Source organism: Cheilinus undulatus, linkage group 21, assembly GCF_018320785.1.
Source record: "Cheilinus undulatus linkage group 21, ASM1832078v1, whole genome shotgun sequence".
NCBI lineage: Eukaryota > Metazoa > Chordata > Actinopteri > Labriformes > Labridae > Cheilinus > Cheilinus undulatus.
The window spans coordinates 1-138,820 of NC_054885.1; the positions used below are offsets into that span (position 1 = coordinate 1).

A 138,820-nucleotide genomic window follows, 5' to 3' on the forward strand; every position below is an offset into this window, starting at 1 on the left:
GACCAACCATGTCAGGACCAATCAAGTCAGGACCAACCATGTTAGAGTCCACCGCGTCAAGACCAACCATGTCAGAGTCCACCAGGTCAGGACCAACCATGTCAGGACCAATCATGTCAGGACCAACCATTTCAGAGTCCACCATGTCAGGACCAACCATGTCAGGACCAACCATGTCAGAGTCCACCATGTCAGAGTCCACCATGTCAGGACCAACCATGTCAGGACCAACCATGTCAGAGTCCACCATGTCAGGACCAACCATGTCAGGACCAACCATGTCAGGACCAACCATGTCAGGACCAACCATTTCAGAGTCCACCATATCAGGACCAACCATTTCAGAGTCCACCACGTCAGGACCAACCATGTCAGGGTCCACCGCGTCAAGACCAACCATGTCAGAGTCCACCAGGTCAGGACCAACCATGTCAGGACCAATCAAGTCAGGACCAACCATGTTAGAGTCCACCGCGTCAAGACCAACCATGTCAGAGTCCACCATGTCAGGACCAACCATATCAGGACCACCATGTCAGGACAAACCATGTCAGGACCAACCATTTCAGAGTCCACCATATCAGGACCAACCATTTCAGGGTCCACCATGTCAGGACCAACCATGTCAGGACCAACCATGTCAGGACCAACCATGTCAGAGTCCACCATGTCAGGACCAACCATGTCAGAGTCCACCATGTCAGGACCAACCATTTCAGAGTCCACCATGTCAGGACCAACCATGTCAGAGTCCACCATATCAGGACCAACCATTTCAGAGTCCACCACGTCAGGACCAACCATGTCAGAGTCCACCGCGTCAGGACCAACCATTTCAGAGTCCACCGCGTCAAGACCAACCATGTCAGGACCAATCAAGTCAGGACCAACCATGTCAGGGTCCACCATGTCAGGACCAACCATTTCAGAGTCCACCATGTCAGGGCCAACCATGTCAGAGTCCACCATGTCAGGACCAACCATATCAGGACCACCATGTCAGGACAAACCATGTCAGGACCAACCATTTCAGAGTCCACCATATCAGGACCAACCATTTCAGGGTCCACCATGTCAGGACCAACCATGTCAGAGTCCACCGCGTCAGGACCAACCATGTCAGGACCAACAATATGTGGACCAACCATGTCAGAGTCCACCATGTCAGAGTCCACCATGTCAGGACCAACCATGTCAGGACCAACCATGTCAGGACCAACCATGTCAGGACCAACCATGTCAGAGTCCACCATGTCAGAGTCCACCATGTCAGGACCAACCATGTCAGGACCAACCATGTCAGGACCAACCATGTCAGAGTCCACCATGTCAGAGTCCACCATGTCAGGACCAACCATATCAGGACCAACCATGTCAGGACCAACCATGTCAGGACCAACCATTTCAGAGTCCACCACGTCAGGACCAACCATGTCAGAGTCCATCGCGTCAGGACCAACCATGTCAGAGTCCACCAGGTCAGGACCAACCATGTCAGGACCAACCATGTCAGGACCAACCATGTCAGAGTCCACCATGTCAGGACCAACCATGTCAGAGTCCACCATGTCAGAGTCCACCATGTCAGGACCAACCATATCAGGACCAACCATGTCAGAGTCCACCATGTCAGGACCAACCATGTCAGAGTCCACCATGTCAGGACCAATCAAGTCAGGACCAACCATGTCAGAGTCCACCATGTCAGGACCAACCATTTCAGAGTCCACCAGGTCAGGACCAATCATGTCAGGACCAACCATGTCAGAGTTCACCATGTCAGGACCAATCAAGTCAGAGTCCACCATGTCAGGACCAACCATGTCAGAGTCCACCATGTCAGAGTCCTCTATGTCAGAGTCCTCTATGTCAGGGTCCACCAGCTAGGATGGTCCAGTGCAGGTGTCCTGGTGTGCAGTGGTGTTGGATGGGCGTTCAGGGGATGGGTGTTTGTTTGTAGGGGAAACTGTAAACATGGCACCCCAGCTCAGTGAGAGCTCTGTGAATTATCTCCATGGTGATGAGATGATGAAGGTTTATCAAAATGGATTAGCTTCCTGCTGTTTAGGTGTGAATATTTAAAAAGAAAAATGTGTCAATGAGAAGGTCAGATCATGTAAACACCCTCTCCTCCGAAACACAAACACGTCAACTGTAGATTACATGTTAATTTCATTAGAATGTTCATATATGCTGGTAACCACAGTTTATGTCATCATTACTCCCTAGAGATGACTTTAACATCATTTTTAGAAATTTCCCAGATGAACATCCAAACCTGAGTGTTAAGTGATATCTCCCAGAATGCTGTGGGAATCATTAACTACTAGTAGATGAGTATGGGTAAAAGATGTCAGATGAGCACCAAAGTTCCAGCATTGCTGTCCAACAGGCCAACAGTGGAGGTGAATCTAAAGTCCTCAAACCAGCATTCATCCTGGATGTTAAGAAAAATCAGCTAAATGAAAAAAGCATCAAAATTCAAATTAAGAAGGTCACAGTTAAGATTTTGGTTTTCAGCAAAACGATTTTTAAAAAGAATAGTGAGAGAGCTATTTCTAATAACTCAATGGAACATGACAAAGTGACATAGGCACCCCTATGGTACACAAACATGATAAAGTGCCCTCTCAGAGGACCCCTGGTACACAAACATAATAAAGTGCCCTCTCAGACGACTCCTGGTACACAAATATAATAAAGTGCCCTCTCAGACGACTCCTGGTACACAAACATGATAAAGTGCCCTCTCAGAGGACCCCTGGTACACAAACATAATAAAGTGCCCTCCCAGACGCCTGCTGGTACACAAACATAATAAAGTGCCCTCTCAGACGCCCCCTGGTACACAAACATGATAAAGTGCCCTCTCAGACGACTCCTGGTACACAAACATGATAAAGTGCCCTCCCAGACGACTCCTGGTACACAAACATGATAAAGTGGCCTCTCAGATTCCCTCTGGTACACAAACATGATAAAGTGCCCTCACAGATGTCCCCTGGTACACAAACATGATAAAGTGCCCTCTCAGATGCCCCCTGGTACACAAAAATGATAAAGTGCCCTCTCAGACGTCCCCCCGTACACAAACATGATAAAGTGCCCTCTCAGATGCCCCCATGGTACACAGACATGATAAATTGCCCTCTCAGACGACCCCTGGTACACAAACATGATAAAGTGCCCTCTCAGACGCCCCCTGGTGCACAAACATGATGAAGTGCCCTCTCAGACGCCCGCTGGTACACAAACATGATAAAGTGCCCTCTCAGACGACTCCCGGTACACAAACATGATAAAGTGCCCTCTCAGACGACCCCTGTCGCACAAACATGATAAAGTGCCCTCTCAGACGCCCGCTGGTATACAAACAATAAAGTGCCCTCTTAGACAACCCCTGCTACACAAACATGATAAAGTGCCCTCTTAGACGACCCCTGCTACACAAACATGATAAAGTGCCCTCTCAGGCGACCCCTGGTACACAAACATGATAAAGTGCCCTCTCAGACGCCCCCTGGTGCACAAACATGATAAAGTGCCCTCTCAGACGCCCCCTGTCACACAAACATGATAAAGTGCCCTCTCAGACGCCCCCTGGTACACAAACATGATAAAGTGCCCTCTCAGACGCCCGCTGGTACACAAACAATAAAGTGCCCTCTTAGACGACCCCTGGTACACAAACATGATAAAATGCCCTCTCAGACGACCCCCTGGTACACAAACATGATAAAGTGCCCTCTCAGACGACCCCTGGTGCACAAACATAATAAAGTGCCCTCTCAGACGCCCCCTGTCACACAAACATGATAAAGTGCCCTCTCAGACGCCCCCTGTCACACAAACATGATAAAGTGCCTTCTCAGACAACCCCCGGTACACAAACATGATAAAGTGCCCTCTCAGACGCCCCCTGGTACACAAACATGATAAAGTGCCTTCTCAGACAACCCCCGGTACACAAACATGATAAAGTGCCCTCTCAGACGCCCCCTGGTACACAAACATGACAAAGTGCCTTCTCAGACGACCCCCGGTGCAAAAACATTATAAAGTGCCCTCTCAGGCGGCCCATGGTAGGATTCAAATATTATTCAATTCAAATATTGTTCTAGATTATTCAAATATTGTAAAGCCATAGACTGTATGGTTCATGATAGAGTGCCCTCTTGTTTTGTGTCTATGATTTTCCCTCTTCATGTGTCTCCCTGATATCTTTACTTCATTTTTCTTCTTGTCTATATCCCGTCGTTGCTACCTCGTGGCGGTCTATGCCATCACGAGCACTCATCCTTCTGCATTTCTATGTTTTTCTCTCATGTTGTTTGTGACTTCACTGCATCAGCTGCTGCTTGCTGTTTGTGGAGTCTGTTCTTTCTGCTGGTATCACTGTCACAGAGCTCTGAATAAATTCAGTTTCCAGTGTGATATAACGGTTAAAGTCTGACCTCAGAACAGTGACAGTGCTGACTAAATTCATGACTCTGTTGGACTGTTTTCTAAAAGTAGATGTGACATTTTCACTTGTTTATATCAGCAGTATCTTTCCTCTGAGTCTCATTCTCATGTTAACCAGTTCCACTCTGCTTTAGAGTAGATTTCTTTCTGTTTTGCTTTCATAGTAAAACTTTAGTCCAATAAATGGTATTAACTTCTTTTAGCTTTACAGTGTTTGTGATGTCAACAGAGTGCAGAGGATTTTTGACATAGAGAAGAAGAAATAAGCTGATGTGACCAGAAGCTCCAGACCTGATGATGGATCAGTCTCTGTCCTTCATATTAGAAATCAATAAGTACATGGCGCCTATCTTTATGTTTTTGACCTCAGAGCTCTTCTCAGCATTGAATGGCATCTAAAGCACCTCTGCATCTCTGGATCGTGGGCGTTAAGTTTTTTTTTATTTATTTTATTGGCAACAGATAAAGGACATGATACACATTTCTCACACACAAAAGCATAACGCTTGTCCCTCCCTTTAAACCGTCCCAGATGTAGACCCCTTTCATCCTCTCAGGTATTCTTCTAGAACAATATCAACGTTACAGCATGTTACTTATATCAGTTTACATGTTTGTTTACAAAACGCAAAAGCACAAAAATAATAGCTAATAATTCTCCGATCATAGGAGTTGAGAAATGCCAACACTTGACAGGTCACCAGTTAAAGTGTATTTTGAATAATGTACCTTTCATAATTTGAGTTGCTGTTTAAGAAGAGATGTCAGAATGCTTTCTAGACAGGATCATGTTTGGATATATTCATTATTGTTGTCTTTCAACCTAAAAGCAACCTTTTTGAGCCTGATCATTTCCTTTGCTTCTGTGATCCAGTCTTTATGGGATGGTGCTGTTGACTCAATCCAGTTCCTCATTATTACTGTTTTTGTGACCACACATAAAGATAGAAAGATTTTCTTATATTTTACAGGAATATCGTTACAGCTGTGCAGATCGCCCAGTATACATGTCTGGGCTGTGAGTGGTATGTCTATATTTGATTGGATCACTGCTTGTTTAGTTATGCCGAGCCAAACGTCTCTAGTTTTACTACAGTCCCATAGCAGATGCATCAGCGTCCCTCAGCAGAACCACATTTAATACAATTACTGCTTTCAAGAATACCCTCTTCTGCAGCTGTGTTGGGGTGTAGTAGAGCCTGTTCAAGATTTTAAATTGCCGTAATTTGTTCTTTGTACACCGGAATGGTTGTCTTGCATTATTCAAGATGTCTCCCCCTTTTTGAACTGGTCATGGTTAAGGAGTCCATCTTCAAAGCTGTGTGTATGAGAACTTACTTTTTCTATTGGGATTTTCTCTTTGATTGCATGCTGTAGAGAGATGTAATTTAGATATTCACTTTTTGGGATGCAGTATTGCGTGGTTAGTTCATCAAAGGGTTTGAAACAGTTGTTGGAAAGTATGTGACAAAGTTTTGTGACCTCTTTTTCTTTCCATCTTCTCCAGTTGATGACCTTTTTATTTATTGTTATATCAGGATTTTGCCGTAGTGGTTGGTTCACTGTTGTTGTGTTAATTCCAGCTCTTTTTGTACATGATTTAAGAATGTTAAATGATGCTTCTAATGGACTTTCCATGAGTTGCTTTGGAAGTGTTTTCAGATAATACAAAGCTTTTGTACCAGTAAACTTTCCTCCATCTGTTTCCAGTCCGTGCCTACAGATTGGTTAAGTAGTTCACTGACTTGTTGGCAGCCAAAGGACAGGTAATAGTATAGGAAACTGGGGATCTGTAAACCCCATTTATGTATGCATTAGACATTCTTTGATAAGAACACCTGGCCTTTTTCCCATGCCATATAAAGGTGGAAATAGTCTTGTGCAGGTGGTCAAACCAGCTTTTATGTATTATGACAGGCAGCATTCTTAACACATAAATAACCGTTGAAAGGATATTCATCTTTACAACACTGACACGGCCCCATAGAGATATGGGGAGATTAGACCATCGCTCTATTTTTCACTTTATTTTCTTCCATATTTCTTTAAGGTTTCTCCTGTTAGCTGACCGTTGGTAGTAATTTTAAGACCCAAATATGTCATTTCTGTTGTCTTCCATTTTATTTTTATATTCTGTACACGTGTGTGCCTGCGTTGTTTGTTCAGTGGCAAAAGCTCACATTTACCCCAGTTTACCTTGTAGCCTGAAAAGGAGCCGTAGTTACTGATAACCTAGTTTAGGTGACTAAGGGAAGAGTCCACGTCTGATTAATACAGTATGATGTCATCACAGTACAGTGATATCTTATGCATTACATTACCGATTTCTATAACCTTAATCTTTTCTTCAGATCTTATTTTTTCTGCCAGCGGCTCAGTAATCAGATTGAATAAAAGCCCAGAAATGGGACACCCCTGTTTGGCTCCTCGATGTGAGATGAAGGAGTCTGAGATGAAGTGGTTGGTTCTGATGGATGCCATTGGATTGAAGTATAACATCCTCATCCACTGAACAAAGTTGTGACCAAATCCATACTTTTGTAAGACACAGAACAGAAATGGCCATTCGATTCGGTCGAAAGCCTTTTCAGCATCCACAGAGGGCTGCTGAATTAGGGAGCGTCTTTGTGAAATGTACAATGTTGAAAAGTTTTCTAGTGTTATCAGATGAGTGCCTATTTTTCATGAAGCCAGTTTGATCAGTATGTATGAGTTTTCCTATTACATTAACTAACCTTGATGCTAGAATTTTAGCCAGTGGGCATAAAGTTTATTTCAAATCCGTTTCACCATGAAAACATCAAATCAACATGAAGGAAGAAGCAGCCACTTTACATCTGAAAGATGTCACTCATTTATCTGATCAGTGATCAATAAACCTTGATTAGGTGTAGCAGTGGTAATCAGATTAACAAATGTTGAAGATAAATGGTGAATTTATAGATCAGTGGATCTCTAATGGTCTCTGTGATTACTGTAATGATGAAGAGAGTTTTCATACTACCAATAATTAAATGATCATTATGATTTTATTGTTTTAAACTAACATCATTATAAACATGAAAAACTGGACATCAATAAATCTAAGAGTGTCCACAATATTTCTGGTGTTTTCTAACTGTTGTTTCATGTTTATATATTTGGGATAATTTGGAGAAAAAATGACACATAAAGAGTATATAAAGTTTTGGTTTGCTACAGCAGATTACTGGCTGTGAATAAGGCTGATTTGGCTGAAATAAACACTACAAACAGGTACGTGTGGCGTGTATTTATGTAGTTCAGGTGTTCCTAAACTGAGTAGTGAGGTTGATGTTAATCTAGGGGGTCTCTCTACACCACCAGAGACCCTGGCAGACATGAGGAGATCCTTTTAGATGGATCTGAGTACGCTGTGGCTGTGGATTCTGGCCTGAGGTTTGGCTTAAAAACATCTTAGAATCTCTGCTATAGATTCACGGTTTCATGTTTTATTCATATTATGTCTGATTTTAAAGTCTTCACTTAATTAACAGTGCTGTTCTTTCTCCTATGACCAGTCAAAGTTTTCGTTCTGACCGGGGTTTCACTGAATGATCCGGTTTCTGGTCTGTTGTCATGAATCGGCCTGCTCCGGTCGGTCCATATTCATAACGAGGCGTTAACGGGAAATACAGGTCAACAACAAACGCACAAACAAACGCACACGCCACGGTTCGAGTTTCCCTCCATGAATTTAATCATCCAGTTTTCACCTATAAAACCCGAAATATCCAGCTGAAAACATCAGACCGCTCCAAACCAGGACCAGGACCAAAGCCAGAACTAGAACCAGGACCAGAGCCAGGACTAGAACCAGGACCAGAGCCAGGACTGGAGCAAGGGCCAGGCAAAAAACAAGAACCTGAACCAGAACTCATCATGGAAAAAGGTCAGATCGAACTGTGATTCCTTTACTGTTGATCAAATAAAGTGTTCAGGTTAGTTGATCTAGGGCCGGGAAATATCTCAGATTTACAGGTTAGTATTGATTTATTTCAACATTATAAAGTCATGGACTCTATGGTGAAGCATGTTTTACGTTGATTTAGATTAAAAAGGGAAATTTAAAAGTCTTTAACACTGTAAAATTGTTGTTTTGATTTCCATAAAAGTTTGGACAGACTTTGGCACGTGGTCTAAAGAGGTCAAACTAAACGCTCAGTCCGTTCCACTACCACACCCCTATCAACATGTTATCAGTGTTACTGTGGACTTCAGACAGAGCTCCTTTATGTAAGGGTTAATGCCCGACCAGGTGTCCAATCATCAGGGATTAATGGACAACAAAAATAGTTTTTGAAACTACTAATTTATAATTTCATACGTCTTGTGATCAAAATAGAAAGTTTTACTAAAACAAGCATTTCTTTCCTCTGGCAACGCCTGAGGGCTTGACTAATAACTGGAATAGTCATTCCAATCCCATTACGTTCTTAGGGAATGTAAACATTATTCAGTACTCCAGTAAATAGGACGAACCATAGATACCAAGTCACAACAGAACAAAAAAACGAGTCCGCTCAGCGCACTTTCTGTACAATTTATCAATGAAAAGACATGAAGACAAGTGAGACCGAGAGTCATGTGATCAGACTATAAACCTGTACGTTTACATGAACAGTCATGTGATCAGACTATAAACCTGTACGTTAACATGAACAGTCATGATCAGACTATAAACCTGTACGTTAACATGAACAGTCATGATCAGACTATAAACCTGTACGTTAACATGAACAGTCATGATCAGACTATAAACCTGTACGTTAACATGAACAGTCATGATCAGACTATAAACCTGTACGTTAACATGAACAGTCATGTGATCAGACTATAAACCTGTACGTTAACATGAACAGTCATGTGATCAGACTATAAACCTGTACGTTAACATGAACAGTCATGTGATCAGACTATAAACCTGTACGTTAACATGAACAGTCATGTGATCAGACTATAAACCTGTACGTTAACATGAACAGTCATGTGATCAGACTATAAACCTGTACGTTAACATGAACAGTCATGTGATCAGACTATAAACCTGTACGTTAACATGAAAAGTCATGTGATCAGACTATAAACCTGTACGTTAACATGAACAGTCATGTGATCAGACTATAAACCTGTACGTTAACATGAACAGTCATGTGATCAGACTATAAACCTGTACGTTAACATGAACAGTCATGTGATAAGACTATAAACCTGTACGTTAACATGAACAGTCATGTGATCAGACTATAAACCTGTACGTTAACATGAACAGTCATGTGATCAGACTATAAACCTGTACGTTAACATGAACAGTCATGATCAGACTATAAACCTGTACGTTAACATGAACAGTCATGTGATCAGACTATAAACCTGTACGTTAACATGAAAAGTCATGTGATCAGACTATAAACCTGTACGTTAACATGAACAGTCATGTGATCAGACTATAAACCTGTACGTTAACATGAACAGTCATGTGATCAGACTATAAACCTGTACGTTAACATGAACAGTCATGTGATAGAAATCTTAGTTTTAGCAGACCAGCTGTTTGAATAAACAGAATAATTCTCCTTCTGCACTACGAGGTCACAGAGGTCAAACGGAGCTGTCCACGCCCTGCAGGTGCTGATTCTCCTTCAGACACGTCAATATTTATCAGATATTCTCACGCCGGATTATCAGAAGTGTTTCCTTTGGCTCTACAGAGAAATAATGGCTTCTTTTCTTTTGTTTATGGTATCTGAATCTTCTGATGATAGTTTATAGCAGTTAGAACAGGAGGGTAGTGAGATTTTACCGACACTCACCTCTCAGAGTTAAGGTGAGCCTGGAAACAAGACGTACATCGATACAGAAGATAAGAGCGTCTGATGTTACTGGTCTTAAACCTGGAGTCTGTCATTTTATTTATGTCAGTAAAGTGACGGTTGACTCCTTAGACTGGCAGCGCTGTATTCCCTGCTCAGAAAACATGACTGTCTCAGCCTGGTTGCTATGGTTACTCCTAGCGGAGTAATGGCTAACGGCTGACGCTCATTAGTTGGAACAGTGTAATGATTTTTGACCAGAACTACTTGTGAAGTTCAAACGGTGTCCGTATATCAGAAGTTGATGGACATCAATGGAATTTCCAGAGCCAATCAGAATCGAGTATTCAGCAAGACCATGGTATAATTGGTCAAGATCAATCAATAGGATGAAGGTTCTGTCCTTATTGATCCATCGATCAGTACAATAACAGATCTGATCAGTTTAGACGGTGTAGGAATCTGCAAGGTTTGATGGTGATGCTGTCCATCTCTCACCTGTCTGTCAAACACCTGTCCATCTCTCACCTGTCCATCTCTCACCTGTCCATCTCTCACCTGTCTGTCAAACACCTGTCCATCTCTCACCTGTCCATCTCTCACCTGTCCATCTCTCACCTGTCTGTCAAACACCTGTCCATCTCTCACCTGTCCATCTCTCACCTGTCCATCTCTCACCTGTCTGTCAAACACCTGTCCATCTTTCACCTGTCTGTCAAACACCTGTCCATCTCTCACCTGTCCATCTCTCACCTGTTGTCTCTCAGTGGTCCTCCTGCTGTCCATGCTGTCTCTTGGTGTCTTGAGTCAGCCAATCACAGATGGCCAGCGTTTGTTCTCCATCGCCGTGAGCAGAGTTCAACACCTCCACCTGCTGGCCCAGAGACTCTTCTCTGAATTTGTGAGTTTATGGAGGCGGAACACGTAACACCTGAAAAAATAATATGGTGGCCGTCAGAGACCAAACCTGGGAGTCACTACAAAAACACTCCTGGGGATCAGCTCTTCATGAGGTGATGTTTGAACTTCTTTTTGTCTAAATCAAAATAATTGTGTGTCTTTCTTTGTGTATTTGTGTTTGTGTTGTGTCTGCTAGGAGAGCTCTCTACAGGCCGAGGAGCAACGACAGCTCAATAAAATCTTCCTGCAGGATTTCTGTAACTCTGATTACATCATCAGCCCCATCGACAAACACGAGACGCAGCGCAGCTCTGTGAGGGGACGACACACAACACTACACAATACCCAACACTAAACTACACAACACTACACTACACAGCACTAAACTACACAACACTACACAATATACAACACTAAACTACACAACACTAAACTACACAGCACTAAACTACACAACACTACACAATACACAACACTAAACTACACAACACTAAACTACACAGCACTACACAATATACAACACTAAACTACACAACACTAAACTACACAGCACTACACAATATACAACACTAAACTACACAACACTAAACTACACAGCACTACACAATATACAACACTAAACTACACAACACTAAACTACACAGCACTACACAATATACAACACTAAACTACACAACACTAAACTACACAGCACTAAACTACACAGCACTAAACTACACAGCACTACACAATATACAACACTAAACTACACAACACTAAACTACACAGCACTAAACTACACAGCACTAAACTACACAGCACTAAACTACACAACACTACACAATATACAACACTAAACTACACAACACTAAACTACACAGCACTAAACTACACAGCACTAAACTACACAGCACTAAACTACACAACACTAAACTACACAGCACTAAACTACACAGCACTAAACTACACAACACTACACAATATACAACACTAAACTACACAACACTAAACTACACAGCACTAAACTACACAGCACTACACAATACACAACACTAAACTACACAACACTAAACTACACAGCACTACACAATATACAACACTAAACTACACAACACTAAACTACACAGCACTAAACTACACAGCACTACACAATACACAACACTAAACTACACAGCACTAAACTACACAGCACTACACAATATACAACACTAAACTACACAACACTAAACTACACAGCACTACACAATATACAACACTAAACTACACAACACTAAACTACACAGCACTACACAATATACAACACTAAACTACACAACACTAAACTACACAGCACTAAAATACACAACACTAAACTACACAACACTAAACTACACAGCACTACACAATACACAACACTAAACTACACAGCACTAAACTACACAGCACTACACAATACACAGCACTAAAATACACAGCACTAAACTACACAGCACTAAACTACACAGCACTAAACTACACAGCACTAAAATACACAACACTAAACTACACAGCACTAAACTACACATATAAAATACACTATAGTATATAGTACTCCCCAAACAACACAGTATTACACAGTACTACAAGGTCAGGGTCTACTTCCTGATGGATCAACAGTAGTCTGGGGGTTAGGGTAGGGTCAGGGTCTAGACAGAGCTTCAAGAACGCTGGGGCTCTAGATTGTTCCTGGTATCTTACCCTTTTCTTCACTGGTTCCAGGTCCTGAAGTTGTTGTCTATCTCCTATCGATTGGTTGAGTCTTGGGAGTTCCCCAGTCGTTCTCTGTCTGTAAGTTCTGCTCCCAGGAACCAGGTTTCCCGCTCGCTGACTGATCTGAAGACAGGAATCTTGTTGCTCATCAGGGTGAGGAAAACAACATCAAAAATAATTGGATCAACCTCAAGAACCAACATAATCACATGACCTTCGTCTTCAGGCCACACAGGACGGAGCAGAGCTCTTACCCGATAGTTCCGCCCTCCAGCTGGCGCCATACGGGAACTATTACCAGAGCCTGGGACCTGACGAATCCCTGAGGCGGACCTATGAACTGTTGGCCTGTTTCAAGAAGGACATGCACAAGGTGAGGAGAGGGTGAGGTCACAGTGATGTCAGCGATATCCTATTGATGTCCTATTGATATCCTATTGATGTCCTATTGATATCCTATTGATGTCCTATTGATGTCTTATAGATATCCTATTGATGTCCTATTGATATCCTATTGATATCCTATTGATGTCCTATTGATATCCTATTGATATCCTATTGATATCCTATTGATATCCTATTGATGTCCTATTGATACCCTATTGATATCCTATTGATATCCTATTGATATCCTATTGATGTCCTATTGATACCCTATTGATGTCTTATAGATATCCTATTGATGTCCTATTGATATCCTATTGATATCCTACTGATGTCCTATTGATATCCTATTGATATCCTACTGATGTCCTATTGATATCCTATTGATATCCTATTGATATCCTATTGATATCCTATTGATGTCCTATTGATACCCTATTGATGTCTTATAGATATCCTATTGATGTCCTATTGATATCCTATTGATATCCTACTGATGTCCTATTGATATCCTATTGATATCCTACTGATGTCCTATTGATATCCTATTGATATCCTATTGATATCCTATTGATATCCTATTGATGTCCTATAGATTTCCTATTGATGTCCTATTGATACCCTATTGATGTCTTATAGATATCCTATTGATGTCCTATTGATATCCTATTGATATCCTATTGATGTCCTATTGATATCCTATTGATATCCTATTGATGTCCTATTGATACCCTATTGATGTCTTATAGATATCCTATTGATGTCCTATTGATATCCTATTGATATCCTACTGATGTCCTATTGATATCCTATTGATATCCTATTGATATCCTATTGATGTCCTATTGATATCCTATTGATGTCTTATAGATATCCTATTGATATCCTATTGATGTCCTATTGATATCCTATTGGTGTCCTATTGATGTCCTATTGATATCCTATTGATATCCTACTGATGTCCTATTGATATCCTATTGATATCCTACTGATGTCCTATTGATATCCTATTGATATCCTATTGATATCCTATTGATATCCTATTGATGTCCTATTGATACCCTATTGATGTCTTATAGATATCCTATTGATGTCCTATTGATATCCTATTGATATCCTACTGATGTCCTATTGATATCCTATTGATATCCTACTGATGTCCTATTGATATCCTATTGATATCCTATTGATATCCTATTGATATCCTATTGATGTCCTATAGATATCCTATTGATGTCCTATTGATACCCTATTGATGTCTTATAGATATCCTATTGATGTCCTATTGATATCCTATTGATATCCTATTGATGTCCTATTGATATCCTATTGATATCCTATTGATGTCCTATTGATACCCTATTGATGTCTTATAGATATCCTATTGATGTCCTATTGATATCCTATTGATATCCTATTGATATCCTATTGATGTCCTATTGATATCCTATTGATGTCTTATAGATATCCTATTGATATCCTATTGATGTCCTATTGATATCCTATTGGTGTCCTATTGATGTCCTATTGATATCCTATTGATATCCTATTGGTGTCCTATTGATGTCCTATAGATATCCTATAGATATCCTATAGATATCCTATTGATGTCCTATAGATATCCTATAGATATCCTATAGATATCCTATTGATGTCCTATTGATGTCTTATAGATATCCTATTGATATCCTATTGATGTCCTATAGATATCCTATAGATATCCTATAGATATCCTATTGATGTCCTATTGATGTCTTATAGATATCCTATTGATATCCTATTGATGTCCTATAGATATCCTATAGATATCCTATAGATATCCTATTGATGTCCTATTGATGTCTTATAGATATCCTATTGATATCCTATTGATGTCTTATAGATATCCTATAGATATCCTATTGATATCCTATTGATGTCTTATAGATATCCTATAGATATCCTATTGATGTCCTATTGATACCCTATTGATGTCTTTTTGCTGTCCACAGGTGGAGACCTACCTGACCGTGGCTAAATGTCGACTCTCTCCAGAAGCCAACTGTACCTTGTAGCTGGGACCCATATAGTGTAGCTACACCCATTTTGATGATGTTATATTTGTTGTCTTAAGCTCCGCCTCCATTCTGTCTTTCTTTGCTAACAAGCATTAAGATTAGCTTTACTGCTGTCAGTGTTTAAATGAATGTGTTTGGATGCTAAAATATGAGGGTGTGATGTCACAATGACAGGACAAAGTGATGTCAGGTTGTTTGATAAATAAAGTTTGTGCTGTGCTGCATTCAGAGTTGTGTCCGTGTGTCCATGGTTTATGAACATCTGTCTCTGAGTCCTGATTGTTGTCTGTGATAAGTTTATTTTTGCGATCTTCAAATATCAACTAGAATTCAAATTAGGTGTAATCCCTCACTCATTGGAATGTTCCTCATAATTTTATTAGATTTATTCTTAAAGGTCCTCAGAGAAACCTCCATCAGAATCATTACGAGTTTCTAAACTGGTAAACTGTTCTCTCCATGTCTTTAAATCACTTTATCATGTTTATGTGTAATACCGGAGAAAAGGGGCACTTTGTCATGTTTATGTTTAATACCAGAGAAAAGGGGCCCTTTATCATGTTTATGTTTAATACGGGAGAAAAGGGGGACTTTATCGTGTTTATGTTCAATACCGGAGAAAAGGGGCACTTTATCATGCTTAAGTTCTATACCAGAGAAAAGGGGCACTTTATAATGTTTATGTATAATACCAGAGAAAGGGTGCACTTTATTGTGTTTATGTGTAATACTGGAGAAAAGGTGCACTTTATCATGTTTATGTTTAAATGGGGAAAAAACAGGCACCTTATCATGTTTATGTTTAATACCAGAGAAAAGGTGCACCTTATCAGGTTTATGTTTAAAACCAGATAAAAGGGGCACTTTATCATGTTTAATACAGGAGAAAATGGGCACTTTATTGTGTTTATGTGTAATACTGGAGAAAAGGGGCCCTTTATCAGGTTTATGTGTAATACCAGAGAAAAGTGGCACCTTATCATGTTTATGTGTAATACCAGAGAAAAGGGGCACTTTATCATGTTTATGTTTAATAACAGAGAATAGGGGCACTTTTTCATGTTTATGTATTATAACAGATAAAAGGGGCACTTTATCATGTTTGTGTTTATTACTGGAGAAAATGGGCACTTTATCATGTTTATGTTTCATACCAGAGAAAAGGGGCATTTTATCAGGTTTATGTTTAAATTCAGAGAAAATGGGCACTTTATCATGTTTATGGTCAATACCAGAGAAAAGGGGCACTTTGTCATGTTTATGTTCAATACCAGAGAAAAGGGGCACTTTGTCATGTTTATGTTTAATACCAGAGAAAAGGGGCACTTTGTCATGTTTATGTTCAATACCAGAGAAAAGGGGCACTTTGTCATGTTTATGATTAATACCAGAGAAAAGGGGCACTTTATCATGTTTATGTTTAATACTAGACAAAAGAGGCAGTTTGTCATGTTTATGTTCAATACCAGAGAAAAGGGGCACTTTTTCATGTTTATGTATTATAACAGATAAAAGGGGCACTTTATCATGTTTGTGTTTATTACTGGAGAAAATGGGCACTTTATCATGTTTATGTTTCATACCAGAGAAAAGGGGCATTTTATCAGGTTTATGTTTAAATTCAGAGAAAATGGGCACTTTATCATGTTTATGGTCAATACCAGAGAAAAGGGGCACTTTGTCATGTTTATGTTCAATACCAGAGAAAAGGGGCACTTTGTCATGTTTATGTTTAATACCAGAGAAAAGGGGCACTTTGTCATGTTTATGTTCAATACCAGAGAAAAGGGGCACTTTGTCATGTTTATGATTAATACCAGAGAAAAGGGGCACTTTATCATGTTTATGTTTAATACTAGACAAAAGAGGCAGTTTGTCATGTTTATGTTCAATACCAGAGAAAAGGGGCACTTTATCATGTTTATGTTTAATTTCAGAGAAAAGGGGCACTTTTTCATGTTTGTGTATAATAGCGGAGAAAAGAGGCACTTTACCATGTTTTTGTTTAATACTGGAGAAAAGGGGCACTTTCTCATGTTTATGTTTAATACCAGAGAAAAGAGGCAGTTTGTCATGTTTATGTTTAATTTCATAGAAAATGGGCACTTTGTCATGTTTATGTTCAATACCTAGAGAAAAGAGGCACTTTATCATGTTTATGTTTAATACCAGAGAAAAGGTGCACCTTATCAGGTTTATGTTTAAAACCAGATAAAAGGGGCACTTTATCATGTTTAATACGGGAGACAAGGGGAACTTTATCATGTTTATGTGTAATAATGGAGAAAATGGGCACTTTGTCATGTTTATGTTTAATACCAGAGAAAAGAGGCAGTTTGTCATGTTTATGTTTAATTTCATAGAAAAGGGGCACTTTGTCATGTTTATGTTTAATACCAAGAGAAAAGCGGCACTTTTTCATGTTTATGTTTAATTTCATAGAAAAGGGGCACTTTATCATATTGATATATAATAGCGGAGAAAATGGGCAGTTTACCATGTTTATGTTTAATACTGGAGAAAAGGGGCACTTTATCATGTTTATGTGTAATACCAGAGAAAATGGGCACTTTATCATTTTTATGTTCAATAGCAGAGAAAAGGGGCACTTTATCATGTTAATGTTTAATTTCAGAGAAAATGGGCACTTTGTCATGTTTATTTTTAATACCTAGAGAAAAGCGGCACTTTTTCATGTTTATGTTTAATTTCATAGAAAAGGGGCACTTTATCATATTGATGTATAATAGCGGAGAAAAGGGGCAATTTACCATGTTTAGGTTTAATATTGGAGAAAAGGGGCACTTTGTCATGTTTATGTTCAATACCAGAGAAAAGGGGCACTTTATCCTGTTTGTGTGCAATACCAGAGAAAATGGGTACTTTGTCATGTTTTTGTGTAATACTGGAGAAAATGGTCACTTTGTCATGTTTAGGTTTAATATTGGAGAAAATGTGTACTTTGTCATGTTTATGTGCAATACCAGAGAAAAGGGGCACTTTGTCATGTTTTTTGTCATACTGGAGAAAAGGGGCACTCTGTTATGTTTATGTTTAATACCAGAGAAAATGGGTACTTTATCATGTTTATGTTCAATACCAGAGAAAATGGGCACTTTATCATGTTTATGTTCAATACCAGAGAAAAGGGGCACTTTATAATGTTTATGTATAATACCAGAGAAAGGGTGCACTTTATTGTGTTTATGTGTAATACTGGAGAAAAGGTGCACTTTATCATGTTTATGTTTAAATGCGGAAAAAACAGGCACCTTATCATGTTTATGTTTAATACCAGAGAAAAGGTGCACCTTATCAGGTTTATGTTTAAAACCAGATAAAGGGGCACTTTATCATGTTTAATACAGGAGAAAATGGGCACTTTATCGTGTTTATGTGTAATACTGGAGAAAAGGGGCCCTTTATCAGGTTTATGTGTAATACCAGAGAAAAGTGGCACCTTATCATGTTTATGTGTAATACCAGAGAAAAGGGGCACTTTATCATGTTTATGTTTAATAACAGAGAATAGGGGCACTTTTTCATGTTTATGTATTATAACAGATAAAAGGGGCACTTTATCATGTTTGTGTTTGTTACTGGAGAAAATGGGCACTTTATCATGTTTATGTTTCATACCAGAGAAAAGGGGCATTTTATCAGGTTTATGTTTAAATTCAGAGAAAATGGGCACTTTATCATGTTTATGGTCAATACCAGAGAAAAGGGGCACTTTGTCATGTTTATGATTAATACCAGAGAAAAGGGGCACTTTATCATGTTTATGTTTAATACTAGACAAAAGAGGCAGTTTGTCATGTTTATGTTCAATACCAGAGAAAAGGGGCACTTTATCATGTTTATGTTTAATTTCAGAGAAAAGGGGCACTTTTTAATGTTTGTGTATAATAGCGGAGAAAAGAGGCACTTTACCATGTTTTTGTTTAATACTGGAGAAAAGGGGCACTTTCTCATGTTTATGTTTAATACCAGAGAAAAGAGGCAGTTTGTCATGTTTATGTTTAATTTCATAGAAAATGGGCACTTTGTCATGTTTATGTTCAATACCTAGAGAAAAGAGGCACTTTATCATGTTTATGTTTAATACCAGAGAAAAGGTGCACCTTATCAGGTTTATGTTTAAAACCAGATAAAAGGGGCACTTTATCATGTTTAATACGGGAGACAAGGGGAACTTTATCATGTTTATGTGTAATAATGGAGAAAAGGGGCACTTTGTCATGTTTATGTTTAATACCAGAGAAAAGAGGCAGTTTGTCATGTTTATGTTTAATTTCATAGAAAAGGGGCACTTTGTCATGTTTATGTTTAATACCAAGAGAAAAGCGGCACTTTTTCATGTTTATGTTTAATTTCATAGAAAAGGGGCACTTTATCATATTGATATATAATAGCGGAGAAAATGGGCAGTTTACCATGTTTATGTTTAATACTGGAGAAAAGGGGCACTTTATCATGTTTATGTGTAATACCAGAGAAAATGGGTACTTTATCATGTTTATGTTCAATACCAGAGAAAATGGGCACTTTATCATGTTTATGTTCAATACCAGAGAAAAGGGGCACTTTATAATGTTTATGTATAATACCAGAGAAAGGGTGCACTTTATTGTGTTTATGTGTAATACTGGAGAAAAGGTGCACTTTATCATGTTTATGTTTAAATGGGGAAAAAACAGGCACCTTATCATGTTTATGTTTAATACCAGAGAAAAGGTGCACCTTATCAGGTTTATGTTTAAAACCAGATAAAAGGGGCACTTTATCATGTTTAATACCAGAGAAAAGGGGCACTTTATCATGTTTATGTTCAATACCAGAGAAAAGGGGCACTTTGTCATGTTTATGTTCAATACCAGAGAAAATGGGCACTTTGTCATGTTTATGTTCAATACCAGAGAAAATGGGCACTTTATCATGTTTATGTTCAATACCAGAGAAAAGGGGCACTTTATCATGTTTATGTTCAATACCAGAGAAAATGGGCACTTTGTCATGTTTATGTTCAATACCAGAGAAAATGGGCACTTTATCATGTTTATGTTCAATACCAGAGAAAATGGGCACTTTGTCATGTTTATGTTCAATACCAGAGAAAATGGGTACTTTATCATGTTTATGTTCAATACCAGAGAAAATGGGCACTTTATCATGTTTATGTTCAATACCAGAGAAAATGGGCACTTTATTATGTTTATGTGTTATAAGGGAGTTAAAGAGCACATGTTAACGGACAACATAGGGGTAAAAGAGGACACCTTTTCACACTCTATTCCTCACACTGCAGAGGAAACTCTGGGAGCTGCCACGTCCAGAAGTTCTCAGATGACAAATTCATCATGGGGTGTTAGTCTGAGGGGAAGAGCTAGAGTACATGCAGGTTATCATAGACTTTGTTAAGTGGTGTGAGCTCATCCACCTACAGATCAACACCAGCAAAACTGAGGAGATGATTCACTTGAGGAGGAAGACACCCCAAACTGCACCAGTGAACGTCCAGGGTTTGGAGATCAAGAGGGTGAAGAATTACAGATACCTGATATCAACAGATATCAATAAACTGGACTGGTCAACTAACACAGATGTCCTCTACAGATGTGCCAGAGTCGTCTACAGCTGCTAAGGAGACTGAGGTCCTGATCCCAACTCTGTCTGCCATGTTGAGGGTTTCATCTGGAGCAGCACAGAGGAAATTTCATCACTACTTTGGTCATTGTTTCTTTGTGAAGACAATTTCATTAATGGTGATGATGAGAGGTCCCACACTGATCATTGGTTGTTTCATTGCTGGTGTTTATTTTAAAAAAGCAAAACAAAACAAACAAAAAGAAACGTGTGCATTGCCTTACCGCTGCATTGCAGCACCTGCGTCCATATGGACTTGAAGCATTTGTAGCTCTTACTGATGTTGTTTCTTCTCGTCTAGACCTTTGCTTGTGTTGTTCTTACTCTCAAATTTACGCCTTTGGACAAAAGTATTGATATTGTCATATTGTCATCATCAGGCAAGAGAGACGACACCAGGAGCCACACAATTTAAGGGACTTGAAGATATAGTCATTTAAAAAAATGTTAATTATGTTGTACACATCTGAAATTACTTAAAATGAAGTTTAGAATATGAGAAAGAATATAATTAAAGTTATTTTAGTTCATTTGAAAACATAAACGTTGTTTGCCTTCAGGTGGCCGTTGCTTATTTGTGTCGTTCTTGTGGGTGATAATTTTCGTTATCACCACCAGGGTGCGCCAACCCTCTGTCTTGTTCTTACTTCCCTCGTCATCAGAGGGCGCAGCTGCTCCTTCGGCTCTTTCCGTCTATTCATCGCTTATCTCCGCTGAAGCTTCGGTTCCTCTCGGGTGTCCTCGGTGTGTTTCGGGTGTTAACGGTCGGTGTGTTCAAATGTTGGGCCGCTGCTCCTCCTGCAGACTGAAGTGAAGCAGAGAAAACTGGGAAACCGACGATAGGAGCTTCTAACCGGAGAGAGGAAGCGGGATGACGGTGCTGCAGGAACCTGTCCAGGTAAACTCACCTCTTCTGATCGTTGTCACCACCGGGTATCGAGTATTTGTGAACGCCGGGCATGGTGTTCCGTCTCGGCCTCAGCGGCTGGTTCAGTCCGCGGTCTAAGAGCTCTTACCCCGCCACAGGCCCCGAAGCCCGCCGCTGGAAGAACCGGGGGGTGTAAGGGTTTATTAGGGTTGGTTTGTAATAAAGACACAGGGCTCCGGTTTATCCAGTGGTTTAGTACTTTGTTATTAAATGTAATCAATATAATAATCCCAGTTTTAGTCCTGAGGGTAGACTCCGAGAGGTCGGACCGGACTCCGTTTAAATCTGTCAGATTGAGATTTAAATCGGTGAATAATAAAAAAAACACCGAAGAAACATGATCCAGACCACATTTTAAGACTGCCACAGTCCCGATAGAGGATTCGGCTCAGATTAGATGGATAGAATAATCTAGATGAATAATCTACCCTTTATTTACCCTAGGAGTCTGATCTTTCTGAGATCAGGTTTTAGTCTGAAAACCCGGGGCTAACAGTGATTAAAGATGGTCTAGACCCCATGTTTAGACCAGCACAGTCCTGTCAGAGACTACGGTTGGGATTAGATAGATATAAAATCTTAATTTAGATGAATAATCCAGCGGTTATTTCTGGTTTAGTCTGATGTTTCTGAGATCAGGTTCAGTCTGAATGACTACAGTTACATTTATCCTGATGTAAACCAGCTATGCTTGAATTTAAACAGATTTTAGACATTAGTGGATATTATTTAGCTGTAGAGTGTAGTTTAAACCCGCCTGTTTCTGCTGTGAGGAGCAGATATTCAAACTAACCCCAGTCTAAACGGAGCTCTGTGTTGACGCTAATGCTAACAGGCTAACACTGAAGCTAACGACTAGCTGACCTGCTTCAGCTACCAAAATTCCCACTAAAGTTTATCAGATAAACCTGAAGACTTTATCAAACTGGGTTCAGTTAGGGCTGAGAACAGGAGGAGCATAGACGCCAAAGTTAACCAATAACTTTATTACTGTGGTTGTGAACAGCGTTAACTGCCAGAGCTAACTTAGCATGCTAACAGTGTTAGCCATCAGCCGGTTAGCAGCCATGAGAGCCAGTTAGCCTGAATAATGAACTAATAATTACACTGATCACTGTAACAGCAACGATAATAACACCGATAATAATGGTAGTAGTGAAGGCTAAAGCTCTGGGTCAGGCCCTGTCATGTCTGTACTTTCTCTGAGCTGATAAACTAGTAGTCTGATAAATGAAATTATAATTATTATAATAATTATTATAATTTATAATTTAGTGATGACTATACTGAAGGCTAAAGCTCTGGGTCAGGCCCTGTCATGCAGGGTTTCCCACAGGATTTTTGGAGACTATGGTAAGGGGACCTGAACCCTCCAGGAGAGTCCGAAGGCATCTTGGATATTTTGAAGTTGTAGAGACTACACCGCAGATCTAGACTAGACAGAGTCTACACCGCAGATCTAGACTAGACAGAGTCCACACCGCAGATCTAGACTAGACAGAGTCCACACCGCAGATCTAGACTAGACAGAGTCCACACCGCAGATCTAGACTAGACAGAGTCCACACCGCAGATCTAGACTAGACAGAGTCCACACCGCAGATCTAGACTAGACAGAGTCCACAATAATCTAGACTAGACAGAGTCTACACCGCAGATCTAGACTAGACAGAGTCCACACCTGCAGATCTAGACTAGACAGAGTCCACACCGCAGATCTAGACTAGACAGAGTCCACACCGCAGATCTAGACTAGACAGAGTCCACACCGCAGATCTAGACTAGACAGAGTCCACACCGCAGATCTAGACTAGACAGAGTCCACACCGCAGATCTAGACTAGACAGAGTCTACACCGCAGATCTAGACTAGACAGAGACCACACCGCAGATCTAGACTAGACAGAGACCACACCGCAGATCTAGACTAGACAGAGACCACACCGCAGATCTAGACTAGACAGAGTCCACACCGCAGATCTAGACTAGACAGAGACCACACCGCAGATCTAGACTAGACAGAGTCCACACCGCAGATCTAGACTAGACAGAGTCCACACCGCAGATCTAGACTAGACAGAGTCCACACCGCAGATCTAGACTAGACAGAGTCCACACCGCAGATCTAGACTAGACAGAGTCCACACCGCAGATCTAGACTAGACAGAGTCCACACCGCAGATCTAGACTAGACAGAGTCCACACCGCAGATCTAGACTAGACAGAGTCCACACCGCAGATCTAGACTAGACAGAGTCCACACCGCAGATCTAGACTAGACAGAGTCCACACCGCAGATCTAGACTAGACAGAGTCCACACCGCAGATCTAGACTAGACAGAGTCCACACCGCAGATCTAGACTAGACAGAGTCCACACCGCAGATCTAGACTAGACAGAGTCCACACCGCAGATCTAGACTAGACAGAGTCCACACCGCAGATCTAGACTAGACAGAGTCTACACCGCAGATCTAGACTAGACAGAGACCACACCGCAGATCTAGACTAGACAGAGACCACACCGCAGATCTAGACTAGACAGAGTCTACACCGCAGATCTAGACTAGACAGAGACCACACCGCAGATCTAGACTAGACAGAGTCTACACTGCAGATCTAGTCTAGACAGAGACCACACCGCAGATCTAGACTAGACAGAGACTACACTGCAGATCTATACTAGACAGAGACTACACCGCAGATCTTTACCTAGATAAGGTAAAGGTTTGATCACTGACCAGGTGATGGTTGTTGAAAAAAAACATTAGATACAGATTTTTTTTTTTTTATTAGGAATGCACAATATTGGACTTTTGCTGGAGTCCGATATTTACACATTTATTAACCTGGAGCAGACCCAGACTGTGGATGACCAGGCAGAGAGACCTGGAGCAGACCCAGACTGTGGATGACCAGGCAGAGAGACCTGGAGCAGACCCAGACTGTGGATGACCAGGCAGAGACCTGGAGCTGACCCGGACTGTGGATGAATCTGTGTTGAGGTTGAGGAGTGTTAGAGGATAGATGCAGGCGGTCTTTCATACAGATGTACTGAACCTGTGAGGAGATTTTAGTCTGGGTAGGAGTCAGCTGTAGAACTAGGTCTGACCAGTCTTCATGGTTCAATAGGAGACAAAATGATTCTGTGGTTGGATGTCTTTTCTAAAGAAACGGTGAAAAATGTATCAGGTAACTAGACAAAGATCAGATGATCATTTGAGTTTGTACTGGGACGTCAGTCTCTAATTCAACCTCTGTCCCTGTCTCTCGTTCTCTCGATCGCCCCTTGTGCAGGCTGCAGTGTGGCAGGCACTGAACCACTATGCCTACCTGGACGCCGTTTTTCTTGCTGAGAGACTTTACGCTGAAGGTAAGAACCATCTGGAATGGATCTAGGTTAGTGCTTAGATTGGTAATAATGTGTGATGGGGTTAGGTTTAGGGTAGGGCTAACCCTAACCCCACCCTAAACCTAACCCTTACCCCTACCGGACAAAATTAGGATCATGAGATGTACACTAACACAAAATGCATCCCAGATCTCCATGAATGAAATGTTTCAGTTGAAAATCTTCGGTCATTACATTGTTGGATGTGTTTAGAACAAAATAACAGAATGTTCAGTGGAAACCAAAATCATTAACCCATGAAGGACTGGATTCAGAATCATGCTCAAAACAAAGGAAGAAAAAACAGATCATAGGCTGATCCAACTTCTGTGAAATTCTTTAAGACAACTCAGAATAAGTCTCAGTAGTGACGTTTACCTGTGTCTGAATATCACCTGTCCCTCTGTCAGTGATGTTTCGCTGTCTAAATATCACCTGTCCCTCTGTCAGTGATGTTTACCTGTGTCTGAGTATCACCTGTCCCTCTGTCAGTGATGTTTACCTGTGTCTAAGTATCACCTGTCCCTCTGTCAGTGATGTTTACCTGTGTCTAAGTATCACCTGTCCCTCTGTCAGTGATGTTTACCTGTGTCTAAGTATCACCTGTCTCTCTGTCAGTGATGTTTACCTGTGTCTAAGTATCACCTGTCCCTCTGTCAGTGATGTTTACCTAAGTATCACCTGTCCCTCTGTCAGTGATGTTTACCTAAGTATCACCTGTCCCTCTGTCAGTGATGTTTACCTAAGTATCACCTGTCCCTCTGTCAGTGATGTTTACCTAAGTATCACCTGTCCCTCTGTCAGTGATGTTTACCTAAGTATCACCTGTCCCTCTGTCAGTGATGTTTACCTGTGTCTAAGTATCGCCTGTCCCTCTGTCAGTGATGTTTACCTGTGTCTAAGTATCGCCTGTCCCTCTGTCAGTGATGTTTACCTGTGTCTAAGTATCACCTGTCCCTCTGTCAGTGATGTTTACCTAAGTATCACCTGTCCCTCTGTCAGTGATGTTTACCTGTGTCTAAGTATCACCTGTCCCTCTGTCAGTGATGTTTACCTGTGTCTGAGTATCACCTGTCCCTCTGTCAGTGATGTTTACCTGTGTCTAAGTATCACCTGTCCCTCTGTCAGTGATGTTTACCTGTGTCTAAGTATCACCTGTCCCTCTGTCAGTGATGTTTACCTGTGTCTAAGTATCACCTGTCCCTCTGTCAGTGATGTTTACCTGTGTCTAAGTATCACCTGTCCCTCTGTCAGTGATGTTTACCTGTGTCTAAGTATCACCTGTCCCTCTGTCAGTGATGTTTACCTGTGTCTAAGTATCACCTGTCCCTCTGTCAGTGATGTTTACCTGTGTCTAAGTATCACCTGTCCCTCTGTCAGTGATGTTTACCTGTGTCTAAGTATCACCTGTCCCTCTGTCAGTGATGTTTACCTGTGTCTAAGTATCACCTGTCCCTCTGTCAGTGATGTTTACCTGTGTCTGAGTATCACTTGTCCCTCTGTCAGTGATGTTTACCTGTGTCTGAGTATCACCTGTCCCTCTGTCAGTGATGTTTACCTGTGTCTGAGTATCACCTGTCCCTCTGTCAGTGATGTTTACCTGTGTCTAAGTATCACCTGTCCCTCTGTCAGTGATGTTTACCTGTGTCTGAGTATCACTTGTCCCTCTGTCAGTGATGTTTACCTGTGTCTGAGTATCACCTGTCCCTCTGTCAGTGATGTTTACCTAAGTATCACCTGTCCCTCTGTCAGTGATGTTTACCTGTGTCTGAGTATCACCTGTCCCTCTGTCAGTGATGTTTACCTGTGTCTGAGTATCACCTGTCCCTCTGTCAGTGATGTTTACCTGTGTCTGAGTATCACCTGTCCCTCTGTCAGTGATGTTTACCTAAGTATCACCTGTCCCTCTGTCAGTGATGTTTACCTGTGTCTGAGTATCACCTGTCCCTCTGTCAGTGATGTTTACCTAAGTATCACCTGTCCCTCTGTCAGTGATGTTTACCTGTGTCTGAGTATCACCTGTCCCTCTGTCAGTGATGTTTACCTGTGTCTGAGTATCACCTGTCCCTCTGTCAGTGATGTTTACCTGTGTCTGAGTATCACCTGTCCCTCTGTCAGTGATGTTTACCTGTGTCTAAGTATCACCTGTCCCTCTGTCAGTGATGTTTACCTGTGTCTGAGTATCACCTGTCCCTCTGTCAGTGATGTTTACCTGTGTCTGAGTATCACCTGTCTCTCTCTCAGTGAGGTCAGAGGAAGCCCTCTACCTGTTGGCCACCTGTTATTACCGCTCGGGGAAGCCCTACAAAGCCTACCGGCTGCTGAAGGCTCACAGCTGCTCGACGCCACAAGTCCGCTTCCTGCTGGCCAAATGCTGCGTGGAGCTCAGCAAGTAAGGGCACTCCCCCAGCAGAGATGTGGGTCTGTCCCCATGCTCACATGAATTCTGGTTTTGAGTCCTGACTGTGGTCTTGGTTTTTCAGGCTGGCAGAAGGAGAACAGGTCCTGATTGGTGGAGTGTTGAACAAACAGAAGAGTCAGGATGACATCATCACAGAGTTTGGAGACTCCGCCTCCTTCACGCTGTCATTATTGGGGCACATTTACTGGTTAGAGTCCTTCCACCTTATTGGCTGACGGTGGGATCAGACGCCATTATAGTTGTAGTCACGGTGTCAGATTAGACGGGGCTCAGAGAGGAAAAGAAGAATAAATGTGTTCAACCTCACAGACAGGTGGAATGCAGCTTTAGAACTTAAAGTCTTTCTGTCTAACATCAACAAGTTAATGTCTTATTTAGGTGAAATCTGTAGATCATTTAAATTTTTCTTTATCTCAGGTTATCTTCAGATAGCCTCTGTTTTTAGGTGTTAAAGCAGTTAACATACAGAGCTTAACAAATGTATCAGACCACCTGTCATATCTGTCTCAGAGACCATCCAGCATCATGAAGTGCTTTAATGCGGACTCTTTCATATTCAGTCAGCTCTCCACGTTTTACCATTTTGAACAGGAATGAGGAATTTCAAACTGAATTCACCCAAATTTGAGCCGGCTCACTGGGCTTCTCTGAGAAGTCAGAAATGAATCAAGCATAACATTCAACCACTAAAACTCAATTTTCTGTTCAGGAATGACAGTAAATAACTATAATTTGACATATTAATCAAGAAATAGTAATGTGCTTTACTATTTTTTCAGTTTTTTTGTAAATCAGTAAATTTGAAAATTCATGGATAACAATAGTAATTCTATTTAAAATTCTATTTTTCTATTCTTCTATTCTATTTTTAATTCTATTTAAAAATATCATTTGGGTTAAAGAGCTTCTACATATTGTTTTATTAACCATTGCAGAAACATAAAAATGATTTTGGTAATTACCAGTGCAGTTAATTTAGGGCAGCTGTGGCAGAAACCTGACTTTGGTTAGGGTTAGGGTGGTCTACCCTACATTTGTTCAGCACTGTACCTCTGTGCTATGATTGATATGAACCATTTTAAAATATTACAAATTATAAATTCAAGCTATGACACTGGTAAAGGAAATAGTCTTCTTTTTTTTATTAATAATCAATAATTCTGCATTTCTAACTGAATTTCCTCCATGAAGTGTTGTATAGATTTTTTCCAGAATTCATGGTTGGATTTTCAGATTTTCCTGGGGGACCCTCAGAGCCCTCTGAAATTTTTAGTGCTTGCTTTGTTTAAATATACCCTGTTCTGTTCTAAACTCTGGTCCAGCTGTCCAACATCTGGTCTACTTAGTTAGCCACTTAAAGGGATACTTTAACATTTTGGCAAATTCACCCATTTCCATAATCCCTATAGTCTTACTAATAGGTTTGTTACCTTTAGTTGTCCGTGCAAGCTATTTTTAGATCGGCGCTGCCGAGTTCGGAGCTGCTGTGCCAACTCAATGGAGACAGACGGTATTTTTGGCTTTCCCTCATCAAACTCATCAAATACACAATCCAACAACTCAAAAACGTGGACAAGTTGTGACCTGCACATTCACCACGCTATGAGATAATCATGGAACATTACGAGATGGAGATGTTTTAAAGCTAAATGCAAAGCTGGAACTACCAAGTAACTACAGCACTGCCGCACTGTGTCACGCCGCCCAGTGGTTTACTCGGAAAGTAGTTCCAAGTATTTGCTTCATGTGTGGTAATGTTACATAATTATACGTTATTATTTCATAGCGTGGTGAATGTGCAGGTCACAACTTGTCCACGAGAGCGTTTTCGAGTTGTTGGATTGTTTATTTGATGAGTTTGATGAGGGAAAGCCAAAAATACCGTCTGTCTCCATTGAGTTGGCACAGCAGCTCCGAACTCGGCAGCGCCAATCTAAAAATAGCTTGCACGGACAACTAAAGGTAACAAACTTATTAGTAAGACTATAGGGATTATGGCAATGGGCAAATTTGCCAGAATGTTAAAGTATCCCTTTAAATTCATGCAGCCCTCCTTGATTTTAACTGGTGGACCCTGACTAAAACATCATTCTGCCTTTTTGTAATGAAGCTGTTCTAATCAGCACACCTGATGAAATATGTTATGATCATTATTACCACACAGTATTTGGATAGAAAAGAGGCGTGAAATGTGCCAAAAATCATCTAATTTGGGTGTTTATGGGCAAAAGAAATCTTGTCCTCTATAACACTTGACAAAAACACCATAAAACCATCTCTGTAATGAACTTTATTCTACTGAACCCGCCCCAGATTTCTAAACATTCATTACTAACTGTACAAAAGACACTTGGGTGTAACCTGAGAGGGTCAGGATTAAAACTGTTCTGTAGCAGCTGAATGCTTCATCCAGTACAGCTTTACTTTGTATCTTTACACCAACAGTTAAAGGGCAGTTCCCACGTTTTAGTTTAACACAAAGCTGATGTTCCCCTGTTTTTCACAGTAGTGATTTCCTGAAATGACTGAGACTCCCTAGAAGTATCAGGAAGCTAAAATGTTATTGATATTCAGGTTTTTGAAAAATATTGATCTTTATGGGATTTGATTTCCATCCCTAGATGTGACGTATCAGTTCAACTCCACATAGTACCCTAATCATTAACCTTAATGATCTCTATTTCATGATTATGGGGGATGGATATCCATGAGTTGCTCTGCACTAGTAAATCCTGAAACAGAGCTTTTAAATGCAGCTAATCTCCTGGTTTTATTCTGAATTCATGTTGTCTTTTTGCCCTCTCATCCCTGGATAGAAGACAGCAGAGAAATAATCCCATCATCCTGTTTCACACATTTAATTTCTGAAGGACTCTAATAATAGTTAGGAATAGTGTTTGTTACTGTGGAAACTCAGAGTTCTTCATTCAGAGAGTAAAGGTACACCCAGAAATCAGCCAAGGCATCATGGGAGCTCAGAATAAGGTGAGTGACGTCTTGTGAGACCTCAGCATGACTCTGTTTATCTGTCTCCCCCCCCCCCCCCGAGCAGTAAGACAGATCGTGTTGCTAAGGGAGCTGAGTGTTTCCAGAAAAGTTTAACTCTCAATCCGTTCCTGTGGTCGCCTTTCCAGAACCTCTGTCACCTAGGTAACGCCCACTCAGACCAATTAAGTCATATATGATAATCCATCATCGGTATCATCATGTGATCAGTGTTTCTGTGGTTTATTTATTCCAGGAGAAAAACCAGATCCAGATCAGGTCTTCAGGTTGTCCTCTCTACAGAACTCCTCTATAGCCCCGCCCCCTCCATCTGTTAGTCCAGCACAAAACCCTTCACATCGCCTAGACACCGCCCTGATGGAGACGCCACAGGACACATTAGTACGTACTCTTAATGACTTCTGATTATTTCTGCAGTCACCATTACAATAATCTATCAGATTATTACTAAAATAGGATTATCTCTACAGTCAGATTATTACTGACAGGATTATCTCTACAGTCAGATTATTGCTGACAGGATTATCTCTACAGTCAGATTATTACTGACAGGATTATCTCTACAGACAGATTATTACTGACAGGATTATCTCTGCAGTCAGATTATTGCTGACAGGATTATCTCTACAGTCAGATTATTGCTGACAGGATTATCTCTAACAGTCAGATTATTACTGACAGGATTATCTCTACAGTCAGATTATTGCTGACAGGATTATCTCTACAGTCAGATTATTGCTGACAGGATTATCTCTAACAGTCAGATTATTACTGACAGGATTATCTCTACAGTCAGATTATTACTGACAGGATTATTTCTACAGTCAGATTATGACTGACAGGATTATCTCTACAGTCAGATTATTACTAACAGAGGATTATCTCTACAGTCAGATTATTGCTGACAGGATTATCTCTACAGTCAGATTATTGCTGACAGGATTATCTCTAACAGTCAGATTATTGCTGACAGGATTATCTCTACAGTCAGATTATTGCTGACAGGATTATCTCTAACAGTCAGATTATTACTGACAGGATTATCTGTAACAGTCAGATTATTACTGACAGGATTATCTCTACAGTCAGATTATGACTGACAGGATTATCTCTACAGTCAGATTATTACTAACAGAGGATTATCTCTACAGTCAGATTATTGCTGACAGGATTATCTCTACAGTCAGATTATTGCTGACAGGATTATCCCTAACAGTCAGGTTATTGCTGACAGGATTATCTCTAACAGTCAGATTATTGCTGACAGGATTATCTCTACAGTCAGATTATTGCTGACAGGATTATCTCTACAGTCAGATTATTACTGACAGGATTATCTCTACAGTCAGATTATTGCTGACAGGATTATCTCTACAGTCAGATTATTGCTGACAGGATTATCTCTACAGTCAGATTATTACTGACAGGATTATCTCTACAGTCAGATTATTGCTGACAGGATTATCTCTACAGTCAGATTATTACTGACAGGATTATCTCTACAGACAGATTATTGCTGACAGGATTATCTCTACAGTCAGATTATTACTGACAGGATTATCTCTACAGTCAGATTATTGCTGACAGGATTATCTCTACAGTCAGATTATTACTGACAGGATTATCTCTACAGACAGATTATTACTGACAGGATTATCTCTGCAGTCAGATTATTGCTGACAGGATTATCTCTACAGTCAGATTATTGCTGACAGGATTATCTCTAACAGTCAGATTATTACTGACAGGATTATCTCTACAGTCAGATTATTGCTGACAGGATTATCTCTACAGTCAGATTATTGCTGACAGGATTATCTCTAACAGTCAGATTATTACTGACAGGATTATCTCTACAGTCAGATTATTACTGACAGGATTATTTCTACAGTCAGATTATGACTGACAGGATTATCTCTACAGTCAGATTATTACTAACAGAGGATTATCTCTACAGTCAGATTATTGCTGACAGGATTATCTCTACAGTCAGATTATTGCTGACAGGATTATCTCTAACAGTCAGATTATTGCTGACAGGATTATCTCTACAGTCAGATTATTGCTGACAGGATTATCTCTAACAGTCAGATTATTACTGACAGGATTATCTGTAACAGTCAGATTATTACTGACAGGATTATCTCTACAGTCAGATTATGACTGACAGGATTATCTCTACAGTCAGATTATTACTAACAGAGGATTATCTCTACAGTCAGGTTATTGCTGACAGGATTATCTCTAACAGTCAGATTATTGCTGACAGGATTATCTCTACAGTCAGATTATTGCTGACAGGATTATCTCTACAGTCAGATTATTGCTGACAGGATTATCTCTACAGTCAGATTATTGCTGACAGGATTATCTCTACAGTCAGATTATTGCTGACAGGATTATCTCTACAGTCAGATTATTGCTGACAGGATTATCTCTAACAGTCAGATTATTGCTGACAGGATTATCTCTACAGTCAGATTATTGCTGACAGGATTGTCTCTAACAGTCAGATTATTACTAAAATCAGATCAGGGGGATGATATTGTCTGATTTTTAAGTAATTTTATGATAATTATTATGTTTTTGCTCTTTTTTTTTTACCCCTCCTCCCTCCAGGAGTTAAACCGTTTGAATTTAGAGTCTTCTAATGGAAAGCTGACTTCTGATTTGTCGGTTTCCTACATCGACTCCTCCCTCATCTCCCCGGAGACCGGCTCTCTATTAGGTAACACGGTTTCCATGGCGTCTGCTGGCTCCTTATTGGCTAAACAGAATAAACCTAAGAGTGGTCGGAGTTTACTGGGAGGACCTGCTGCTCTTAGCCCTTTAACGCCCAGGTGAGTTCAGTCAGGTAAAGCTGTGTTAGATTGAAGCTTATTGGCTAGGACTTCCTGTTGACTTCTAAGAAGAAGAACAATGACCAAACCTGTCCCAGTCTTCATCACTGCTGTTTTAATCACATGAAGCTGTGGGATCTTTTACCTTCTCCTTGCATTATCATCTCTGTGTTTGTAGTTTTGGCATTCTGCCCCTGGAGCCCAGCCCAGGAGACCCCACATATCTACAGAACTATTCAGCGACGATGGAAACACAGACTACAGCACCAAACAAGAAGGTACTGACCCCTTATAAACACTGGTCTGGTTTATGCTGGACTCTGATCATGTGGTGATGGTCTTCAGATCCCAGCAGTATGAAGTCAAGGTTTGATAGAATCCTAAGAGCATGTTCGCATACCTTCACCCTCTCCTTCCCTACAACACACCTGTGCTGGCGCATTGATCTTACCTATGAGAAGAAAAAAATAAAAAGCTATGTAAAGGTTGTTTAAACAAAATACCTGAAATAGTTCTGATGGCAGTTTATATTTAGTAAAGTCAAATAATTCCATTAGATTATGCCATAGTTGGGCTTTAGGGATCCTCTCCCAGGAAATCCACTGTGGCTTTTTTACACTATATCTGGACCTGGAAACGTGTTTTCAGGTGTGAAGCTGCTTCTGTGATCTGTTGAATGCTGGCTGATGAACTCTGACCTTACTGTTGGTGGCAATAATGTTTGACTGGCATCTAATCATCAAAATGTCGTCTCATCAAATGCTCCAGGGTGCCAAAGAATTTAGAAAAAAATATGCTGTAACAATGATGTGTGGGCACTGAGTTTTAAATTAATCATAATTAAATGTATGACGTACACACACGGAAGAGAGAGAGAGAAAGCACCAGAACGAGGCTTGAATCATGAAGTCTCTCCGCTGTGAAACTGTCAGGCCAAGCAGTGAAGTTTGTAAAACCTCCTGAAGCCTGCAGACGTAAACTCACCGCTGTCTCGTAGGAGCGAGCGACGCAGGCTGCTCTTAATCTCGGAGATCTGTGTACTTTCACCCGCTAAAGGCTCTTCACTCTCCATAGAAAACTTTGTTTTTCTTTATTTAAACCTTTTTTTACGATGAAACATCACCACAACGTTTGCATAGAGCTGTACCTGCCTTTATTCCACAGCCAGTGGATGAGTAATAAACACAGCAGGCCGAGTGCCTGTCAACATGAATGCATCTTCTTCCTTCTCTTCTTCAGGATTTTCACACAGCGCAGGATAATCTTGACTGCATATTACTTTATAATAACAGTGAAAACAAATACTCTGCCACACAAATAACCAACTGTGCAGAACACAGTCCAAGCTTACACCACAGAATATGGATACATAACTGATTTAAGCCAAGCCTCCACAAACTTTGAATCGAGTCACTCGATTACCAGTCCAGTCCAGATGAAGATATCCGGACCACTTCAGTATCAGTCTATGTGTACTGTACTCAGATTTCACTGAGGTTTGTCCACATAAAGCCTTCAGGATTTCTACTTGGTTCTGGATGCCCTCAGATATAATCCCTGTAGTACAAAGGGGTTCAACCACACAGCCCTAGCTCTCTGCTCACTCGTCTGTCTCTCTCAGTCTGTCTCCAGGATCAGCCAGTCAAAGTCCGTCTTCAGTCAGAGCGGAAACAGCAGGGACGTCCTCCCCATCCCCTTCAACCAATCACAGACCACTGCTCCTCACACCAGGTAACTATAGCGACAAATGACGGCTCCGTTCCTCCTCCAGGTCGCCTTTATTTGTTGTCTGTCAGAGGCAGTGGTGATTTTCATTTGAAGAGCTGTGTACAAACAGCACTCTTCCTGGTTATATGTACAGTCTCGTCCCAGCCACAGACCCCAACATGAACCCTCTTGCTTCTGGACCAGACAGGAACTGGTGCTACACTGGAACTCTTTTATTCTGTGCCAGAGCCAGTTCAAAGGCTATGGCAGAGATAACAACTGATTCTGGAGTAAAACCAGATCTGGATGGGTTATCAATGTAATGTAAAACTAACTTTCCATATGCCTCTTGATGATGATCCATCTGTCTGTCTCAGTGGTTCCCCTCAGGTTCTCAGTCCCAGTATGTCCGGTCCTCCCAATGTTCAGCCCAGAAGAAGCTCCAGACTGTTTACAAGTGCCAGCTCTACTGCCAAGGTACTACAGCAATACTGCACTTGCCATAGTCCTTCTTCATGATTACACTCATAGTCATATTCTTTATTCATTTAGCATTTCTGCAGGCTCCTCTGTTCAGTAATGCTCTATTAGTATATCATCCTGTCATATTAATGAGGATTAGGGTTAGGATTTAACCCTTTATTAACTGAACTGCAGTACCTGTAGTATTATAGACTCTGTCACTGCTTTAGTGCACTTTGTGGACAAAAGTATTTGTCTTCACCTGTTAATTATTAGACTCAGGTGTTCCAGTCAGACCCACAGGTGTATGAAGTCCTCACCTGTCCACGCAGTCTCAAACCTCTGTGTTCCGAAACGGGTCGTTCTGAAGAGCTCAGAGACCTCAGCGTGGTTCTGTGATGATGTCACCTTTGCAATAAGACGGTTGGTGGATCATGGGTAAAAGTCTCCAAGTCTCTGCTGATTCCATAGCTGAAGAGTTCTGAACTTTCACTGGCATCAATTTAAACACTAAAACTGCAGCAGGAGCTTCATGAATGGCTTTCCATGGCCGACCCACTGTAATACATTGGCTTGTAGTCACATGATCCACACCCCGAATTATGCAGAACTGGTACCTTTTTTCAAACCCAACCCCCCAAACAGAGCAAGCAGTTATAAGGAAATCACCCTCTGACCATGTGCTTCCATTATTCTGACCAACATGGGTTTTGAACCAGACTATAAACATGTTTATTACTGCTTTAAACATGAATGCTTAAACATGGGTGTGTATGGGACTTCAGCTGCTTCTGCTCGGACTCTAGTGGACATGAGCAGAACTGCAACTTTTTTTATTTGCTGCTTGGTTCAGGTTTATTTATTTTGATACTAAAACTACTCATGTCTTTCTGTCTGTTTAGGAGAACAGTAAAAAGTTAAAGATGAAGTTTCCAACAAAGATCCCAAACAGGAAAACAAAATGTAAATCAGCCAAGACGTCAAATAGCAGCAACCTGAACGAGAGCCTTGACATCCTGAGACTGGACTCCAGTCTGAGTCTGCCGGACACCAGGATCCCCCAGTACCAACGGGCTGCTGCTGGTAATACTATTAATAATCCCACTGATGGTACAGCTAGTCCCTGAGATACTGCAGGACCAGGTCCTGAGCCTGTTGTGATCCATCCTCTGTGGTTTTAATGATGTAATGGGTGAAACCAGTCCATTGATACGTTGATTGTCTTCTGTGTTTGTGTGCAGACAGTGTGATGGCATTGCTACGGGAACTTGGCCGTGGTTACCAAGCGCTGTGCTCTTATAACTGCAGAGAAGCCATCAACATCCTGACGTCCCTCCCTCCGCAGCACTACAACACAGGCTGGGTCCTCACGCACATCGGCAGGGCGTACTTTGAGCTGGCCGAGTACACACAGGTAAGATGCTGCAGTTACCGCTGGGTCACTGGTAACAGTCAGAGTCCACAGTACCGCTGGGTCACTGGTAACAGTCAGAGTCCACAGTACCGCTGGGTCACTGGTAACAGTCAGAGTCCACAGTACCACTGGGTCACTGGTAACAATCAGAGTCCACAGTACCGTTGGGTCACTGGTAACAATCAGAGTCCACAGTACCGCTGGGTCACTGGTAACAGTCAGAGTCCACAGTACCACTGGGTCACTGGTAACAGTCAGAGTCCACAGTACCGCTGGGTCACTGGTAACAGTCAGAGTCCACAGTACCGCTGGGTCACTGGTAACAGTCACAGTCCACAGTACCGCTGGGTCACTGGTAACAGTCAGAGTCCACAGTACCACTGGGTCACTGGTAACAGTCAGAGTCCACAGTACCGCTGGGTCACTGGTAACAGTCAGAGTCCACAGTACCGCTGGGTCACTGGTAACAGTCTGAGTCCACAGTACCACTGGGTCACTGGTAACAATCAGAGTCCACAGTACCGCTGGGTCACTGGTAACAATCAGAGTCCACAGTACCGCTGGGTCACTGGTAACAGTCAGAGTCCACAGTACCACTGGGTCACTGGTAACAGTCAGAGTCCACAGTGCCGCTGGGTCACTGGTAACAGTCAGAGTCCACAGTACCGCTGGGTCACTGGTAACAATCAGAGTCCACAGTACCGCTGGGTCACTGGTAACAGTCAGAGTCCACAGTACCACTGGGTCACTGGTAACAGTCAGAGTCCACAGTACCGCTGGGTCACTGGTAACAGTCAGAGTCCACAGTACCGCTGGGTCACTGGTAACAGTCAGAGTCCACAGTACCACTGGGTCACTGGTAACAGTCACAGTCCACAGTACCACTGGGTAACTGGTAACAGTCACAGTCCACAGTACCGCTGGGTCACTGGTAACAGTCTGAGTCCACAGTACCGCTGGGTCACTGGTAACAGTCTGAGTCCACAGTACCGCTGGGTCACTGGTAACAGTCAGAGTCCACAGTACCGCTGGGTCACTGGTAACAGTCACAGTCCACAGTACCACTGGGTCACTGGTAACAGTCACAGTCCACAGTACCACTGGGTCCATGGTAACAGTCTGAGTCCACAGTACCGCTGGGTCCATGGTAACAGTCTGAGTCCACAGTACCGCTGGGTCCATGGTAACAGTCTGAGTCCACAGTACCGCTGGGTCCATGGTAACAGTCTGAGTCCACAGTACCGCTGGGTCACTGGTAACAGTCTGAGTCCACAGTGCCACTGGGTCACTGGTAACAGTCTGAGTCCACAGTGCCACTGGGTCACTGGTAACAGTCTGAGTCCACAGTACTGCTGGGTCACTGGTAACAGTCTGAGTCCACAGTACCGCTGGGTCCATGGTAACAGTCTGAGTCCACAGTATCACTTGGTCCATGGTAACACACTGAGTCCACCTTATTGTTGACTCCACAGTGCCGCTTGGTCCAGGGTACCATGAGGGCCAAGGTGACATGGAAACTGTTCTCAACATAGAATGGATTTTGGTTGAGACAGAGTTCCATATTGGGACAACATTCTGTGATTAAAGCCTGCTGTTAGCATGGATCCACAAAAATTACTAGAAGTCAGTAGTTGGTGGCAGGCCAATAGGTGGCGCTGTCATGTAATTTCCACCTACTCATTTAGGAGCCCTCCATTGTTGTTGTAGTCCACCTACTCACTCAGGAGCCCTCCATTGTTGTTGTAGTCCACCTACTCACTCAGGAGCCCTCCGTTGTTTTTCGGTGTTTCCCCTACCATCCAGAATCAATACACTAGTGGATGATCTTTTTTGTTTGTTTATTCCTCGTGTGCATGTTTCTTTTAGCGCCTAGCACTGTTAACAATATTTATGATCGTTATTTACGCTCTCTAAAGAAAGAAGCCACTGATGTACTCAGTCACAAACAACCAAGGAAAAAAAGAACCAAGGAAAACGGCAGCAGTTGACAGAAACATTGCAATTGCTGTTAAAAAAAGATGTAAAACAACTGTGACATTAACAACAACCTCGAGAGGACAGGAGTGAAGGTATCACCACCCATTACAAATAAAGCTATCTCCTAAGTTGTGCATCAGATCCAGATGTAAATACTTGGAAATAAAAGATGACATGTTGATCTCTTGTCTCATATTCATTTTTTTTGTTTGTCAAACACCAATGTTTTTAGTCTGCAGGGAAAATAAGGGAATTGGGCCCACCGTTCCAATACTTTTGGAGGGGAGCTTTCATAAAACGATCCAGACTGTTCAGTGGAAACATACCAAAGAGAACATGACTGACTCGGTCACATCATTTTAACAGTCTGACACTGAGTTTGACAAAACTAGCTTACGAGGCTTTTGTTCTTGTGAGTCTTACTGTGATGTCATGGTGATGTGTTTTTTTGGTTTGTTTGTTTTAGGCAGAGCGTCTCTTCAGCGAGGTTCGCAGGATCGAGTCATACAGAGTTGAAGGGATGGAAATTTATTCAACGACGCTGTGGCACCTACAGAAAGACGTCGCCCTCTCTGCCCTGTCCAAAGACCTCACTGACATGGACAAGAACTGTCCCGAGGTAACTACTACGACTATTCAACACAGTCAGCCAAGACTCAGTCTGCCGCTCAGCACAGCACGACCGCATTCAGCTTCTCTCTGCCAATGTGACACATTTACACATGAGCTCTAAGGCCAGATACACGTCAGACGACTCTGTAATCTGAGACCAGATACACGTAAAACAACTTTATAATCTGAGACCAGATACACGTCAGACGACTCTGTAATCTGAGACCAGATACACGTAAAACAACTTTATAATCTGAGACCAGATACACGTCAGACGACTCTGTAATCTGAGACCAGATACACGTAAAACAACTTTATAATCTGAGACCAGATACACGTCAGACGACTCTGTAATCTGAGACCAGATACACGTGAGAAGACTTTATAATCTGAGACCAGATACAGGTGAGAAGACTTTATAATCTGAGACCAGATACACATAAGACAACTTTATAATCTGAGACCAGATACACGTGAGAAGACTTTATAATCTGAGACCAGATACACGTCAGACGACTCTGTAATCTGAGACCAGATACACGTAAGACAACTTTATAATCTGAGACCAGATACACGTCAGACGACTCTGTAATCTGAGACCAGATACACGTGAGAAGACTTTATAATCTGAGACCAGATACAGGTGAGAAGACTTTATAATCTGAGACCAGATACACATAAGACAACTTTATAATCTGAGACCAGATACACGTGAGAAGACTTTATAATCTGAGACCAGATACACGTCAGACGACTCTGTAATCTGAGACCAGATACACGTAAGACAACTTTATAATCTGAGACCAGATACACGTCAGACGACTCTGAAATCTGAGACCAGATACACGTGAGAAGACTTTATAATCTGAGACCAGATACAGGTGAGAAGACTTTATAATCTGAGACCAGATACACATAAGACAACTTTATAATCTGAGACCAGATACACGTGAGAAGACTTTATAATCTGAGACCAGATACAGGTGAGAAGACTTTATAATCTGAGACCAGATACACATGAGACAGCTTTTTAATCTGAGACCAGATACACATGAGACGACTTTATAATCTGAGACCAGATACACATGAGACGACTTTATAATCTGAGACCAGATACACATGAGACGACTTTATAATCTGAGACCAGATACACGTGAGACGACTTTATAATCTGAGACCAGATACACATGAGACGACTTTATAATCTGAGACCAGATACACGTGAGATGACTTTATAATCTGAGACCAGATACACATGAGACGACTTTTTAATCTGAGACCAGATACACATGAGACGACTTTATAATCTGAGACCAGATACACGTCAGACGACTCTATAATCTGAGACCAGATACACGTAAGACAACTTTATAATCTGAGACCAGATACACGTGAGAAGACTTTATAATCTGAGACCAGATACAGGTGAGAAGACTTTATAATCTGAGACCAGATACACATGAGACGACTTTATAATCTGAGACCAGATACACATGAGACGACTTTATAATCTGAGACCAGATACACGTGAGACGACTTTATAATCTGAGACCAGATACACATGAGACAGCTTTTTAATCTGAGACCAGATACACACGAGACGACTTTATAATCTGAGACCAGATACATGTGAGACGACTTTATAATCTGAGACCAGATACACATGAGACGACTTTATAATCTGAGACCAGATACACATGAGACGACTTTATAATCTGAGACCAGATACACATGAGACGACTTTATAATCTGAGACCAGATACACATGAGACGACTTTATAATCTGAGACCAGATACAGGTGAGATGACTTTATAATCTGAGACCAGATACACATGAGACGACTTTTTAATCTGAGACCAGATACATGTGAGACGACTTTATAATCTGAGACCAGATACACGTGAGACGACTTTATAATCTGAGACCAGATACACATGAGACGATTTAATAATCTGAGACCAGATACACGTCAGACGACTCTATAATCTGAGACCAGATACACGTAAGACAACTTTATAATCTGAGACCAGATACACGTGAGAAGACTTTATAATCTGAGACCAGATACAGGTGAGAAGACTTTATAATCTGAGACCAGATACACATGAGACGACTTTATAATCTGAGACCAGATACATGTGAGACGACTTTATAATCTGAGACCAGATACAGGTGAGAAGACTTTATAATCTGAGACCAGATACATGTGAGATGACTTTATAATCTGAGACCAGATACACGTGAGACGACTTTATAATCTGAGACCAGATACACATGAGACGACTTTATAATCTGAGACCAGATACACGTGAGACGACTTTATAATCTGAGACCAGATACACGTGAGACGACTTTATAATCTGAGACCAGATACACGTGAGACGACTTTATAATCTGAGACCAGATACACGTGAGATGACTTTATAATCTGAGACCAGATACACGTCAGACGACTCTATAATCTGAGACCAGATACACGTAAGAAGACTTTATAATCTGAGACCAGATACACGTGAGAAGACTTTATAATCTGAGACCAGATACAGGTGAGAAGACTTTATAATCTGAGACCAGATACACATGAGACGACTTTATAATCTGAGACCAGATACACGTGAGACGACTTTATAATCTGAGACCAGATACACATGAGACAGCTTTTTAACTGAGACCAGATACACATGAGATGACTTCATAATCTGAGACCAGATACACATGTGACGACTTTTTAGTCTGAGACCAGATACACATGAGACGACTTTATAATCTGAGACCAGATACACGTGAGACGACTTTATAATCTGAGACCAGATACACATGAGACAGCTTTTTAATCTGAGACCAGATACACACGAGACGACTTTATAATCTGAGACCAGATACACATGAGACGACTTTATAATCTGAGACCAGATACACATGAGACGACTTTATAATCTGAGACCAGATACACGTGAGACGACTTTATAATCTGAGACCAGATACACATGAGACGACTTTATAATCTGAGACCAGATACACATGAGACAGCTTTTTAATCAGAGACCAGATACACGTGAGACAACTTTATAATCTGAGACCAGATACACATGAGACGACTTTTTAATCTGAGACCACATACACGTGAGACGACTTTATAATCTGAGACCAGATACACGTGAGACGACTTTATAATCTGAGACCAGATACACGTAAGACAACTTTATAATCTGAGACCAGATACACGTGAGACGACTTTATAATCTGAAACCAGATACATGTGAGACGACTTTATAATCTGAGACCAGATACATGTGAGACGACTTTATAATCTGAGACCGGATACACGTGAGACGACTTTATAATCTGAGACCAGATACACGTGAGACGACTTTATAATCTGAGACCAGATACACGTGAGACGACTTTATAATCTGAGACCAGATACACGTGAGACGACTTTATAATCTGAGACCAGATACACGTGAGACGACTTTATAATCTGAGACCAGATACACGTGAGACAACTTTATAATCTGAGACCAGATACACGTGAGACGACTTTATAATCTGAGACCAGATACACATGAGACGACTTTATAATCTGAGACCAGATACACATGAGACGACTTTATAATCTGAGACCAGATACACATGAGACGACTTTATAATCTGAGACCAGATACACATGAGACGACTTTATAATCTGAGACCAGATACACATGAGACGACTTTATAATCTGAGACCAGATACACATGAGACGACTTTATAATCTGAGACCAGATACACATGAGACGACTTTATGTATACTAGGGATGCACCGAAAATTCGGCCACCGAAAATTTTCGGCCGAAAATGGCCCAAAAGTGTATTTTTGGTTTTCGGCCGAAAGACTTTTATCGCCGAAACACGACGTTGTGATGGCGCAAGTCTTTCGGTGTTTCGGTTTTCAGTTTTCGGCCTTGGTTTCCTCATTTTTGGTTTTCTGTTTCGGCCAAGAACTTTCATTTCGGTGCAACTCTAATATATACTATAATACTTTGAGTACAGTAAGAGCGACTACACACTGGGTGGTTTTCAGATCTTACCTTCTTTCAAAAATGCGTTAGTCCGCTGAAATCAAGGTAGGTTTTGTTGATTTTAAACATTGTAATCCTCTGAACTCCCACACTAGTTCAGTCAGACCCCGAGGCCAGATAGCTGCTGCAGCCAGCCTGAAGGCTTTCACACATTTAGGCTGACGCGAATAAACGGCATGAAAATCCAAATAATTCAGAGGGAAATTTTTGGCAATTGTCGCTTCTTTCTATGCCCATCAGGCTCGACATGATTTTGCGAATAAATTTAATACATTCTAGAAAACATTCACGCTGTTATAGTCTGCGATACGTTTTTACTGTCAGTTATACGTATGGGAGTGGATGATATAGGAGGTTTCTCTCTCTCCTCCACTCCATGCCCTGTCCATTCACTGTTTTATTCACTGTGCTGCCACATTTGCTCAGAGGAGGAACGGACTTTACATTCATTCTTTGTTAAATATTATTAATAACAATAATACAGGCACAGCTGAGGGTCTCTGTGAGAGGAGTTAACTCCGCCCAGAGCGCACCGATTGGCTCACATCTTTGTGTCACAGACTGGTCAGAGGAGTATTGTCAGTGAGCTGATTGAACTGGAGCATTTACAGGTCGTGTGTCTGAGGTCAGAGGAGACTGTTGTGAAATATTTCATTGGACTAAAGTCCTGTTAGTTTAGAAACAGCTCCAGCTGTGTGAGTAGAGCTTTTACATTCACATGGACGTGAGGGGCTGCCTGCTGCCTGTCCCCCTCTCTACCAGACTACGTGAGGCAGAAACCACAGACAGACATGAGGAGAGGACAAACATCAAGTTGGAGAGGAGGATCTTTTTGCTCCTCTGTCTGCCTAAAAACTCAGCAGCAGTGAGTGTTTTGATTGGTCAGATGTGTGCTCATCGTAGCGAGACTTTGAAAAAAATTGGCCACGGTTTGAAAAATTATCTGCCGCAATTATGCCGGGGGATATTACGTTACTGGTTGCAGTGACTTGCTACGGGTTCAAAAAATAAATATTTTGTGTGAATTATTGGCAGGAAAAAATCATCTCTGGTGTGCAAGGACCTTTACTCTGACCACCTGTCTCTCTGCAGGCCTGGTGTGTAGCAGGAAACTGTTTCAGTCTGCAGAGGGAGCATGACATCGCCATCAAGTTCTTCCAGAGAGCCATCCAGGTGAGCTCCTGTTACCATGATAATGTTGGTTACTGTAACCATGGAAACGAAGGCTGAATTAATAAACAGACTATCCTGGACCCCTGTATTTCCATCCTGGACCCCTGTGTCTATCGTGGACCCCTGTGTTTCTATCCTGGACCCCTGTGTCTATTGTGGACCCCTGTGTTTCTATCCTGGACTCCTGTCTCTATCGGGGACCCCTGTGTTTCCATCCTGGACCCCTGTGTCTATCGTGGACCCCTGTGTTTCTATCCTGGACTCCTGTCTCTATCGGGGACCCCTGTGTCTCTAACCGGGTACCCTTCCCTGTTTCCCTCAGGTTGACCCAGGTTTTGCGTACGCCTACACGTTGCTGGGTCATGAGTTTGTGCTGACCGAGGAGTTAGACCGAGCTCTTGCCTGCTTTCGTAACGCCATCAGAGTCAACAACAGACACTACAACGCATGGTAGGCTTCCTAGGTTGATTACAGATACTGCAACACTGTTTCTGTTGATTGACTGATTGATTACTGATTGATCTGATCATAGGTACGGTCTGGGGATGATCTACTACAAACAGGAGAAGTTCAACTTGGCTGAAATCCACTTTAAAAAAGCTTTGAGCATCAACCCTCAGAGCTCTGTGCTGCTATGTCACATTGGAGTGGTAAGCTGGTGTCTTTAATCCAGAACTGCTCGTTCTGCTTGGGTCCTGATCTTCTAATCATTCTGTTAATCTAGGTTCAACATGCCTTAAAGAAGTCTGATGCAGCTTTAGAGACCTTAAACAGAGCGATCGGCATTGACCCCAAAAACCCACTCTGCAAGTTTCACAGAGCGTCCATCCTGTTTGCCAACGACAAGTACAAGGTGAGTACTCATCAGTACACCCTCCATCCTCTCTCTGGTCTGTGGACTGTTGTCAGTCTTACATGTAGCTGTTGTCTCTACCTCTGTGTGCGGTTAATTTATCTTTTCTTTAAACTTAGGTAAAACTATTACAGACACAGCATGTTATTAAAAGTATTATTGTAGTTATCTTGAATTAGTTACAATGTGTTATTAGTTATAAGATAATGATATTCATTCTAGTGATAAGACATTGAAACGATGTTACTGAAGCGAAAGTGATAGTGTTACATTAGGCATTGAAATAATATCCTTTAATGATATGGTTACTAAAGTCATAGTGGAAATGATGTAGTAGTCATAGTGATAATTTTAATGACTTACAGGCATGTTATTAGCTCCAATGCTATTTTAATTGCAGTGATGATGTAATAATCATTATAGAAATAGTGATAGTTATACAATGTCATATCAGTTAAATAATCTTAGCTATTGTAATGTTATACTAAATACAGAGATAATCATAGCTATAGTGTTAGGGTAATTTCAGATACAGAGATAATCATAGCTATAGTGTTAGGGTAATTTCAGATACAGAGATAATCATAGCTATCGTAGTCACAGTGTTTTATTAGGTATAGATGATATGTGCTTTAGTGATAATGGTGTGTTAGTTACAGTGAAAATGTAGTTCCAGTGTTTATGTTATATTAGTTAAAGTTAGAAGCTTTCATTTGTTCTGGTTGTAAAGGTATATTAGTTATAGAAATGTTTTTCTAGGTATAGTGACAATCTGGTTTTAGTTGTTGAAACAATGTGATACCAGTTACAGTGAGGATTTTTAGCTACAGAAATTATTTTTAAATGGTGGTTGCAATGATCTATTTGTGTTCTCAATCATTATAATGAATGAAAACATGGGCAGTAACATCACACCACAACAAACAAAATGGAATATTGGGTAGTGCAAAGATGATCTCTAAACTGTCCCTCTGTCACCATAAAAGCATCTGTCCATGTCACCATGGTAACCCCTTAGTCTCCGCCTCTTTTTTTTCCAGGCTGCCTTGCAGGAGCTTGAGGAGTTGAAGCAGATCGTTCCCAAAGAGTCCCTGGTTTACTTCCTCATAGGAAAGGTACCTTATACCTGCTGACCTTTCACCCCTGATAGTTCCTCTGTGACCTCTGGTGGCTCTCACCTGTTATACACCTGTTATACACTTACACACTTTTTCAGGTGTATAAGAAGCTGGGCCAGACTCACTTGGCTCTGATGAACTTCAGCTGGGCCATGGACCTGGACCCAAAAGGAGCAAACAACCAGATCAAAGAAGCCATCGATAAGAGATACCTGCCTGAGGACGAAGGTGAGACGGTCCTCAGCCATCTGACCATTTAATAACGTTACTCTGATAGGACGAAGGTGAGACGGTCCTCAGCCATCTGACCATTTAATAACGTTACTCTGATAGGACGAAGGTGAGACGGTCCTCAGCCATCTGACCATTTAATAACGTTACTCTGATAGGACGAAGGTGAGACGGTCCTCAGCCATCTGACCATTTAATAACGTTACTCTGATAGGACGAAGGTGAGACGGTCCTCAGCCATCTGACCATTTAATAACGTTACTCTGATAGGATAAAGGTGAGACGGTCCTCAGCAAATCAAAAACATGTTAACAGGCCAATCCATGTTAACATAGGAGCCCTTCTCTGATATCTCCTTCACTATTCTTCATCCATTGAACTTGTGAGTTTTTGAAGAGTTTCTGCTTGAATTCCTTTGCAGGATGTCAGAATATCCTCCCAGAGCTGCTGTTCTGATGTGAACTGCCTCCCACCCTCATAGATCTTTAGCTTGAGGATGCTCCAAAGGTTCTCAGTAGGGTTAAAGGTCAGGGGAGGATGGGGGCCACACCATGAGTTTCTCTCTTTTTATGCCCATAGCAGCCAATGACACAGAGGGATTCTTTGCAGCATGAGATGGTGCATTGTCATGCATGAAGATCATTTTGCTATAGAATGCATAGTTCTTCTTTTTGTACCGTGGAAGAAAGTGGTCAGTCGGAAACTCTATATCCTTTGCTGAGGCACCCTGAAGGGGCCTACCCGCTCTCTCCCCATGATTCTGGCCCAAAACATGACTCCGCCCCCTCCTTGCTGATATCACAGCCTTGTTGGGACATGGTGGCCACCAACCATCCACTACTCCTCCATCTGGACCATCCAGGGTTGCACGGCTCTTATCAGTCAACAAGACTGTTTGAAAATGAGTCTTCATGTATTTCTGGGCCCACTGCAACCGTTTCTGCTTGTGAGCATTGGTTAGGGGGGGCTGAATAGTAGGTTTATACACGACTGCACAGATGGAGTACAAGGAATTTGAGGGAAACAGAGTTTAAACACAGATGACACTCTGCAGGTCATCAAGTAGGGCTTGAAAATATGTGCAGTTCAGTGGAGTTCAGGTTCAGATCAGTGAAAATCTCTGAGCTCTAGAACAGACAACAGCGTTTATTGAATTATAGAATATTTCGGCCAGGTCGTCGTGGTATGTTTTTTCTGACTGCTACTCTCTCTCTCTGTCCCCACCTATCCATCCAACCTGCCCCACCTCTCTCTCTAACCCCCACCCCAACAGCGGCGGAGGTGGACGACAGTCAGGACAGCAGCATCATGACGGACGCCGACGACACGCAGCTCCACACTGCTGAAAGCGATGATGTCCTTTAACCCCGCCCTTCCGTCTCACCCCTCACCTTGCTTGAACCAAGCCCCTCCCCTCTCTGAAGACTTGGAGGAGTATTGTTGCTAGGCAACATTCAGATCTTTGGTTTTTGCTCCACCCTTTTCTGTTCTCTGATGGCTGAAACAGACTGCTGCTGCCCTTAAGCCCCGCCCCCAGCCTCTCTGACATCACAGCTGTTTTTTATGTTCTTTTTATCATCGTTATGGAAATAAACAATAAAACATGTAAGCCCCGCCCACTGCTGTCATTGGTTTCTGAGTGTAACAGCCAATCAGAGCAGGGCAGATGACCAGGTGAGTCCAGGTGTGCAGGAGAGCTGACCTGTTTCTGACCCCACAGATTTAGAGATGATCCTTCTTCTCCCTGCCGGTCTGGTTTGTTAATTTACATTTCAGAGCTGTTCCTGATAGGTGCATTAATAACTCACAGTTAAGGTTCTGTCCCAGTAGCTTCCATTGAATAAACCTTTAAAGCATTTTCTTTAGTAGAAATAATCAGGGACTAAAGTACTCTATTTGGTATTCATTGAAGTGCGAGTGTAGTTTTAAACACACCATAATAATAAAACGTAAACTTTAGTATAAACACTTTTTTTCTGCATCTTTGTCACTAAGAGGTTTCAGACCATCAGACTGATGTTAATATTAGACAAAGATAACCGAAGTGAACTCTAAAGTCAGGGTTTCAATGATGATTTCGTTTATGAAGGGTTAATCCATCCAGACCTATCGGGTCCTGTGTCATTCCCCCTAACCCTAATACCTGGTTGCTCCATCCTTGGTGTTTGTGATAACTGTCAGTGAGTCTTTCTCATCACTGTGGAGGAATGTTGTCCCATTCTTCTCTGCAGAATAGTTTTCATTCAGCCACATTGGAGGGTTTTTCAGCATGAATGGACTGTTAAAGGTCATGCCACAGCCTCTCAGTCAGATCTAACTCCAGACTTTGACTAGACCACTACAGAACCTTTATCTAGTTTTTGGTCCTGCTCCATAACCCAAGTGGTCTTGAGCTTGAGGTCATGAACTGATGGACGGACATTCTTAAGGATTTTCTGCCAGAGAGCAGAATTCATGGTTCTAGTGGTCCAGGTCCTGGTCCAGACCACTACCATGTTTGGTGATGCTTTGTTACAGTAATCACACCTGTTGGTGCGATGCCACTGGCTGCACACCAGCCAGGGCAGCTGGGGCTGGTCACTGAGGGGCCCTTCCTACAGTCCTGGACATCAGACCTGGACTGCCACCTTTTCTGCCTTTTCAACAGCGCAACGACCTGAAGCCTACCAGCCCTGACAGCGTGCTCTCCTCCGCCAGCATATCACCGTTGGGCACCTCAATGCCTGAGGCTCACAGACCTAATGTCCATGGGTAATCAGGACTCTGGGGTTTGGGTTCCACCTGCAGTTGAGGGTCCAACACCCTTGTTTCTGAGGAGTTTAGGAGACAAAAGTAACAGGCAAGTTTCAATTAGTTGCCTCATTTGGGGTCATTTAGGCTGCAGTGGCAGAGGATGTAAATCCTCCTTGCAGCAGCTGCCCAGGTGGGGCTGCTGGACCTGCTTCGCACATGGCCGCTCAAGCTTTGGGTCAGGTTTCAAAAGGTATGCCTACCCTGGGGGCCTAAAGGCTCTCACTTGGTGAAGGCACTTGAGGACTGTGCAGGACTAAGTGGTTCCAGGGTGACCATAACCTCAGATGACTCAAGGAGGCTGGGGTGCCATCTGGGAGGAAAAAGGGTATTTAAGGTCTGTGGTACCCTGTACCACAACATGTGAACCAGTTTGAAACAGGGGCCACTCCTGGGAAGGTTCACCACTGTTCACATTTTTCTCCATTTGTGGATAATGGCTCTCAGCATGGTTGGCTGGAGTCCCAAGCCTTAGAAATGTCTGTAACCTTTTCCAGACTGATGTCAATGGCCTGTTCTTGAATTTCTTCAGATGACGTCATGATGTGTTGCCTGGTAGGTTTGAATGGCTTTGTTCCCTTAATAAATAAAACCATCATTTAAACTCCACCAGGGGGCGCAGTACTTCATACAGGGTACTTCCATCATTGGAAAAAAAAAATATCTGTCCTTCATTCTAAAAAACCCCCAGAAATAATACATTTGCTCTTCATCTCCCCGCATGTTTTTCTATAAACAGGAACCATGAAACACTCTCGACTCAAATTCATCTTTATTTGTCAACAAATCTGTCCCATTCAAGAGAAACTTTATTCATACAAAGCACTTTGACAGCCGACAAGCATAGAGACAGACGATGTGGATTTGGCACCTGGAATCAAACTTCTGTCTGCGTGTTTTCAATGATAGGGATGGGTATCACGTGGACATAAAGCCATTCATGATAGGGATGGGTATCACCTGGACAAACATCATTCATGATAGGGATGGGTATCACCTGGACAAAAAGCCTTTCATGATAAGGATGGGTATCACCTGGACAAAAAGCCTTTCATGATAAGGATGGGTATCACCTGAACAAAAAGCCTTTCATGATAAGGATGGGTATCACCTGAACAAAAAGCCTTTCATGATAAGGATGGGTATCACCAGCACAAATGAAATTTACGATAGGAATAGGCATTGCTGAAACAAATATTATTGATAGGGATGGGTATGATGGTGAGATATGACATTCATAATCATAGAAATCCAGTTGAGTGACAGTGATTTACTTGGAGAGGTTTTATGAAGCTAACCTGCTCGTTGACGCTGGTTTCCTCTGTTTTTAGGATTATCATGTTCAAAGGTTTTAAATGTGAAAGAGCAGATTTTCCGAAATAAACTCCAGACAGTTTCAAAGCCTCTCGGTGAGTCCTAGAGAAAGCCTGCTTCTTGATTGGTTAGACCAGGCTTGTTTTCCATGAAGTGATTGGTTGTCAGCAGGAAGTTGAGCAGTATTTACATCAGTCAGACCCTTCTAGAGCTTGTTGGGGATCCTAAGCTACTCCTCAAGGAAAGTTTATTCTTCTGAAGGACCCTCAACCCTTTATACTTTACCTGGAATCAAGTCAAGTCCCTTGAAAACATTGAAACTTACTTGGTTTGTCTGACTAGAGAGGCCAGTTTAGTCCTCATTAGCATGGCTAGTAGTTACTCACTTAATTTACCAGTTTAGCATTAAGCCTACAAGCAGGGAGAAATAACTAGCCTAGCCTAGCTTTGCTTAACATTAAGCCTAGAAGCATGGAGAAACAACTAGCCTAGCCTAGCTTAGCATTAAGCCTACAAGCAGGGAGAAATAGCTAGCCTATCCTAGCTTAACTTTAAGTCTAGAAGCAGGGAGAAGTAACTAGCCTAGCATCTTTCCTGGATGCAGATCGATACTGTCTACACTGACTCTGAAATATGTGGACAGTATTCTTCTTTGTTGGTGCAAACACTGCTCACCTGTTGTCTGAACACTGTAGTTTATTGAAGAAAATTGGATGGGCTGTGATTGGCTGTGAGCGTTCATTGGCTGTGCTCTGATTGGCTGTGATCAGGAAGTATCGTTTTGTCTTCATAAAACCTCTGATTTGTTGGTGTGACATCAGCTGATGGTTGTGATAAAAAAGGCAGAATCATGTTTTTTTTTCTTTCTTCCATCAGGGTGTTTCCTTGGTAACATTAGGGGGCGGGGTCTGTAGGTACAGGGTTATCAAATCACAGGCCTTGCTTGGCGAGGGAGGCAGACACCTGAGGAGAGGAAGAATTTGTTATGTATTTAAATGTGTCTCCGTTAGTCTGATTCATTAAGTCTCTCACCTGGTCGGCCAGGTCATTGAGAGGCGGAGCTTCAGCAGCATTAAGGCTTCCAGGGGAGGAAGTGTTGCTAAGGCGATGAGGGGAAGAGTCAGGTTGGACAATGATGTCAGCACCGTGGTCGGTACGAGCCTTGGCATTCTCTCTGAAGGTCAACTTCTGACTCTCAATCTGTCAATAAAAAACAGACAAAAAAAGAGGAGATGTTAAAGAACGGATTAATCATGGAGGAATTTGTTTACTTAAGGGGGACCTCCCTTATCTACCCCCCTCATCATCCTGAAACTGTTCATGCTGCAGACATCCTCACGTTTCTAGGATCTACAACCCCCAGGGACCTGAGGTGTACCTCCCACTTAGACACTGTCTGGAGCTACTAATCATTATCTACACCACCATCATTGAATCTGTTCTCTCCACTCCCATCTCTGTCTGGTTTGGATCTGCCACCAAACAGGACAAGAACAGACTGCAATGGATAATGGGGTTTGCTGAGGGAACTGTTGGGACCAACTTATCCCCCCATCCATGAACTACACCGGTCCAGGATCAGGAAAGAGGCAGGTAACAATACTGCAGACACCAAACACCCCGGTCACAAAATGTGACCACTCAACGGTCAGAGAGTCACTCTGACAACTACTCACCAGTCACAGAGTCATTCTGACGACCACTCAGCAGTCAAAGAGTCATTCTGACGACCACTCAGCAGTCAAAGAGTCATTCTGACGACCACTCAGCAGTCAAAGAGTCATTCTGACGACCACTCAGCAGTCAAAGAGTCATTCTGATGACCACTCAGCAGTCACAGTCATTCTGATGACAATTCAGCAGTCACAGAGTCACTCTGACAACTACTCAACAGTCACAGAGTCATTCTGATGACCACTCAGCAGTCACAGAGTCATTCTGATGACCACTCAGCAGTCAAAGAGTCATTCTGATGACCACTCAGCAGTCACAGAGTCACTCTGACAACCACTCAACAGTCACAGAGTCATTTTGATGACCACTCAGCAGTCAAAGAGTCATTCTGATGACCACTCAGCAGTCACAGAGTCACTCTGACAACCACTCAACAGTCAGAGTAACTGACAACCACTCAACAGTCACAGAGTCATTCTGACAACCACTCAACAGTCAAAGAGTCATTCTGATGACCACTCAACAGTCACAGAGTCACTCTGACAACCACTCAACAGTCACAAAGTCATACTGACGACCACTCAGCAGTCACAGAGTCATTCTGACAACCACTCAGCAGTCAAAGAGTCATTCTGACGACCACTCAGCAGTCACAGAGTCATTCTGATGACCACTCAGCAGTCAAAGAGTCATTCTGATGACCACTCAGCAGTCAAAGAGTCATTCTGATGACCACTCAGCAGTCACAGAGTCACTCTGACAACCACTCAACAGTCAGAGTAACTCTGACAACCACTCAACAGTCACAGAGTCATTCTGACGACCACTCAGCAGTCAAAGAGTCATTCTGATGACCACTCAGCAGTCACAGAGTCACTCTGACAACCACTCAACAGTCACAGAGTCATTCTGATGACCACTCAGCAGTCAAAGAGTCATTCTGATGACCACTCAGCAGTCACAGAGTCACTCTGACAACCACTCAACAGTCACAGTCATTCTGATGACCACTCAGCAGTCAAAGAGTCATTCTGATGACCATTCAGCAGTCACAGAGTCACTCTGACAACTACTCAACAGTCACAGAGTCATTCTGATGACCACTCAGCAGTCAAAGAGTCATTCTGATGACCACTCAGCAGTCACAGAGTCACTCTGACAACCACTCAACAGTCACAGAGTCATTCTGATGACCACTCAGCAGTCACAGAGTCATTCTGACAACCACTCAGCAGTCAAAGAGTCATTCTGATGACCACTCAGCAGTCACAGAGTCATTCTGATGACCACTCAGCAGTCACAGAGTCATTCTGATGACCACTCAGCAGTCAAAGAGTCATTCTGATGACCACTCAGCGGTCACAGAGTCACTCTGACAACCACTCAACAGTCAGAGTAACTCTGACAACCACTCAACAGTCACAGAGTCATTCTGACAACCACTCAGCAGTCAAAGAGTTATTCTGATGACCACTCAGCAGTCACAGTCATTCTGATGACCATTCAGCAGTCACAGAGTCACTCTGACAACTACTCAACAGTCACAGAGTCATTCTGATGACCACTCAGCAGTCAAAGAGTCATTCTGATGACCACTCAGCAGTCAAAGAGTCATTCTGACGACCACTCAGCAGTCAAAGAGTCATTCTGACGACCACTCAGCAGTCAAAGAGTCATTCTGATGACCACTCAGCAGTCACAGTCATTCTGATGACAATTCAGCAGTCACAGAGTCACTCTGACAACTACTCAACAGTCACAGAGTCATTCTGATGACCACTCAGCAGTCACAGAGTCATTCTGATGACCACTCAGCAGTCAAAGAGTCATTCTGATGACCACTCAGCAGTCACAGAGTCATTCTGATGACCACTCAGCAGTCACAGAGTCATTCTGATGACCACTCAGCAGTCAAAGAGTCATTCTGATGACCACTCAGCAGTCACAGAGTCACTCTGACAACCACTCAACAGTCAGAGTAACTGACAACCACTCAACAGTCACAGAGTCATTCTGACAACCACTCAACAGTCAAAGAGTCATTCTGATGACCACTCAACAGTCACAGAGTCACTCTGACAACCACTCAACAGTCACAGAGTCATTCTGATGACCACTCAGCAGTCAAAGAGTCATTCTGATGACCACTCAGCAGTCAAAGAGTCATTCTGACGACCACTCAGCAGTCACAGAGTCATTCTGATGACCACTCAGCAGTCAAAGAGTCATTCTGATGACCACTCAGCAGTCAAAGAGTCATTCTGATGACCACTCAGCAGTCACAGAGTCACTCTGACAACCACTCAACAGTCAGAGTAACTCTGACAACCACTCAACAGTCACAGAGTCATTCTGACGACCACTCAGCAGTCAAAGAGTCATTCTGATGACCACTCAGCAGTCACAGAGTCACTCTGACAACCACTCAACAGTCACAGAGTCATTCTGATGACCACTCAGCAGTCAAAGAGTCATTCTGATGACCACTCAGCAGTCACAGAGTCACTCTGACAACCACTCAACAGTCACAGTCATTCTGATGACCACTCAGCAGTCAAAGAGTCATTCTGATGACCATTCAGCAGTCACAGAGTCACTCTGACAACTACTCAACAGTCACAGAGTCATTCTGATGACCACTCAGCAGTCCAAGAGTCATTCTGATGACCACTCAGCAGTCACAGAGTCACTCTGACAACCACTCAACAGTCACAGAGTCATTCTGATGACCACTCAGCAGTCACAGAGTCATTCTGACAACCACTCAGCAGTCAAAGAGTCAATCTGACGACCACTCAGCAGTCACAGAGTCATTCTGATGACCACTCAGCAGTCACAGAGTCATTCTGATGACCACTCAGCAGTCAAAGAGTCATTCTGATGACCACTCAGCGGTCACAGAGTCACTCTGACAACCACTCAACAGTCAGAGTAACTCTGACAACCACTCAACAGTCACAGAGTCATTCTGACAACCACTCAGCAGTCAAAGAGTTATTCTGATGACCACTCAGCAGTCACAGTCATTCTGATGACCATTCAGCAGTCACAGAGTCACTCTGACAACTACTCAACAGTCACAGAGTCATTCTGATGACCACTCAGCAGTCAAAGAGTCATTCTGATGACCACTCAGCAGTCAAAGAGTCATTCTGATGACCACTCAGCAGTCACAGAGTCACTCTGACAACCACTCAACAGTCACAGTCATTCTGATGACCACTAAGCAGTCAAAGAGTCACTCTGACAACCACTCAACAGTCAGAGTAACTGACGACCACTCAACAGTCACAGAGTCATTCTGATGACCACTCAGCAGTCAAAGAGTCATTCTGATGACCACTCAGCAGTCAAAGAGTCATTCTGATGACCACTCAGCAGTCACAGAGTCACTCTGACAACCACTCAACAGTCACAGAGTCATTCTGATGACCACTCAGCAGTCAAAAAGTCATTCTGACGACCACTCAGCAGTCACAGAATCTTTCTGATGACCACTCAGCAGTCACAGAGTCACTCTGACAACCACTCAACAGTCACAGAGTCATTCTGATGACCACTCAGCAGTCAAAGAGTCATTCTGATGACCACTCAGCAGTCACAGAGTCACTCTGACAACCACTCAACAGTCACAGTCATTCTGATGACCACTCAGCAGTCAAAGAGTCATTCTGATGACCATTCAGCAGTCACAGAGTCACTCTGACAACTACTCAACAGTCACAGAGTCATTCTGATGACCACTCAGCAGTCAAAGAGTCATTCTGATGACCACTCAGCAGTCACAGAGTCACTCTGACAACCACTCAACAGTCACAGAGTCATTCTGATGACCACTCAGCAGTCACAGAGTCATTCTGACAACCACTCAGCAGTCAAAGAGTCAATCTGACGACCACTCAGCAGTCACAGAGTCATTCTGATGACCACTCAGCAGTCACAGAGTCATTCTGATGACCACTCAGCAGTCAAAGAGTCATTCTGATGACCACTCAGCGGTCACAGAGTCACTCTGACAACCACTCAACAGTCAGAGTAACTCTGACAACCACTCAACAGTCACAGAGTCATTCTGACAACCACTCAGCAGTCAAAGAGTTATTCTGATGACCACTCAGCAGTCACAGTCATTCTGATGACCATTCAGCAGTCACAGAGTCACTCTGACAACTACTCAACAGTCACAGAGTCATTCTGATGACCACTCAGCAGTCAAAGAGTCATTCTGATGACCACTCAGCAGTCACAGAGTCACTCTGACAACCACTCAACAGTCACAGAGTCATTCTGACGACCACTCAGCAGTCACAGTCATTCTGATGACCATTCAGCAGTCACAGAGTCACTCTGACAACTACTCAACAGTCACAGAGTCATTCTGATGACCACTCAGCAGTCAAAGAGTCATTCTGATGACCACTCAGCAGTCACAGAGTCACTCTGACAACCACTCAACAGTCACAGTCATTCTGATGACCACTAAGCAGTCAAAGAGTCACTCTGACAACCACTCAACAGTCAGAGTAACTGACGACCACTCAACAGTCACAGAGTCATTCTGATGACCACTCAGCAGTCAAAGAGTCATTCTGATGACCACTCAGCAGTCAAAGAGTCATTCTGATGACCACTCAGCAGTCACAGAGTCACTCTGACAACCACTCAACAGTCACAGAGTCATTCTGATGACCACTCAGCAGTCAAAAAGTCATTCTGACGACCACTCAGCAGTCACAGAATCTTTCTGACAACCAGTCAGCAGTCTAAGAGTCACTCTGACAACCACTCAACAGTCAGAGTAACTGACAACCACTCAACAGTCACAGAGTCATTCTGACAACCACTCAACAGTCACAGAGTCATTCTGACAACCACTCAACAGTCACAGAGTCATTCTGACAACCACTCAGCAGTCAAAGAGTCATTCTAATGACCACTCAGCAGTCAAAGAGTCATTCTGATGACCACTCAGCAGTCACAGAGTCACTCTGACAACCACTCAACAGTCAGAGTAACTCTGACAACCACTCAACAGTCACAGAGTCATTCTGACGACCACTCAGCAGTCAAAGAGTCATTCTGATGACCATTCAGCAGTCACAGAGTCACTCTGACAACCACTCAACAGTCACAGTCATTCTGATGACCACTCAGCAGTCAAAGAGTCATTCTGATGACCACTCAGCAGTCACAGTCATTCTGATGACCATTCAGCAGTCACAGAGTCACTCTGACAACTACTCAACAGTCACAGAGTCATTCTGATGACCACTCAGCAGTCAAAGAGTCATTCTGATGACCACTCAGCAGTCACAGAGTCACTCTGACAACCACTCAACAGTCACAGAGTCATTCTGACGACCACTCAGCAGTCACAGTCATTCTGATGACCATTCAGCAGTCACAGAGTCACTCTGACAACTACTCAACAGTCACAGAGTCATTCTGATGACCACTCAGCAGTCAAAGAGTCATTCTGATGACCACTCAGCAGTCACAGAGTCACTCTGACAACCACTCAACAGTCAGAGTAACTGACAACCACTCAACAGTCACAGAGTCATTCTGACGACCACTCAGCAGTCAAAGAGTCATTCTGACAACCACTCAACAGTCAGAGTAACTGACAACCACTCAACAGTCACAGAGTCATTCTGACGACCACTCAGCAGTCAAAAAGTCATTCTGAAGACCACTCAGCAGTCACAGAGTCACTCTGACAACCACTCAACAGTCCCAGAGTCACTCTGACGACCACTCAGCAGTCAAAGAGTCATTCTGACGACCACTCAGCAGTCACAGAGTCATTCTGACAACCACTCAGCAGTCACAGTCATTCTGAGTACCACTCAGCAGTCAAAGAGTCATTCTGATGACCACTCAGCAGTCAAAGAGTCATTCTGATGACCACTCAGCAGTCAAAGAGTCATTCTGATGACCACTCAGCAGTCAAAGAGTCATTCTGATGACCACTCAGCAGTGAAAGAGTCATTCTGATGACCACTCAGCAGTCACAGAGTCATTCTGACGACCACTCAGCAGTCAAAGAGTCATTCTGAAGACCACTCAGCAGTCAAAGAGTCATTCTGATGACCACTCAGCAGTCACAGAGTCACTCTGTTGACCACTCAACAGTCCCAGAGTCATTCTGACGACCACTCAGCAGTCAAAGAGTCATTCTGATGACCACTCAACAGTCACAGAGTCACTCCGACGACTACTCAGCAGTCACAGTCAACTTCCACACAAATTCAGGCTGTCCTGCAGACTCAGGGTGCAAAAGTGTCAGCTGGGACCATACGTGGTCATCTGAATGAGATGAAGCGCTATGGCAGGAGACCCAGGAGAACCCCACTGCTGACAAAGAGACAGAAAAAAGCCAGACTGGAGTTTGCAAAAATGTACCTGAGTAAGCCTCAATCCTTCTGGGAGAACATTTAGTGGACAGATGAGACTAATGTAGACCTTTTTGGAAAAACACGTCATTCTGCTGTTTACAGAAAACAGAATGAGGCCTACAAAGAAAAGAACACAGTACCTACAGTCAAACATGGAGGAGCTTCAAGGATGTTTTGGGGTTGTTTTGCTGCCTCTGGCACTGGGTGCCAGGGGCAAGGAATCATGAAATCTGGAGACTATCATAACATTTTGGGCCGTAATGTAGGGCCTAGTGTCAGAAAGCTGGGTCTGGGTCAGAGGTCATGGGTGTTCCATCAGGACAATGACCCCAAACATACCTCAGAAAGCACCAAGAAATGGTTGGAGACAAAGCTGGAGAGTTCTGAAGAGGCCAGCAATGAGTCCAGATCTAAATCCCATTTAACACCTATGGAGAGATCTCAGAACTGCTGTTGAAGAAGCACCTTTCAAATCTGAGAGACCTGGAGCAGTTTGGAGAAGAAGAGTGGTCCAAAATTCCAGTTGAGAAGCTTGTTGATGGTTATAGGAAGCCATTGGTGTCAGTTTTTTTTTTCCCAAGGGTGTGCAACCAAATATTAAGCTGAGGGTGCCAACAATTTTGTCTGGCCCATTTTTTGAGTTTTGTGTAAAATTATGTCAATTTTGGCTTTTTTCTTCTGCTTTTTTGTGTTGTTCCAATGCACATAAAGGAAATCAACGTGTGTACCAAAAACATTTGTAATTGCAACAATTTCTGGGAAAAATGGTGTATTTTCTGGAAAAATAGTACTTACCATACTAATAACTAATTCAGTCTACTTACTGTACTCAGATGCTGCAAGTTATTAATTTATTCACTGTAACTCAATGCTGTAAGAAGGCTCTCTGTGGTAAAATGCCTCACCTGCATTTGTTGATCTCACTGCCTATCAGTCATGATGTATAGCATGTATAATAAAGATTTATTATCCTAAATGATCTTATCTCCCTCATTAAATCCTTTCATATTTTATACTCTCATCATGTCTAATCACTATCCCTCCACTCTTATGCCATCTTGCAACAATGCGAGCAATGCTCAGAGACTTGTATAAACCAGAAATAACACTAACAAAACTTGACATATCATATAATGATGATGGCATGTAGTTAGCATGTGTTTGGCGTGTTTTGGCGCTCACCTTCTTCTTTCCTCCACCCGGAACGTGAGTGACGTTATCCAACGATCCAACTTTAGACTGGACTCCTTTAATATCCACCTTCTCTGACTTTATCTCCACTTTTCCTCCACCTGTCAATCAGAGAAGGGCCTTAAAGACACATCCACCAATCAGAACTAAACTTCAAAGACACATCATCCAATCAGAGCTGGACTTCAACGACACATTATCCAATCAGAGCTGAACTTCAACGACACATCATCCAATCAGAGCTGAACTTCAACGACACATCATCCAATCAGAGCTGGACTTCAAAGACACGTCATCCAATCGGAGCTGGACATCAGAGACACCAACCCAGACTGAGATGATGTTACTACAATACAGGTAACTATGGTACCAGTCCGTCACCTAGTCCGTCTCAGTACTGAGCGTGTGCGTTACCTGGTTTGTGGCGGATGTTGTCTTTGGAGCCACACTTTGACGTTACGGTACTCACATCAATCTTCTTATTGACAATGTGAACCTGCACACAAACAGAGCAGTTGTTAGGAGGAGATGTATCTTTAGACATTAGGGAAATGAAAGGTTTTTTATCTAGTCCACAACTTTAATTTCTACTGGTGAGTCTACTAGTTTGGATGATCGGAGCGTTTAACATCACAAATGATTGATTTGACTGTGTTCAAGCATGGCTCCTCCCTTCTCCCCTTTCCTCCACCAGTCTGCTTTCACACCAGTAACACCATTCTCTCCTTGAGTACACTGATGTGTGTACAGTCTGATACAGTAAATTTGTAGTTGGTATTAAGTCCTCCAAGAAGAAGAAAGAAGAAGAGACAACCATGGCGACTGCTCAGGTCAACATCAGTTTCTGCTCCATGTGGCTCATAGAGTTACTATGGACATTTTGATTCTGTTAGAGACTCCAACAACGACTCTCTTCCTACTTCAGCATCTACCTACAGATCAGAGGCTGCACAGATATGGTGGTTGATGAAGAGACTTTAAAGCTCTACTAACTGATGATGACCCCGTACTCGAACATGGCTGTGCTCGTCTCTGGACCAATACAAAGTTCATGAATAACCTGAGGCCACCTCCAGAGACCTGGGCACAGTACCTGCATTTGGTATATCTACATTAATGCTGGTCAAATAAACCAGACTCTGGGTCAATGGCCTGAACCCTTAACCCTGTCCAGGTATGTTACCTATCCCTCTCCAGGTGTGTCACCTATCCCTCTCCCAGGTGTGTCACCTATCGCTCTCCCAGGTATGTTACCTATCTCTCTCCCAGGTGTGTTTCCTAACCCTCTCCAGGTGTGTTACCTTGCCCCCTCCAGGTGTGTGTCTGAGATTCTCGGTAGATCCGACCTTTGACTTCACGTTGCTAAGGTCAGGCATTGGGTGGGAGGGTAGGGGGGGTGTGCGTCCACGAGCAGAGCCTGGCGACCTGGGAGGGGTTCTGACCACTGCCACCTGCAGGAGCATATTAACAGCACCATTCAAACCAGGACTGAACCAGTGACAGTGCTGAGTTAATGTCTTACTGGCCAAAGAGCATAATGCTGGTGTTGAGCCAAAGCCTCATGTGTCCAAAATATTTTCAATGAATCAAAAACAAACAAACAAACAAACAAACAAACAAAAAAAGCTGTTATTTTTCAATTACTTTAACAGTGAATGGTCATAGTTATGGTTTAGGGTTGTGACACTTTTTATTGCTTTAAAACAGGTTAAAACCACTGACAGGTGTCAAAGGCGACCCAATAGTTCTGATTTATGAAAAAAAAATCAGGAAAAATGGAGATACAAGGTTTTGGTCAGTGATACTAGGGTTAAAATACGGTCATCATATCCGACACTGACCACAGACTGGTAAATAAGTTCTAACACAAAGGTAAGACCGGACTAGAAACTGTAACTGAAACCAGATCAGACAACCATGGGACCGTTGCTTAGTAACTTAAACTACACAACACACTGTTCATCTAGAATTTACCTGACAAATCTCTAAAATGTGTCAACAGCCTTAAACTCCACTGAGAGGTCAAAGGTTAGCAGCTGAAGCAGCAGAGATTTGGAGAAGGCAACGTCCCTTTAAGCAGATTAATGGATCATTGAATCAGGTGTTACAAACCTCTAGTTCTGCTGTCAGGAGACTAAAACTGTTTTGGTTTTACTATAAAGTTTCACAGGTCTGGGCTTTATGCCAGACAGTGGACACTTAAAGAAATGCATCTCTAAACCTGACTCAGACCAGGACCCCAACCAAGGAACCCTAACCAAGGCACCTGAACTCTAAACCAATCTAACCCTAACCCTAACCGAGGAAGACTGGTACCCCTGACTGCTGTGAGGGTCCTCTATGGGAAGACTAGTACCCCTGACTGCTGTGAGGGTCCTCTACAGGAAGACTAGTACCCCTGACTCCTGTGAGGGTCTTCTACGGGAAGACTGGTACCCCTGACTGCTGTGAGGGTCCTCTACAGGAAGACTAGTACCCCTGACTCCTGTGAGGGTCTTCTACGGGAAGACTGGTAAACCTGACTGCTGTGAGGGTCCTCTACAGGAAGACTAGTACCCCTGACTCCTGTGAGGGTCTTCTACGGGAAGACTGGTACCCCTGACTGCTGTGAGGGTCCTCTACAGGAAGACTAGTACCCCTGACTCCTGTGAGGGTCTTCTACGGGAAGACTGGTACCCCTGACTGCTGTGAGGGTCCTCTACAGGAAGACTAGTACCCCTGACTCCTGTGAGGGTCTTCTACGGGAAGACTGGTACCCCTGACTCCTGTGAGGGTCTTCTACGGGAAGACTGGTACCCCTGACTGCTGTGAGGGTCCTCTACAGGAAGACAAGTACCCCGGACTGCTGTATTTGTTTTGACTGTAAGTTTTTAGAAAGATTTTCTCCTGACAAACAAACAGAACGGTACCAACAATAAGGTAAACAAACATACTGCTGGGTAATCAGAATGTCACACAGGTAAACAAACAAACGGATGGGTAACACGTTAACATCCAGGTGTTCTGACCTTCTTGACATCTCTGTTTGGCGTGGAGGATCTGCTGGCGGGAGAGCGACTTCCTGGACTTCCTCCACCGTCCACGGACTCTGATACACAGGTGGACAGGTGAATAAGTTGTCATGGTTAAACCGTATAAAACTTAATCAGTAAATATGTGTGATTGATTATGTTTATCAGTAAATATGTGTAATTGATTATGTTTATCAGTAAATATGTGTGATTGATTATACTTATCAGTAAATATGTGATTGATTATATTTATCAGTAAATATGTGTGATTGATTATATTTATCAGTAAATTTGTGTGATTGATTAAATTTTATCAGGAAATTTGTGTGATTGATTATGTTTATCAGTTAATGTGTGATTGATTATATTTATCAGTTAATGTGTGATTGATTATATTTATCAGTAAATATGTGCGATTGATTATGTTTATCAGTAAATATAAGTGATTGATTATATTCATCAGTTAATGTGTGATTGATTATATTTATCAGGACATTTGTGTGATTGATTACATTTATCAGTAAATATGTTTGATTGATTATATTTATCAGTAAATGTGTGATTGATTACATTTATCAGTAAATATGTGTGATTGATTATATTTATCAGTAAATATGTGTAATTAATTATATTTATCAGTAAATATGTGTGATTGATTATATTTATCAGTAAATATGTGATTGATTATATTTATCAGTAAGTATGTGTGATTGATTATATTTATCAGGACATTTGTGTAATTGATTATATTTATCAGTAAATTTGTGTGATTGATTATATTTATCAGTAAATATGTGTGATTGATTATATTTATCAGTTAATGTGTGATTGATTATATTTATCAGTAAATATATGTGATTGATTATATTTATCAGTAAATATGTGATTGATTATATTTATCAGTAAATATGTGTGATTGATTATATTTATCAGTAAATATGTGATTGATTATATTTATCAGTAAATATGTGATTGATTATATTTATCAGTAAATATGTGTGATTGATTATATTTATCAGGACATTTGTGTGATTGATTATATTTATCAGGACATTTGTGTGATTGATTATATTTATCAGTAAATATGTTTGATTGATTATATTTATCAGTAAATGTGTGCGATTGATTATGTTTATCAGTAAATATAAGTGATTGATTATATTCATCAGTTAATGTGTGATTGATTATATTTATCAGGACATTTGTGTGATTGATTATATTTATCAGTAAATATGTGTGATTGATTATATTTATCAGTAAATGTGTGATTGATTATATTTATCAGTAAATATGTTTGATTGATTATATTTATCAGTAAATGTGTGATTGATTACATTTATCAGTAAATATGTGTGATTGATTATATTTATCAGTAAATATGTGTAATTAATTATATTTATCAGTAAATATGTGTGATTGATTATATTTATCAGTAAATATGTGATTGATTATATTTATCAGTAAATATGTGTGATTGATTATATTTATCAGTAAATATGTGTAATTGATTATATTTATCAGTAAATATGTGATTGATTATATTTATCAGTAAATATGTGATTGATTATATTTATCAGTAAGTATGTGTGATTGATTATATTTATCAGGACATTTGTGTAATTGATTATATTTATCAGTAAATTTGTGTGATTGATTATATTTATCAGTAAATATGTGTGATTGATTATATTTATCAGTTAATGTGTGATTGATTATATTTATCAGTAAATATATGTGATTGATTATATTTATCAGTAAATATGTGATTGATTATATTTATCAGTAAATATGTGTGATTGATTATATTTATCAGTAAATATGTGATTGATTATATTTATCAGTAAATATGTGATTGATTATATTTATCAGTAAATATGTGTGATTGATTATATTTATCAGGACATTTGTGTGATTGATTATATTTATCAGGACATTTGTGTGATTGATTATATTTATCAGGACATTTGTGTGATTGATTATATTTATCAGTAAATATGTGATTGATTATATTTATCAGTAAATATGTGTGATTGATTATATTTATCAGTAAATATGTGATTGATTATATTTATCAGTAAATATGTGATTGATTATATTTATCAGTAAATATGTGTGATTGATTATATTTATCAGGACATTTGTGTGATTGATTATATTTATCAGGACATTTGTGTGATTGATTATATTTATCAGGACATTTGTGTGATTGATTATATTCATCAGTAAATATGTTTGATTGATTATATTTATCAGTAAATGTGTGATTGATTACATTTATCAGTAAATATTTGATTGATTATTTTTATCAGTAAATATGTGTGATTGATTATTTTTATCAGTAAATATGTGTAATTGATTATATTTATCAGTAAATATGTGTAATTGATTATATTTATCAGTAAATTTGTGTGATTGATTATATTTATCAGTAAATATGTGTGATTGATTATATTTATCAGTAAATATGTGTGATTGATTATATTTATCAGTAAATATGTGTAATTGATTATATTTATCAGTAAATATGTGTAATTGATTATATTTATCAGTAAATATGTGTAATTGATTATATTTATCTGTAAATTTGTGTGATTGATTATATTTATCAGTAAATATGTTTGATTGATTATATTTATCAGTAAATGTGTGATTGATTAAATTTATCAGTAAATATTTGATTGATTATTTTTATCAGTAAATATGTGTGATTGATTATTTTTATCAGTAAATATGTGTGATTGATTATATTTATCAGTAAATATGTGTAATTGATTATTTTTATCAGTAAATTTGTGTGATTGATTATATTTATCAGTAAATATGTGTGATTGATTATATTTATCAGTAAATATGTGTAATTGATTATATTCATCAGTAAATATGTGTAATTGATTATATTTATCAGTAAATATGTGTAATTGATTATATTTATCTGTAAATTTGTGTGATTGATTATATTTATCAGTAAATATGTGTAATTGATTATATTTATCAGTAAATATGTGTGATTGATTATATTTATCAGTAAATATGTGTAATTGATTATATTTATCAGTAAATATGTGTAATTGATTATATTTATCAGTAAATTTGTGTGATTGATTATATTTATCAGTAAATATGTGTGATTGATTATATTTATCAGTAAATATGTGTAATTGATTATATTTATCAGTAAATATGTTTGATTGATTATATTTATCAGTAAATGTGTGATTGATTATATTTATCAGTTAATGTGTAATTGATTATATTTATCAGTAAATATGTTTGATTGATTATATTTATCAGTACATGTGTGATTGATTATATTTATCAGTAAATATTTGATTGATTATTTTTATCAGTAAATATGTGTGATTGATTATTTTTATCAGTAAATATGTGTGATTGATTATTTTTATCAGTAAATATGTGTGATTGATTATATTTATCAGTAAATATGTGTAATTGATTATATTTATCAGTAAATATGTGTGATTGATTATATTATCAGTAAATATGTGTAATTGATTATATTTATCAGTAAATATGTGAAATTGATTATATTTATCAGTAAATTTGTGTGATTGATTATATTTATCAGTAAATTTGTGTGATTGATTATATTTATCAGTTAATGTGTGATTGATTATATTTATCAGTAAATATGTGTGATTGATTATATTTATCAGTAAATATGTGTAATTGATTATATTTATCAGTAAATATGTGTAATTGATTATATTTATCAGTAAATTTGTGTGATTGATTATATTTATCAGTAAATATGTGTGATTGATTATATTTATCAGTAAATATGTGTAATTAATTATATTTATCTGTAAATATGTGTGTTTGATTAATCGTTTAACATCGTGGTTTTAACAACACAGTATGGATTTATTGATCTGTTTTAACTGGTGTTACTGGTGTTGTACCTGTACTCTTAGCTGAGATGATCTTAGCTGCTCTGGCTCCCCCTGCTGTCTTGGAGGCCTTTAACACAAACACATTTTTTCAAAATTATTATAATGATGATTTTTTATAGCAATGATGACTATTTCTATGATGTCAGTGTTACCTTCACGCCATCTTCGGTTGTTCCCTTTGCCGCCTTATCTGGACAGAAGAGTCAGAGTGATAAAAATATGAATTTATTAATAGTCATATTTTCTTTGCAACAACCTCAGACTGTGAAGTGATTGGTTAGTAAAGTTTCCATGACACAAACTCCAGATCATCTTGATTATACATTTTTAAAAATTCTTTTATGTCCTAAACCAGATTGTTTATTGAGAATTGATTGTCAATTATGATCCAACGTGTTTTGATGACAAATTAGAAACGTTTTAACTTTTTTAACTGGTTTGGATCTGGTCTGTAAATGCATCCATCCATCCATCCATCCATCCATGGATGGATGGATGGTTGGATGGATGCATGATGGATGTCGACCACATCTGTATCTCCATGTTGTGTCTCATAGATCTCATCCTCACTGTTTTAGTTTCTCCGTGTTTTTTTTTTTTTTTTTTTGTCTGTAAAAATAAACTGGAACCTGAACTAAAGATGCCAGACCAGAATACCAGGACTGATCAGGAACCAGAACCCCAGTACTTTTAGAACCAGGATCAGACTCAGAACCAGGAAATTTCTATGGAAACAAAATAATGATTAGTTACAAAAAGGTCCTCGCATCAAGGTTCGCTGTTTGGGCCCTAATTCTATCCTGAATCAATCACGTCTCACTTCCTGATCTTATCAGGATGAGGAATCCAGCTGCATCATGGGAACTCTAACCAATCAGTGTGGGGTGGGGGAGGGGGGCTGTGGCAGACAGGAAGTACTAGTTGTAATAAGGAAGTAACAGTGGTGAAAAGACTCACATTCCCATGAAAACATAAGAAAGGTGGACAGGAAGTGTCAAGTCTGTGTCACTTTCAAAATAAAGGAGTCAAAAACCTGAAATGTTGGTAAAAGCGACACAGAAGAGGGAGAGGGGTTTATAGAATAGGGAGGGTTCAGACCTTTATTCAGAGGAGGAGTTTTTGATTTCCTGGGTAGTGCAGCCTGTCTTAGCGTGGAGGAGGGGCTTGATTTCCTGACAGAGGCGGCTCCTGTGGGCGTAGCTTTTGTTCCGGGGGAAGGAATACTTGGTTTACCTGCAGGCACCTCCCCATTAGCAGATGGCTGAAAAGAGGACGGAGCCTGCTGGACAGGTGTGGTTGCTTTCTCCTCCTGGAGGTTGAGCTTCTCCTCCTCAGCAGGAGTTGCTGAGTCTGCCGCTAAATCCTCAGGACAGAGCTCTGAAGATTCCACCTCCTCAGCTCCTCCTGGACCATCCTTCATCATCTGCTCCTCCTCAGCTCCTCCTGGACCCTCCTTCATCATCTGCTCCTCCTCAGCTCCTCCTGGACCCTCCTTCATCATCTGTTCCTCCTCAGCTCCTCCTGGACCATCCTTCATCATCTGTTCCTCCTCAGCTCCTCCTGGACCCTCCTTCATCATCTGTTCCTCCTCAGCTCCTCCTGGACCCTCCTTCATCATCTGTTCCTCCTCAGCTCCTCCTGGACCCTCCTTCATCATCTGCTCCTCCTCAGCTCCTTCTAGACCATCCTTCATCATCTGTTCCTCCTCAGCTCCTCCTGGACCATCCTTCATCATCTGCTCCTCCTCAGCTCCTCCTGGACCATCCTTCATCATCTGCTCCTCCTCAGCTCCTCCTAGACCATCCTTCATCATCTGCTCCTCCTCAGCTCCTCCTAGACCATCCTTCATCATCTGTTCCTCCTCAGTTTCTCCTGGACCCTCCTTCATCATCTGTTTCTCCTCAGTTTCTCCTGGACCCTCCTTCATCATCTGCTTCCCCTCCTCCACTCCTCCTTCATCAGGAGGAGTGGAGGAGCAGGAGGATTCTGCAAGAAACTCCAACACCTCCTCCTGGTCTTCACCTCCTCTGCCATCCTTCTCCTCTTCAGCCTCCTTTTCTCCTTCTCTCACTTGCCCCTCCTCTTCTCCATTGACTGCCTTCTTCCCCTGCTTCTGCTCCTCTCCTCTCACCTCCTCCCTGTCTCCTTCTTTTTGCTCCTGCTCTAAAGGAGGAGGTGTTTGGTACTTGTTGCCCTGCTCCTTCTCCTCTTTTGCAACTCCTAACTCTTGGTCCTCCTCTGTTGAGACCTCCTGCTTTTTTCCTCCTTCTTCTTCCATGTGTTTTTTATGAACTCCTCCTTTATCAGAGGGAGCTGTTGAAAGGGGGCTAGGGAGCTGTAGCTTTTCCTCCTCCTCTCTCCTCTCCTGCTTCTGCTGGCTGCTCCTCATCACTTCACCTTCATCCTGCTTTGCTCCTCCATTTGAGGGAGCCAGAGAAATGTTGTCAAGGTCTGAGGGGGAGAAGAGAGGAGACGGGGAGGGGCAGGGGAGACGGGGGACCAGAAGAGGAGACAACAGGACACGAAGACAAACACTGACTGGATGTCACTGAACACATCACCATGGTAACGAGGATGCCATTGAAGACATCACCATGGTACCAAACACATCACCATGGTAACGACAGGAAGCAGAGACTTCATCATCAAGCAGACACATGATCACACAAGAGGAGGAGCCAATCAGAACGCCACGGTAAGAAACAGAAATTCAATTATGTGACCGACACATCAGAAAACAGGACTCTATTAAAACCTCTACAATAAACTCATTTATAAAATGTAAACGTGGCGTTACAGGAACCCTGGTTCTCTCCACCCTGGTACTGAACCTGTCTGGAATCTGGTCCCCCTGCTCCTCACGGTCTGTGGATACCCCACGCCCCACGGCTCATCTATAAAACACCTGTGCCAGCATGTAATCCTTGAAATTTGCCCTTCCAAAGATTCCTCAACAGCTAGCTAGGTTGCCCCATGGAGCAGTCGCCAGCCTTCCCACAGGACAGTTCCTTCTGTGGTGGCGTTAGGCTTCGGAGATCATTGCAAGTCAAGTCAAACTTTACTATTTCTATTTCTATAGCACATTTCACAAAGAAGCACAATGTGCTTCACAATCATAGGCAAGTTAAAAACAAAAGCGAAGGTACAGAAGAAAAAAGAAAGCAGAAAGTCAAATAAGTACAACACACCCATCAAACATTCGCCACACAGATTAAAGCGTACAAGTACATACCTACAATAGCAGGTTGCAGAATTGCAGGTGGTGACCATTAGACGTGGTACAGACCATCCAAGTGTCCACCCCCAAAGTTAACCAGGCTCAATGTTGGAACCTATGGGCTTCTGAGGAACACATCCTCCCATCTGCCCAAAGCCCTAAATGCTTCTTCAGGTTCCCCTTCAAGCCTCTTGCAGTGTTGGCTGTCCAGAGACTGCTGCAACAAGAAAAGAGCCGTACAGAGACGGGCCCGTTTGGCTGCAAAAAGGTGACAAGGGTTTCCTTGCCCCCCCCCCCCAAAAAATGCATCAGTGTTGATTTTGGCTGGAACTATGTTGGTAGACACAAAGTCTGCCTGCAACAGGGGTCCACTTAGAAGTGAGCTCAAGACACCACAAGCAATATGAAGACATGGGGATCAAAGCTGCCACTCTGGCTTTTCACAAGCATCTTAACTGGGAAGACCAGACACCATGCAGCCGCTAATGGAGTCAGAGGAACAGCAATCCATGGAGACGTCCTGTAGAAAGACTCCCACTGAACCAACAATACTGCTTTGACTTTCTTTTCTATAGAAAATCAGACTCAGCTGGAAATCCAGCTATCAATGACTACAGGTGCTCTGTAGATGAGCCATAGGTTATCCTTAACGTTGTACCCAGAGACCATGACAGGCAAAGGGATCATGTCCCATACATGGTCTATACAGGGGTGAGGAGACGACAGGGAACCAGGTTTAAAAAACGTCAAAGGTGCCAAAGAGAGTGCCTCAGGAAGAAGGATAAATACTCTGATTAAAGGCCTGTAGGAAAAAACTATGTAAAGAAAGTAGTAAATATCAAATTCTTATATTATTATGGTTATTATTATAATTAGTAGGAATAATAGTAATAATAATAGTAATGCAATATTTTATTTTTATACTTTTTATATTAATTTATTAGTTGAAATAACTATAAAAACTATCATCATAATAATTTATTAATACCACCACTAACACTACTACTACCTATACTACCACTACCACTACAACTACCACTGCCACGACTACTACTACTACTACTAGTACCACTAACACTACTACTACAACTACCGCGACTACTACCAATACCATTACTACTACTAACACTACTACTACCTATACTACCTCTACCACCACTACCATTATTACTAATACTACTACTACTACTACTACTACTTCTACTGTACCACCACCACTCCCACCACCACCACTACTACTATTACTACTACTACTACTACTACTACTACTACTACCACCAACACTACTACCAGTACTACAACTACTACCACCACTGCCACTACTACTACTTCTACCACTACCACCACCACAACTACTTTACCACCACTACCACTACCAGTACTACTACTACTACCACCACCACTACTTGCACCACCACCACTACTACTATTACTGCTACTACTACCATTACCACTACCTATACTACTAACACCACTACTACTACTACTACTACTACTTCTTCTACTACTACCTATACTACCACTACGACTACTACTAGCACTACCACGACTACTACCACCAACACTACTACTTCTACTACAACTACTACCACTACTGCTACTACTACTACTACCACCACCACTACTTGCACCACCACCACTACTACTATTACTACTACTACTACCACTACCACGACTACTACCACCAACACTACTACTTCTACTACAACTACTACCACTACTGCTACGACTACTTCTACCACTACTACTACTACTACTACTACCACCACTACCACAACCAGTACTACAACTACTACCACCACTACCACTACCACGACTACAACCACCACCACTTCTACTACTACTTCTACTACTACCTAAACTATTACTACTCCTACCACTACCACTTCTACTACTACCACTACCACTACCATCACCACCCCCACAACTACTACTACTACTACTACTACTACTACTACTACTGTACCACTACCATGACTTTTACCACCACCACTACCACCACCACTACTATGACTACTACCACCACCACCACCACTACCAGTACTACAACTACTACCACCACTGCCACTACTACTACTTCTACCACTACCACCACCACAACTACTTTACCACCACTACCACTACCAGTACTACTACTACTACCACCACCACCACCACTACCAGTACTACTACTTCTACCACCACTACCACTACCACGACTACTGCCACCGCCACCACTACTTCCACTGCTACTACTACCATTACCACTACCTATACTACTAACACCACTACTACTACTACTACTACTACTTCTTCTACTACTACCTATACTACCACTACGACTACTACTAGCACTACCATGACTACTACCACCACCACCACCACCACCACTACTACTACTTCTACTACTAGCTCTACTACTACTACCACTACCAGTACTGCTACTACTACCACTACCTATACTACCACTACCACAACTACTGCCACCACCACTACTACTTCTACTACCACTACTACTACTACTACTACTGCTGCTGCTACTGCTGCTGCCACTGCACCACACTGCCACTGCCACTGCTTCTGCTATGCTGCCACTACAGCCACTGCTGCAGCTGCCACTGCCGACTGCCACCACCACTGCTGCTGCTGCTGCTGCTTCTGCTGCTTCTGCCTGTGCCTCTGCTGCTGCTACTGCCACTGGCCCTACTGCTGCTGCTGCTGCTGCTGCTGCCACTGCCACTGCTGCTGCTGCTGCTGCTGCCACTGCCAGTGCTGCTGCTGCCACTGCCACCACTGCTCCACTGCCACTGCTGCTGCTAATGCTACTGCCATTGCCAGTGCTGCTGCTACCACCACCACTGCCTGCACTACTGCCACTGGCACTGCCACTGCAGCTGCTGCCATTGCCACTGCCACTGCCTGACCACTACTGCCACTGCTGCCTGTGCTGCCACTGCCACTGCCATGACTACTGCCACCACCACCACTGACTGCCACTGCTACTGCTACTGCCACCAATGCCACTGCCAATGCTACTGCTACTGCCACCAGTGCCACTACCACTGCTGGTACTGCCACTACTGCTACTACTACAGCCACTACTACCACTACCATGACTACTGCCACCACCACCACCACTACTGCTACTGCTACTGCCACTGCCACTACTACCACTTCCACTGTTACTTCTGTTACTTCTGCTACTGCTACTCCTTCACTGCCACTGCTGCTGCTACTGCCACTGCCACCATGACTGCCACCACCACTGCTACTGCTGCTGCCATTGCTGCTACTGCTGCTGCTGCTGCTGCTGCCACTGCCACTGCTGCCACTGCCACTGCTGCTGCTGCTGCTGCTGCTGCCTGTGCTGCAGTTGCTGCTGCCACTGCCACTGCTGCTGCTGCTGCTGCCACTGCCACTGCTGCTGCTGCTGCTGCCTGTGCTGCAGTTGCTGCTGCCACTAGCACTGCTGCTGCTGCTGCTGCTGCCTCTGCCACTGCTGGCTGGTGCTGCCACTGCCTGCCACTGCTGCTGCTGCTTCTGCTACTGCTGCATGCCATGGGCTGCTGCCACCACTGCTGCTGCTGCTGCTGCCACTGCCACTGCTGCTGCCACTGCCACTGCTGCTGCTGCCTGTGCTGCAGTTGCTGCTGCCACAGCCACTGCTGCTGCGCCACTGCTGCTGCTGCTGCTGCTGCTGCTGCTGCCTGTGCTGCAGCTGCTGCTGCCACTGCCACTGCCACTGCTGCTTCTGCTGCCACCACTGCTGCTCTGCTGCTGCCACTGCCACCACTGCTGCTGCTGCTGCTGCCATGATGGGCTACTGCCTGCCACTGCTGCTGCTCCTACTGCTGCTGCTGCTGCTGCTACTACTACTACTACCACTACCACTACTACTACTGCTGCTACTACTACTAGTACCTCTACCACTACTGCTACTTCTACCACTACCACTACTACTACCACTACCACCACTTCTACTACTACTACTACTACTACCATACCTCGACTACTACCACCACCACCACTTCTACTACTACCACTACTACTACTACAACCACTACTACCACCACCACCAACAGTAGTACTACTACTACTACTACTACTTCTTCCACTACCTATCCTACCACTACCAGTACTACTACTACCACTATCACTACAACAACTTATACTACAACTGATAATTACAATAATAATAATAAACGTGAAAGAACAAGTAATTAGAAAGTAATTTAAGGAGTCTAGGGTCTTTGAAAGGTTGTTTTAGATGGGAATGACAGTCATAGTTGGGAGTTTGACATCATTTACCAGCAGGAACCAAGTTTACCACTGTCAAATAAATACATGAAAACATAAATAATATTTTTCAAGTACAAGGTGAATTGTGTAGAGCCACTATAATGAAATGGCTAAATGCAATTAAACACATCCCTACCACTGACAGTTCTAACGGCCAACAGGAACATCCCTACCACTGACAGTTCTAACGGCCAACAGGAACATCCCTACCACTGACAGTTCTAACGGCCAACAGGAACATCCCTACCACTGACAGTTCTAACCGCCAATAGGAACATCCCTACCACTGACAGTTCTAACTGCCAACAGGAACATCCCTACCACTAACAGTTCTAACGGCCAATAGGAACATCCCTACCACTGACAGTTCTAACGGCCAATAGGAACATCCCTACCACTGACAGTTCTAACGGCCAATAGGAACATCCCTACCACTGACAGTTCTAACGGCCAACAGGAACATCCCTACCACTGACAGTTCTAACTGCCAACAGGAACATCCCTACCACTGACAGTTCTAACGGCCAACAGGAACATCCCTACCACTGACAGTTCTAACGGCCAACAGGAACATCCCTACCACTGACAGTTCTAACGGCCAATAGGAACATCCCTACCACTGACAGTTCTAACGGCCAACAGGAACATCCCTACCACTGACAGTTCTAACGGCCAACAGGAACATCCCTACCACTGACAGTTCTAACGGCCAACAGGAACATCCCTACCACTGACAGTTCTAACGGCCAACAGGAACATCCCTACCACTGACAGTTCTAACGGCCAACAGGAACATCCCTACCACTGACAGGTATATTAATGTCAGCTGATTGGTTAGATTTGGTTATATTAGTATGATTTTTTTAAGTTTAAGAAAAAATGATCTTTTTGTAGATTTGTTGAGCAGACTCAGTCATTTTTGTGTAACCATGGTTACACTAATTAAACTTCACTACAGTCTGATCTCAGTCCAGTGAGTTTAGTCAGCAGGAAGGAAGAGACAACAGAAAAAGCATGCAGCTGACACTGGTCCAACCTCCAGACATGCTCTGGTCTGCAGGGGCCGGACCTCCTTTAACGGGGGCCGAAGATCCATCCATCATAACTCCGACTGCAAACGGGGGAGGGAGAGGAGGAAGAGAGGGGGAGAGGAAATAAGATGAGGGGAGATGGGAGAAGGTGAAAAAAGGAGGAGAGGAAGGGGAGGATGTGAGAGAGAATAGTTAGAGAGGAGTCAGCGAGCATGCTCAGTAACACAGTGAAGCCTCCATGATGATGATGCAGTAAATTCATACTCTATTAGAATCTCTCTCTCCTCTAGCTGTCAATCATTCTCTCACACAAGCATACGCACATCCACGTGCAGGCCAACGCCTCTCCTGTCATTAACATCTGAAGCTAAATCGGCCCAAAGGATAATGAGCGGCACAGCAGCGGCGCTTGTGCTGCCAATGCAGTGCAGACATGCGGTCAGAGAGCGGAAAACACCGCAGAGATCGTCTGCTGCTGCAGCCGCGCCCCCAAAAACCTCCAAGCATGGAGCGGCAGAGAAGCATGGGGCAGAGAGACAGAGGAAGAGGAGGAGAGAGGAGACAGAGGGAGAAGAGGAGAGAGGAGACAGAGGGAGAGAGAGGAGGAGAGAGGAGAATGAGGGGGAGAGAGGCAGACATGGAGACAGCCACAGACACTCAGAAAGATCAAACCCACGCGTGCAGGTCGGTTCTCCGTCTTACCTCCTGGCTGGTGTCCGTCCGTCTGCTGCTCCACCCTGCTGCACTTCCAACTGATGCCGTCTCTGAGGAGGGGGCGCTCTGCTGCCCCCGCTGCATGCTGGGAGACCAGCCGGCTATTACCATGGTAACCTGCTGCACCTGCGCACTGAACAGTCATCAAAGGAAACTCAGATAATCCTGATGGGAATACTGGTGATCAGGGATGGACCAGTTAGAGGCCACATTACTGCTAGACCTGGTGAACTCTAAGAATGGGGTCAGACTGATGACAGATAATCAATATACTCACCGCTGTGATCAATAATATCAAACAGATCTAAACATAGAGGACTGGCTTTATTTAACTGATAATCAATCAGATATACTCACAGAGATGATCAATAAAATGAAGATGAAATTATAAACAGATCAAAAAACAACAACATTTATAACAAAAGACAAATAATTAATTCATCCTGGCTTCATATTAACAGACAAATGAATAGGTAACATATCAATATATCTGAATATTGATTATTTGTCTGCTGGATTAGAATCATTATCATCAGCATTGATCTGTGATCATGTTCTGTGCAATTTTAGAAACATTAACCCATTTATCACAAAAGTTCCTGGTTCTTAGTCCCGGTCTGTTCCGTTCTGTGTGATCTCCTTGTGGGTTCTCTCCTGGTTCTCCATCTTCCTCCCACAGGTTCTTTTCCTGGTCTTAGTCTTGGTTCTTATCCTGGTTAGGGATGGGAATTGAGAACCGGTTCCATTTACATGTAATCTCAACAGTTCCCTTACTTCCATGCTCCTGGTCTGAGGCTGTCAGCGAAGAAGAGAACAGAGAAGTCGAGCTTGTAAAGATGGTAAACACAAAAACAGGCTTAAGTGTGCAAGAACTGTTAATTTAGGACGAGTCTGATTTATCTTTATACGACCAGCGATCATTATCCAGAGACTAGTTTAGATTTATTTGACGGTTTTATCTGGTATAGAAAATGAGCAGTAGCGTTGTTCAGAGATTGAAGATACAGAGAGCAGCTTGTTTTTACTGAGAATTTTCAACAACTAAAAATACATTTTAATATATTTTAGCATGTTCTCCTCCCGAGAGTTTGATGTTTGACGTCTGTAGTTCTCTGAAGTGTTTATCAAGGCCAGGAACAGAGGTGTGACTCTCACTGGAGGTGGCAGAACTCTGGCTCAGGATTCAGAGCAAAAAAGCAACATTGATAACAATAAAAGCGCATCCATTCCCATCCCTAACCCTGGTCTAAATCCTGGTTCTAATCCTGGTCTGGTTCTTGTGTGGAATAATCATATTCTGGGTTCTCTCCAGGTCCCCCATCTTAAGATATTCCTGTTAGGGTTTCCCTTAACTCTAAATTGCCTGTAGGTGTGAGAATATTTGGCTGATCTTCTCTGTGATTGGCTGTGACCAGTCTAGGGTGTAACCCCGCCTCTTGCTCAGGGACAGCTGGGATCAACCTCATGACTCTAGACTGGATGAAGAACAGCTGGATGATCAGGTTTACAGTCTGGCTGAGATCAATACACAGCTTAAATGATCGATTATTGGAGCTTCATCAATAACAAAACAGCTTGGAATCACTTTCATCTATTTATTGATTTTATATCAGAGAAGATGGAGGATGACAGCATGGTAAAATCTGATCAAAGATTCTGATCATGCTGTTACAGGAGTAAACCGCGCTGTAATCAGATCAGGTCAGATCTGGATGTCACATGACTCACTTCACAAATACCAATAAATAAATAAATAAATAAATAAATACGTAAGTAAAGCATGTTATCAGTCACATAGTTACCAAGTTTCTCCTGATGAAAATGCCACTAACATCGGATTAAAAAATATTTTTAGAAATAGATAAAATAGGCCTGACCATATCATGATAACTCTAACTCCTCTGTGGAGTCTGTAGGGTCAGAGGTTAAACTCTGACCTCTGTGGAGTCTGTAGGGTCAAGGGGTTAAACTCTGACCTCTGTGGGGTCTGTAGGGTCAAGGGGTTAAACTCTGACCTCTGTGGAGTCTGTAGGGTCAAGGGGTTAAACTCTGACCTCTGTGGAGTCTGTAGGGTCAGAGATTAAACTCTGACCTCTGTGGAGTCCGTAGGGTCAGAGGTTAAACTCTGACCTCTGTGGGGTCTGTCGGGTCAAGGGGTTAAACTCTGACCTCTGTGGAGTCTGTAGGGTCAGAGATTAAACTCTGACCTCTGTGGAGTCTGTAGGGTCAAGGGGTTAAACTCTGACCTCTGTGGAGTCTGTAGGGTCAGAGATTAAACTCTGACCTCTGTGGAGTCTGTAGGGTCAGAGATTAAACTCTGACCTCTGTGGGGTCTGTAGGGTCAGAGATTAAACCCTGACCTCTGTGGAGTCTGTAGGGTCAAGGGGTTAAACTCTGACCTCTGTGGAGTCTGTAAGGTCAGGGGTTTATCCCTAACCTCCTCCACACCAGATCTGATCTGCAGTCTGAGTCTGACTCTGATCAGTAAAATAGGCAGAGGTAGAACCTGAGATCAGAAACACTCTGAAGTTTCAGACTGCTCCTTGAATGATACCTGAATAACCAATCAATCAATCAATCAATCAATCAATCAATCAATCAATCAATCAATCAAAGGTACTTGATCCATGTTACTGTTCAAGTTGGTGATCAACACATGAACAATGATCCATCAATAAATAAATAAACAGATTTATGAACATAGTCCCAGGGTGGAGGAAGCTGATTGGCTGACCCCAGTGATTCGTCAGTGCATTGAGAAGGGGCGGGACCACACAGAATCCTGGATTTCAGGGTCTATCACTCCACCAGTCTGTGTCCTGGTTTAACTATCGGTGGGTCTAATAAAGCCTCTGATTGGCTGACTGCAGTGACATTACTGACTGTGATTAGACCATTCCTGGCCATTAAGAGGTCAAAGGTTGGAAGACTGTTTGATGCTGTGGAAGGAGACTCTGCTGGGGGAGGTGGGGATTGATGTGGCACGCACTGCCCGGCTCCGAAAGGAGTGTCGGTCCTGCCAGCGAATCCAACGCTTCCTGGCCGCAGAGCGCACCTGCACAGGTGAGACAGAGAGGTTTATCGTAGGTCAACTTACCAAGGCCTACTGACATGAGACAAGATGATACAAATTCTGTACAAGATATAATGACTGTGGTATCATCCTGATCATCTCATTTATGGATGATCATGGAGAAAGAACTACTCTACCCACAATCCAAGAGTGGTACAAAAATGCCTCTGATTGGTGGAGAACACTGTTTTCATGACATTGATAGAAGGATGTTCTGAAATGTAGGGAAATTTAGTTCTAATACCGTCATGATCCAGGTTCTGATTTGTTATGTTTTTGAGATTCTCTAGTGTTTTCCTGTGTTTATTCTGTATAGTTCAGTTTAGTTTTGTTCCTTCGTGTTTTCCTTGTTCTGTGATTTCCATGTTTCTAGTTTTACATTGTACTTAGGTTTTCTAGTTTGTATATTTCTGGTGTTTAGTTCTTAGGTGTTTCTTGTAGTCCTTGTGTTTCTGTGTATTTTGTGCCTTATGTTAGTTCAGGTTCATGTTTAGTTACTCCTTGTATTTCATGTCTAGTGTTACTCCTCCTGTTTCATGTTTAGTAATTCCTGCTTCATGTTAGTTTTACATTCCCTGTGTCTCATGTTTAGTTTTACTCCCTGTGTTTCATGTTCAGTTTTCCTCCCTGTGTTTTAGTCTCCCTCCTAGTGTCTCATGTTTGATTCTCCTCCTGGTCCAGTGTTGTGTATTGTGAAGTGCTCCATGTTTCCTGTTTTATTTTGTAGTTTGCCTTCCCTTGTGCGTGATTCTAGTTTTGCTTCCTGCCTGAGTTTCCCTCCACTGTGATTACCTTCACCAGTTCCACCTGTGTCTGATTGTCCACACCTGTCCTCCGTTGTTAATCACTCCCTGTGCATTTAAGCTCTCTGTGTCCCTGTGTCTGCGTCGGTTCATTGTAGATGTCTTCCCTGTTATTACTCCTCGTGCTTCCTCATGCTTCTAGTGGATTTTGTTTTGTTTCGTTTCATGGACTTTGAGTTTGATGCCTGGATTCATTTTCTAGTAAGTTCTTTTGTTTGTTAATTAAATCAGTTTTGTTTTATCTGCATTTGGGTCCTCCATTTTGAGTTTTTCCTGAAACCTGTGAAAAATACCAAGGGGCTGCTGGAAAGTGGGTTGGCAAGGCTAAGTACTAGCTCCAAGGATTCTAAGTGAGGAACCCTGGGGGACCCTCAGGCACAGGCCTGGACTATGCTAGGATATACTGTGATATACTAGAGTAGAACAGAAGACCTTTTACCTCACTGTTGAGGAAACAGTAGAATACAGAGACAAAGAAACCCTGTAGAGACAGACAGAGGGAGAGTTAGCTGCTTTCTCTGCTAAAAGGCTTCCACATTTTGAAATAGACATGCTTCTGCAGCTTCTCTAGTTTCCAGTTCACTGGTGCTGATGGAAGATAAAACATCATTAGGGATGAGGGATGGAAAACCTGGGACCTAAAACACTGGAATCAACATGAGCCTGTAGGTATTAGGCTGAAATGCAAAAGTGCTTTTTTTGTGTTTCAGTCCCTGGAAATCAAAGCCCTTTTACATTTCTTCAGGTCATCTTGATTGCCTTGACCTGAATTATTTTCTCCCTGAACCTGGATGTTTCTTGGCCTGGACTTGGAATATGTTCTGCTTGACCTTGATGTGTTTTTGCTTAAACTTGGATTATTTTTGACCTGTACCTGAATTATGTTCTGGCTCGACCTAGATTATTTTTGCTAATGATTTCAGGTCTTAAGTTTCTCACCTCTTTCATAAAACTTCAAAGGTTGCTCAGAAATTATTAGTAATCGGCTGCTTAAGGTGCTAGGTTGCTACTAATGCTACAGAAGGTAGCCTAGGTTAGCTTAGCTTAGCTTCAGTTGAAAGTTGACAGTCAAAGGTCTGCAGTGATGACATGAACCTGGAAGGACTCTAGGATGGAGTTGAAGTAGATGAAGACTATCTGAGCAACTTCGTCCTCTCCTCCAGGATTCACAAAGAACAACATGTAGGTAATTCCTAAGAGAGGAAGGAGCACCAGAGTTGCCTTCACTGCCTTCCTGCAGGAGGGAACACAACCACGGGATTAGAAACATTAAAATTAAATCTTCTACATTTACTTCCTGTTCAGTAGCTCCTACCGGTACTGGATGGTCTCAGATGTGGTTGATGCCCTCAGTTTGGTCATCAGGATGCGAACGATGTTGAACAGGAAGACAAAGTTTATCTGGGGAAAGAAAGAGAGGAACGAGGGTTTAAATGTTAATATCTTTAAGACATCTGTTTTCATAAAGGGCTTATTTCTTCAACTTTACACGACACTAAAATCTTTGAAGTTAATGTCTTTGCTATGGAGTAATTATGTTCTCACCAGTAGGACCAGGATCATTGGCCCTTGGTAGATGTAGTCTGTATAGACCCCTGCTCTCTTCCCAAACCAGCACCTGTCAATTACATTGCACAGCCATAGTTAGCCGATTAAATGGTTACCAGATGCAGTGAGAGGATGAATCTGGAGGATGACGGATGCATACAGGATCTCTATCTCTGTGACCATGTGACTCACTTTTCATTGTCATGGTAAAGCTTCCCAAATGCCCAGAACACAATGATGGGGAATGGAATACCTGTAGACAGGGAGACAGGAGATGAGCAAGAGGGGTGGGTTGCCAAACAGGAAATGAGTAAGACTGACGGGTACCCCAGCCAATGCAGATAAACATCCACTTCCTGAGTTTGTCAGTTGAGTATGTAAGGACGACAGCGGTGTGGAGATAACAACCTTCGCCAAACATCCAGAAGAAGTTTGTCACATGGAAATAATTATAACCTGCTGTAACCAACCTGCACCAAACCTGGAGGGGAGAACAAAGACGTAGAAGATGTGTTTATGGAACAGCAGTTATCAAAGCGGAGACCCCGTACCCCACCCCCCAGAAATAATTTATATAAGCTAAAAAAATTAAAGCTAACTTTAGAATCTGAGTAGGATGGCAGATGGAAAAATAATTTTGAAAAAGTCATTTAAGTGTGATAAATGAAAATGTAGGGGCAATTTACTCTGCAGAATAACTACTGACAGGGTTATGGACCAGTCAGTGGTAGGATGGTGTAGAACTATAGACCAGTCAGTGGTAGGATGGTGTAGGGTTTTGGACCAGTCAGTGGTAGGATGGTGTAGAACTATAGACCAGTCAGTGGTAGGATGGTGTAGAGTTATAGACCAGTCAGTGGTAGGATGGTGTAGGGTTATAGACCACTCAGTGGTAGGATGGTGTAGAGCTATAGACCAGTCAGTGGTAGGATGGTGTAGAGTTATAGACCAGTCAGTGGTAGGATGGTGTAGAACTATAGACCAGTCAGTGGTAGGATGGTGTAGAACTATAGACCAGTCAGTGGTAGGATGGTGTAGGGTTATAGACCACTCAGTGGTAGGATGGTGTAGAGTTATAGACCAGTCAGTGGTAGGATGATGTAGGGTTATAGACCACTCAGTGGTAGGATGGTGTAGAACTATAGACCAGTCAGTGGTAGGATGGTGTAGAACTATAGACCAGTCAGTGGTAGGATGGTGTAGGGTTATAGACCACTCAGTGGTAGGATGGTGTAGACTTATAGACCAGTCAGTGGTAGGATGGTGTAGGGTTATAGACCAGTCAGTGGTAGGATGGTGTAGAACTATAGACCAGTCAGTGGTAGGATGGTGTAGAACTATAGACCAGTCAGTGGTAGGATGGTGTAGGGTTATAGACCACTCAGTGGTAGGATGGTGTAGAGTTATAGACCAGTCAGTGGTAGGATGGTGTAGAGTTATAGACCAGTCAGTGGTAGGATGGTGTAAAGTTATAGACCAGTCAGTGGTAGGATGATGTAGGGTTATAGACCAGTCAGTGGTAGGATGGTGTAGAGTTATAGACCAGTCAGTGGTAGGATGGTGTAGGGTTATAGACCAGTCAGTGGTAGGATGGTGTAGAACTATGGACCAGTCAGTGGTAGGATGGTGTAAAGTTATAGACCAGTCAGTGGTAGGATGATGTAGGGTTATAGACCAGTCAGTGGTAGGATGGTGTAAAGATATAGACCAGTCAGTGGTAGGATGGTGTAGAACTATGGACCAGTCAGTGGTAGGATGGTGTAGAACTATAGACCAGTCAGTGGTAGGATGGTGTAGAGTTATAGACCAGTCAGTGGTAGGATGGTGTAGGGTTATAGACCAGTCAGTGGTAGGATGGTGTAGACTTATAGACCAGTCATCGGTATGATGGTGTAGGGTTTTGGACCAGTCAGTGGTAGGATGGTGTAGGGTTTTGGACCAGTCAGTGGTAGGATGGTGTTTATAGATGGACAATCAGGCCCGGGTTTTTGATGCTGTTAGTTTGGGGAACAATAGATCAGGGCATGGTTTCACCTTGCTCCTTGTGTTTGTGTGGCCATGGTCACCTGGTTGTTCTCGGTAACAGTAGGGTTCATAGTCAGCTGGATGATGAACCAAGTGGCGTTCCTCAGAATGAATGCTGAGATCAGATTCCAGTGGATGATATTCCTCAGGCAGCGAATGCTCCTGAAACACAACACACCACAGGGTCTATACCTTCTAAATACCTTCATCCTCTACATGCTTGTAACCCTAATCCTACCTAACCCTAACCCTAACCCCCTAACCCTCTAACCCTAACCCTACTCTAACCCTGTCCTGTCTCATTTGGAGGAACCTGGCGTTTATGTGAGAATCATGTTCTTTGATTTTTGAAACGCATTCAACTCCATCCCACCCATCATACTCAAAGACAAGCTCACAGAGATGGGAGTGGATCCTTCCTGTGTTTCTTGGATCACAGATTACCTGGCAGGAAGGCCACAGTTTGTCAGGCTGGGGAACTGTGTTTCTGGGACATTAATGAGCAGTACAGGGGCTCCACAAGGGACAGTCCTGGCTCCATTCCTGTTCACACTGTATACATCAGACTTCAAATACAGCACTGAGTCCTGCCACATCCAGAAATACTCGGATGACACTGCTACGGTGGCATGTATCAGAAATGGACAAGAAGCCGAATACAGGGATCTGTTAAGTGCCTGGAGTCACGAAAACTGCCTCCTACTCAACACCTCAAAGACAAAGGAAATGATCATAGATTTCCACAGATCCAAACCCGCTCTTCAGCCAGTGAACACGTGTGGCATGGACATCGAGGTGGTGACATCGTATAAATATTTAGGTGTACACCTGGATAATAAGTTGGACTGGTCCAAAAACGTAGACTTCATCTACACAAGGATGCAAGGCGTCTGAACAAACTGGTGAAAAAAGCTGGCTCTGTGGTCGGAATCAAGTTGACCTCATTGGAGGATGAGGTGGAGAGATGCACAATGAAGAAGGTGGAGGCCATTTTGGGGAACATGGATCATCCACTTCATATCACCTTGAATGACCCAAAAAAAAAAAAAAAAAACCAACAGTGGTGGACGGCTCCTTTCTATTCACTGCAGGATGGAAAGATATAGATCTTTTATACCCTCAGCAATCAGACTCTATAATTCCACTATAAACAGATGAGACTCCAGACAAATGAATTTCCCTAGGGGATGAATAAAGTTATTATTGTATTGTATCAAAGTTAAACAGACTCAGGGGAACATTTATGATTAGACAAAATCCATTCCGTTTTGTTATATTGTTATAATGCAGCTTCATTATTTTTTGAGTTCTTTGATATTATCATGGCTAAAAGCGTCTGTAAAACAATCATGTATTTGAAGGACTGTTCTCAGAATAGGAAGTTTTACCTTCTGGGAGTTGGTGCAGAGCTAGCAGATATTAAAGCAATCACTACAAGCTTCCCCTCCTCCCTACATCCATCCCTCAACTCAATAAACAACCTGATAAAAATTTATGTTTATCTTTTTTTAGCCTTTTAAGTTATCGACTCCTTTAACATTAACACCTGATTTGATGTTGTTCCTTTATCTTTCACATAAGTATCTCATTTTAGTTCTATTCCTGTGTATTTGCTCTTCTTAACCAGTTTTGGTTTTTACTTAGTCCCTGTCCTTTTTTCATTTTCAGTTTTCAGACAAATATTGTCAGCTTGTACAACTTGTTTGTCTAATATATTTCATTCTGCTTATCACAGTGAGAACGGTGCGATATAAACTTAGGGTTAGGGTTAGGGCTCTAAACCCTCACACCAGTGTCTGCTTAGGGCCTCACTTTGGCCAGAGGCGGCCCTGGGTACACCAGCACACCCACATGCACAACTTAAAACACACAAATGTAAACACACTCAGACACAAACATTAACACTTATGTTTGTAGTCTGTCAGGACACACAAATAGGTAAATGAGATTTAACTATAGCTGTGATTTAATTGGCCACCAGATGGCACTGATGCCAGGGGAAGGACAGAGTCTGTTAAGCCATGTTTCCATCAGGGGGTCCAGTTTGATTCAGTTCAGTTTGGTATGGTTTGGTACCCCAAAATAGTTTGCGTTTCCACAGACACCCGTGCTTTCACTTGGTGGGCGGGGCTGTAAAAGCATGCATGTCACAGACAGCGCGAGTCAGCTGTTCCAGCAGCAGAGTTATAGAAAGGATGAGTGACAGAAATCAGTAGGAATAAGCAGTAAACAGCTTTATTTTAGCTGAAAGTGCTTTTAAAAAAATAACTACATCCTAATGATGTTAACCACTGTCAGTACAGATCCTCAGCTGATGAATACGTGTACAGAGACGGTCTGAGTCGTAACACCACGTTAATATGTGAATATATCTAGTCTAGAACAGTTTATACGACAAAATATGAAAGTTTAGAGCTGAACTGTGAGAATTCACTGCACTAAAAATAAAGTCAAAGTTCAGCTGGTGTTAAAATCAAGCTAGATTAAGTCAGAAATCCGGGGTGCGCTGATCTGGTTTAAAAATAGTCTGCAGCCTGAAGTTTTATGAGCCCGTTCAACAACCACAGAGCGATGTTTTCACAGTTTATCTAACGTAAGACGTAGATTAATAACTAGTTACTGATGAGAGTGAACTGTTCTAAGGCTTCGTATTCACAAAACTTCAGCATTAATTTAGTTTCTCATCCATCACGGATGGATCAGGCTGATGTGAGCCTTCAGGCTCTGCTTTGTGTTCTTAAAATCATCCAGATAAACGTCAGGAAACTTGATTTGTGGTCAGATACCAACATCCACAGACTAGGAAACAGTCTGGATCTCCGTCGAGTCCAAACATTTTCCATTTAGGCAGATATTGGTCCATTTTTCTCCCGTTTTCGCCACTTCTCACAGCAGACTTCCGTGTTTGAAGCCCGGAGGCGAGCAGCTGAGTCGCGCACTGACGTGACGTCAGTGCAGCCCCTATTGTTGTGTGTAGCTCCACCTTTTTGGTACGGTTAGGTAAGATTGGCACCCCTACAGAAGGGTGCCGAAAAGTGGGACGGTACGGTTCGGTTTTTTGGGACCCTTTCTCTATGGAAACGTCAAAAAAAGCGCACCGTACCGTACCAAACTGAGCCGGACTGCTTGGTGGAAACGACCTATTAGTGTCCTAGTTCAGACAAGCTGAATCCTAACCCACATAGATACAAAGGTGGCAAGGTAGGTAGACAGGTAGGAAAGTTGAAATAAGGGTGAGAAGATAGGCAGGTAATTGGTTAGGTAGTTAGGTAGACAGGTAGATTCTCAGGTACATAGTTAGGTAGGTAGCGAGGTAGATACTCAGGCTGACAGGTAGTTAGGCAGGTAGACTGTTAGTAGACAAACAGGAAGGTCACCTCAGTCTCATGAAGAGTGTGAAGGCCAGCAGCAGAGCTCCCAGAGAGATCACATGACCTAGGTAGTTGATGATGACAGCAGCCTGATAATGAACTTTACTCTTCCTCTGCAACACACAGAGACACAAAAGTTAGAGTTTCCTCAGACATCTACAGATCCATCTGTGGATGGACCGCCGTCCATCATGTTATCAGACTGGGAGAAAAAATCAATTCTTAGATGAATCATGATTTGGAGGTGGAAAATTCTAAATTTATTCATAAATGTCCCGTAATTGATAATTTAATATTTGATACTGTGGAATAGCCAGAATGAAAAGGTGGAACTCTGACACAGCACATAACAGCAAGGTTTAGATTAGCAGTGGTTCAGATATGTTACTACGAAAGGATGCTGCTACCTTTGGTTCAGTACAGTTGTAAATTTCAAGTTTACATCTCCCATTAGAGGATAGTGGACATTTAGTTTATCTCTTTTCTTCTGAACATCAATGTAATATTTTTATTAGACACAGTGAGAACAACAGAAATGTAAAAAGCATCAATAATCAATTAAAAATCAAATTGTAGCTCTATGGATTGTAATCAAATCATGAGGTGATGAAAGATTCCCACCTCTACTTCAAATGATGATTTGAAAGTTGAACATTTACTGATTGTCATCTGAAATGTTCTTAGACACCGTATGAGCAACAGAGACAAGTGAGTGTGTGAGCAGGGGTTGTTACCATGACAATGGCTGTATTATGACCATCCCTCTCAGGCTCATTGATAGAACACAGACACCAAAACATGTCAACAACGGAGTGTCCTGTGGTGACAAAAATTTATACTGATCTGTTAGTCACACTCAAAAACACGTTTCCCTCTCAGTAATGACGGCTCTATGATCGATCCGCTGCATTTTCTGCTGTCAGAGTCTACGATAACAACAGATTCACTCAGCTGGGAAGACAGAGACACAAAACTAGATTACATGACAGAAAATAGGCATCCTATAACACACACTCACTAAAATACACACTCACAAACACACACTCACAGAGAGTCCAGATGGTTCACGCTGACATTTCCATCCCCTCACTCTCTCACTCTCCTCTCATCACTCCTTCAGTTTGTGTCTGTCCTGGTGACAACCCCATGTATGAATGTAGAGATGTTAGTTTACTATGCACAATGTTATCAGTAAGACAACTCTAGCAGCAGGAGCGTGACTGAAAAAAGGGGGGGAAATAATAAACGAAATTCTAGTGTTTCCAACCAAAAAATGTGACTGTAAATATCAGTCTATATCAGTTGTAAATATCAGTCTATATCAGTTGTAAATATCAGTCTATATCAGCTGTAAATATCAGTCTATATCAGCTGTAAATATCAGTCTATATCAGTTGTAAATATCAGTCTATATCAGTTGTAAATATCAGTCTATATCAGCTGTAAATATCAGTCTATATCAGTTGTAAATATCAGTCTATATCAGCTGTAAATATCAGTCTATATCAGCTGTAAATATCAGTCTATATCAGTTGTAAATATCAGTCTATATCAGTTGTAAATATCAGTCTACGTCAGCTGTAAATATCAGTCTACGTCAGCTGTAAATATCAGTCTATATCAGCTGTAAATATCAGTCTACGTCAGCTGTAAATATCAGTCTACATCAGCTGTAAATATCAGTCTATATCAGCTGTAAATATCAGTCTACGTCAGCTGTAAATATCAGTCTACGTCAGCTGTAAATATCAGTCTATATCAGCTGTAAATATCAGTCTACATCAGCTGTAAATATCAGTCTATATCAGCTGTAAATATCAGTCTATATCAGCTGTAAATATCAGTCTATATCAGCTGTAAATATCAGTCTATATCAGCTGTAAATATCAGTCTATATCAGTTGTAAATATCAGTCTACATCAGCTGTAAATATCAGTCTATATCAGCTGTAAATATCAGTCTACATCAGCTGTAAATATCAGTCTACATCAGCTGTAAATATCAGTCTATATCAGTTGTAAATATCAGTCTACATCAGCTGTAAATATCAGTCTACATCAGTTGTAAATATCAGTCTACATCAGCTGTAAATATCAGTCTATATCAGTTGTAAATATCAGTCTATATCAGCTGTAAATATCAGTCTACATCAGCTGTAAATATCAGTCTATATCAGCTGTAAATATCAGTCTATATCAGCTGTAAATATCAGTCTATATCAGCTGTAAATATCAGTCTACATCAGCTGTAAATATCAGTCTATATCAGCTGTAAATATCAGTCTATATCAGTTGTAAATATCAGTCTATATCAGCTGTAAATATCAGTCTACATCAGCTGTAAATATCAGTCTACATCAGCTGTAAATATCAGTCTATATCAGTTGTAAATATCAGTCTACATCAGCTGTAAATATCAGTCTATATCAGTTGTAAATATCAGTCTACATCAGCTGTAAATATCAGTCTATATCAGCTGTAAATATCAGTCTATATCAGCTGTAAATATCAGTCTACATCAGCTGTAAATATCAGTCTATATCAGTTGTAAATATCAGTCTACATCAGCTGTAAATATCAGTCTACATCAGTTGTAAATATCAGTCTATATCAGTTGTAAATATCAGTCTATATCAGCTGTAAATATCAGTCTACATCAGCTGTAAATATCAGTCTATATCAGCTGTAAATATCAGTCTATATCAGCTGTAAATATCAGTCTATATCAGCTGTAAATATCAGTCTACATCAGCTGTAAATATCAGTCTATATCAGCTGTAAATATCAGTCTATATCAGTTGTAAATATCAGTCTATATCAGCTGTAAATATCAGTCTACATCAGCTGTAAATATCAGTCTACATCAGCTGTAAATATCAGTCTATATCAGCTGTAAATATCAGTCTATATCAGTTGTAAATATCAGTCTATATCAGCTGTAAATATCAGTCTACATCAGCTGTAAATATCAGTCTACATCAGCTGTAAATATCAGTCTATATCAGCTGTAAATATCAGTCTATATCAGCTGTAAATATCAGTCTATATCAGCTGTAAATATCAGTCTACATCAGCTGTAAATATCAGTCTATATCAGCTGTAAATATCAGTCTATATCAGTTGTAAATATCAGTCTATATCAGCTGTAAATATCAGTCTACATCAGCTGTAAATATCAGTCTACATCAGCTGTAAATATCAGTCTATATCAGTTGTAAATATCAGTCTACATCAGCTGTAAATATCAGTCTATATCAGTTGTAAATATCAGTCTACATCAGCTGTAAATATCAGTCTATATCAGCTGTAAATATCAGTCTACATCAGCTGTAAATATCAGTCTATATCAGTTGTAAATATCAGTCTACATCAGCTGTAAATATCAGTCTATATCAGCTGTAAATATCAGTCTACATCAGCTGTAAATATCAGTCTACATCAGCTGTAAATATCAGTCTATATCAGTTGTAAATATCAGTCTACATCAACTTTAAAAATCAGCCTTACAAACACAGACGTCAGTGGAATTTTAGCTAAGATCAACAGATGTACCTCACTCAAGTCTATTTCTTCATACCTTTTCATGTATTACATTTTTGTCTTTATATTTTGTGATCGGTTGGAAAGACTGACATTTTTGTATTGTTTTATTCACAAATTTTAAATGTTTTGATATAAAGGCTTAACTTTTTGGTATGAACACTTAAATGTTGATTTCAACGACTGTTTTGGCTAACATTATTGTGTAAATTTGGCCTTGTCAACAACCATCCACTATTGTTCACATTGTTTATACGCTGTTGAATATGATCCATTATTACATTCTAAGATAGGAAGGATGTGACAACATGCTCTGCTCTGACTCTGGTTGGGTCAGAATGGATCTTTTGGGACCAATCAATGCTCTACTTCCTATTCAACCTGTCCACTCTTACATTGACCTTGTTCTGATCGATGTATGGATCACATGATCGATCACATGATTAGACTTACCAGGATGATGATTTCGGTGCACTGGCTGTAGTTTCCTCGAGGAGCCCAGCTTCCATTGGACTGACATTCCCTGAACACCTTATCTGCAAATCAGAGAGAAACCAGTTCAGACCACAGACCAGTTCAGACCACAGACTGCAGACCAGTTCTTTGCTGCAGCTATCGTATCCACTCTGTGGCTCCCCTTCCTGTTTTATGGCGTTCTTGTAGCTGGTTAATCCTCAGAGTGTGGAGTGAATGAATGATGGATGACAGTAATAGAGTTTCTCTCTGTGTTGATGTCAGTTTTTCTCCAAAACAGAAAAATCAAGAGGATCATGACTTTGGAGCTTCATCAGGATACCCAGAGGGTTTAAACTGGTTTTACTGTGAGTTCACTGTCAGGGATCCTCCAAAGATTTCAGTCAAGATCAATGAATCTCTGTCTGTCCACCACTGGGAACAACTGACCTCCTCTCTGACCCTCAGTTCCTGATTAGCTGTTGAGCCCCATGATGTGCCCTAAGTCCAGAAACCAGCTTCAGGAGACTTGACAAACTAAATCACAGCAACTCAGTCTGCTGACTGATGCGCTGTTTTACTTCCTGTTCACACATTGATATTACATCTGTGTTATTGTGAAGGATAGTGTTCTGTGTTGTTGCTCCTCTCTGACTTCCTGTGTGGAGATGAGTGTGTTCTTTGTGTTATTCTGGTGTGTTGCCATGTAAGAGCAGAACTCCTGTGTATCAGACATCTGTGTCTCTGTGGGGCCTTCCTGTCTCCACAGAGACCAGGGACCAGAGCCCAGGCTGATCCTGTCTCCACAGAGACCAGAGACCAGACCGATCCTGTCTCCACAGAGACCAGAGCCCAGACTGATTCTGTCCCCACAGAAACCAGAGACCAAGGACCAGTCTAATCCCGTCTCCACAGAGACCAGAGACCAGTCTAATCCCGTCTCCACAGAGACCAGAGACCAGACCGATCCTGTCTCCACAGAGACCTGAGACTAGACTGATCCCGTCTCCACAGAGACCAGGGACCAGAGCCCAGGCTGATCCTGTCTCCACAGAGACCAGAGCCCAGGCTGATCCTGTCTCCACAGAGACCAGAGCCCAGGCTGATCCTTCCTGTAGATTCTGGTTTAGATGAATAAAGGGTTAATCCGTGTTTTTCTCCGGCAGCCACAGAGTCACATGATCTCACCTGAGATGTAATCTGTGGGTGTCCTACACTGCCAGCCTGATCAATAAGTCCATGTTTAGGCGCTCTGCTTACTGATTGGCTGAACAGATCGATACACCCACTCAGTGATGGGGACAGTTAGGTCATTAGCATGTTTGCTAGCAGAGCTGGCCAATCAGAGTAGAGAGATTTGATGAGAAAGGATGAGAGGCAGAGGGAGAGAGACTGAATCACAGGATGACTCAGATCTATCCCTCTGATTAAACACCAAATCAGACTCTGCCCACACACTCATTAATATGTTCACACACTTTGGGACAAACACACACACAGATGGCGATGGCGGTGGCGATGGCGTGCGGTGTCATGGAGCCAGTTGGCAGCAGGTTTACAGTCACAGATCCTCTGCTATGTCTCCTCACTGTTTTCTGAAGCTCAGAATGCTGCAATATGATTGGCTCGGGCTGATTATCTCCCGCCTGGTTAGCTTTTTATTCGCAACCCTAATTCCAAAAAAGTTGGGTCACTGTGTAAACTGAATTAATCCAAGGATTGTAAAATCTCATAAACCCATATTTGATTCTCAGTAGAACAGAAACAACAGATCAGATGTTTAACTGAGACATTTTAACATTTCAGGAAAATGTTAGCTCATTCTGAATCTGATGGCAGCAACACGTCTCAAAAAAGTAGGGACAGGTCCATGGTTACCATCATGTAGCATCTCCTCCCTTAACAACAGTCTGTAAACATTTAGGACGTGAGGAGACCAGCTGATGGAGAGGAATGTTGTCCCATTCTGGTCTGACGTAAGATTCTAGCTGCTCAACAGTCCTGGGTCTCCTTTGCTGGATTTTTTCCTTTTCTAGTGCTCCAAATGTTTTCTGTTGGTGAAAGGTCTGGACTGCAGGCAGACCAGTTCAGGACCCGGACTCTCCTGTGAAGCCAGGCTGTTGTGATGGATGTGGTCTGTGGTTTAGCATGGTCCTGACAGAGACGTTGTCTGGATGGGAGCACATGTGTCTCTAAAAGCTCTCCCTACTGTCCAGCATTGATAGTTCCTTTCCAGATGTTAGAGCTGCCCACGCCATAGGCACTAATGCAACCCCATCCCATCAGAGATGCAGGCTTTAGACCTGAGCCAGGAGAACAAGCTGGATGCTCCAGATCCTCTTTGGTCCACAGGACACGGTGTCTGTGGTTTCCTCTGACCACAGAACAGTTTTCCATGTTTCCTCAGTCCATGTTAAATGAGCTTTGGTCCAGAGAAGACGGACCACGGTGGTTCTGGATCCTGGTCACATATGGCTTCTTCTCTCCATGATCAGCTTTAACTGTCATTGGTGGATGGCACGGCCAACTGTGTTGACAGACGATTTCTGGCATGTTCCTGAGCCCATGCAGTGATTTCACCACAGAATCATGTCTGTTTTTAATGCAGTGGCCCCTGAGGGCCCCTTCAGCCTTGCTCTCAGAGATTTCTCCAGATTCTCTGAGTCTGTTGATGATATTATGGACTGTAGATGGAGGGAGATTCAGAGTCTGATCTATTTTATGTTGAGGAACATTTTTCTGAGACTGTTCCACAATTTTAAGACTCAGCTTTTCTAAGATTGGGAAATAAAACCACCAGTTCATAAGCTTCCATCAGGAGAGAAAAAAAGAATCCTCCTGAGAGGAGTTTTAAATGAATGAAAGAACATTTTATTCTCTGTCATTTCCATTCTTAAAGTAGCCCCAGGAGAAACATTTGTCCTCAAAAAAGGTATGTACAGTCCTCACTGTGGAACTTGAGTCCTGTAGGGGTGCCCTGAGATAAAACCCTTAAGGACACTTCATTATGTTCTATCTACAGCAGGGGCATCCAAAAGGCAGGTAAATGTCCTGATGGAGCTGTACCTGTACAGGTAAATGTCCTGATGGAGCTGTACCTGTACAGGTAAATGTCCTGATGGAGCTGTACCTATACAGGTAAATGTCCTGATGGAGCTGTACCTGTACAGGTAAATGTCCTGATGGAGCTGTACCTATACAGGTAAATGTCCTGATGGAGCTGTACCTGTACAGGTAAATGTCCTGATGGAGCTGTACCTGTACAGGTAAATGTCCTGATGGAGCTGTACCTGTACAGGTAAATGTCCTGATGGAGCTGTACCTGTACAGGTAAATGTCCTGATGGAGCACTAACTGTACAGGTAAATATCTTGATGGAGCTTTACCCCTATTAGTGAATGGATAAGTGAATACCGGTGGTGTTGTAGTGGATGCCATTGAACTGTTCAGGACAGGGTCTGGAGATGAGTTCTCCTGCTGCACTGCGAGGCCAACATGTTCCTATCCCGTCCACTGACAACTCACAGTAGAGACCTGCAGACAAACAGAAATGTTTTGGAAAAGACTGCATGACTTTATAATCATGGTTATAATCGTGGCTATAACCGTGGCTATAACCGTGGTTAAAATCGTGGTTATAATCGTGGTTATAACCGTGGTTAAAATCGTGGTTATAATCGTGGTTATAACCGTGGCTATAACCGTGGTTAAAATCGTGGTTATAACCGTTTCTATAATCGTGGTTATAACCGTTTCTATAATCGTGGTTATAACCGTTTCTATAATCGTGGTTATAATCGTGGTTATAGTCATTGTTATAACATGTATTCTGAAGTTAGCACTAAATGTCCTTTCCTGGGCAGTAACTAGCTTCGGATTATCTGATTGGCTGTTGTCTTTTTTACTATAAACCAATAACAACATGGTGAAATGATGGTTGTAGTACTACAGATGGCCGTCCAAACCTGAGATGTTGCTGATGGTGAAAGTCTGGTTCAGCAGTGCCAGTGTCCTCACTAAATCCCAAACATGGAGGGAAAGAGGAAAAAGATGTTCAGATTGTTTTTTTGTTTTTTTTGCTAGAGTATGGAAAAGGTCAGAGAAAGAAAAAGGTACCTGTGAGGTTGGTGGATAGCAGGAGGAGAGTTTCACATGTTAACTCTGCTGCAGAATCTCGTCCACTAAATAACACACATATGATCAGCACCTGCAAAACAGACATATCAGCATTAGATTTCCCTGGGAGTGTTCACCTGTCACCAGCTGGTCTTATTCATCAAAGACAGCAGAGTCATGACCCTAGAATGATGATTATCGGTCTGTGGTTTTACTCTGACTCTGGTTTATCATCCCTGCCCTAAACCCGCCTAATCTTACTTTCCTTTTTGACCAAACAGAGGATCAATAAAGGTCAACCAATCAATCAATCAGCCAGTCAGTCAGTCAGTCAGTCAGCTTTATCATCAGTCTGGTTCTGGTCCAGACCTGGTCATCGGCAATCAGAGAACCTGACCTAGGCCTGCCTTCTTTGAGAAGTTTCTTCAAATATTGTTGATTAGGAACTGGAGCTTTAAATAAAGATGGATTGATTGATTGATTGATTGATTGACTGACCCCTCCATTCCCTGACCCTTCTCAATTCACCCATCACCTTTTTTTTCCCTCTCTTAAACAAGAAGTAGGACAGGAAGTGAGACAGGAAGTGAGATAGTTAGACATTTGAGGCAGGTGTATCCCCACTTTAATAATCAGATCAAACATCTCTCAGACAGACGGCCTCAAAGGAACCGGGATGGAAAAATCACAGCGAAAAAGCTGAAAATAAAATTAATAAAAATGTGGAGTCTAAATCTTTCATGACTTAATCTTTGGCCCTTTGACTCCCTCTCCCTGTAGTGTTCCTGCTGACTTTAATCTAGTGATGGCTCTGTGGGTTTGGACTAGACTAGAGGAGTCTAGAGGTCAGATTCTGGATCAGTGTAGTGTTCCTGCTGACTTTAATCTAGTGATGGCTCTGTGGGTTTGGACTAGACTAGAGGAGTCTAGAGGTCAGATTCTGGGCTGTTTCAAGGACCCCACCACCATCTTAACCCATTAAAGCCTGAAAACACAAATTATCGCCAGTAAATTCAAATTTGTTGGAACTCAAATATTTATTTCACTTTCTACTGAAATCCCCCCAAAACCGCCCAAATTTCAATAACATTTTAACAAGCATATTTTTTGCATCTCAGTTTATTTATTAGGTGTTTTTGGTAACTGATAATCGACTTGAGGACATTTTTATCATTTATCAGATTATATTCAGAATTTTTTTTTTTTTTGAGTAATTTATTGAGCATATTGATTAGACAGAGGTATTTTAAAAGTAAGTATCAAATATGATACAACAGGCTATAAGGGGTTAAACTGACCATTTTTTTTTGCCCGCCATCACTACGTTCCCCTTTTAGATCAAGAACATTTTCTCTCAGTCCTTCTGGCCTTGCTGAAATGTCATTGTAAAGGCTGAGATGGAAGGTTATCTTCCTTATATCAATCATGGAATATTAGGCATTGGTGAAGCATCAACCCTTTGTTTAAGTACTTAAAATCCAAGCGTTTAAGTTATCTCCCTCTACTACAGTCCTCCTAAAGAGAGGTTGCTCTCCAGGCACCCACCCAGAAGACCACCTTATGCGTAACTGCAACAATCAAGAACCTATGGAGGACACCTCAGCACCAGCATTAATATTGTCTTTGTTATTGGAAATGCTATGGTTCTAACTACAACAAAAAAAAAAAAAAAAAAAAAGATAAATAAATAAATAAATAAATAATAAATATATATATATATATATATATATATATATATATCATTAATATTATAATCATAGTAGCTGTAGTTTCATTATATTATTATTATTATCATCATCATCACCATTATTATTATTATTATTATTATTATTATTATTATTATTATTATTATTATTATTGTAGTAGTAGTAGTTGCAGTTTTATGTTCATTTTCAGTATAATTATTTTCTAATTTTTAAATATTATTAATGTTATTATTAATACAATTATTTCTGTCATTATTATTATTACTGTTGTCTTTTATATATTGAAATTTTTTAACTCTCTTTAATGTTGTAATTTTTACAAACAGAAATGATCCTACCTGCATCAGTAGTTTGTCCATCTCTCCCTCATTCCCTCATGCTTTCTGACATGCTCTCCTCCGACAGTTACGGGCTCACCCCACGCAGTCCTGTCCGGTCCCTGTCTCCTGGTGTCTTTCAGCCTGGACAGAGAGATCATACAGGTCCACTACAGAGGAACAGAACAATAAAGGGAGCTGAGAAGACCTGAACAGAACCGTGGTGAGTCAGGTAAAATCCTTCACAAAGCACAAAAACACTACAGAGAACCAGATCCTTCAGCATCCTGGTCCTGCGCTTCAGCAGTCCAACAGCTAACCAGTCTGTCCTGCACTGAAACACTGACAGAGTGGAGCACAGCATGCTGCTGAGGGAGGATGCTGCAGAGCACTGGCCAATCAGGGGGAGGAAGGGAGAGAGGGGAAGAGGAGAGTAGGAGAGACGGAGGAAGAGAGATAGGTGGACATATACTGACTGATAAAGACTGCAAATATCAGTCTACATCAGCTGTAACTATCAGTCTGTATCAGCTGTAAATATCAGTGTACATCAGCTGTAAATATCAGTCTATATCAGCTGTAAATATCAATCTGTATCAGCTGTAAATATCAGTCTATATCAGCTGTAAATATCAGTCTATATCAGCTGTAAATATCAATCTGTATCAGCTGTAAATATCAGTCTATATCAGCTGTAAATATCAGTCTGTATCAGCTGTAAATATCAGTCTATATCAGCTGTAAATATCAATCTGTATCAGCTGTAAATATCAGTCTATATCAGCTGTAAATATCAGTCTGTATCAGCTGTAAATATCAGTGTACATCAGCTGTAAATATCAGTCTGTATCAGCTGTAAATATCAGTCTATATCAGCTGTAAATATCAATCTGTATCAGCTGTAAATATCAGTCTATATCAGCTGTAAATATCAGTCTATATCAGCTGTAAATATCAGTCTATATCAGCTGTAAATATCAATCTGTATCAGCTGTAAATATCAGTCTATATCAGCTGTAAATATCAGTCTGTATCAGCTGTAAATATCAGTCTGTATCAGCTGTAAATATCAGTCTCTATCAGCTGTAAATATCAGTCTCTATCAGCTGTAAATATCAGTCTATATCAGCTGTAAATATCAGTCTATATCAGCTGTAAATATCAGTCTGTATCAGCTGTAAATATCAGTCTGTATCAGCTGTAAATATCAGTCTATATCAGCTGTAAATATCAGTCTACGTCAGCTGTAAATATCAGTCTGTATCAGCTGTAAATATCAGTCTGTATCAGCTGTAAATATCAGTCTCTATCAGCTGTAAATATCAGTCTCTATCAGCTGTAAATATCAGTCTCTATCAGCTGTAAATATCAGTCTATATCAGCTGTAAATATCAGTCTATATCAGCTGTAAATATCAGTCTGTATCAGCTGTAAATATCAGTCTGTATCAGCTGTAAATATCAGTCTATATCAGCTGTAAATATCAGTCTGTATCAGCTGTAAATATCAGTCTGTATCAGCTGTAAATATCAGTCTATATCAGCTGTAAATATCAGTCTATATCAGCTGTAACTATCAGTCTATATCAGCTGTAACTATCAGTCTATATCAGCTGTAAATATCAGTCTATATCAGCTGTAAATATCAGTCTACATCAGCTGTAAATATCAGTCTACATCAGCTGTAACTATCAGTCTATATCAGCTGTAACTATCAGTCTATATCAGCTGTAAATATCAGTCTATATCAGCTGTAAATATCAGTCTACATCAGCTGTAAATATCAGTCTACATCAGCTGTAAATATCAGTCTACATCAGCTGTAAATATCAGTCTACATCAGCTGTAAATATCAGTCTACATCAGCTGTAAATATCAGTCTATATCAGCTGTAAATATCAGTCAAAAACAGGTTAACATTTCTTGACAAGTAAATTCAGGGCTGCCTGAGTATGGAAACATAGTAAAACACACTCCTACAAAAACAGGATGTTAGCAGTCCATTACAATGTTTTTAAAATTGTGTGTTGAAATTAGGGAGTAACAGTCCAATGAACAGGAGGGTTCTCTGCAGGATATTTCTTAGAAACAGGAAGAAGATGTGAGCTAATTCAAGGATCAGACAGTGAAGCTGATATATTGTTGATCAGGAGCCAAGATAGATGATTCTGCTTCTCGTCCTGTCCTAAAATATTGTCTGAAGAAACCAGAGATTATGAAAGACATGAAAATCAAAAAAAGGAGAAAAGAGAAGGGAAAAAGGAAGAGGTGAGACGTCTGGTGGATCTACTGCCCTCTGCTGGACAGCTTTTACAATAACAAAGAATATTACAAGTGAAAATGGTGATGACACTGATACCTTTACCTGATACCTACTAACCCTAACCCTTATAATTTGTTCTCCTTAATGACCATTTTTTTTCTCCTAAATCACCCAGCTTGTCCCACTGAATCACCAGTTTATAATAATAATAATAATAATAATAATAACTTTATTTGTATGGCACTCTTAAAAACATGGGTTTATAAAGTGCTTTGACATGTGCAGAAGCAAACAGAAGAACAAAGCAACAAATCTAAACAAAGGACAAAGAAGACAGAACATGACATGCAAAAAAAACATCAGCAGAATCCAAACACTTAAAGAATCTAACCAAAGATATGGATGACATAATAATCCATCAAAATACATCAAAACCTAGACTTCATGTGATGCTATGCAAACTAAGACAATCAGAGTACCGACATGAAACCATACTACACTAAGACATTATGGAACCTAACCCTAACCCATCAGGATGCAGGCAAGACACAGACATCAAGTACCATCAAAACAATAGGAGCCCAGGCATTACAGGAACCCAGCTACACAGACTGAGACTGAGAGGACCAAAATTAAAAATGTGAGAAATTAAAAGAGGAACAAAGAGGAGTAAAAAAACAAACAAACAAACAAAAAAAAAAAAAACAAAACAAAACAAAACAAAAAACAGGAGATAAATGAGAAAGGGCAGTGAAATGTAAATAAAGGGAAGCAATAAAGACATGAAAGCAATAAAGTGAGGAAGACAGTAACGATATAAAACAGCCAAGGAGCAGGAAAATAAAATGAGGTTGACAGGGATTAAAGGTGAGATTAAAAGGAAATGAAATAAGATGAGAGGCTAAAATAGGTAAGAATCTGTGAGAAGATAAAAACCAAATAAGAAGATGGCAACATCACATAAAAGTAAGTCTACAAAAGTGAGTTTTAAGAAGTGATTGAAAAGAGATTTCAACGATTCTGCATGCCTTATCTCCTCGGGCAGGTCATTCCAAAGTCAAGGGGCTCTGATGGAAAAGGCTTTGTCACCTTTAGATTTGAGTCTTGACTTTGGAACAACCAGGAAGCCCCCGCCTGAGGATCTAAGGCTGCAGGTGGGCTCATAGGGGGTAAAAAGTTCTCATAGATTGGAGCCTGACCCCTCAGTGCTTTAAAAATAATTATTAAGATCTTGAAATCAATTCTTAAACTAACGGGAAGCCAGTGTAAAGATGCTAAAAGGGGGGGTGATGTGATGTCACCTGTTAAAACTAGTGAGAAGCCTAGCTGCTGCATTCTGGACAAGTTGGAGGCGAGAGAGTGATTTAATAATAATCATAATAATATCTTGAATTCATAATAGCGCCTTTCAAGAAACCCAAGGACGCTTTACAGGAACACATAGACATGGACAAACTATGTGAGGGTAGGATGAGTGTAAGGGCTGGTTTAGTGAAGACTGTAGGCTGTGGTGAACAGGTGGCGCTTAAGACGTTTTTTGAAAATGTCCAGAGATGGAGCGCTACGGATGTCTGCAGGAAGAGTGTTCCAGAGGGTGGGGGCTGCAGCACTGAAGGCTCTGTCTCCATAGGTTCGGAGTTTGGTTTTGGGCATGGAGAGGTGCCGATGGTGACAAACTGTTTTCTTTGTGAGAGATATGAGTGAAACCAGGAGAGAGCTGTACCAGTGATGCCAAGATGGTGAGACAGGCGGTGGAGGAGGATGGTGTGGGATATTGTGTCGAAGGCAGCGGTTAGGTCAAGGAGGATGAGGAGGCTGATGTGTCCAGAATCTGCAGCTGTGAGGAGGTCGTTGGTTATTTTGATAAGGGCGGTCTCAGTGCTGTGGTGAGTGCGAAATCCTGATTGAAGAGGTTCATGGAGCTCATGGTTGGACATGTGTTGCTGGAGTTGGGCAGCGACTGCTTTTTCGAGAATTTTGCTGATGAAGGGAGGGTTGGAGATCGGTCGATAGTTGGAGAGGTCCTCCGGGTCTGACCCAGGCTTCTTGATGATGGGGGTTACTGAGGCAGTTTTGAGGGACGAGGAGACAATTCCAGATGATAATGAGGTGTTGATGATGTCTATCATGATGGGGCACAGAACAGACAGAGATGCTTTCACCAGTGGTGTGGGCATGGGGTCGAGGGAGCAGGTGGATGCCTTGGCCTTCTTGACCCATTCGGCCACTTGGAGAGTGTCCACGGGTGTGAAGCAGGAAAGACGGCAGTGAGGCGGAGGAGTGGTGTCCCGATGTGAAGTGAAATCCTGAGGTGGAGGTCCAGATGAAAGTTGCTGCTGGATGGAGGCAACTTTATCCTGGAAAAACTGCAGGTGCCTAGTGCAGCGGTCGAAGTCAGCTGGGGGATGAAGGTTGTCAATGGGACGGAGAAGGCGATTTATTGTGGAGAAGAGCATCCGGGGATGGTTTTGCTGGTCACTGATGAGGGATGAGTAGTAGCTGGACTTTGCTCTAGAGAGAGCTTCTTTGTAGGAGCTCACATGCTCTTTATAGGCCTCCAGATGGACGGTGAGGCCAGATTTTTTAGAAAGTCTCTCCAGCTGTCGGCCAGAAGCCTTCATGAAGCGGAGTTCAGCAGTGTACCAGGGGGCTGGGTGGGTAAAGGAGACTGAGCGAGTCTTCAGAGGGGCGAGAGAATCCAGGCTGAGGGATAGTGCTGTATTGTAGTGATTGGCCAGGGCATCAACTGTGGTTGTAGGGTGTGTAGTGGTCAGGTTGGTAGCTAACATGTTCTTGAGGGCTGGGATGCTTATTGACTTGAGGTTACGGAAAGTGATGTTGCGTTTTGTAAGCTGTCTGGGGAGGGGGGTGGGGATAGAGAAGAAAACAGCATGGTGATCTGAGATGGCTAGGTCCAGGCATTGTGGAATGAATGGGGTGAGACCAGTGGAGCACACAAGATCCAGTGTGTGACCTCTGGAGTGGGTGGGTCCTTGGACATGCTGTGTGATGTTGAAGCAGTCCAGTAGTGATAGAAATTCAGAGGTGAGTGTGCAGCTGGTGGAGTCAACGTGGATATTGAAGTCTCCAAGGAGAAGTATGGAGGAAGACCTGGAGCAGACAGAGGTGAGGAGCTCAGACAGGTCAGACAGGAAGGTGGTAGTTGCTTTGGGAGGCCGGTAGATGAGGACGATCTGAAGCGGAGCTGATCCAGTGAGAGAGATGATTAGACACTGGAGAGCTGAGGTGCTGGGTGCTGGTAGCTCCTTAACCTGGAAATCTTCTCTATAGATCACGGCCAGCCCCCCACCGCGACCAGCGGTGCCAGGTTTTTGGATAAACACATAGCCAGGTGGGGTTGCTTGGTTTAGTGTGGAGTAGTCGTCTGGGCTTTGCCAGGTTTCAGTCAGACAGAAGAAGTCTACTTTCCTGTCTGTGATGATGTCATGGATGAGGTGGGCTTTATTGTTTATGGACCGGGCATTTTCAGCATAAATGTGGTGGAAATGTTTGAAGATGATGAGCAGAGGGGAGTGGGAGGGACGTTGGTGCATCTGAGAGGTCTCAGGTTACTGAGCTGCACGTGTGGTTTGTTGTGATGACGTCGTAGAGAGTGGGCGGGGCGCCGGTCTGGACTGTGGGGACGGCGTGGCTGGAGTAAACAAACTTTAGTTTCTGTGCTCTGTGGATATAACGAGGACGACGCAGAAGGCCGAGGGATTTAATGTCTGTAAGACAGGCTGGAGTGGAGAGAGAGAGGAGGCTGAGAAGCTGCTGGGGCGAGTATTTGAGGAGCACCATGTTAGCTGCAGAGGAAGCAGTGGGAGCAGGCTGCTGCTAGCCAGCCGCTAGCCTACAGAGGCTAACAGCTGATTGGCGGCTACAAGCTGACAGCTAAACCGGCGTCTAGCCGGGAAATCCTGATGGAAGATCCACAGGTGGTCAGGAGAGAAAGCTCAAGATTCGAAGGGGAAAAGCAGTTGGAGCTCCGGTGGGACACTAGCTAAACCAGGGGGCTGGAGGTTAGCCGGAGGACGCTAACAGCTGTGGGACGGTGAGTACTTCGGCTGATGACAACACAAGGTTCGTTGTAACAAAGTTAGAGCTAACTGATATCAATCAGCGCTCGACTGGATGGTTTAGCAACAGCAGAGGAACAGCAGAACTACAAGAAATAATAGGCGTTAAGCTAAAGCAGACAGTTTTCTTAGGATTGTGAAGCGGCGACAAACACGCCAGCGTCCTCACATTAATCTAATCTCGAAAAGATGAAAGCATGAATGAGTTTTTTCCAGGTCCCGTTAGTATTGATTTTATTTTGGAGATGGTATGTAGTTGGTAGAAGCAAGATTTAAAAACTGATTTTATGTGGTGATCAAATGAGAGATTATTGTCGAATATCACTCCTAAATGTCTGCCAGTGGGTTTGAAGTTTGTTGCTGCTAGAGGACTGAGGTGGCTGTTCATGGAGGGGGAATAGTGGGGATTAAAAATATAATTTCTGATTTTGAGTTGTTAAGTTGAAAGAAGTTCTGTGCCATCAAAGAGTTTACATCATTAAGAAAGTCTGTAACAGCAGCTAGGCTGCTCAGGTCCTCAGGGAGCAGGGGCAGGTATCTCTGTGTGTCCTTCTGCTGAATCACCAGATTATCCCACTGAATCACCAGATTATCCCACTGAGTCACCAGATTATCCCACTGAGTCACCAGTTTATCCCACTGAGTCACCAGTTTATCCCACTGAGTCACCAGTTTATCCCACTGAGTCACCAGATTATCCCACTGAGTCACCAGTTTATTCTCCTGAATCACCAGTTTATCCCACTGAATCACCAGTTTATCCCACTGAGTCACCAGTTTATCCCACTGAGTCACCAGTTTATCCCACTGAGTCACCAGTTTATCCCACTGAGTCACCAGTTTATCCCACTGAGTCACCAGTTTATCCCACTGAGTCACCAGTTTATTCTCCTGAATCACCAGTTTATCCCACTGAATCACCAGTTTATCCCACTGAATCACCAGTTTATCCCACTGAATCACCAGTTTATTCTCCTGAATCACCAGTTTATCCCACTGAATCACCAGTTTATCCCACTGAGTCACCAGTTTATCCCACTGAGTCACCAGTTTATTCTCCTGAATCACCAGTTTATCCCACTGAATCACCAGTTTATCCCACTGAATCACCAGTTTATCCCACTGAATCACCAGTTTATTCTCCTGAATCACCAGTTTATCCCACTGAATCACCAGTTTATCCCACTGAGTCACCAGTTTATCCCACTGAATCACCAGTTTATCCCACTGAGTCACCAGATTATCCCACTGAGTCACCAGTTTATCCCACTGAGTCACCAGTTTATCCCACTGAATCACCAGTTTATTCTCCTGAATCACCAGTTTATCCCACTGAATCACCAGTTTATTCTCCTGAATCACCAGTTTATTCTCCTGAATCACCAGTTTATCCCACTGAATCACCAGTTTATCCCACTGAATCACCAGTTTATTCTCCTGAATCACCAGTTTATCCCACTGAATCACCAGTTTATTCTCCTGAATCACCAGTTTATTCTCCTGAATCACCAGTTTATCCCACTGAATCACCAGTTTATCCCACTGAGTCACCAGTTTATCCCACTGAATCACCAGTTTATCCCACTGAATCACCAGTTTATTCTCCTGAATCACCAGTTTATCCCACTGAATCACCAGTTTATTCTCCTGAATCACCAGTTTATCCCACTGAATCACCAGTTTATCCCACTGAATCACCAGTTTATTCTCCTGAATCACCAGTTTATCCCACTGAATCACCAGTTTATTCTCCTGAATCACCAGTTTATCCCACTGAATCACCAGTTTATTCTCCTGAATCACCAGTTTATCCCACTGAATCACCAGTTTATTCTCCTGAATCACCAGTTTATCCCACTGAATCACCAGTTTATTCTCCTGAATCACCAGTTTATCCCACTGAATCACCAGTTTATCCCACTGAATCACCAGTTTATTCTCCTGAATCACCAGTTTATCCCACTGAATCACCAGTTTATTCTCCTGAATCACCAGTTTATCCCACTGAATCACCAGTTTATTCTCCTGAATCACCAGTTTATCCCACTGAATCACCAGTTTATCCCACTGAATCACCAGTTTATTCTCCTGAATCACCAGTTTATCCCACTGAATCACCAGTTTATCCCACTGAATCACCAGTTTATTCTCCTGAATCACCAGTTTATCCCACTGAATCACCAGTTTATTCTCCTGAATCACCAGTTTATCCCACTGAATCACCAGTTTATTCTCCTGAATCACCAGTTTATCCCACTGAATCACCAGTTTATCCCACTGAATCACCAGTTTATTCTCCTGAATCACCAGTTTATCCCACTGAATCACCAGTTTATTCAGATAAAGTTTGTTTTGTCCCTTACAGCACTGGGATGAGTTGTTGGAGTGGGGAAGATAAAAAGGAGGAGGGCGACTCTGAGGTCATGTTGACGTACGGATGAAGCCTACAAATTTCTGTTCCGTTTCCTGTGAGAGATAAATATCAGACACGTCCTTATAAAGTTACAGACTGCTGACTGACAGTCTGAAGGGTCAAGGACAAATGTATTCATGGGAACATGAGACTTTTCTCTCAATCAGAGGTCCGTGTGTTGGTTTGACCATGAGGTGGTTTAAGAGGTTCTGAAGGTTAAAGAAGAGCACCGTGGAATGGTGCTTATGAATTGGTGATCCTCCCTGTCAAGTTTTCTTTGAGTCTTCAGGGGGGTCAGACCCAGCGTCATTATAAGCAGATCAATAACACCAACAATCTGAGGGGCCAGACACGGTTTTAGGGTTAGACATGGGTCTTCCCATCTGTTGACACAAAAGCTAGCACATAAAAAATTTCCCACAATTGTTGTCTATGTCTGAACTGCACACGGACAGACCTTTCTGTCTGAACTCTGCATTCAGTTTGTCTGTTTTTCTCTTGAAGCTTAGGATACAGGTCAAACCTTGCAATACTGCTTCAAATCATGGGGGTAGTCTTGAGCAATGTAGCTGACAGTTCCACCCAGAGTAGCAAACACATCAAAGAAGAAACATTTGAAAGAACTTAAAGGTACAGTGTGTAGAATTTGGCTGCATTTCGCCAAACAGAAACGGTGTACATGGGATATAATGTTTATATATCTGTGTGAAGTATGTTAAAATCAGTGCACAATCATCCCCTTTAAACTTTCATTTTCTTTTTACAAAATTAGAAAAAAGCTTTATAAATTTACATTACCGCGGGTCGCCCCCACGGAGGCTGCCATATTGAACCGCCATGTTGTCTACGGCAACGTTTTGGGGACAGAAAGAGCGAAACGCGATTTTTAAATACAAACCTGCCCGCTGGTCCTGAAAGCTACCTGGAAGGCAGGTGGAGAAGAAGACTGACCTATAACCTATAAAAATAATGGTTACAAAAAGGAATGAATGAACCCTCACCTCGTCACTGCTGTAAATGATGTCCGGCTCATGATCCTTTTTGGTCTCCACAGGCTCTCGTCGCCTAGTGATGTGACGTTTTGGTAACAGATCGTCTCATTCTAAAATCTGAACGCTAGATGTCGCTAAAATGCCAAATTCTACACATTGTCCCTTTAATCAAGATTTCTGAGGAAATATACAGAGATAATGAGCAATTAGAAAATATAAACATATCAACGATGTTAGCTTACTTGGGCACAAGGACAGACCGGTACAAGAGCACAACTGAGCAGAGAACGGTCGTTCTTTCTTCAGTCAATGGGAGGGATGGAGCAGCTTTAAAGAAGCTCTGTGAGAGACAGTGACCTCTAGTGGATTCTTTTTTTCAGCGTCCACTCCAACATAACGGACACACACCCTAACCCTAACCCAGGATGAGGGTATTCACGGTTGTAAAGTTCAGATCTATTAAGGGTCAATGTTACTAAGTATCCTAAGACCCTACCAGTCCACAGACTGTCAAGCCTCTCCATGGAGGAAAATGAAAAGCTTCATATCTCTTAAGCTTGGCGACAAAAGCCCCAGCCAGGATTTTGGGTAAAAAGTCAAATTCAGGGGAAAGAGAACAGACCCATCCTAATCCCCATTTCTAAAGCTTACCTCATCCGACAACAGAGAGCGCCCAACCGTCTCATTTCACTGAAACAATTTTTATGAGGTCCTGGGAGAAAAGAGAAGCTAGAGGTCATGACTGGAAAGCAGAAGGGGTGCTCGAAAAACCCCAGAAGATCACCCAGAGACACCCCCCCCCATTCTTCTTAATAAAGAGGCTGAATACCTGGGAACAAGTCATTACATTGGCTGTAAACAATGTAAGGTAACCCTCGACTATATATTCTGCCTCATCCAGGCACAGTGGCTCCAGCAGAATGACAGACAGACTGAAATGTGATAGGTTAAGGGTTGGTCTTCCTTAATATGGTGCCGTTTTTTTAACTCCCTCACTTGTGAAGCCAGGAGAGTGTCTAACATCTGCCCTGCCATCTGACTGGTGGGTAAGGCATCCAGTCATTTAGTGAAAGTCTGTGGTGACAGGGACCAACGTTGTACTTGTAAAACCTCCCTGGAAAGCAAACCTGAATAACATGCTGTGAGCTGATGGGGATATGTATCATCATTAACCCTATGCCCTCTATCAAGAACCCTAACCCCTCTATCACTAACCCTAACCCCTCCATCACTAACCCTAACCCCTCTATCACTAACCCTAACCCCTCCATCACTAACCCTAACCCCTCCATCACTAACCCTAACCCCTCTATCACTAACCCTAACCCCTCCATCACTAACCCTAACCCCTCCATCACTAAACCTAACACTTCATTACTAACCCTAACCCCTCCATCACTAACCCTAACCCCTCTATCACTAAACCTAACCCCTCCATCACTAACCCTAACTCCTCCATCACTAACCCTAACACTTCCGACACTAACCTAACCCCTCCGTCACTAACCCTAACCCTTCTGTCACTAACCCTAACCCCTCCGTCACTAACCCTAACCCCTCTATCACTAAACCTAACACTTCCGACACTAACCCTAACCCCTCTATCACTGACCCTAACCCTTCTGTCACTAACCCTAACCCCTCCGTCACTAACCCTAACCCCTCTATCACTGACCCTAACCCCTCCGTCACTAACCCTAACCCCTCTATCACTAAACCTAACACTTCCGACACTAACCCTAACCCCTCTATCACTGACCCTAACCCTTCTGTCACTAACCCTAACCCCTCCGTCACTAACCCTAACCCTTCTCTCACTAACCCTAACCCCTCTATCACTAATTTATGCGACCTGTGGAGAATGTCTTAGCTTCCCTGCAAACATGAGACGTGCTGTCTGATGGCAACAAGTTGTTTCTAGTCATGTTTTCAACTCTGCTGACCCATGGAGACCCTCCAGACCACTACAGTTGCTTTGTTATTTTTCTAAACAAGACATAATTACATGTTTGGAAAGCATTATTTGAATGTACTTTTAGTTTGTATTTGGAATAAAACATGTTAAATAGAATTGACCCCCTTTCAGAGTACTTAAATAGACACAAGATTTTAGAATATTTTGTACTCATAAGATTTTTTTATATGAATTTAATTTTCCAAGTATTTACATTCCTCCAACATGAACCTTAGCCTTTATTCTTTAAAAATGTGACATTCCACTAATGTACTGATGTACTAACTAATGCATTTAGATGATTCTGAATTAATGAGGTCTTAACTTTGGAAAACACCTCTTCCTTTTTTCTTTTAGTGTCGGTAACATGACTATTGGGCAGATATCTGCAGGATAAAGTCTCCATTTCCTGTCTGAAGGTCACTCCGGATGCCGAGTGAAAGTGAAGAAACGTCGGAGCTTTCCAGAAATGTGAGACGGTGTTAATGGAGGATATCACCCACATACCGCTGGACACAATACACAACTAAGTACACACCTTAACACACAGAAAATGTGGTCTTTAAGTCGACAGCGAGGTGACTTCTACTGACTTTTCGCTCATTATTCGATCAGTAATCCTGTCCTGAAATGTCAGAGCAGCAGAATGTCAGCCAATCAGACAGCAGAAAGACTGAGAGCTGTAGGAGGTCTGGTTTATCCTGGTCCATCATTTGCTTATAAGCTGCAGATAAAAGACTTAAGGACAAGAGTAATAACTAAAACCTAACAGATAGAAGACAGGAGAACAGGGGCGCTGATTGTTTTATCTAGTGGCATAATAAATTATCAACAATTTAAATAATAAATGAATATAAGGTAAGAGGGCATTGAGATGCACACCTTCCAGAAAGTTGCTCTTCTGTTTGGTCAGTCCTCAGAATATTTCCCAGAAGTCTTGGGGATCATCAGGATGTTTTTAGTCAAATGTGAGATGAGCCTTTGTGTTCTTTTTGGCCTTGGAACTCTCCCATGATGCCATTGTTGCCCACTCTCTTTCTGATTGTTGAATTGTAAACTCTGACCTTAACTAAGTCAGTGAGGCCCGCAGGTCTTTAGATGTTCTGGGTTCTTCTGGGACCTCCTGGATGGGTGGCATGCCAGCTGCACAGAGGCAGATCAGAAAAGTCTCCAACAATCAACACCTCTTAAAAAATAATAGAACTGCCATTACCATCTCTGAAAGGACATCTTCAGGACGTGCTGCTTCCCCATAGCCACAAACGTCCTGACTGATGCGGCTCACCCATGTCATCACGTGGACGGCGCTACAGAGCTTTAAAGGCACGAACCTCCAGACTGAAAAACAGTTTATTACTGAGAGCCACCACTGAACTGAACTCTCTGAAACCTGTGCCTTTCCACTGGTCAACATCAATGACTTGACCTAAGAATGTGCAATGTGACATGAGGCTGGCAATAACTGTGGACACTGCAATATTACTAATACAATGTGCTATTTTCGTTTTATTTTATGTTTTATCCTATCTGTTTTATTGAATGTGTGTGGAGCTGAAATTATGTGTGTATGCAGCAGTAGATATCCTATTTTATTCTATTTATCTTTAACAATATATTTTTATCCTAATCATCCAGGATACACAGAAAATTTCATTGTACTTTTGTACAAGGACAATAAAGATTGAATTGAATTGATAGTCATCCATGCTCTCCTGGAGTCATGTTGGTAAGATGTTCCCAGTTTTCCTTGTTTGTGGATAATGGCTCTCAGCATGGTTGGCTGGAGTCCCAAAGCCTTAGAAATGTCTCTGTAACCCTTTCAGACTGATAGATGTCAGAGACTTTGTTTCTCTTCTGTTCTTGAATTTCTTTTGTTGGTTCAGTGGTGTGTTGGAGATCTTGTAGGCTACTTCACTATCAGGCAGGTTCTATTTAAGAGGTTTATTCATTTAACAGGTCTTGGTGTGGATAGTCAAACTGAGCTCTATAGCTTTGGGGTGTGTGTGGGGGGGTGGCTTTCTCACACAGGGCTGGTTAGGTTTAGATTACTTTTTCCATGAATAAATGACATCCTCATTTAAACAACTAACTCTTGTGTTTCCTCAGGTTATCCTTGTCTGATATTAACATTAGTTTGATGTATTCTTTATGGTTTTGACTGATTAATCTTCAGGCAGAAATATGAAGCTGTGAGACACTCACGTTTTCCCTTCTTAACCAATAAATGAATAAATAAATAATGTAAAAAGAAAAATGGCACCAATGAAAAACTATGAAAAGAATATCCTACATCACCCATAATGCACTGAGGCATGGTTCTGTGAGACCCTGTGTGTGCTGAGACTGCCCACCTGTTCAGGTCTATAAAAGACTGACAGCAGCAGCGTCCTCATCACCTGAGGACTACCTGGACTTATCTTAGACTGTCTCTGATTGGACGTCCTCCCTGGTTGATGGTATGTTTTCATCTTACATCTGGATGGCTCTTTCTCTCTGACTATTTTAAAACTACTGCTAATAATAACAGTGTATAGTTTTTTGGTTATAATCACCATCGAACTATATTTATTAACTCTTACTCTGAATAATCTGATCATTTTTCTGACTCTGTAGGCATCTCATTTATTTTTTTAAATACATAAATTAACCATTGTTGACTTCAAAATGTAAGTCAAACTGTAAAAAATGCTTTTTTAAAGTTTTTATGGCATTAATCCTCCAAAAGATTGTTGATGTTTTATTCCTGATTTACTGATGACTGACTCTTCATTTAAAGTTTATGTCAGGAACTGGATTTATTGGGATTTTTAAAATTTGATAAAATAACTCCACAATGAAGATGAACTGAAACGTTTTGTGTAAATTTGTCCAAAAATCAAGTCAACATTCAGAACTCAAAACAGTAATACTGAGATAGAACATCAATATTTTAAATATACAAGATTTGAAAAAAATCCTTAAACATTAAAATTGACCAAAAACGTGGAAATCAAAGTCAATGAACTGATCTCACTTTTAAGACGGAGTTGAAAGAATTGGAGGCAGACTCTGGCTGCAGTAACTTGAATTCTTTTACTGATGTGGTTGATTTTAGTAAATATTTGCTGTTCAAATTGTAATCATGTCTCTCTGTCAAGATGAGGGGAGTTAGGACACAATTGCAGGTAAGGCAGGGGTTCTTTAAGTTATCCTGAAAGGATAGCCACCAGTATCGCAAGCGATCAATAGGAAGAGGGGAAAGAAAAGGGTTAGGCTTAGGGTTAGGCTAAAGGTTAAGCTAAATCTTGGTTATTAATAGCCTTAAAGCTCCCATTCTGAATATAAACAAGAAACTAAACCACTGCTGCCAAGCAGCTGACAGCAAATTGAAACAATATGAAACACTGAGAAAACTCAAATGAAATGCAAAGGCAACTAGACCAGCTTAAAAAAGGAAACCATAAATGCCTTAGTAAAAACCCACAGCCCTGATACACCAAGATCTTTCAGTGACTGGTAAGCTAAAACTTCTTTTAGAAGGTTTCATAAATGCTTGTAAAGACTCTTTCATGCAAACACACACTAGAAAACCCAGGGAGATGCTCTCAGTACCTCTGAGGGTGAGATAATGAGTCAGCAAAGAGAGCTGGAGCTCAGGAGTACATATAAGCTCCCCACACCTGGTCATCATCAAGGCTGATCAGCCACACACCTGACTCTGCAGGTGAGTTGAATGATTGCCTCATCTGCCTCACTGAGCAGCAGGAGTGAGTATCCTCACACTCTCCTTATGACTGCTCTTTGTCTGAAACTCTGATTGATGCTGACCCAATGAGGTTGTTCTTGGTTAAATAAAGGTTAAATATTACAAAACAATGGTCCAGGACATTGGTTCTCATCAATATGATTGTGTTTATATAACTATGGATCTGATGAATGAAATAAATATGTAAATTTTAATAGAGATGCTTTATATTTACCTCTACATTGTTTTAAATGGCTCAGAGATTTCACAAATTATTATTATTTATTAATCCATAATCAATGTAAAATGACCTGTATTAAACTTTCCAATCATGTACGGAGAGTCAAAACCATAAAGTATAAATGGTTCTAAACTTACATAGGAAAATTCATTTCAGAGGCTTAATAAACTCTTGTTTTAAATACGGCATCCCATAGTGGTCAATAACTGGACTCCTCTTATTCTGAAAATAGTTTCCCTTGTTGCTTATTTTTTTCTTCTTTATTTTTCGGAAATAGTTAAAGAACTCCTTCAGCTCAATAAAAAGCCATGCATGTGATATTTGAGCTTTAAAGCAGTAACGATTTAAAAATATAGTATTATATCTAAACTTTAGATGAAAGTCTAATTAATCGGTTTACTTTAAATTAAAGCCTGAGGGCAGAACACTATATTCTTAAAGGGGACATATTTTACCCTTTTAAGACAAGTTTATATCCGTCTCAGAGGTCCCCAAAACATGCCTGTGAGGTTTGTTACTCTAAAAACACTACAGTATGGATTTCTGCATGTCTTTAAACCTTTCTGTTTCAGCCTTGCTCAGAATGAGCCGTTTCTGTGTCTGTGGCTTTAAATGGTAATCAGTTGTCTGACTCCGCCCATGACCACACCCCTCTCAGGAAACAGATGTGGAACTCCTGATGTTAAAAGTCACAAACATTTTTATGCAAAGTTTAAAACCTGAACCAGATTCAAACCATTAGCCTCCCAGACCAAAGTCAGCAGGGTAACCCACTGAGATATCCAGCATCTCAGCTGGTAGCTGAGAGGAAGGTCTTACAAGCGGGGAGGGCCAACCAAACCTGGGGGTGGATGCTTACTCCCCATGTGACATCATAAGGGGAAATATGAAAACGGTTTGTTTCGGCACACATTTTCTGAAAGGTGGAAAAAAAGACGGTGGAGGGAATGGACTTTGGTACTTGAGGGGATTGTGGACAGGCCAGGGACACGTTTCTGTTCAAAAACCTGAAAAAGTGTTTTTTGCATAATATGTCCCCTTTAAAAGTGTTTGAGGTTACGAGATTTTTAAACTTTTATCAGTTCAGGAATTAACATCAGCCCAATCTTTAAACTGATCTTCTGTTGCAGATCACTGATTGGAGGTTGCTGATTGGAGGTGCCATGATGCTTATCCATCATTGCCTTTATCTAATTCTTGGTGACATCTTGACTCAGTCGTGCTTACATCACTTCCTGTTGGAGTTTTTAGGCACCACCGTCTTCCTGACTGCCAGCCTATCTGCTGTCCTGATTTTGCCTCCGGCCTCTGGGGGGAAGCACCTGAACCTGTCAAAGGGTAACCAGGGCAACCAAAGCAATCTGGTTGACCAAATCATGCTGGGCAACTTGAGCAATGAGGTCACTGCGGTAACCATGAGCAACCAAAGCAACCTGGCTGTCCAGGGTAACCCGTGCAGTCCTTGCCAGATGGGGACGGCCCCTGCTCCAGGCTGCCTGCAGGTAGCGCTGGTGTTTGGTCTCTCTGTTGCAATGGCAGCAGTCTGTGTGGGAGGGGGAGTCCACCTGAACCCAGCTGTAACCATGGCAATGGTTCTAAGCCTGCAGCTCCGCCTGTGGAGGGCAGTGCTGTATGTGATTGGACAGCTGTCAGGTAGCGTGGCCTCTGTTGCTCTCCTGATGATGCTGACTGAAGACATGACTCCGGCACTCAACCAGGTGAGTCTCTGTGTCACTTTGAGACAGCCAATCAGAGATCAGCTGACTAATGAACAGCCAATCAGAGATCAGCTGACTAATGAACAGCCAATCAGAGATCAGCTGACTAATGAACAGCCAATCAGGGATCAGCTGACTAATAAACCTCTTTCTTTTCAGGTGTCCTCCGGTGTTCAGCTTCACCTGGCTGTTGCTATGGAAACATTGGTGACTTTCCAGCTGATCCTTGTTGTCTTAGCAACATCTAAGACCAACCTTCCTGCTGAGATGTCTAATCTGCTGGTCGGCCTGGCTGTCAGTCTAGGGCACCTCATTGCAGTAAGTCCTGCCCCATTGCTGTGGATTTATCACACCTGTACTCACTCACTAGCCACACCCATTACCTAAAGAAGCACCTGTCAAAAAATAATTGATAACAGACCATTTTGTTATCCTGATAGAGAGAAACAATTTAGAATTCATGGATGAAAATGTTCTTATAAACCCTTTACCCTTGAAAAATCATTTCCTTCATTATTTTATCTTTAAAAAGCTATTATTGTGTTTTGATTTTAATGTCAGACTTCAGTTTTTATAATCCAGAGATTTAACCTGGCCCACCCTGACACGATTATCCAGCAGGTAGAGACGAGGACAAAATTATCATTATATCCTGGAAAAGGATAGAGATTTTGCTGCTGGCAGATCCTTTTGTTCAGGATAGACTGTAACATTTTCCACAAGGTTCAACGGGACAGCTTCAGTACCTGGATCAGATTATTTCGGGGGGGGGGGGCTACTTAACTGAGGGCCACACAGTCAAAGATGAGGATGGTGGTAGCCCATCATTGTATGATTTATGGACACAAAATCTAATTCAGGAGCCCTGGATTGCCCTAAAGAACTGCTTCTGTGATCCATCAGGTCATTCTAAATAAAGATATTTGGTTTGCCTTTGACAGAGCCATTTCAGTTAAATCACATTAACAACATTCAGTAATTATTCTTTTAAAATGTTTGTTAGATAAAATAAACATAGTAGTACCACCTTGTGATGAAACTGAGAATTAAAGTCAACAATAAGCCTCAGGTTCTACTGGTGGCCTTATTACATTTTACATCTAGTATTTTCTGTCAAAATGGCCACACCCACTTGTTATTCCATCTCTCGCTCTCATAGGTGGGTGTGACAGGATGTGGGATGAATCCAGCTCGTTCGTTTGGACCAGCGCTTGTCACACTTCACTTCGAACACCACTGGGTCAGGAAACCCACTTACACACCCTCGCACACATGTTGTGTCATCCTCACAATCTGCTCTGACTGGTTGTTTCACCCACAGGTGTTTTGGGCAGGGCCTGGTCTTGGGGCATGTCTTGCCGTTCTCCTGAATGACTTCCTACTTCGACCACGCTGGCGTCTTCTTAGTGACTGGTGGGCGGAGCTAAAGAAGCTGCATGCAATGGCAGAAAAACAGCATCAGATGGCGCCGTCACACAACCCTTAACATGCTACCATCACATAGGGTTAGGGTTACCGTAGAAACAATCATTACCACCAACATAATGGTTTGTTACCATAGAAACCATCACCTTCATCTCAACAGTAGAACTGAATCAGCTCTTTTACATGTGAACCCTGAAAAATGATGAAAGACAAGAGTAAAACTAAAGATTTAAAAAAGACACAAACCACATTTTTAATATCTATTGACTAGCACAATCAATAACCAATAAAAATAATCCATAATAAATCATCCATAATCAATAACCAATGGAGGATAGACAACTCTATCAGTGAACTCATGTTTATACACTTGGTAATTTAAAGAGCCAAAAACATCTAAGTCATAGAGAAATGGAGGGGAAACAAGTAATCAAAATGAAAAATATCAATAATACAATAATAAGGGTTAGGGTTAGGGTTAACTGTGATGAGATGACAGAATCCAACATTAAAAGCCAGACTGAAGGTGAGTTCTGGGCAGTGATGTGAATGTGGGTTAGTCTGTACACTCTTAGATATGGAGGTAGCTCCAGAGGGAGGGGGCAGCTATGGAGAAGGCTCTCTCCCCAGGTTCAGTACATGGTTCCTAGTTTTTGATAGAAGGGGGAGGTGGACATGGGCCGGAGGTTAGTGTGATCAAGGTTGAGTCCAGGTTTTTTCAGGATGGAGGTAATGGCTGCAAGGTTAAGGGATTGGGGAACGAGACCAGAGCTGAGGGAGGCTGATGATTCTGGTGACGAGTGGAGAGATGGCTGGGAGACAGTTTTTCAGGAGGTTTGATGGGATGGGGTCAGGGGTGCCAGCAGAACTCTTCATGCCAGTAGTGATAGTGATCAGGTCAGTGGGGATACAGGGGAGACAAAAATAAGAATATCATTAATGTAATCAATATTTTAATCATAGAAAGATATACAAAGACAGTGAAAAAAGAATTAAATTGTTTGGTATGTAATCATATCTTTCTAAAGGTCAATATTTATAACAAAAAAAAAATCAGTGATCAAATTATTTCTTAACATGATGAAAACAAATCACTCTCCTTTTCTGATGAAAAAATAACCCTATATTTAGTGATTTGATTATAAAAATCTGAGTTTTTGTTCTTTTGTACAGTTGAATAAATGTTTTCTACGTCACGCTCACAGATTTCTCGATTTTCATTGGTAGTGGAACCACCGTTCCTGGAGCTCTGACTCTGTGAACCCTGCTTCCAGCAGTGTCTGTAGAACATTCAGAGCCTCTGCTATCTTTCTGTATCCTGTTCCTTGTTTGTGAAGACCAATGATCTCTGCTCTAAACTTTCTAGACCATTCTATTGGCTTTGTCATTCTTTGGTGTTAGTCTGACATGCAGTCAGACTAACCCCTAAAATACACTGGATACATGTTTGGTCCATCTCCGCTCCGACACGGAAACAGAGCAGATAAGTTTGAGTTTTTAGTCAGCGAGAGAGCTTCCACCAGCACTGCTGCACTTACATCTCTGCTCCCGCAGTCTTGAGCCCTCTGCAGCAGGTATGAACCATCCACATGAAAGGACCAACCAGAGACAACTCAAAGCACGTTCATCCTACTCCTGCAGTTCAGAACAATAGCTTCATGTGCGTTGTGTTTATAGGACTTCAGAAGTTTCTACTCGTATGACCAGGTGTGATTCTGTAACTACTGTGGAACTCCTCGGTCTGGTGGCTCTAGTAGTCCTGTGATGCTGCTCCATGCTGCACTGCAAACGCAGTCAGTAGGTGTTGACGCACGGCAGGTGAGCAGTCAAACTGCAGCGCAGCCTTGATGGAACGGACATGTATCTAGTGTATTTCAGGGTTAACACGTAACAAACCCCCCATAGTTCTGGTGTTTTATGCTCAGGCTCAGGTAAACCTGCTGACTAATGAAGCCCTGGTTGGTTCCTCAGGTGATCCTAAACAACTCTGGTTTACATATCTGAGCTGCTGTGAGGATTCTGTTCAGCTGTAGGATCATTTTGAGACAGGAGAAGTCATTACAAGTTTCATTTTTATAATTTTGGGAAACCACTTGAAGCATCTGCTTTGAAAGACCTGCTGGGCTTTCACATGGAAATTTTTGAAAACACTGAATGGGGTTTCATGTATTTTTGGGCCACTGTTCTCTCTGGAACCTTCAGAGCAGCAGAAATGTTTCTGTAGCCTTCCCCGGATCTGTGCCCGTCAACAATCCTGTCTCTGAGCTCTGCAGCTACTTTGACCTTTGACCCTTGGTTTTTGCTCTGGTATCGTTGTCAGCTTTGAGGCCTTCTATAGAGAGGGGCGTGGCTTTAGAAACATGCCTATTTTAATTTAGCACTGGTGGACCCCAAACAAAGTGTAGAAACATCTCAGCAAAAGATGAGAGAAAGTTAGGAACCTGAGCTACATTTACAGAGTTGTTGGAAAGACTCTGAATACTGATGTTAGTGTGATATTTCAGTTTTTTATTTATATATATTATTAAAATTATATATTAAACAATTGAAGCAGGGGAGTGATTTATCATTTCTTACAAGCCCCCTGAAAAATTACCTTTTTCCTAATGAAATAATCTCAAAATCAAAGAAAGAAAGAGAAATCAAAGATCTAGGACAAGGTCAGACAAAGACATAAAGGAAAATAGGGAGTGGAATTAGGACAGAGGTGACGGAAGACCAATAGTAAGAAAGGTTTTTTTTTTTTTTTTTTTTTTTACCCTAAGTAAAGTCTGTCAGGCACTTCCCTTCATGCTCTCTGGTCAGTCCTCCTTCTCTTTGAACAGCAACTCAAGTCCAAAGATTAACACACATACTTGCATGTGATTGGCTGATTTGGTTAGGGGCTGTCTTAAGCCTGTGAGACTTCACTGAGGGTGAACAAATGCTCCTCGTCACAGGGGGATGAGAAGGATTAGAGCAGATTACTTTTTCCACCAGCAGACCAGGAGACAAACCAATACTAGGGGAAGTGCTGGACCATACTGGACCATACAGGACCACACTGGACTGCTCTGGACCATCCTGGATCCAAGTGGACTTAAGTGGGCTGAATTTACAGGGATTTATTACTCCCAGCATCATCTGCCTTGACTGAGCTTGGAGGTGGAAGGAAGGATCAAGGTGGGCTGAACTGGACGAAACTGGTCTGGGACGAACCCAACTGGAGTGAGACGATCCAAAATTGTCTGGGACGATATATACTAGTCTGAGCTGTGGTCCAAACTTGTCAGAGCTCAGGTCTGAACTGGTCTGAGATGATCCAAACTGGTTTAGGCTTTTTCCAAACTGGTCAGAGACAGTCCAAACTGGTCTGAGCTGAGTTGCAAACTGGTCAAAGACAGTTCAAAGTGGTCTGAGCTGGGTTCCAAACTGGTGTGCTGAGCAGGAAGTGGTCTGGATGGATGGTTTCCAGGCATATGGGTCAGGAAAGGCGGGAGGTGCTTTTGACCCCCTGACCTTCTTCAGACAACCTCAGACAGTGGTGAGGATCCTTTGCTGGGTGAGTCTGATGATGTCATGATGATGTCATGATAATGTCACATCTTGTAGGAAGTATGGAGCAGAGGAGCCTTAACATTAAACATGAAGATCACTGTTTAAAGCAGCACAGGTGAGGCAGTGAGGTGACGACAGGTGTTCTGTGAGTGGGCGGAGCAGGTCGCCACACAACAGGGAATCACGCTGTCTCACTGAAATACTGAGATGCATAGAAGAGGACAGATTCATGAGTAGAGACAGGTAGAGCTGCCCACCTCTTTAATGCTAATGGTCCTGGCCAATGCTAATCCAAGAATGTTCTTTTTTCATGTCTTTATGGCTAACTCTGTTTTCTTGTAGGTAGCTATTCATTCCAGTGCATCTAGATGTCATGAACCCTAACCCTGAAGGAAAGGAAGCCCAAAGAGGACATGCATCCTTGCTCATTTTCTCTCTCCAGTTTCCTATAATAATTTTTTTTATTAATAAATAAATAAATAAATAAATAAATAAAAAAGCATACAACCTAGCAAAAAGAGGATCCATTATTGAAGATCTTGAGAAAATGACCCTCTCCTAACCCTTTCCTGTTTTCATAGTAAATTGAGGAACATGTCCTCTGAGGGTGTTCATGTGTTAGTCAGCTGTTTTTTATTTTACATTAAAAATTCTGATATCAACCTGGTAAAGTAGGTTAACCTGCGTGAAATTCCATCTGACACTGGCTAAAGTTGAAGTGTGAAGTACAGTGTACTTAAACAGTAAAGGTTAAAATTTAGTCATTCTGATGAAGGTGAAGATAATCAAACTGTATCAATGACTTTAATATTGTTGTTTCACTGACCTTAGCTTAAATAACATTATTTAAAATAAAAGTGTGCTCTCTTTCCTGGGTTCAGATTTTAGAAAAGTCAGATTTTAACTGATAAATTCATGTAAATATGTGGTTAACAACAGTTAGACAAAAGAAATCAGGAACAGGGTTAGGGTTAGACGGTACTGTTTACATCTCTGTGGTTAGACGGTACTGTTTACAGCTCTGTGGTTAGGCAGTACTGTTTACAGCTCTGTGGTTAGGCAGTACTGTTTACAGCTCTGTGGTTAGACGGTACTGTTTACAGCTCTGTGGCTAGGCAGTACTGTTTACAGCTCTGTAGTTAGACGGTACTGTTTACAGCTCTGTGGCTAGGCAGTACTGTTTACAGCTCTGTAGTTAGACGGTACTGTTTACAGCTCTGTAGCTAGACGGTACTGTTTACAGCTCTGTGGCTAGGCAGTACTGTTTACAGCTCTGTGGTTAGACGGTACTGTTTACAGCTCTGTGGTTAGACGGTACTGTTTACAGCTCTGTGGCTAGGCAGTACTGTTTACAGCTCTGTAGTTAGACGGTACTGTTTACAGCTCTGTGGCTAGGCAGTACTGTTTACAGCTCTGTGGTTAGACGGTACTGTTTACAGCTCTGTGGTTAGACGGTACTGTTTACAGCTCTGTGGCTAGGCAGTAGTGTTTACAGCTCTGTGGTTAGACGGTACTGTTTACAGCTCTGTGGTTAGACGGTACTGTTTACAGCTCTGTGGCTAGGCAGTACTGTTTACAGCTCTGTGGTTAGACGGTACTGTTTACAGCTCTGTGGTTAGACGGTACTGTTTACAGCTCTGTGGCTAGGCAGTAGTGTTTACAGCTCTGTGGTTAGACGGTACTGTTTACAGCTCTGTGGCTAGGCAGTAGTGTTTACAGCTCTGTGGTTAGACGGTACTGTTTACAGCTCTGTGGCTAGGCAGTACTGTTTACAGCTCTGTGGTTAGACGGTACTGTTTACAGCTCTGTGGCTAGGCAGTACTGTTTACAGCTCTGTGGTTAGACGGTACTGTTTACAGCTCTGTGGTTAGACAGTACTGTTTACAGCTCTGTGGCTAGGCAGTACTGTTTACAGCTCTGTGGTTAGGCGGTACTGTTTACAGCTCTGTAGTTAGACGGTACTGTTTACAGCTCTGTGGCTAGGCAGTACTGTTTACAGCTCTGTGGTTAGACGGTACTGTTTACAGCTCTGTGGTTAGACAGTACTGTTTACAGCTCTGTAGCTAGACGGTACTGTTTACAGCTCTGTAGTTAGATGGTACTGTTTACAGCTCTGTGGTTAGACAGTACTGTTTACAGCTCTGTGGTTAGACAGTACTGTTTACAGCTCTGTGGCTAGGGTAAAGGCTAGTAAATCCTCTTTAGAGGCTCATGTTTCGTTGTTTTGTACATAATGTTAGAGTTTGAGTGTGTGGGTCATGAGACTGGTGTTAACATTCCTGAGGCTCAACACCAGACTCCTCGAACAAGAACTCACTGTGTCAGACTGCAGCTCTCCTGACTGGTCGGTTCTTAGAGCACACACTTGTTTTGAAGGGATGGAGATTTAAAGGCTCTGTACTTCAGCCTCACAGAGTTCTCCCTAGATGGCGCCACTTTTCCAAGCTGTTTCTTCCCTCCAGCCCTCCTGTAATAATACTAAATTTATTGATTTTAAATTCATGTGTATTTAATTGTGTGATTTATGATTGTCATATTTGATAGTTTTTGTGTTTGAAACCTTTTAAGCATTTTAGTGAATACGGTTATTACAGATTTGCACTGATTTCATTTTGGTTGATTTAAACCAGGAGTGTCACGAGTCCTGACCTGACGTCAGAGATAGCATGTAGCTTCCTCTACTGAAAATGAATGGGTCTGTTAGCACTGAGCTAGCTTCTGTCTCCTGTGTGTTTCAGTTGTTCTCCATCGTGATCCTCGGCTGTGTTGCTAATGAGGGTTATACTAACCGTCCTGAGGAGGTCGAAGAGTTCTGTATTTTTAACCGCAACCAGAACGTCTGCAACTATGCCGTTGCCATGGGAACGCTTTGTTTTCTCTGCAGCAGTGCTTTCCTTGCACTGGATGTCTACTTTCCTCAGATAAGTGGGGTGAAGGACAGAAAGAAGGCAGTCATGGCAGATATTGCTGTCTCAGGTAAAATCTGCTGTTATTTACCAATTGACAAATAATTTTGACCAGATTAGTCACCATGGTTACCAATAATATTTATCTGATCTATATTCATGATCTAACAATAATACTGACCAGATTAGTAACCATGGTTACTAATGATATTTATCAGAATTATATTGATGTTCTAACAATGATATTGACCAGATTAGTAATCTCAAGTTTCCTTTGCTTTTTCTGCAGCTGTCTGGTCCGTGGTCTGGTTCCTGGGTTTCTGTTTTCTGGCCAATCAGTGGCAGGTTTCTAAAGTAGAGGATAACCCTCTAAATGAAGGAGCCGATGCTGCAAGAGCTGCAATTGTCTTCTGCTTTTTCTCTGTTTTTTCCTGGGTATGTACAAGCAGCACTGAGACATGGATCTTTGCTGCCCCCTGGTGGTTTTATAAACATGTAGTGTAATGTGGATAGAGTTTACACTTTTATTCTACCTTTATGGACACCATAAATCCATATAACATCCAAGATGTGCTGTGATTGTGCTTTATTCTCATCTTGTGACTGATTATTTCCCAACATAAATGTAAACTTAAATTGGCTGAGGGTTTTTTAATTACTTTTATTACTTATTTGCTGCCTGTCTTTTCTATTTTTTTTTTTTTTTTTTTTTTTTTTTTACTTACTGTAATCACAGAGTTTAAGAGCTAAAATAGTGTTTTCAGTGCTGTAAATGTTACTGTCTATGAGCTGTGGTAGAATTTTATTACATTTGGATGGTTGCTCTAGCCCAGTGGTTTTTCAAACTCTTTTGCCAAACACACACTTAAGTTTGAGCCAAAATCTCCAGGGAAACCATATTCATATTCATGCAAATTGCCCTCATTAATACTTGCCCTGTATCTTAAAATGTTCTGGTAGCATGGTTGTATAAATTCCTATCTGTCAGCCCAGCAGTGAACCTCACTACACCATTTTAGAACCACCTGTAGCCTGTAGCTAGTTCCTTCAGTAAAGCTGGACCTAATATACAACAGCCACAGAGTCAAAGGGAGTGGATGATGATACTAGCACCAACCATTAGCTTAGCACACTGTTTGACTGTTGAAGGCAGACACAGACCTCCTTTTCCTGCAGCTAGATTTTCTTTTTCTTCCTTTTTTGTTCTCCAAGTGAAGAGATTCATTACTGGCACCTGCTGGAGCGGAAAGGAACAATTAAACTGGAAAAGAGCAGGGTGATTAAGTTGAGCATCAGAACATAAAATGATTTAGTCTTTAAGAAACAGGCAAACACAACAGCTGAACAAACACAACTGTGTCATCAATCAATCAACCAATCAGTCAATCAACCAATAAACCAATCAATCTTTATTCAAAAATTACCAGTTCATATCAATAACCGTCTCCTCTGCTCTCTGTGTGCTTTTTCTTCTTTATGTTTTATTTCCTCCTGTTGTTGTTGTGTTGGTCACTTGTTCTGTGGTCGATCTCGTCATTTTTGTCGGTTGTTCTGTGGCTGGTCTTGTGTTCTGTCCTTCTCGTGTTTGGTTGTGTGTGTTGTGTAGGGCGGTCTCACTGTGCTGTCCATGGAACGTCTGAAAAGAGTCTCATTTGAAGAGGAGTACAACAAACTTTTCAGCCCTCCAATCGCTTGAGACACACTTCACAAATGAAAATGCAAAAACCCTTCACCTTTCTCCCTTAGCCTATCAGAGACAAGCATTCCTGTGCCTCATGGGTTTTCTTCAATATGTATTGGACCCTGATTGGCTGACTTATGTGCCTATGATGTAAAGTGCCTTATTGTCCACAGTTGCATTATTATTATTATTATTATTATTATTATTATTGTTATCATTATTATTATTATCATTTTGTTATGTTATCATTCATTTTAATTGATTACCATGATGTAATGACCTGTGAATAAAGTCGTTCACTGAACGTCTTCTTATGCCGTTTACAGAGGCTGTGGTTTTGGATGGAGGAATAATGTTGCTTCTGTTGTTTTCAGTGGAAAATTGAATTCAAACTAAATATTCAGTGTGCTATAATAAAAGAACCCTAACCATAAAATCATATCAATTAGATTCAAACCAATCCATAGATAATCAATTGGATACTGCACAGCCATGAGTAAGAATATTATATTAAAAACAAGAAGTGATTGGCCATCAGTCAGTTCTATTTATTATGCTTGCCAACCAATAATATTTGAGATTTTACTACTGAAATGTTTAAACAGCAGCGGTCTTTTAACACTGATGATGTATGTTCTTTTAGTCTTTATCCACCAAACTTCTTTCTTTAAAGCACAGTGATGAGCATAGTCAAGCACAATAGAAGAAACTATACTGATTCACCTTCCATGTGATGCCGGCTACATGGAGGCAGACCCTGACTCCAACATGTTTACACAGCACTGGTGACTACAGCTGACAAAACAACAGTTAAACTGTGATTGCTCAGAGAATGATTCTAACAGCAGCGTGTCACATTGTCCTGTATTATCTAGCTTATTATGAGCAGAAGTGCTTTAAAGAGCGCTTTCTTTAACTGGGGATTGTGGAGCAGATGTATTATCTCATCCAAATACATTTTCTTGTGGGCATATTTTAGCAAAGTCCAGTAGTTTTCAGGCTCTGTCTCTTACTCTGACAAGCTTGTAGCAAACGGAACATATTCAACTCGGGTGAGACCTCATTTCCAGCTCCAGCATCTGACTTCTGAGGTAAATGAATGCAGCAGGAGTACCTGAATGATGACTCAGAGTAACATTTGGGAACTTTATGGAAAGTCTTTGCACATTTATGTTTCTATGGCCCCAGTTTCAACCCAGTGCACCCCATAAGTCTTCTGAGTGGTATCAAGGACAATTGGTGCAATGGTGTGGCATGCAAATATAGACCTACAGACAACCAGATGGACCAGCAACTTTAGTAGTAAGATGTTACATTCAGCCCCCTCACCTCTAGATGGCAGCAAACCCTTAAAACTCTTTAGAGTTTAGCAACTATACAGGTGTTAAGGTTTATTTTCCTCTACTTAAATTTTCTTAATTTCTGTCAGGATGGGTAAAGGTGGGATGCAAACGGAGGCCTGGGTGTCTTAAAGTTACCCCTAAAGGGATAACCACTAAAATCGCTAACGATTATTGGAAGAGGGGAACAAACTGAAACAAAATGGGAGAAACCCAAACCAAAAGCTCCTGTTTTAAATAATACTCAAAAAATGAGCAACTAAACCACTGCTGCCGAGCAGCGGAAAACAAAACTAAAATTCTTGGGGAGGCTGGGAGACAATCTTAGGAAAATGAATGCCACCAGACTGGTGTTATGAAAAAACAAAAAGGCTGGACAAAGAAATCCAGCATCAACCTTTAGATATTTGAATCAGGGGAAAACACAAGGAGTCTCAAGCAGTGTTTTGGTTCGCTAACATTCATGGAAGCCAAGAAAATGCAGAGAGATGCTCTCACTACTTCTGATGGTGAGATAATGAGTCAGTGCAGAATGCTGCAGCCTGAGAGTATATTTAAGTTTGCCACACCTGGCCTCAATCAGTGGCAATCAGCCACACACACACCTGGCAGTGCACTGAGTTGATTCCCTCAGCTGCCTCTGTGAGCAGTAAGAGTGAGAACCCTCAAAAATTTCAGTCATTTTTTTCTTCAGACCAGGAGAAACCTCACCCTGTTAGAGACTGTATTCGTTTTGTTTATAATTCTAATAAACTAATATGAAAATATTTTAATTTGGAAATTGTGTAGTTCATATAAGTCTTTTAAGCACTTCCAGACAGAAGTGGATTTCTTGCAACAGGTTTTTTGGAAGCTTGTCCTCCTAACCACGTCCAAATCCACTGTGAAAACTAAAGAATATAAGTAAAGTGATAAACATGATAATGTGCACAGTATTTAAATAAAACACCCTGCACAAAGTAAAACAGATAAAATAATGACAATAAAATACATAATTTATCACATTGGCTGCATGCTATATGAAATAAATTCAAGTCCATCACAAACTTTCACCTGTTAATAAGAGTTCATGCTTGCTGGTGTGAATCTGCTGAGAGTCATGCCTAAGCAGCTCAGCGATATTTCCTGAGTGACTTCAAAATTAAACACCATATTTTCAAAGTAAAATAAGGAATAACAATTCAGATAGGCCACAATATTGTACTAAATGAAACTTAAAACAACAAAGTTAACTTCATGTAAAACATTTTCTGAAATTCTTCATGGAAAAATACACATTATAATTACAACATTTAGAGTTTCCATGTTGTCATGGACCAGTGGGCTCTCTGTTCACTCCAGCTTTGTTCCACAGTCCGATTACATGTTCTATCGATTTGTCTCTTTGGATCAGCCCTTTCTCTTGTAGGTAAAAATCCAAAGTTTACACCCCACTTCTCCACCAATGACAGCTGGAATCAACTCCAGATCCCAGTGACCCTGATTGAGATGAGCCCTGGAGAACATGGACAGAACCAAAGGCCCTGACCATCATATATCTGGGTCTTCATTTCAAACTGTTGTCTCTGATGAAGCCCTACAAAACAGTTAGATTGTTGTAAACTTGAAAGAATCATTTACCAGCTAGATCACAATTAAAAAGCTGTGTAACTAAAACTGAACTGTTTCTGCACTGAGACCCTCTCAATACATCTATGTGTTTATATTGTTAATGTTTTTAATGTAGATCTGTTTAAATTGTTAAGTTTGGTAATATCTGTTCAAAATTAGAGTTTATGTTGTTTTGTTATGATATAGATTATAAAACTGTTTTATTGTTAATATTTTCAAACTATAAAATCTGTGTTTGTATTGTTAATTCAATTCTCAAGCTGTGTTTAAATTGTTAATGTAAATAACAGATTATAAATATGTGTGTTGTAGTTGTTTCTGTTTTGAAGGTGTGAGCCTTTGTCAGTAAATTTATAGTTGTTATTTCTGCCTTCATGGGGCTGTGTAAATAAAGTTAAATCATTCTGAATCTTTTTGTGTTTGCAGGCTGCCCAGTGTCTTTTGGCTGTCTACAGGTTCAAACTTGGAGCTGACTCGGTAACATTTGATCAGGACTACGTCGACCCAAACTCACAGGGTGCTCTTGAAGAGGCCCTGCCCACTGAGGAATAAATGGGCGTGTTTATAGATAGGCGTTTTAAGTCCTGTAATTGTTAAAATATCTTGATGTGTTCAAAGACATTCATACCATTCTCACCCATTCACCAACGGATGGCAGAGATTTCTATGAAGAATTGTCTTTCAGTATTAACTTTTTCCATTCATACCCATTTTCACCCCACTGACAGCAGTGGGAGCAGACTGGGGCCTAGAGTCTGATCAAGGACACATGGACATATGACTTCTGGAACTGGGGATCGAACCCACAACCTTCTGATTGTGAGATGTCTCAATAGCTACTGATCCAGTCATCCTGATTCATTCGAGAGCATCATGACCTGTTCAAGGACATCATGTTACATTCAAGGACGCTAAAAAACAAGTAAATAAAAACTGTTCCAGTTTGACGACCCAATGATGCTTCGCAAGGCAAGTGGGGCCAATGACCCAGTAATATGTTAGAAACCAGCACTGCAATCAAACTGTTAGCATGTAAGCAACAATAGCTATTTAGCCAGCATATGCTGGCCTATTAGCAACACTAGCTGTCGCCAGAGGGAGAACTTTCCAGCTTATGCTCAAGCTAAGATGGACACAAAAAACAAATAAAGAAAGAGGCTTAGTAGTACATTTAGACTTTGTTGTAGTGCTGGAGGATGAAAAATTGATCAAATTTTTGGTGTGGTTTAGTATTCATTAGATGAATAAATATTCTGAAAACATCTAGCTCTTCATGGATTAATGCTTAGTTTTCAAACTGGAAAATTGTAAACAGAGTTAGCTTTGGGTATGCAAATTACAATCACACTTCCCAGTTAGAAAATGAAACACTGAAAATGTGTCAAATCAGGGGAGGGGTTTAGGACACCAGATGAAAACCACCATGGGATGTCTGATTCTTGAATAATTCTTGATAGGAGCGAAGCCTCAGCAAAGCATAGTTGTCTACCCCCCATTTGCGGCCACAAGCTTTCCAGCGGTACCACCCACAGGTCTCTAAGATGTATGCAAGTGCATTAAGCAGCTGTGGATATTTACAGGATGTCTTATTCTGGAATAACTTTTGATAGGAGCAAAGCATCACTGCAGCACCACTGTCTATCCCCCTATTTGTGGCCCTTGGCTTTCCACTGGTACCAAGACTGAGTTTCTAGCATGTTCCTAGCCCAAGTTATGACATTTTTAAATCTGGGGCCAGCATTAGGCTAATTAGGGGTGTTTGGCATATAATAATATCTATATAGGCATGGGGGTTAGGGGAATAGGGGATGAAAAACATCTTGGGATGTCTGCATCTTGAATGAGTTTTGATAGAAATGTTGTAGACTCTTAGGGCAGGAAGTCCAAACTAATGGATCCTGTTGCCGCGAAGCAGCTCCAGGATCCATGCACTGGCCATCACTGTCCCCCACTGAGACAGGTCTAAGCCCAGTTCAAGGCCCCAGGGGTACTTGTGTCTAAATTAGCAATCCAGAGTCTTTCAGCCTGGACTCTCTGGGTGGTCATCCACCTTGGGTTACATTGGATGTGTTGTGTGTGGTATAGGACTGAACCAGAAGCACCAGAAGATGGTAGAGTTGAAAGTGGCATGTCCCTCCCCATTATGCTAGGCTGGCTTTCCATTGGCATGGTCCTTGTTCTCCCACCACGCCCCCAAGTGGGCTTGGCTGGCCCTATCTTGGCAAGGAAAGGTCCTAGAGCCTCAGGGATGGGACCATCATGTTGCACTTGGTGGAATTAGTGGGGGTAAAGCCCAGTCTTGAGCCTGTAGGACTCACCGTTGCTGAGTTGTGAGGTTTAGAGTTCTGGGGTTAGGTTAATGGTGGTTCAGGTCTTAAGTCTGAATCTGTTTTTTCTGTCTGTATTGGTATACAGTTCCTGAAAGAAATGGAATAAGGGATGTGTTGGAAGAGACAATTTGCAAATTAAGAATAAATTGTGTGCATATACCCTAAAAGCTTATAAAACAAGGAATAAGGGGCAAAATAAGCTATGTGTGCTTTAAAAAAAAAACAAAAAAAAGGTTGGGGGGCGGGGGTTGTGCAAATGACCCAAAACAAGTTGAAATAATGCCTGATAAGTCACAGAGGCGCTTGAGCATCTCCATTGCATTTATTGTCCACATTCAGTAAGTCAGCACAGTGATCAAGGTACATGGCATGTGCAATTCCTGTCAGTGTCCACAAGATGGCAGAATGTGCTGGTATGTTGAAATGGGCCAGGCTCTTCAGGAGAGATTAGGAGAGGCTGTTGCTGGAGGCTCCCAGCCTCAACTCCAGCCTCAAAGGAAGGTAAGTATTTGTCAAATTTTTAGTTTTGGATTTTTTTTTAGATTTGGATTCAAGCATGCAATTTTTGTCACAATCATGCGTAAGTCTTGGATTTGGCTATGTGCTGTGGGTAGGTGTCACTGCAATTTTTAGAGGGGAAGGTAAGTGGAGAAAGGGCGGGGGGAGACTGACTCCAAAGTGCTATAATTTTGTCACATCAGGGAACTGGATGGTTGTCTGGCTCCGGGACCCAAGGCAGGCTCTTGACACATAAAGGTTTGGATTGGGAGATCAGTGGAAGTAGGAAGTACTCAGGATGGTTCATAATTCTTTTTTTTTTTTTTTCTGTTTTTCTCTGACTGCACACAAGGAGAAGGAATATATATGTATGTAACACACATGCAATCAACAGAAAGGGTATGCCTCTTTGTAAGAAGGGCAGGTGTCACTGTTGAGTAAGTGCTAATTGATAGAGGAAATAAGAGGGGCTAGTCCGATTTCTACAATTAATCATGCAAACAAAGCGACAAAGAGGATATATAGATATGGCTGCAGTTTGTCCAAATATAGAGCAAATGAGTCGAAACTTGACATTTCTGTTGACTTTTGGGTGTAGGGTTAGGGTTAGGGACTAAGTTTGCAATCATCCCCCCCACCTTGGCCATCGCCAAGTGTGGTTTGGTATAGGGGACAAAGGTAAGGCACTGGCCAACGCACATCGCTTGGTGGCTCCTGGCCTACCCCCCCCGGGGGGCCCGTGTTCGGACACTATGCATTTGTCTCATGCAACCAGAAGCCCAGACAGAGTAAGCGGTTACCCCGCTCAGGTCAGGTTCAGGGTCCTCCGGATGAGTAACCTGTGAACTGCCCTAATAGGAGTCCGATAGCCCATTGGGGTATCAACCTTTTCCACCCAAGGCTAGCACGCCCTTGGGGTAGCTAATACCTCCAACGATCCAAGCCCGTATACAGGTCCGAATAGTTCGGTAATCAGTAGCGGGACACTCCCTCCCCAGAGGTTGGGCCTGAGGCACTGTATCGTGGCTCCAGTGAGTAGGGTCCCCCCCTCTCCCCCCGTCCGCATCCGCCACTAAGCGGTCAAGGTTAGGGCATGGCCCTTTGATAGGGCCTATCTCAAAAATCCCTAAGTCCCAGGGTTAGGGTTAGGCATGCAGTCCAAAGACCCTTCAGGGGTTCAGGTTAGGCATCAACCTCGAGTGGTTAGGATTAGGGCAAGGCCCTTGGGTAGGGCATATATATCGAGAACCCCCTAAATCAAAGGGTTAAGATTAGGCATGTACGCCAAAGACCCCCAGAGGGTTCGGCTTAGGCATACATCTCGGGTGGTCAGAGCCCGGCCCCTGGGTGAGGCCCACCTAAAGGACCAGGGTTAGGGGTTAGGGTTAGGGTTAGGGTTAGGGTTAGGGTTAGGGTAAGGGTTAGGGTTAGGGTTAGGGTTAGGGATACAGGATGAAAACCACCTGGGGCAAGTTTATTTTGGGCCGTAACCCTCCAACAGAGCGGGGCATCAAGAGGGCATTAGGCTCTACCCACACATTAAGGGGTACGGCCTTTCCAACAGTAGCACTCTTGTTGACCTGTGACCTCCGGAAGTGCTGGAAAGAGAATTTCTGCCAAAGTTTTTGTTGAATAACTTTTGATAGGAGCGGGGCATGAAGAGGGCATTGGTGTCTACCCCCCCAAATATGGGCACTGGCTTTCCACTGGTACCAAGCTCAAGTCTGTAAAGCGTTCCTATGAAAAGTTATGGACTTTTTAAATTCCCCATCTGAAATGAATGGGGACCTGAAATTGGTCCTAACTTTTGATAGGAGCGGGGCATGAAGAGGGCATTGGTGTCTACCCCCCCAAATATGGGCACTGGCTTTCCACTGGTACCAAGCTCAAGTCTGTAAAGCGTTCCTATGAAAAGTTATGGACTTTTTAAATTCCCCATCTGAAATGAATGGGGAATTGAAATTGGCCGTAACTTTTGATAGGAGCGGGGCATGAAGAGGGCATTGGTGTCTACCCCCCCAAATATGGGCACTGGCTTTCCAATGGTAGCAAGCTCAAGTCTGTAGAATGTTCCTATGAAAAGTTATGGACTTTTTAAATTCCCCATCTGAAATGAATGGGGACTTGAAATTGGGCTAACTTTGGATGGGAGCGGGGCATGAAGAGGGCATTGGTGTCTACCCCCCCATTTGTGGCCAGGAGATTTCCAATGGTACCAAGATTGAGCTTGTGGGACCTTCCTATGAAAAGTTGTGCATTTAGGCATGCATTTTAGGCGTCTTCTGTGTGACCTTTTCGACTCAGCAAGGTGGTAGGAGTGTGAAAAACTGTAGCACGATTGTACATGATTCCAGGACAAACATATCGGAATTTGAGCACTGTAGGCCCAAGCACTTTGAAATGATTCCAAAAAAAGGGATGGAGTTTGAAAGCGAGTGTCTTTTTTGTCCCCATTTGTCCCCCTTTGAGTGTAGAGGCCCCAGAATTCAGACAGTAGATGTCCTGGGGCCTCTGATGAAGGATGTGAAAAAAGTAAGTGTCTATCTCTTTTAGAAGCAAAGTTAGGTTTATCCAAAATGCAGCTGACAAATGGGGGTAGGGTCATAGAAGCTAAGAGGATTTGTTTTGGCTGGTGGGTGCGGAGCAAAACTGTTTGTACAAGAGCTAGGAACGTGAGCTCGGGATATGCGGTAGGGGACCAGGAGACGAACAGATAGGCATCAGTCCGGTACGGATGGGACCAGTAGTCTCCGAGGGGCGGGCCTTTAAAAAGGGCTTTTCCGAATTTTGATTTGGCTGCAGTTTGTCCAAATCTAGAGCAAATGAGTGGAAAGTTGCCATTTCTGTTGAGTTTTGGGTGGAGATGATGTGTGTAAAGTGTGGTATCTGTAGACCCTGTGGAAAGCTACTTAGACATCGGAAGGGCGTATGGAGACGGGACCAAGGGATTGACATAGAGCAGCCTCCGACACGCGTCATAGTCAAGGATGGTGTGCAAAGTCCAATGAGAGCCAGACTAGGAGAAGTTGAAAGGTAGGTGTTATTAGCATGTTGCAAAGGCTTTATCTGTGCAACGACAGGTCCCAGCCACTTGGGGGTTTTTGCCCCGAATGGAGCAGGCTGCGAGCTTTCCGTAGATATGCGTATTGTGAGGGTAGGACACAGGGAAGCAGAGTTGCGGGCCTGAAGAGGCGTCCCATAAGGACCGAATGTGTGGGATTGTGAAAAAATGCCAAAGTGTTTGAGGCAAAAAGGTACCTGCAGAAGATGTTTAGGAGCACGTTTCAGAGCATTTGGAGTCGATTGGACCCTACTTTGAAGTGAGTTTTTTGAAAAGTTTTGTTAGGGGATCGGACTTGTTGAAATTTTCCTAAGTGTTTTAATTAGCTGGCTAATTAAGAAAAAGCAAGCGGAACAATGCCCAAGTGTTTTAATTAGCCAGCTAATTAACAAAAAAGCAGGCGGAGATATCCCCAAGTGTTTTAATTAGCCAGCTAATTAAGCTAATTAGCCAGCTAATTAGGCTAATTAGCCAGCTAATTAAGCTAATTAGGGTTAGGGTTAGGGTTAGGGTTAGGGTTAGGGTTAGGGTTAGGGTTAGGGTTAGGGTTAGGGTTAGGATACAGGATGAAAACCACCTGGGGCAAGTTTATTTTGGGCCGTAACCCTCCAACAGAGCGGGGCATCAAGAGGGCATTAGGCTCTACCCACACGTTAAGGGGTACGGCCTTTCCAACAGTAGCACTCTTGTTGACCTGTGACCTCCGGAAGTGCTGGAAAGAGAATTTGTGCCAAAGTTTTTGTTGAATAACTTTTGATAGGAGCGGGGCATCAAGAGGGCATTGGTGTCTACCCCCCCAAATATGGGCACTGGCTTTCCACTGGTACCAAGCTCAAGTCTGTAAAGCGTTCCTATCAAAAGTTATGGACTTTTTAAATTCCCCATCTGAAATGAATGGGGAATTGAAATTGGCCGTAACTTTTGATAGGAGCGGGGCATGAAGAGGGCATTGGTGTCTACCCCCCCAAATATGGGCACTGGCTTTCCAATGGTACCAAGATTGAGTCTGTAGGATGTTCCTGTGAAAAGTTGTGGACTTTTTAAATTCCCCATCTGAAATGAATGGGGACTTGAAATTGGGCTAACTTTGGATGGGAGCGGGGCATGAAGAGGGCATTGGTGTCTACCCCCCCATTTGTGGCCAGGAGATTTCCAATGGTACCAAGATTGAGTTTGTGGGACCTTCCTATGAAAAGTTGTGCATTTAGGCATGCATTTTAGGCGTCTTCTGCGTGACCTTTTGGAGTTAGCAAGGCGGTAGGAGTGTGAAAAACTGTAGCACGATTGTACATGATTCCAGGACGAACATATCGGAATTTGAGCACTGTAGGCCCAAGCAGTTTGAAATGATTCCAAAAAAAGGGATGGAGTTTGAAAGCGAGTGTCTTTTTTGTCCCCATTTGTCCCCCTTTGAGTGTAGAGGCCCCAGAATTCAGACAGTAGATGGCCTGGGGCCTCTGATGAAGGATGTGAAAAAAGTAAGTGTCTATCTCTTTTAGAAGCAAAGTTAGGTTTATCCAAAATGCAGCTGAGAAATGGGGGTAGGGTCATAGAAGCTAAGAGGATTTGTTTTGGCTGGTGGGTGCGGAGCAAAACTGTTTCTACTAGTGCTAGGAACATGAGCTCGGGATATGCGGTAGGGGAGCAGGAGACGAGCAGATAGGCACCGGTCCGGTACGGATGGGACCAGTAGTCTCCGAGGGGCGGGCCTTTAAAAAGGGCTTTTCCGAATTTTGATTTGGCTGCAGTTTGTCCAAATCTAGAGCAAATGAGTGGAAAGTTGCCATTTCTGTAGACTTTTGGGTGGAGACGATGTGTGTAAAGTCTGGTATCTGTAGACCCTGTGGAAAGCTACTTAGACATCGGAAGGGCGTATTGAGACGGGACCAAGGGATTGACATAGAGGAGCCTCCAAGACGCATCGTAGTCGAGGATGGTGCGAAAAGTCCAATGAGAGCCAGACTAGTAGAGGTGGAAAGGTAAGCGTTATTAGCATGTTGCAAAGTCTTTATCTCTGCAACGACAGGTCCCAGCGACTTGGGGGTTTTTGCCCCGAATGGAGCAGGCTGCGAGCTTTCCGTAGATATGCGTATTGTGACGGTAGGACACAGGGAAGCAGAGTTGCGGGCCTGAAGAGGCGTCCCATAGGGACCGAATGTGTGGGATTGTGAAAAAATGCCAAAGTGTTTGAGGCAAAAAGGTACCTGCAGAAGATGTTTAGGAGCACGTTTCAGAGCATTTGGAGTCGACTGGACCCTACTTTGAAGTAAGTTTTTTGAAAAGTTTTGTTAGGGGATTGGACTTGTTGAAATTTTCCTAAGTGTTTTAATTAGCTGGCTAATTAAGAAAAAGCAAGCGGAACAATGCCCAAGTGTTTTAATTAGCCAGCTAATTAAGCTAATTAGCCAGCTAATTAAGCTAATTAGCCAGCTAATTAACAACAAGCGAGAGACAGCTCCCATGTGTTTTAATTAGCCAGCTAATTACGCTAATTAGCTTAATTAGGCCAGCCAGCCAAAGCTAATTAGGTTAGGTTAGGTTAGGTTAGGTTAGGGGTTAGGATACAGGATGAAACCAGTTAGGTTAGGTAGGTTAGGTTAGGTTAGGAAGTTAGGTAGGGTTAGGTTAGGTTAGGTTAGGTTAGGTTAGGTTAGGTTAGGTTAGGTTAGGTTAGGTTAGGTTAGGTTAGCTAGGTTAGGTTAGGAAGTTAGTTAGGTTAGGTTAGGGGTTAGGTTAGGTTGTTAAGGTTAGGTAGGTTGTTAGGTTAGGTTAGGTAGGAAAGGGTTAGGTTAGTTAGGTTAGGTTGTGGGTTAGGTTAGGGGTTAGAAGAAGAAGTTAGGGGTTAGGTTAGGTTAGGTTGTGGCTAGGTTAGGTTAGTTAGGTAGTTAGGGGTTAGGTTAGGTTGGGTTAGGTTAGGTTAGGTTAGGTTAGGTTAGGTTAGGTTAGTTAGGTTAGTTAGGCTAGTTAGGTTAGGTTAGGTTAGGTTAGGTTAGGGGTTAGGTTAGGTTAGGTTAGGTTAGGTTAGAAGTAGGTTAAGTTAGGTTAGGGTTGTGGTTAAAGAAGAAGAGGTTAGGTTAAAGAAAAGAAAAAGTTAGGTTAGGTTGTTAGGTTAGGTTAGGTTAGGTTAGTTAGGGGTTAGGTTAGGTTAGGCTAGGTTAGGTTAAAGAGGTTAGGTTAGGTTAGGTTAAAAGGTTAGGTAGTTAGAAGAAGTTGTAGGTTAGAAGTGTTAGGTTAGGCAGTTGTAGGTTAGGTTAGGTTAGGTTAGAAGAAGAAGAAAGAAGAAGAAGAAGAAGAAGTTAGGTTAGAAGAAAGAAGAAAGGTTAGGTTGTTAGGTTAGGTTAGGAGGTTAGGTTAGGTTAGGCTGTTAGGAAGGTAAAGAAGAAGGTTAGGTTAGGTTAAGAAGAAGTTAGGTTAGGTTAGGTTAGGTTAGGTTAGTTAGGTTAGGTTAGGAAGCAGGTTAGGTTAGGTTATAGGCAGTTAGGTTAGGTTAGTTAGGAGGTTAGGTTAGGTTAGGGTTAGGTTAGGTTAGGGTTAGGTTAGGTTAGAAGTAGGTTAGGTTAGGAAGGAGGTTGTGCTGTTAGGTTAGGTTAGGTTAGGGTTAGGTTAGGTTAGGTTGGTTAGGGAAAGTAGGTTAGGTTGTGGTTAGGTTAGGTTAGGTTAGAGGTTAGGTTAAGAAGGTTAGGTTAGGTTAGAAGAAGAAGAAGAAGGTAGGTTAGGTTAGGTTAGGTTAGGTTAGTTAGGTTAGGTTAGAAGAAAAGAAGTTAGTTAGGTTAGGTTAGGAAGAAGCAGGTTAGGTTAGGCAAAGAAGAGGCAGTTGTTAGGTTAGGTTAGGAGTTAGGTTAGGTTGTGAGGTTAGGCAGTTGGTTAGGTTAGGTTGTAGGTTAGAAGAAGAAGTTAGGAAGTTAGGTTAGGAAGAAGAAGGGTTAGAAGAAGTTAGTTAGGTTAGGTTAGGTTAGAAGAAGTTAAGTTAGGTTAGGTTAGGTTTAGGTTAGGTTAGGTTAGGTTAAGAAAGAAGAAGGTTAAAGAAGAAGTTAGGTTAGGTTAGGTTAGGTTAGGTTAGGTTAAGAAGTTAGGTTAGGAAGAAGAAGAAGTTAGGTTGGGTAGGTTGTGCTGTGCTAGGTTAGGTTGTGGTTGGTTAGGGGTTGTTAGGTTAGGTTAGGAAGGTTAGGTTAGGTTAGGTTAGGTTAGGTTAGGTTAAGAAGAAGAAGAAGTTAGGTTAGGTTAGGTTAGTTAGGTTAGGTTAGGTTAGGTTAGGGGTTAGGTTAGGTTAGAGGAAGAAGAAGTTAGAAGAAGAAGAAGAAGAAGAAGAAGGTTAGGTTAGGTTAGGTTAAAGAAGAAGAAGTTAGTTTAGGTTAGGTTAGGTTAGGTTAGGTTAGGTTAGGTTAGGTTAGGTTAGGTAGCAGGTTAGGTTAGGTTAGGAGTTAGGTTAGTGTTAGGCTAGGTTAGGTTAGGTTAGGTTAGGTTAGGTTAAGAAGGTTAAAGAAGAAGTAGGTTAGGTTAGTTAGGTTAGGTTAGGTTAGGTTAGGTTAGGTAGAAGAAGAAGAAGTTAGGGGTTAGAAGAAGAAGAAGAAGGTTAGGTTAGGTTAGGTTAGGTTAGGTTAAAGAAGAAGAAGAAGGAAGAAGAAGAAGGAAGAAGGTTAGGTTAGGTTAGGTTAGGTAGGTAGGTTAGGTTAGGTTAGGTTAGTTAGGTTAGGTTAGCTAGGTTAGTTAGGTTAAAAGGTTAGGTTAGGTTAGGTTAGGTTAGGTTAGGAAGAAGTTAGGTTAGGTTAGGTTAGGTTAGGTTAGGTTAGGTTAGGTTAGGTTAGGTTAGGTTAGGTTAGTTAGGTTAGGTTAGTTAGGTTAGGTTAGGTTAGGTTAGGTTAGGTTAAAGAAGAAGTAGGTTAGAAGAAGGTTAGGTTAGGTTAGGTTAGGTTAGGTTAGGTTAGGTTAGGTTAGGTTAGTTAGGTTAGGTTAGGTTAGAAGTTAGGTTAGGTTAGGTTAGGTTAGGGGTTAGTTAGGTTAGGTTAGGTTAGGTTAGTAGGTTAGGTTAGGTTAGGTTAGGTTGTGGTAGGAAGAAGAAGAAAGGTTAGGTTAGGTTAGGTTAGGTAGGTTAGAAGGTTAGGTTAGGTTAGGTTAGGAAGTTAGGTTAGGTTAGAAGTTAGTTAGGAAGAAGTTAGGTTAGGTTAGGTTAGGTTAGGTTAGGTTAGGTTAGGTTAGGTTAGGTTAGGTTAGGTTAGGTTAGAAGAAGAAGTTAGGTTAGGTTAGGGTTAGGTTAGGTTAGGTTAGGTTAGGTTAAATAGGTTAGTGTTAGGTTAGGTTAGGTTAGGTTAGTTAGGTGTTAGGGGTTAGGTTAGGTTAGGTTAGGTAGGTTAGGTTAGGTTAGGTTAAATAGGTTAGGTTAGGTTAAG

The 138,820-nt window shown here is 41.9% G+C and overlaps 5 protein-coding genes across 6 annotated transcripts; 3 read left to right on the forward strand and 2 right to left on the reverse strand.

Moving 5' to 3' along the window:
• Window positions 1–8,243: 8,243 nt before the first annotated feature.
• On the forward strand, window positions 8,244–15,571 carry gh1 (growth hormone 1). The gene is made up of 6 exons (XM_041777971.1): window positions 8,244–8,374; window positions 11,063–11,196; window positions 11,392–11,508; window positions 12,912–13,055; window positions 13,129–13,275; window positions 15,278–15,571. Exons 1-6 carry the CDS (start codon window positions 8,365–8,367, stop codon window positions 15,338–15,340), a joined length of 615 nt encoding a protein of 204 aa, XP_041633905.1. The 5' UTR covers window positions 8,244–8,364; the 3' UTR covers window positions 15,341–15,571.
• A 6,154-nt stretch (window positions 15,572–21,725) lies between these two features.
• On the forward strand, window positions 21,726–48,798 carry cdc27 (cell division cycle 27). Its single transcript, XM_041777705.1, has 20 exons — window positions 21,726–21,887; window positions 25,213–25,288; window positions 27,551–27,698; window positions 27,790–27,915; window positions 30,781–30,878; window positions 30,970–31,115; window positions 33,354–33,574; window positions 33,753–33,852; window positions 35,196–35,305; window positions 35,659–35,758; window positions 36,646–36,826; window positions 36,985–37,157; window positions 39,601–39,753; window positions 44,899–44,979; window positions 45,302–45,429; window positions 45,512–45,629; window positions 45,704–45,832; window positions 46,873–46,947; window positions 47,049–47,178; window positions 48,455–48,798. The coding sequence occupies exons 1-20, from the start codon at window positions 21,861–21,863 to the stop codon at window positions 48,544–48,546; spliced, it is 2,412 nt and encodes an 803-aa protein (XP_041633639.1). The 5' UTR covers window positions 21,726–21,860; the 3' UTR covers window positions 48,547–48,798.
• Window positions 48,799–50,547: 1,749 nt separating this feature from the next.
• On the reverse strand, window positions 50,548–76,855 carry maptb (microtubule-associated protein tau b). The gene is made up of 10 exons (XM_041817434.1): window positions 76,699–76,855; window positions 76,002–76,076; window positions 67,623–67,660; window positions 67,480–67,537; window positions 63,557–63,636; window positions 61,850–61,999; window positions 60,963–61,044; window positions 60,540–60,649; window positions 52,318–52,485; window positions 50,548–52,248 (listed from the first exon to the last, which is right to left on the reverse strand). The coding sequence occupies exons 1-10, from the start codon at window positions 76,853–76,855 to the stop codon at window positions 52,216–52,218; spliced, it is 951 nt and encodes a 316-aa protein (XP_041673368.1). The 3' UTR covers window positions 50,548–52,215.
• A 480-nt stretch (window positions 76,856–77,335) lies between these two features.
• On the reverse strand, window positions 77,336–97,814 carry crhr1 (corticotropin releasing hormone receptor 1). Of its 2 annotated transcripts, XM_041816863.1 has the most exons (14): window positions 97,683–97,814; window positions 95,639–95,729; window positions 95,488–95,538; window positions 94,937–95,056; window positions 91,523–91,605; window positions 87,537–87,643; window positions 84,201–84,321; window positions 82,462–82,615; window positions 82,327–82,387; window positions 82,132–82,204; window positions 81,902–81,987; window positions 81,682–81,820; window positions 81,026–81,067; window positions 77,336–79,765 (listed from the first exon to the last, which is right to left on the reverse strand). In XM_041816863.1, the coding sequence occupies exons 1-14, from the start codon at window positions 97,701–97,703 to the stop codon at window positions 79,625–79,627; spliced, it is 1,290 nt and encodes a 429-aa protein (XP_041672797.1). In that variant the 5' UTR covers window positions 97,704–97,814; the 3' UTR covers window positions 77,336–79,624. The 2 variants fall into 2 exon arrangements, with proteins under 2 accessions (XP_041672797.1, XP_041672798.1); XM_041816864.1 differs by lacking the exon at window positions 81,026–81,067.
• Window positions 97,815–119,754: 21,940 nt separating this feature from the next.
• On the forward strand, window positions 119,755–124,697 carry syngr1a (synaptogyrin 1a). The gene is made up of 4 exons (XM_041778379.1): window positions 119,755–120,010; window positions 122,745–122,982; window positions 123,202–123,347; window positions 124,519–124,697. The coding sequence occupies exons 1-4, from the start codon at window positions 119,909–119,911 to the stop codon at window positions 124,606–124,608; spliced, it is 576 nt and encodes a 191-aa protein (XP_041634313.1). The 5' UTR covers window positions 119,755–119,908; the 3' UTR covers window positions 124,609–124,697.
• The last annotated feature ends 14,123 nt before the right edge of the window (window positions 124,698–138,820 follow it).

What these genes read in the sequence shown, in the direction of transcription:
- maptb (XM_041817434.1), bottom strand. Translation starts at nt 76,855, where the DNA reads ATGACTGTTCAGTGCGCAGGTGCAGCAGGTTACCATGGTAATAGCCGG. An exon ending in ACACACCTGGAGGGGGCAAG is followed by an intron (nt 61,045 to 61,849) that starts GTAACACACCTG and finishes GTTTGTGTGCAG; the next exon opens with GTTCACATTGTCAATAAGAA. An exon ending in CGGGTGGAGGAAAGAAGAAG is followed by an intron (nt 52,486 to 60,539) that starts GTGAGCGCCAAA and finishes TTTTATTGACAG; the next exon opens with ATTGAGAGTCAGAAGTTGAC.
- crhr1 (XM_041816863.1), bottom strand. Translation starts at nt 97,703, where the DNA reads ATGGACAAACTACTGATGCAG. An exon ending in TGGACAAACTACTGATGCAG is followed by an intron (nt 95,730 to 97,682) that starts GTAGGATCATTT and finishes TCTGTTTTGCAG; the next exon opens with GTGCTGATCATATGTGTGTT. An exon ending in CTTTACCATGACAATGAAAA is followed by an intron (nt 82,205 to 82,326) that starts GTGAGTCACATG and finishes TGTAATTGACAG; the next exon opens with GTGCTGGTTTGGGAAGAGAG.
- gh1 (XM_041777971.1), top strand. An exon ending in ACGAGACGCAGCGCAGCTCT is followed by an intron (nt 11,509 to 12,911) that starts GTGAGGGGACGA and finishes CACTGGTTCCAG; the next exon opens with GTCCTGAAGTTGTTGTCTAT. An exon ending in GAATCTTGTTGCTCATCAGG is followed by an intron (nt 13,056 to 13,128) that starts GTGAGGAAAACA and finishes CTTCGTCTTCAG; the next exon opens with GCCACACAGGACGGAGCAGA.
- cdc27 (XM_041777705.1), top strand. Translation starts at nt 21,861, where the DNA reads ATGACGGTGCTGCAGGAACCTGTCCAG. An exon ending in CTTAGCCCTTTAACGCCCAG is followed by an intron (nt 33,575 to 33,752) that starts GTGAGTTCAGTC and finishes CTGTGTTTGTAG; the next exon opens with TTTTGGCATTCTGCCCCTGG. An exon ending in TCTTCCAGAGAGCCATCCAG is followed by an intron (nt 44,980 to 45,301) that starts GTGAGCTCCTGT and finishes TGTTTCCCTCAG; the next exon opens with GTTGACCCAGGTTTTGCGTA.
- syngr1a (XM_041778379.1), top strand. Translation starts at nt 119,909, where the DNA reads ATGGATGGTTTCCAGGCATATGGGTCAGGAAAGGCGGGAGGTGCTTTT. An exon ending in GGCAGATATTGCTGTCTCAG is followed by an intron (nt 122,983 to 123,201) that starts GTAAAATCTGCT and finishes CTTTTTCTGCAG; the next exon opens with CTGTCTGGTCCGTGGTCTGG. An exon ending in TTTTCTCTGTTTTTTCCTGG is followed by an intron (nt 123,348 to 124,518) that starts GTATGTACAAGC and finishes TGTGTTGTGTAG; the next exon opens with GGCGGTCTCACTGTGCTGTC.